We start from the raw sequence: 144,179 nt of genomic DNA, 5'->3' as shown, positions 1-144,179 counted from the left end.
TGTATGTTGAGGAACACATCATCAAGTAGCAAAATCTCTAGAGGAAACAAAAGGAACTAATAATTAAAAACTTTACTACTATAAAAATCTTTGAGGTTATTACCTCAAAGCTATATAGCTCTATTATCAGTTCACTTTAAGCTATATAACTCTTAAAATTTTGCTTTTAAATCACACAATTACTACTAAATCCTTACAAAAACACTAAGAACTTTTTATTTTTTAAATTGAGACAGAGTTTCACTTTGTCTCCCTCAGTAGAGTGCCGTACTGTCATAACTCACAGCAACCTCAAAATCTTGGGCTCAAGGGAGTCTCTTGCCTCAGCCTCCTAAGTAGCTGGGACTACAGGCGCCTATCCATATATCCAGCTATTTTTAGCTACCTGCACCTGGCCTAAACACTTAGTCTCAAATAAGGAACTCTAGAGAGAAAACAAACATTTGTCCTTCAGTGTTCAACATCATAGTGAGAATTTCAAGAAGACAAAAGAAAAAAGAAAATTCAATACAATCTTTCATCTCAAAACTAGTAAAGCAGGCCAGGCACAGTGGCTTATGCCTATAATCCTAGCACTCTGGGAGGGCTGAGATGGGTGGATTGCCTGAGCTCAGGAATTTGAGACCAGCCTGAGCAAGAGTAAAACCCCATCTCTAAAAACAGCAGGGTGCTGTGGTGGGCACCAGTAGCCCCAGCTACTCAGGAGGTTGAGGAAAAGGATTCTCCGTAAGTCAAAGAGTTTGAGGTTGCTGTGAGGTTTGACACCACTGCACTCTACCAATGGCAACAAAATCCAACTTTCTCCAAAATAAAAAAAGAAGTAAAGCAATAAACGTAAGACAACAGTGGCTTTTACTAGACTTGGCAGGTGAGCTTTTGTTATTGTGAAAGTAATTACTTTTGCTGTGAAAATAATATTTTCACTTCCATGGTATTTCATATCTCCTAAGAACTTCATTTAAATAGTCTGTTTACATGTCAGCCTATAACCTCAGGTCTTTATCTTTTCCCAATGCTTGTATTGTCAGCCATATACAAGTCTCAGCTGTTTCCCGCTGATTACCAAACACAAGGATTTCACTGCCCTTGCCGGCAATGTGCCTGGCTAAATCATTTCTATTCTTCCAAATATTAAGCAGCCAAGTCTGTGGCAAATCCACTTCCTATAGTATATTTCCAATAATAGTCTCTGCTTCTTTCATGAATCTGCTTTTTTATTCTCAATACTTCTACTGACTGTAGTAACAAATGACCTCATTCAGATAAGAACAGTGAACAAGCCGGGCAGTGTGGCTCACGCCTATAATCCTAGCACTATGGGAAGTTGAGGCGAGTGGACTGCTTGAGCTCAGGAGTTCGACAACAGCCTGAGCAAGAGCAAGACTCCATCTCTGAAAACTAGCCAGGTATTGTGGCAGGTGCCTGCAGTCCCAGCTATGTGACAGGGTGAGGCAAAAGAATCACTTGAGCCCAAGAGTTTGAGGTTGCTGTGAGCTGCAATGCCACGGAACTCTACCCAGGGTGACAAAGTGAGACTGTCTGAAAAAAAAAAAAGAAGAAGAAGTACAGTGAAGGAAAAGGACATTAAAGGTGAGGTTAAGAAACCTAAGGTAAGAATTATGTTCTAAAGCTAAATCTTTCATGCTCAACTGACTATACTCAAGGATACCTTCTAGAGTCAGAAATAGCTCAACCATCAGAAGATTAAAAAAAAAAAAAAATCCAGCATCTTGAATAAGATTAAGACCAGAGAAGAAAATGTAAGAGGTGACAAAATTCTATTAGTTAGCCAAATAACACCAGCTGCAAAGTTCAGAAGGGCTCCACACAGAGAGAACATAGAAGCTCCTGCTCTTTCTACCGCCACAGCTATACATAGGAGAAGTGTTATATCAGATGTGGAATAATCAGAACTATAATAATCAGGCCTGAAACCATCATTCCCAGAGAAACCAATTCCAGAAATCAATGAAAGCTCAAATCCAGACCCAGCCTAATTAATCTGCAGGGGATTTAGAGATAACTTTGTGGATCTAGGGAAAAGCGACAACATAATAAAACAAATCACCAATTCCAAGGGTCTATTCTCAAACTACTCTTAAGAATATGCAGTGAAAACAGATCTTAAAGATAGAACTATGCATCAAACACAATCCAACAATTAGCCAAGTTTTTCCTTTCTCTGAACATTTTCAAAGTTCTATGCAGTCTTGTCTATTCTCTTACATGGCTCAGTCCCTCACAGGGCTTCATTTTCACTGGACCTGTAGTATGAACTTTTTATAGTATGATATAAGTGACACATCAAATAAGTTTCAGTAATCAACCACAGATATCTCTGAATGACTCCAGATAACTGCACAAAAGATGTGAGCAATTGGTGCAACTGGTGAGCAGATCCTGATGCAACTGGGACCAAGAGATCCAGTCTCAAAAATGGGAAGCAAAGTACAAATATGTAAGGCTCAGTGCCCATAGCTCAAGTGGTTAGGGTGCCGGCAGTGGTGGGTTTGAATCCAGTCTGGGCCTGCTAAACAACAGTGACAACTACAAAAAAATATATATATATATATCTGGGCATTGTGGCAGGCCCCTGTAGTCCCAGCTACTTGGGAGGCTGAGGCAAGAGAATCGCTTAAGCCCAAGGGTTTGAGGTTGCTGTAAGCTGTGACACCATGGCACTCTACCAAGGGCAACATAGTAAGACTCTGTATCAAAACAAACAAACAAACAAACAAAAAATCAAAGTACCAATATGTGATTAAAAGAATACCTGTTGGCTCGGTGCCCATAGCACAGTGGTTACAGCGCCAGCCACATACACCAAAGTTGGCGGGTTTGAACTCAGTCCAGGCCAGCTAAAACAACAATGACAACTGCAACAAAAAATAGCCAGGTGTTGTGGCAGGTACCTATAGCTACTTCGGAGGCTGAGGCAAAAGAATGGCTTAAGCCCAAGAGTTTGAGGTTGCTGTGAGCTGTGATGTCACAGCACTCTACTGAGGGTGACACAGTGGAACTCTGTCTCAAAAAAAATAATACCTGTTGCTAGAATACTACTCAGCAATTACAAGGAGTAAAGAATTGATACATGCGGGTGGCGCCTGTGGCTCAGTTGGTAAGGCGCCGGCCCCATATACCGAGGGTGGCGGGTTCAAACCCGGCCCCGGCTGAACTGCAACCAAAAAATAGCTGGGCATTGTGGCGGGCGCCTGTAGCCCCAGCTACTTGGGAGGCTGAGGCAAGAGAATCGCTTAAGCCCAGGAGCTGGAGGTTGCTGTGAGCTATGTGATGCCATGGCACTCTACCGAGGGCCATAAAGTGAGACTCTGTCTCTACAAAAAAAAAAAAAAAGAATTGATACATGCAAAAACTCAGATGGGGCAGTGCCTGTGGCTCAGAGGAGTAGGGCGCTGGCCGCATATGCCAGAGGTGGCAGGTTCAAACCCAGCCCCGGCCAAAAACTGCAAAAAAAACTCAGATGGTTGTAAGGGCATTATATTATTAGGCTGAATGAAAAAAGTCAGTCTTGAAGGTTAATTAATACTATATGATTCCATTTACATAACCTTTCCAAGTGACAATTTTATAGTAATAGAGAACAGCTAAATGGTTCCCAGAGACTACGGTTGGAAGAAGGATATGACTATTAAGGGGTAACATGACAATTTCTTATTGGTGCTACTTCCATTGTATGAGTTCTGTATTTTGATTATGATAATGGTTACTCAAATCTACATGTAATAACAATGCATACAACTAACTAACTATACATCCCTGCTCCTGAAAAAGCAATGCTTGGGGTGGCGCCCATATCACAGTGGTTAAGGTGCCAACCACATGCACCGAGGGTGGCAAGTTCGAACCCGGCCAGGCCAGCTAAACATCAATGACAACTGCAACAAAAAAACAGCCAGGCGTTGTGGCAGGCATCTGCAGTCCCAGCTACTTGGCAGGTGGAGGCAAGAGAATCACTTAAGCCCAAAAGAGTTTGAGGTTGCTGTGAGCTGTGATGCCACAGCACTATGGAGAGCGACATAGTGAGACTCTGTCTCAAAAAAAAAAAAAAGAAGAAAAGAAAAAGCAGTGCATATAAAGACTGATGAATTCTGAAAGTCTATACCGAAATAAATAGTATTGTATAAATGTCAATTTTTTGGCCCTGGTAATGTACTGTGGTCACAGAAGTATTACTGGGGGAAGCTGGGTGACGAGTGCATGGGAATTCTCTATTACTACTTCTGTAACTTCTTTTGAGTCTTTATTTTTATTTTTTTCTTAAACTAATTTAAACGTAGAAGGGAAAGGAGGGGAGGGGAGGGCATTGAGGGAAATAGAGTAAACATGACTGAAAGATTGGGTAGTTTTCTTCTTCAATTTTCTTGAAAATTTGAGTTGTTAGCTGAAGGGTTAAGACTACACCACAGTGGCTGAGCTCAGTGGCTCAGACCTGTATGTAATCCTAGCACTCTGGGAGGCTAAGGCAGGAGGATTGCTTGAGCTCAGGAGTTCTAGATCAGCCTGAGCAAGAGACCCCATCTCTACTAAAAACAGAAAAATTAACCAGGTGTTATGGCAGTGCCTACAGTCCCAGCTACTTGGGAGGCTAAAGCAAGAAGATTGCTTGAGCCCAAGAGTTTGAGGTTGCTATGAGCTAGGCTCAGGCCACGGCACTCTAGCTTAAAGCAACTGAGTAAGACTCTGTCTCAAAAAAAAAAAAATACATATATATATAAATATATATACCATAGTTAACTTGGTATTTTCTACCTGTTACATATTTTTATATAATCCTTAATATTCTTATCCCTTTAATATTTGCATATAGATATTTTGCTCTTGTTGTGTATATTTTAAGTACCAACAGAGTGACCAGTTATAATCATGTAACTGATAAATACAATTTTCCCCCTTTATCTTCACATTAAGAGACAAAGACAGAGGGATTGAGGGAGGGTATTACAGAGTACTTTCAAAGTATAGAAAAATAATTGGTTAAATTTAAAAAAGAGAAACAAAATGTAAATTAAAATAAGAATATGAACTATTCTTAGATCCCTTCAAAAGTACAAGATCGGCTCGGCGCCTGTAGCTCAAGCAGCTAAGGCGCCAGCCACACACCAGAGCTGGTGGATTCGAATCTAGCCAGGGCCTGCCAAACAGCAATGACAACTATAACCAAAATATGGCCGGGCATTGTGGCAGGCACTTGTAGTCCCAGCTACTTGGGAGGCTGAGGCAAGAGAATCATCACTTAAGCCCAAGAGTTTGAGGTTGCTGTGAGCTGTGACGCCACGGTACTCTACCCAGGGCAACAGCTTGAGGCTCTGTCTCAAAAAAAAAAAAAGTACAAGGTCAATGGTAACAATAATGAATTGGAGGAAAATATACTCTTCATTATATACTCATTTTTACTGGCAGAATTGGTTTTTTGCCATGTGTATAATGTGTATTACTCTTTTTTTTTTTTTGAGACAGAGTCTCACTGTTACCCTTGGTAGAGTGCTGTGGCGTCACAGCTCACAGCAACCTCAAACTCTTGAGCTTAAGCGATTCTCTTGCCTCAGCCTCCCAAGTAACTGGGACTACAAGTGCTCACCACAACGCCTGGCTATTTTTTGTTGCAGTTGTTCAAACCTGGGCCAGGTTTGAACTTGCCACCGTTGGTGTATGTGGCTGCCAGAGTAACCACTGTGCTATGGGCACTGAGCCTGCTCTTTTATTTTTTTGAGACCCAGTCTCACTCTGTGCCCTGGGTAGAGTCCTAGCCTACAGCCACCTCAAATTCACTTGAGCCAGGATTGGAGGTTGCTGTGAGCTGTGATGCCACAGCACTCTACCCAGGGCAAGAGCTTGAGGCTCTATCTCAAAAAAAAAAAAAAAAAAAAATTTGAGGGGTGGTGCCTGTGGCTCAAAGGGGTAGGCACCGGCCCCATATGCCAGAGGTGGTGGGTTCAAACCCAGCCCTGACCAAAAACTGCATAAAAAAAACAAAAAAAAGGTATATAATTTAGGGTGGCACCTATGGCTCAGTGGGTAGGGTGCCGGCCCCATATACCGAGGGAGGCAGGTCAAACCCGGCCCCAGCCAAACTGCAACAAAAAAATAGCTGGGCATTGTGGCGGGCGCCTATAGTCCCAGCTACTCGGGAGGCTGAGGCAAGAGGATCGCTTAAGCCCAGGAGCTGGAGGTTGCTGTGAGCTGTGATGCCACAGTACTCTACTGAAAGTGATAAAGTGAGACTGTCTCTAAAAAAAAAAAAAAAAAAATTTGAGTGCTTCAGCACCTATAGCTTAGTGGTTAGGGTGCCAATCACATACACTGAGGTTGGCAGGTTCGAACCTGGCCAGGGCCTGCCAAACAACAATGACAACCACAACAACATCAAAAATAGCCAGTGTTGGGCGGCGCCTGTGGCTCAGTGGCTAGGGCTCCAGGCCCATATACTGAGAGTGGTGGGTTCAACCCGGCCCCAGCGGAACTGCAACAAAAAAATAGCTGGGCATTGTGGCAGGCACCTGTAGTCCCAGCTACTCGGGAGGCTGAGGAAAGAGAATAGCTTAAGCCCTGGAGTTGGAGGTTGCTGTGAGCAGTGTGATGCCACAGCACTCCACTGAGGGCCATAGAGCGACACTCTGTCTCTACAAAAAAAAAAAAAATAGCGGTGTTGTGATGGGGGCACCTGTAATCCCAGCTACTTGGGAGGCTGAGGCAAGAGAATCGCTTAAGCCCAAGAGTTTGAGGTTGCTGTGATCTGTGATGCCATGACACTCTAAGGCGACATAAAAAGACTCTGTTTCAATAAAGAAATATTTGAGTGATGGTCACACTTACAGCTGTGCCTCAAGCATTACAAAAGTGATTCATATAAACAAAAACATTGGTACCCCCTTTCTTTCTTTTGAGTTTTTGCCACCCCCAGTATATGAGGCCGGCGCCCTACTTGAGCCACAGGTGCCGCCCTATTGGTACCCCCTTAATATCCTGAAATTTAAAACAAATGAAGGCTGGGCATGGTAGCTCACACCTATAATCCTAGCACTCTGAGAGGCCAAGGCAAGAGGATCCCTTGAGCTCAGGAGTTCTAAACCAGACCCCATCTCTATTAAAAATAAAAAACCTGGGCGGTGCCTGTGGCTCAAAGGAGTGGGGCACTGGCCCCATATGCCTGAGATGGCAGGCACAAACCCAGCCCTGGCCAAAAACTGCAAAAAAAAAAAGAAAAGAAAAGAAAACCTAGCCAGGTATAGCAACACATGCCTATAGTCTCAGCTACTCAGGAAGCTAAAGCAAGAGGATTGCTTGAGCCCAAGAGTTTAAGGTTGCTATGAGCTATGACGCCACAGCACTCTATCAGGGCAACAGAGTTGACGCTGTGTCTCAAAATAAATAAATAATTAATTTTAAAAAGTAAGTATTCTGAGACGGAGTCTGTAGGCTTTGACCAACTTCCCTAAGGGTTTGTATCAACAACAATAATGCAAGAATTAAACTACCTGGATAGTCCTCTGCCACTAATCTACCCATACCTCAGTCACAGAAACCGTGAGAATAAACAGAGAATATATACGGTGCTACCATCAAAGGTAACATTACTGTCATTTGTGATCACTCTTTATATCTTAAATTATGATGACCAATGGCCATCAATATTTTAGAAGTGCTAAAAGAACAGTGGGACAGATTAATTTTCAAAATAAGACATTCATAATGTATTTGCTAAGTAACTGCACTAAAACAATAAAGCATTTCCTTTCTCCTAAAACTAATTTACTGTTAATTAGATAAAAGAATTTACAATAGTATTATAAGAAAATTATTTAACCATATCCTTATATAACTTAACTCTTACTGTGACCAAAATTTATTTAAATATAAATAAATATAGGTTTCATCAAATATAACTTAACTCTTAATATGACCAAAATTTATTTAAAATTATACGTATTTGCAATGCCTCAGAATTAACTGTGATGCATAAAACAGATTTGTACCTTACCTCTCCATAAGTATTTAAGTTGCTTTTTAGGTAGCCTGTAAGTGCAGCAACTTGGCACGCAAAATATGGTAACGCCCAGTTTTCTCTTAAAGGAATGGAGTATTCAATTCTTGTTGTATCTACCCTAAAATAAAGCACAGATGAATAGCAAAAGCAAAACATTATATTTGTGTTACACTAGGCCTTCAAACAAGACGTTGTGTTACTGTTATGTTACCTGACTTGAGTCTATAAGCATCATACGCTTGGTTCTCAATATTTTTCACAGTTGTGCCTGAAATAATTTGTACAAATAATGGATTCTTGTGGGAGTATATATAAATACAGAGTAAATAAATTCAAAGAGTTGTTGAGTTCAGAAGACTCAATCATTGTTGGAGAATCTGGATACAGAGGTAACTTTAAAAATACGCACAAAAAATGTAAACTCAAGTATCTCATTATCTAATTTGGAAAACGAAAGTGTAGAACCTATTTCAAATATAAATTCTATAAATACTATGTGGAAAACATTAAAGTGGTACAAAAAGCTTTCTTCCACATGCTTGATTTATCAATTTATAATGCTTATGTACTTTATAAAATTGCAACCAATAAAAATTTAAAATTTGCACAATTTCACATACACTTCATTAGAGAAATCATGGAAAAACATCTGGTTGACAAGCCAACTCTGGAGGAAGAACTGTTTCTGGTAACAACCTGTTCTGTCTCATGGAAAGGCATTTTCCATCAAAGTATAGCAATCTAACAGGAACACAGCAGAACACCCGCCAAAGATGCGGTGTTTGCACAAAACAAAAAGCGAAACAGGCTGGACGAAGTGGCTCATGCCTATAATCCTAGCACTCTGGGAGACCCACGCAGGTAGACTGCTTGAGCTCACCACTTCGAGACCAGTCTAAGCAAAAGCGAGACCCCATCTCTACTAAAAATAGAAAAACTGAGGCAAGAACATCATTTAAGCCCAAGAGTTAGAGGTTGCTGTGAGCTCTGATGCCACAACACTCTACCCAGGATGACAGCTTGAGACTGTCTAAAAAAAAAAAAAAAAGCAAAGCAAAACAAAGTATCAATGCATATAATATGTTAGATTATGCGTCTGTGTTTTGAGTTGTACCATACAAAAAAGGATTACTAAATTTTTACTGATATGACAAAGCTTTATCATTTCATATTCAATTTTTTGTTTGCATATTACATTTTTTTTTGGAGACACAGTTTCACTATGTTGCCCTTGGTAGAGTGCTGTGCCATCACAGCTCACAGCAACCTCAAACTCCTGGGCTTAAGTGATTCTCTTGCCTTAGCCTCCCAAGTAGCTGGAACCACAGGCACCCGCCACAACACCCGACTATTTTTTGGTTGCAGTTGTCATTGTTTAGCTGGTCCAGGCCGGATTTGAACCGGCCAGCCTTGGTGTATGTGGCTGGCATGGTAACTACTGTGCTACAGACACCAAGCTATGAGTTACTTATTTTTATAAATACAAATATAAAATATTGAAACCGAAACCAACTTTGGTGAATTATTTTGATTAGTAAGAAAAAAAAAAAAAAAGAAAAGAAAAGAAAACAAAGAATGCCCAGTAGCACACTGTGTATCGTAATGTTTGTTGGGATCACTGCATGTCTCAATTGGCACAGTTCATTTCTGAGTACACAGTAGGCAAACGGTTAATATCTCACCTCCAGCCCCCACCCAGAAAGATGCAGTACTGCTATGTAAACAGATGGACTTCTCTGTGAAATTTTTTTTTTTTGCAGTTTTTGGCTGGAGCTGGGTTTGAACCTGCCACTTCGGGCATATGGGGCCGACGCCCTACTCCTCTGAGCCACAGGCGCCACCCGAGAATTTGAAAAGACAGGCCTTCTCTGGAAAGACTCAGCCCCATTCTCTAAGGTACACAACTTGCTGCACAGAATTTCTTGGGCTTAACCCCCTCGCCCCTGCCCATATGGCTACCCTTCTTTAGAGTACAATCTGTACTATATAATTAGCAGCCTACTAGATCCAAAGTTCTTATCCTCCTTTACAAAAGGAACTTGAAGCTCACATAAGACATGGTGTGATTTAAGCAACATCATATAGCCAGCAGGTGGCACTATTGGGATTATAATGTGCATCATCTTTTATCTAATTATCTTTTCAATAAGCAGGTTATCCAGAATTAACATCATAGTTTTGTATGGCGTACACCTGGAGACTTTTGAAAATTCCCAGGATCAGCTTGGCATCTGTAGCTCACCAGCTAGGGTGCTAGCCATATACAAGGGAGCTGGCAGGTCCACACCCAGCCCAGGCCTGCCAAACAACGACAACAAAAAAATAGCCAGGCACGTGGCAGGCGCCTGAAGTCCCAGCTACTTGGTAGGCTGAGGCAAGAGACTCCTTTTAAGCCCAGGAGTTTGAGGTTGCTGAGAGCTGTGACTCCATGGCACTCTACCAAGGGCAACATAATGAGACTCTGTCTCAAAAAAAGAAAAAAGAAAAAGAAAATTCCCAGAATCAGAAATAGAGAAATGTCTTCATAGGTTTCTCCTAAATTTCTCTTTGATCAATTTTCATTGAGAGACTACTGTGTGCTATGCCTATTTTCACTCAGCAAGGGGACGCCCTTTCAAATAATCATTAAATTTGGCTCTCTTACACTCAATGGTTACTTTTCACATAAAAACAAAATTGCTATTATTTCTTTGAAAATGTTTCCATAACTCTCCTAAGTAACAATGATGAATGTGCATGCATGTAATTTACTTCTCTGAAAAGCTAAGTGGTTTCCAATATATATGTATACTGGTATGAGAGCTAGTAAATTATACTTCCAATTACACTGACATGAACTACTGGATTGTTTGCAAATAATCAAAATTACAAATGTTAAATTCTCACGGACCAAGAAGCTATAGTTGCAACAGCAATAATCCAGCCAGGCTTAGCATGGTATTACATTCAAAAGAAACAAACTCAGGCCAGTCACAGTGGCTCATCCCTGTAATGCTAGCACGTTGGGAGACATAGGTGAGTGCGTTGATTTAGCTCACAAGTTCAAGACCAGCCTGAGCAAAAGCAAGACCCCCATCTCCACTCAAAAGAAAAAAAAGGGTACATGTGAAATTTACTAAAAGTAGAATATAAATGTCTTAACACAATAACTAAGAAAACGCCATGAAGGCTATGTTAACTAGCTTGATGAAAATATTTCAAATTGTATATAAAACCAGCACATTGTACCCCATGATTGCATTAATGTACACAGCTATGATTTAATTAAATAAAAAATAGAAAAACTATTTTCTAAGTAAGGCAAGAGGATCACTTGAGCCCAAGAGTTAGAGCTTGCTGTGAGCTATGACACCATGACACTCTACCCAGGACAAGAGCTTGAGACTGTCTCAAAAACAAACTCAAATTTCAAAAAGTCATAAAAAGCAATGAAAAGAAACATCTTGTTGTTGGTGGTGGTTTTTTTGAGACAGAGTCTCACCATATCACCCTTGGTAGAATGCTATAGTGTCACAGCTCACAGCAACCTCAAATTCTTGGGCTCAAGTGATTCTCTTGCCTCAGCCTCTCAAGTAGCTGGGACCACAAGTGCCTACAACAATGCCCAGCTATTTTTTGTTACATTTGTCATTGTTGGTTAGCTGGCCCAGGCTGGGTTCGAACCCACCAACTTTGGTGTATGTAGCTAGTGCCAAGCCCCCAAAAAAACATTTTTGAAAAAGCAATTAAGGAGAGGCTGGGCACAGTGATTCACAACTATAATCCTAGCACTTTGGGAAGCCAAGGCAGGAGCATCACTTGAGGTCAGGAATTCAAGACTAGCCTGTGAAACATAGCAAAGACCCCTTCTCTACAAAAATTTAAAAATTAGCTATGATGATGCCACAGCACTCAGACAACAGAGTGAGACCTTGTCTCAGGAAGAAAAAAAAGGAGAAGAAAAAAGAAAACAATTAAAAGGAAATTATATCATACAGAATATGATATAATTTTTACATCCTAAAAATCCTCTTTACTCAATCTCTTTTCCTAGTCTCAGATCTATAAGCACTAATCACTTTCACTTTCTGTTCAAACACCAATTCAACCTTCCCCTCCCCCTATTAGATTTTTTAATTTTTCTCAGAGTAGCATTATTTATTTTCTTATGTCAAATCATTTATAGCCTTCATTGGGTTTCTTCAAATTTACATTTTGACCTTTTTGCTATTTAGCACAACAGTTCAGTAGTTAAACAAAACAAGACAAAAGATTTTCCTAGGAAAAAAGAGAAAAGAACACAGCAAAAAACAACTGCACTTTTTTATTTATTTTTTTTTTTTGACACAGAAGCACTTTGTCAAATTTGGTAGAGTGCCAGGGTGTCACAGTTCACAGCAACCTCTAACTCTTGGGCTCAAGCAATTCTCTTGACTCAGCCTCCCAAGTAGCTGGGACTATAGGTGCCCACCACAATGCCCAGTTATTTTTAGAAACGGGTCTCACTCTGGTTCAGGCTAATCTCAAACCTGTGAGCTTGGGCAATCCACCCCCTTCAGCCTCCCAGAGTGCTAGGATTACAGGCATGAGCCACCACACCTGGCCAATAACTGGACTTTAATATTTTGTTCCTATGGCTATTATAATAGCACTAATCACTGTTATAACAAATCAAATATTTCTACTGCCCTATCAACCCACATCAGGTCTGGTAGGTTCGAATCCAGCCCAGACCCGCAATAAACAACAATGACAACTACAACCAAAAAATAGCCAGGCATTGTGGCAGGCACCTGTAATCCCAGATACTTGGGAGGCTGAGGCAAGAGAATTGCTTAAGCCCAAGAGTTGGAGGTTGCTGTGAGCTGTGACACCACAGCACTTTACCCAGGGTGACAGCTTGAGACTCTGTCTCAAAAAAAAAAGTTCCATATTTAAATAGAATCAGAACTCTACAATAAATTTATATTCTGCTTCTTAAACTTACATGTATTTTCCATGTTTTCTCTTTTTCATCCTCACTTTTTTGAGCATTTATTACAAAAACCGTATATAATTAAAACATCAAAAAGATCAGATATCTATAAATAAATCTACAAAAAGGTAAGACCTCTACACCAAAAACTACAAAATGTTGAGACAAAGATGTCCTAAATAAATGGGGAAATAATTATGTTTTAAATATCATGGAAGGTTCAAAAAAAAAATTTTTTTTGAGACAGAGTCTCAAGCTGTCGCCCTAGGTAGAATGCCGTGGTGTCATAGCTCACAGCAACCTCAAACTCCTGGGCTCAAGTGATTCTCTTGCCTCAACCTCCCAAGTAGCTGGACTACAGGCACCTGCCACAATTATTTTTAGAGACAAGGTCTTGCTCTGGCTCAGGCTGGTCTCCAACCTATAAGCTCAGGCAATCCATCCGCCTCGGCCTCCCAAAGTGCTAGGATTACAAACAGCTCAAAGCCACCTTGCTCGGCTGGAAGGTTCGATATTGTTTTTCGTTGTTTTTTTTTTTGTAGAGACAGAGTCTCACTGTATCGCCCTCGGTAGAGTGCCATGGCATCACACAGCTCACAGCAACCTCCAACTCCTGGGCTTAAGCGATTCTCTTGCCTCAGCCTCCCAGGTAGCTGGGACTACAGGTGCCCGCCACAACACCCAGCTATTTTTTTGTTGCAGTTTGGCAGGGGCCGGGTTTGAACCCGCCACCCTCGGTATATGGGGCCGGCACCTTACCGACTGAGCCACAGGTGCTGCCCAGGTTCGATACTGTTAACATGTCCATTCTCCTCAAATTAATCTTTACACTCCCATATCATCTTTATCAGAAATTAAAGTCCAGTGTGGTGGCATACACCTGGAATCCCAGCACTTGACGAGGTCTAGGTAGGAGAACCACTTCAGGCCAAGAATTCAAGACCAGCCTGGGCAGCATAACCAGATCTTGTCTCTACAAAAAATTTTTTTTAAAAATTAGGCTGGGCGAGGTGACTCATACCTATAATCCTGGCACTCTGGGAGGCCGAGGCTGGTAAATTGCCTGAGTTCATGGGTTAAGCAAGAGCCCATCTCCAAAAAAATAGGCGGGCGTTGGGGCGGGCTCCTATAGTCCCAGCTACTACGCAGGAGGCTGAGGCAAGAGAATAGCTTGAGCCCAAGAGTTTGAGGTTGCTGTGAGCTATGATGCCACAGCACTTTACTGAGGGTGACAAAGTGAGACTCTTGTCTCAAGGAAAAAAAAAATTACCCATTTATTAAATGCTATATATACCTACAGTCTCAGCTATTGAGAAGGCTGAGGCAGGAGCATCATTTAAGTCCACGAATTCCAGCCTTAGGGACATACTGACACTCCAACTATTAAGAAAAGAAAATTTATTTAGGGTGTAGCCTGTGGCTCAGTGGGTAGGGCGCTGGCCCCATATACCGAGGGTGGCAGCAACAACAACAACAACAACAAAAATAGCCAGGTATTGTGACGCTTGTAGTCCCAGCTACTTGGGAGGCTAAGGCAAGAGAATTGCCTAAGCCCAAGAGCTGGAGATTGCTGTGAGCAGTGACACCACAACACTCTACTAAGGGTGATAAAGTGAGACTCTGTCTCCACAAAAAAGAAAGAAAATCTTATTTAGAATTGGTAATTAAAATGAAGCCAGGTGCGGTGGCTCACACCCATAATCCTAACACTTTGGGAGGCTGAGGCAGGTGGATTACCTGAGCTCACAGGTTCGAGACCAGCTTGAGCAAAAGCGAGATCTTGTCTCTAAAAATAGCTGGGCATTGTGGCGGACACCTGTAGTCCCAGCTACTTGGGAGGCTGAGGCAAGATAATCACTTAAGCCCAAGAGTTTGAGGTTACTGTGAGCTGCAACACCATGGGCACTCTACTGGAGGTGACAAAGTGAGACTCTGTCTCAAAAAAAAAAAAAAAAAAAAAGAATTAAAATGAATTTAATTATTACTTAAGGCAAAGATTATAAATTGACATTACAACTCTTAGGTAAATGGTTAATGGTAAAACAACAATAAACAAACAAACAAAAAACCCATTTATTGGTGCCAAAGAATACCACAGATTATTTTCTAGTAATTAGAAAAAAACATGACAAATATGACTACTCATATGTTGGGGAACTATCATCCCTTAAACCAGTGTTCAATCTCAACTTTACCAGGGGTTGATCAATTAAATATTATTTAACTTCTAATGTCATGGGACACAAAAAACGTTATCATCTACAAAACAGTCTAGCCACAGTTGTTTATCTTAGACCATCACACCTTTACATGTAACTTCTAGGTTACAAAAACATAGGAGATAAAGGTAAAAGGTAAATGACTCCAGAAGAACACAAGACTGGGTCTCTTCAACAAATTATTACTATAGAAAAGAGACTATGTTACATTTAAAGAGATTTAAGGACCAACCAGGTGCAACATGTAGTGTAGTCCTGTATTAAACACTGGTTTGGATAAACCAGTTACATAGGGTATTTGGGGGCTGACTAGGAAATCATAATATGGACTAGATGAGATAAAAAGTTATTGAAACAGAAAGGTAGAAACTGCTGAATAAAGAAAACAGCATATTAGGGTGGCACCTGTGGCTCAGTGAGTAGGGCGCCGGCCCCATATACCGAGGGTGGGGGCTCGAACCCAGCCCTGGCCAAACTGCAACCAAAAAAAATAGCCAGGTGTGATGGCAGGCACCTGTAGTCCCAACTACTTGGGAGGCTGAGGCAAGAGAATTGCTTAAGCCCAAGAGCTGGAGGTTGCTGTGAGCTGTAACGCCACAGCACTCTACCAAGGACAACAAAGTGAGACTCTATCTCTAAAAAAAAAGAAGAAAGAAAAGAAAATAGCATATAAAACAATACAGACATAAATACATACGTGTATCTTGTTTTGGTAAAACAAACACATATATAAACACACACACTCTCTCATATAGAAAATGATCAAAACCAATATGCACCAAGGTATAAACAATGATGAGGGATCTCTAGGTGGTAGGAATATAGTTATTATTTTACTTTTGCTACTGCACAATGTACTTATATTGCTCTGCAATAAGTATAATATATGTACTTATATTGCTCTTCAATAATAATAACATTTGGTTCATCTTCATGCTTAATTCATTAAGCTGAATAGCTATACTTGAAAATATCTAAGGAAAAAATTTTAAAGATCTTCATATCAAATTGTTGCCAACATGTGATGCTAAATATAAACAAAGCCCAGGAGGAGATATAGCACTTAATGCTACATCTCAATAACTTGAAAGCTTCATACTTTTATTTAGGCAACTACTTAAAAGAAAATATGTAACAGAAGAAACATTTCATTTGTAAAAGTTTTATCATGTTAAGTGCTATGGGGAAAAGTGCTATGGAGAGGAAGGAGAATATCCATTATATAAGAAATAAATTTATGACATTGACCAATGCTAAGAACATGTTATGACTATCTCAAATGAGACAGCTCTCATTTTCAAAGGAAGCCCTACGCCCCTATTCTCTTTACACTCACTATTAAAGAACTAAGGCTTCTTTGATCATCAAAGGGGATAAACTTATTAATTCGAAGTGCACAGTCATAGATTAATGTAAAGCCCTTATCCTTGGTGGTCAACTTAATAGTGATGTATATGATGCCTCCTTAGGATTCAGTGGCTCCTTAAGCTAAAATGAAGGCATCGGTCAGGGTACAGTTCTCACAGGAGGCCTGCAATAGCAGCTCACAGGTTGTTGACAGAATTGATTTCTTTCTTGGTTCAAGCCAGCATTGGTGCACTGAATCCTTCTCATGTTTCAAATATCTTACTTTGCTTACTGAACCAACTGAAGAAAGCGCTCAGCTTTTAAAGGTTCATGTGATTAGATCAGGCTCACAGGATAATCTTCCGCCTTAAGGTCAACTGTGCTATACAACATATCACAATCACAGTAATGATATCTCATCATAGTCACAGGTTCTGGGGATTAGGGTAGGAAATCTTGCGAATGGGAGCATCTTCAGACACTGATACCACAACCACAAAAAATTGTAAAGATCAATTAGAAACACATTTCTTACCTGTTAATAATGAACCACGCAACAGTAAGCATTCCTGCTAGCCACGTTCCACTCATAAGCCAACTTGTAACAAATAAAGCACTAACATATATTCCTTGCAATCCAAAAACAATGCCAATATAAAAATACACTGGCTCAATAATCTCCTAAAATGGAAAAAAGAGAGTGAGATAATAGGATGACATTAAATAACTTGAGGACTCAAAAATGTTTGAGAAAATAGGCCAGGTATGGTGGCTCATGCCTAGCACTCTGGGAAGTCGAGGCAGGGGGACTGCTTGAGCTCAGGAGTTCAAGACCAGCCAGAGCAAGAGTGACACCCCTGCCTAAAAATAGCCAGACATTGTGGCAGACGCCTGTAGTCCTAGCTACGTGGGAGGCTAAGCAAGAGGATTACTTGAGCCAAAGAGTTTGAGGTTGCTGTGAGCTAAGACACCATGGCACTCTACCAAGGGTAACAAAGTGAGACTCTGTCTCAAAAAAAATAAAAATAAAAATAAAATATATAAAAACAAAAATGTTTGAGAAAATAAATATTAAGGTCAAAAGAAAAAGACATACATTGCTTCCAGTTGCTTGATATAAAACGCTGGCGATGAGTTCTGGATAGACAGACATGTGCTGCACTGCATTTATAGTCTTCAGAGATACAGTCTTGTTATTGTGTGTCAGTTCGTAAACACCTTAAAGGCAGAAAGATTGTTCTCCAGAATATTTATTGTTTTTCAAATAATTAAACACGCCATTCAGTAGTCACTATATATTTGATATTATCAATAAATCTTAAAATATAATATCCATCTGATTTTTCTAATACTTTCATTAAGTACAATAAGGAGAAATACCTATATTCTAACACAAACTCCCACAAAGGCTCCAATACAGAACAATGATTTCTTTTAGAAAAAGATTGTTATTAAACATATAACTATGATCATCATACCTCTTTCAAATGAAGGTGCCTTTAACATATCTTTATAATAGGAGTAATAAATGGCGCTGTCACCCTGAAATGTGATCTCCCGTTCCAGCTCCTAAAAGAAAATGAAATAATTATTTAAATACCAGTGTTTTACAAAGAAAAGTTAAATGCCTGAGGTGATGGATACTGCCATTACCCTGACTTGATTAAGTCACATTGTATGCCTATATAAAAACATCAATGTACCCAATAAAAATATATAACTATTATAACTCATAATAACCAAAAATTAAAATTATTTTTAAAATAAATAACAGTGTTCAGCTGCAGTCTTCCTTGCCCCTCATCTCCTAAATTAACATACCTATTTGTCTTTTTATTCAAAGACATGTTTAAATTTCCTTTAATCACTCGTAGCCATATTAATGAGGAGATTAAACTTCTCAATCATCTAACAATTATTACCATTTTTTTTAAGAAACAGGGTTTTGCTATGTTGCCCAGGCTGGAGTGCAGTGACTATTCAAAGGTGTGGTCATAGCTCACAGAAACAGAATTCCTGGGCTGAAGCAATCCTCCTGCCTCAGCCACCCTAGCAGCTGGGATCACAGGCACATGTCACAGTGCTTCGCCCTGCCAAACATTTTAACGAAACACTTAAGTTTTTTTGTTGTTGTTTGTTTTTTTGAGACAAAGTCTCACTTGGTCACCCTCAGTAGAGTGCCATGGTGTCACAGCAACCCCAAACCCTTGGGCTCAACTGATTCTCTTGTCTCAATCTCCTGAGTAGCTGGGACTACAGGCACCCACCACAATGCCCAGCTATTTTTAAAGGCAGGGTCTCACTCTGGCTCAGGCTAGTCTCAAACTTGTAAGCTCAGGCAATCAACCCACCTCAGCCTCTCAGAGTGCTAGGATTATACACATGAGCCACCGTGCCCAGCCGTACGCTTAAGGTTTAAAATGGGATGTAACTTATAAGTCATTACCTGCTTTATATATAAGGAGAATCTAGAAGGAAAATGCAAAGAAATTCACTAAAGATAACAAGATTCTAGAAAGACTGGTAATAACAAATGACAGCTAAAGTGTTAGAGGTCCATAAAAAATATATGTTTAGGAAATTAACTAGCATTTCCTATTATTACCCCATATTCCATGTATCTGAAACACCAAGCCCATACTTAGAACTTTTCAAAAGCAGCAGATACTTAAGCAGTGCTCTTCAAATGAACATCCAGAAACATGCAAGTCTTAAAATACCTAATATTTGGCTAAAGATAACCAATAATGTAGTAGTCAAAATTATTAGTAGGACTTCTGCCTTTTATGCTGAATCAAACTTTTATGAATCTATAATCTTTTAAAAATCAAACTTGAAGGTCAGGTGTGGTGGCTCATGCCTGTAATCCTAACACTCTGGGAGGCAGAGGTGGGTGGATCACCTGAGCTCATGAGTTCCAGACTAGCCTGAGCTAGAGCGAGACCTCATCTGTAAAAATAGCCAGGCATTCTGGTGGGTGCCTGTAGTCCCAGCTACTTGGGAGGCTGAGTCAAGAGAATTGCTTGAGCCCAGGAGTCTGAGGTTGCTGTGAGCTATGACACCATAGCACTCTACCAGGAACAACAAAGTGAGACTGTCAAAAAAAAAATGAAAAATTAAAAATAAATAAATAAAATCAAACTTAATTTTCACACATAATATTTACCAATTAGTACACAACAAAAGATATTAAAATAGTTTGAGCAGTTTTCCCAAAGTTTGATCAACAGAACTTTCTAAGATGTTGATGGGTGTTACCAAAGAGTTCTATAGCTAAATAAACTTTGAGAAAGGCTGGATTAAATCCAGTTAAATGGGTTTCTTTATTGCAAGACTTCTCAGTATTTCAGTATATATTATACCCTATAAAATCTCAAAGAGGAATTCTTTCCCAGTTCTATCTGACCAATGAACCCCATTATTTTCCCTATTTAGAGATAGCTGTTTTCTGAATGTCTGTGTCCCCCCCAAATTTTATATTTTGAAATATTTTTTTTTTTTTTTGAGACAGAGCCTCAAGCTGTTGCCCTGGGTAGAGTGCCGTGGCATCACAGCTCACAGCAACCTCCAAATCCTGGCTCAAGCAATTCTACTGCCTCCGCCTCCCAAGTAGCTGGGACTATAGGCGCCCACCAGCCCACCACAATGCCTGGCTATTTTTTGGTTGTAGCCGTAGTTGTTTTGTGGGCCCGGGCTGGATTCAAACCCGCCAGCTCAGGTGTATGTGGCTGGCACCTTAGCCGCTTGAGCCACAGGCGCCGAGTCTATATTTTGAAATCTAATGTCCAATGTGAAGGTATTTGGAAATGGGATCTTTTCCTTCTTTTCTCCTTTCCTCCCTTCCTCCCTTCCTCTCTTCCTCTCTTTCTTTCTTTCTCTTTGAGACAGTTTTACTCTGTCACCCTGGGGTTGAGTCCTGTGGCATCATAGTTCACAGCAACCTCAAACTCCTGGGCTGAAGCGATCTTCTTGCCTCAGCTTCCCAAATAGCTGGGACTATAGGTGTCCACCTCAATGCCTCACTAATTTTTCTATTTTTAGAAAAGGGTCTAAAGACCCTTTTTTTTTTTTTTTTGTAGAGACAGAGTCTCACTGTACCGCCCTCGGGTAGAGTGCCGTGGCGTCACACGGCTCACAGCAACCTCTTAACTCTTGGGCTTACGCGATTCTCCTGCCTCAGCCTCCCCAGCAGCTGGGACTACAGGCGCCCGCCACAACGCCCGGCTATTTTTTGGTTGCAGTTTGGCCGGGGCTGGGTTTGAACCCGCCACCCTCGGCATATGGGGCTGGCGCCCTACTCACTGAGCCACAGGCGCCGCCCGGGTCTAAAGACCCTTTAAAAAAGGGTCTCACTCTTGCTCAGGCTGGTGGATGTGGGGTCTTTGGGAAATGATTAGGTCATGAAGACGGAGACCTCCTGAATGGGATTGGGGTCCTTATAAAAGAAGGCCCAGAGAGATTCCTCACCCCTTCTACCATGTGAAAACACAGCAAGATGGCCAGCCATCTACTTCTCAGCCCCTAGAACTGTGACAAATAAATTTCTGTAGGTTATAAGCCACTTAGTTTATGGTATTTTGTTATAGCAGGCCGAGTGTACAAAGGCCTAACAATTAAGTTCATGGACTTGTCTAGAAAAAGTGCTACATTCCTCATTGCTGAATATTACTATGGTTACCTTGGGAAGCTATGCACCAACATCAGTGCCTAGTCAACCCTTCAAAGTCATTTTGAAGGCTGATTTCTGGAATGGCCATAAAAGCTATCGTCATATTACTTTTTTTTTTTGAGATAGTGTCTCACTTTGTCACCCTCAGTAGAGTACCGTGATGTCTTAGCTCACAGCAACCTCAAACTCTTGGATTCAAGCAATTCTCTTGCCTCAGCCTCCCAAGTAGCTGGGACTACAGGCACCTGCCACAACACCCGGCTATTTTTAGAGATGAGGTCTCATTCTAGCTCTGGCTGGTCTCAAACTCGTGAGCTCAGGCAATCCACCCGCCTCATCTCTGAGAATGCTAGGATTACAGGCATGAGCCACCACGCCCAGTCAGTCGCATTACTCTGAATGCCCTGAATGTCATCAAAATGTCTTTAGTATTTCCTTTACCTCCCAGTAAAGAAAAAAATCATTAGGGCTGTTATCACGTGAGTATGGAGGATACTCCAATACAGTAATTTGTTTACTGGCTAAAAAACTCCCTCACAGACAGTGCCATGTGAACCGGTGCTTTGCTGTGATGCAAGAGGCATGAGTTGTTGGCCAAAATTTTCAGTTATGATTTTCCCATTCTCTATTGATGTTTACTTGGGTCTGCTATGTTTCCCAGTCAGCCAAGGATTTTGACATACAACTGGACTAATTTTTGCAATGTTTTCATCAGTTCTGCTCATTATACTGGTCACTCTGACCTCTCTTCATCAATAATACTTTCTCTCCCCTCAGAAAAACATTTAATCCATTTGTACATTGTCATTTTCTTCATGGCATTATCCCCATAAACTTGAACTACATGTCCCTGATTTCACTTTCACTCTCGCCAAGTCTAATAGGAAATTAATGAATGTTTGTTCATTGCTGTAATTCAAGCTCTAACACTCTCCTGCAAGTACACAAAAACATGCCACAAAAATAATGAACACCAGGGCTAAGCGTGGTGGCTCATGCCTGAGCCACCCAGCACTCGGGGAGGCAGAGGCAAATGGATTGCCTGAGCTGAGGAGTCCAAAACCAGCCTGAGCAAGAGTGAGACCCGTCTCTAAAAAATAGCCAGCTGATGTAGTGGGCACCTGTAGTCACAGCTACTTGGAAGGCTGAGGAAAGAGAATCACTCGAACCCAAGAGAATGAGATTGTTGTGAGCTATGACACTAGAGCACTCAATCCCAGGGTGAATGAGTGAGACTCTGTCTCCCCCCACCAAAAAAACAAAAACAATTATGAACACCACTCAGCAAGACATCCCCACACATTCACCACAAACATAACTGTAAGACACTGATAAACCAAAGTTATGAAACCTTACTAGGTAGTTTGTAGCAATGTAAGCACACAATGTAAGTTCAAGAATTTAATCATCAGACTTTGTACTAAGAGCTGACTGACCTAAATAAATTCCCTTAAAATAATTTTGTATTTGGGCGGCACCTGTAGCTCAGTGGGTAGGGCTACGGTCACATGCACTGAGGCTGGCGGGTTAGAAACCAGCCCAGGCCAGCTAAACAACAATGACAGCTGCATCAAAAAACTATTCACGTGTTGTGGTGGGCACCTGTAGTCCCAGTTAGTTGGGAGGCTGAGGAAGAGAATCACTTAAGCCCAAGAGTTTGAGGTTGCTGTGAGCTGTGATGCCAGGGCAACATAGTGAGACTCTGTCTCAAAAAAAAAAATCATCATCATCATTATTCTTTTGTATTAATGAAAACAGATTTGTTTCTAAGATTTCAAAGACTAAACTCTCAATTGGTGTTTCTCAAATTCACTGCACATATGAAACACCTAGAGACTTCGTTAAAATATAAATTCTGATACTACAGTGGGATCTGAGAGTCTGCAATTCTGAAAAAGCTGAATGCTCTGTCAACGCTCCTGGGCAATACACAATGCATTGAAAAACAGTTTTTGATGAAGGCCTTCTATATTTTCAAGTCTGGTTCTCAGTTCTGCCCATACAACAGAATCAATTGGAAATATTTTTTTAAACATTGTTCCCAACCTACCCCTACCTAAAAATTTGAAATGGAGGTAATTTTTTTAAGCTCTTAGATGATTCAATTTAATACAGTGCTGAGAACTACTATTTGTCCACATAACATTTTCAAGAAAATAACATAGACTACACTAATAGCTAAATCAATTATTCAGTTAAATCGTTTGGTGTTGTTTTACTTATCAATGGCTGAGTCACCTTGACTAGTTGCTCAAAAATAAAAACAACAAAAACCCCAGTTTGGGCTCAAAAAAATTTTTTTTTGTGAGACAGAGTCTTACTTGTTCACCCTTAGTAGAGTGTCATGGTGTCAGCTCACAGCAACCTCAAACTCTTGGGCGCAAGACTCTCCTGCCTCAGCCTCCCAAGTAGCTGGGACTACAGGTGCTGGCCACATGTTAAAATATATTTTTCTCTGTGAACTGTATTTATGATCTTTGGCTATTTTTTAAATTGTGTTATTCATCTTACTCTTATTTATTTGTAGGAGTTTTACATATTTTAAAGAACTTAGACCTCTGTTGTATGAATTATATATTTTTCATTGGTTTGTATTTTTAGGCAAATTTACCAATTCTCCTTCTATGGTTCCTGAGTTTTTTTGGTTATACTTAGCAAGGCTATTTTATACCCAGACTATACAAATTTTTCCTACATTTTCTTTTCTTTTTTTTTTCTCTTCAGACAGAGTCTCACTTTGTTGCTCTCAGAAGAGTGCTATAGCACCATAGCTCACAGCAACCTCAAATTTTTGGAATCAAGTGATTCTCTTGCCTCAGCCTCCTGAGTAGCTGGGACTAAAGGTGTCACAGCTCATAGCAACCTCAAATTCTTGGACTGAAGCCATTCTCTTGTCTGAGCCTCCTGATGCCCGCCACAACACTCGGCTATTTTTAGAGACAGGGTGTCCCTCTTGCTCAGGCTGTTCTTGAAGCAATCCACCTGCTTTGGCCTCCCATAGTGCTAGGATTACAGGTGTGAGCCACCTCACCGGGCCCCGGGCTCAAAAATTTTAAAACCCTATAAAGACAAGCAAATTTTGAAAAGAAACCATTTCAAAGGTCAAACTATAAAATTACAAATATAATATAGCAAGTAAAGAGTTTGTAGAATTAAAACCAAACATTAATTATAGTAATATGAGGCAACATCTTAATACAGTTATGCCTGCTAATCACTTTCAACCCTCCCAAAACATTCTAATCATGTAAACTAAAAATTAAAATATCTTAATGCTAAAAAAAAAAAAAAAAAAATCTTAATGCTGAAACTTCCACCCACAGATTGCTTCTGAAATGTGGGCTACCAAAACTACTAAAAGGCTGAATAAATCTCATGATATTGCACTGTTATCAATTAATTACTTAATTGCACAAAGGAGAGTACCCTTATAGTTTCTATTCTATAAAATATGTTATTAAATATTTTAAGGTTGATACTGTGACTGTGTTCTCAAAAAGCTGCTAAAACTTTTGATCCTAATAACCATAAATAAGATAGCACTTGTCATACTTATTACATATACATTTTGGCTTCCTGAAAACACTAATTTCATATACTCAAAATTCTTTCTTCTTACCTGCCTGTTGGAAAACCAGAATTTCCGTTCATGGTATGCTGATAAATAGAGAGCATACATCATACCACTAGTAATCGCTGCAAGACAGCCAATGAAAATCTTTGCAAAGCGTTGAAATAATACATCTGAAAAAGCATATTAAAAGTAATCAAAATGTAATAGATACCCTTGATATGATGTGATAAAAATGGCATTCTACCTCTATGACCTTCCTTCTCAAAACCCCAAACCCCAGTCTAATCATAAGAAAGATATAAAATAAATTCCAATAGAGGGATACCCTACAATATATCTGACCAGTACTCCTCAAAACTATCAGAGCTTTTATTTTATTTTATTTTTTTGAGACAGAGTCTCACTATGTAGACTGGGTAGAGTGCCATGGTATCACAGCTCACAGCAACCTCAAACTCTCATGCTTAAGCAAGTCTCTTGCCTCAGCCTCCCAAGTAGCACCTGCAACAATAGGTGCCTGCTACAATGCCCAGCTATTTTTTGGTTCTAGTTGTCATAGCTGTTTGGTAGGCCCGGGCTGGATTCAAACCCACCAGCTCTGGTGTATGTGGCTGGTACCCTAGCCACTGAGCTATAGGTGCCTAGTCTGTCAGGGCTTTTAAACAAGAAGAGCCTGAGAAATTGTCAAAGCCAAGAGGAGCTTAGGAGACATAATAGTGCAATATAGTACCCTGGGATCCTGGAACAGAAAAAGGACATTAGATAAAAACTAAGATAATCTAACTAATATATGAACTTTAGTTAATAGTAATATATTAATAATGGTTCATTAATTGTAACAAATGTACCACACTAATGTGAAATGTTAATAATTCCCACACAAGGAAACTGTGTGGGAGGGTGTAATATGGGAACTCTGTATTATCTGCTCAATTTTCTTCAATAAATCTAAAATTGTTTTAAAATTAAACTCCATATTCTGGAAGAAGAAAAAGTTCTGAGCTCTATTTCACAGCAACATACTTTTTTTTGAGAGAGAGAGTCTCAGTCTCTTGTCCCTGGTAGAATACCGTGGAGTCAAAGCTCACAGCAATCTCAAACTTGGGCTCAAGCGATTCTCTGCCTCAGCCTCCTGGGTAGCTGGAACTACAGGTACCTGCCACAACACCTGGTTATTTTTAGAGAACGGGGTCTTGCTCTGGCTTAGGCTGGTCTTGAACTTGTGAGCTCAATCAATCCACCTACCTCGGCCTCCCAGAGTGCTGGGATTATAGGTGTGAGCCATTGTGCCCAGCCCAACATAAATACACTTAACACTACACAACTGAACAATGATTTTGATGGTTAATAAAATTAGCCTATTAATTTAAAAGTAAACAAAAGAAATGTATAGCCCAATAGCAAAGAAAAAATAAGTTAATTCAGAATTACTATTGGTGGCTCGGCACCTGTGGCTCAAGCGGCTAAGGTCCCAGCCATATACACCTGAGCTGGTGGGTTCGAATCCAGCCCGGGCCCACCAAACAATAATTATGGCTGCAACCAAAAAATAGCTGGGCATTGTGGCGGGTGCCTATAGTTCCAGCTACTTGGGAGGCAGAGGCAGGAGAATCGCTTGAGCCCAGGAGTTAGAGGTTGCTGTGAGTTGTGACGCCACAGCACTCTACCCAGGGTGACAGCTTGAGGCTCTGTCTCAAAAAAAAATAAAGAATTACTATTGGTTGTTTTCCCTTTCAAGGAATTGTTTCTATTTTGAATAACTTACATACTATAAACTAGAGCCATATAAAATGTACAATTCAGTACTTTTTTTTTTTCCCTGAGACAGAGTCTCACTACGTTGCACTCAGTAGTGCCATGCTTCACAGCTCACAGCAACCTCAAACTCTTGGGCTTAAGTGATAGTCTTGCATCAACCTCCCAAGTAGCTGGAACTATAGGCACCTGCCACAGTGTCCAGCTATTTTTTGGTTGTAGTTGTCGTTGTTTGGCAGGCCCATAATGGATTCAAACCTGCCAGCTCCAATGTATGTGGCCGGTGCCCTACCCGCTGTGCTACAGGTGCAGAGCCCAATTCAGTACATTTTAATAACTATGCTTTAAAACAGTGGTTCTCAATCTTCCTAATGCTGTGATGTATCTTCATTGTTACAAAGGGGTCACGACACACAGATTGAGAATAGCTGCTTTAAGATCACCTACAACCGTTAACCCTATATATAGCTGCTTGTACGTACACAAACTACTTCTCTTTTTTTTTTTCTTTCTTTTTTTTTTTTTGAGACAGAGCCGCAAGCTGTTGCCCTGGGTAAGTGCTGTCACGTCACAGCTCACAGCAACCTCCAACTTCTGGGTTTAAGCGATTCTCTTGCCTCAGCCTCCCAAGTAGCTGGGACTACAGGAGCCTGCCACAACACCCGGCTATTTATTTTTTTTTTTTGGTAGTAGTTGTCATTGTTGTTTGGCAGGCTGGGGCTGGATTTGAACCCGCCAGCTCTGTTGTATGTGGCTGGCACCTTAGCCGCTTGAGCTATAGGCCCTGAGCCCACAAACTACTTCTTGATACAATAACATCAAACACACAAACACTTAGGGATTTTATATACACAGGATGATTCAGTCGTGCGATAGCCATTAAGTGTAAGAACCAGGAAGCCTCAAGGGCCAAAAGCCAGTGTTGTGTTACTGAATGATTGACAGGTTTATAAAAATCAATTTGCTGTTCAGCTAAACTAAAATCTTGACTATTTTTTAAAATAATGTTTTAAAATATTATTTAATAAATATCAGTTTGCAACAACACAGTTTACTATGCAAGCTACTATTGAATGGAATTAGGTACCACTAAATAATAAGAATTATATTCTAAATGATTGAAAAACACTACCAAACAAATCAAATATTAGCATCACTATGATATGATTGTTTTAAAATTTCCATTTCCAACGGCACATATAAAGCATTTGGCATGGTACCTGGTATGTAGTACATAGTAAGAGTTTAACAAATATTAGGTATCATTACTGTGTAACACAAGCATACTTACAAAAACATGAAATAGTTAAAACAATGTCGATAATGTGAACTATAAAAACTATTAAGAAAACTGATCTATGGTGGCAGTTTGGTGAAAGCACTTCAAAGTCCTTGTATATGTTTCCTATTTCTTTTTCATTAAAACTTAAGACAATGGCAAAATGATCCTGTTTATGAGGAAATATTATAAAAAGTATATCCTACAAATTTCTTTCTTTCTTTTTTTTTTTTTTGAGACAGAGCCTCAAGCTGTCGCCCTAGGTAGAATGCTGTAGCATCACAGCTCACAGCAACCTCCAACTCCTGGGCTAAAACGATTCTCCTGCCTCTGCCTCCCAAATAGTTGGGACTACAGGTGCCTGCCAAAATACCCGGCTATTTTTTGGTTGCAGCAGCCATCATTGTTGTTTGGTGGGCCCGGGCTGGATTCAAACCTGCCAGCTCAGGTGTATATGGCTGGCGCCTTGGCCACTTGAGCCATAGGCACTGAGCCCTATTCCACCAATTTCTACATATTAATGTTACCTTAATATTAAATATTTTGCTTTCATAAGAAGTCAAAGATGGAATAGCCATCAAGCCTTCAGTAAGCCAGACTGGTGCCTCACACATATAATCCTAACACTATGGGAGGCCCAGGTGGGTGGAATGATTGAGCTCAGGAGTTCGAGAATAGCCTGAGCAAGAGTGAGACCATGTCTTGGGAGGCTCAGGCAAGAGGATTGGTTGAGCCCAGGAGTTTGAGGTTGCTGTGAGCTATGATGCCATAGTACTCTATCCAGGGCAACAAAGTGAGACTCTGTCTTTTTTTTTTTTTTTCTTTTTTTTTTATTGTTGGGGATTCATTGAGGGTACAATAAGCCAGGTTACACTGATTGCAATTGTTAGGTAAAGTCCCTCTTGCAATCATGTCTTGCCCCCATAAAGTGTGACACACACCAAGGCCCCACCCCCCTCCCTCCGTCCCTCTTTCTGCTTTCCCCCCCATAACCTTAATTGTCATTAATTGTCCTCATATCAAAAGAGACTCTGTCTTTAAAAAAAAAAAAAAAAAAAAAAAAAGCCGGGTGCAGTGGCTCACGCCTGTAATCCTAATACTCTAGGAGGCCGAGGCGGGTGGATTGTTTGAGCTCATGAGTTCCAAACCAGCCTGAGCAAAAGCGAGACCCCCATCTCTACTAAAAATAGAAAAAAAACAGAGGCAAGAGAATCGCTTGAGCCTGAGTTGGAGGTTGTTGTGAGCTATGAGGCCCCAGCACTCTACCTAGCTGGAGACTCTTGTCTCAAAAAAAAAGAAAAAGAAAAAGCATTCAGTGGTTGATATAACACATATATTTTAGAGAAAATAGAGAGCTGTTGGCCCAAAAAATTGTCTTTCAAAGTAACACTTTTTATTTGAAAATTAAAAGTAAAGAATTTGACTTCGGGCAGTGCCTGTGGCTCAAAGGAGTAGGGAACCGGCCCCATATGCCACAGGTGGTGGGTTCAAACCCAGCCCCGGCCAAAAAACTGCAAAAAAAAGAATTGGACTTCACTTAAGTTGTTACTCATTAAACCAGTCTAATCAGATAACTAGTCCTTTCATTGGTAAAATGCTAATCAAGCACAGAAAAATGAAACAGATTATATAAATGTCACTATTACAAGTATATCACAATTAAGTAATATTTAATGCACAGAAAAAAAGCTAGTAACATATTAAGAAACAAAGGATTCTGGCTTAGCGCCTGCAGCTAAGAGGATAGGGTACCAGCCACGTATACTGGAGCTGGGGGTTTGAATCCAGCCTGAGCCTGCCAAACAACAATGACAACTACAACAAAAAAGTAGTTGGGTGTGTGGCGTGCGCCTGTAGTCCCAGCTACTTGGGAGGCTGAGGCAAGAGAATCACTTAAGCCCAAGAGTTGGAGGTTGCTGCGAGCTGTAACGCCACGGCACTCTACCCAGGGCAACAGCTTGAGACTCTGTCTCCAAAAAAAAGAAAGAAAGAAACACAGGATTCAATTTCATAAAAAGAGAAAAAATTGTGTATTCAGAAAAAGAAAAACAAAATTTTAATAGTTACATCTAGTGAAATTATAGATACGTTTTTGTTTTTGTGTGAGAGTCAACAGTGTCTCACTCTTATTGTCTCAGACTAGAGTGCCATAGCATCAGCCTCGCTCACAACAACTTCAACTCCTGGGTTCAAACAATCCTCCTGTTTCGGCCTCCAGAGTAGCTGTGACTAAAGGCACTTGCCACAACACCTGACTAATTTTTCTATTTTTAGTAGAAATGTGGGTCTCACTCCTGCTCAGGCTGGTCTCAAACTCCTCAGCTCAAACAATCCTCCTGTCCCAGCCTCTCAGAGTGCTAGGATTACAGCTGTGGGCCACTGTGCCTGGCCTAGATGTTATTTTTATTCTTTTTTTCTTTATTTTCCTCATTTTCTACCCAGAAAATACTGTATAGTTTTGTAGTCAGGGGAAAATGCTATATAATAGGACTTATCTCTAATTTATTTAATTTTCATTCTTATGTTGTATTATTTTTTTTTTGAGACAGTGTCACTTTGTCACTATACTAAAATACTGTATAGTTTTGTAGTCAGGGGAAAATGCTATATAATAGGACTTATCTCTAATTTATTTAATTTTCATTCTTATGTTGTATTTTTTTTTTGAGACAGTGTCACTTTGTCACCCTCAGTAGAGTGCTGTGGTATCATGGCTCACAGCAACCTCAAATTCTTGGGCTTAAGCTATTCTCTTGCTTTAGCCTCCCAAGTAGCTGGGTCTACAGGCGCCCACCACAACGCCTGACTATTTTTTTGTTGTAGTTGTCGTCGTTTGGCAGGCCAGGGCTGGGTTCAAATCCACCAGCTCCAGTGTATGTGGGCCAGCCGTGGTGTATGTGGCCGGCACCCTAGCCTCTGAGCTACAGGCAACGAGCCCTTATACTGTATTTTCTAATTTTTTAAATGGCCACTCTACTAGTCAGACTTGCTGTGATTAAAAAAGTCACCCAGGGCGGCACCTGTGGCTCAGTCGGTAAGGCGCCAGCCCCATATACCAAGGGTGGCGGGTTCAAACCCAGCCCCGGCCAAACTGCAACCAAAAAAATAGCCGGGCGTTATGGCGGGTGCCTGTAGTCCCAGCTACTCGGGAGGCTGAGGCAAGAGAATCACCTAAGCCCAGGAATTGGAGGTTGCTGTGAGCTGTGAGGCCACAGCACTCTACCAAGGGCCATAAAGTGAGACTCTGTCTCTCCAAAAAAAAAAAAAAAAAAAGTTACCCCAAAATGAAACAATCCCAAAGGTTGTTTCTCATATTACTAATGGGTTATGAATCTGCAATGACTCTGTTCCAGGCTGTTACTCAGACCTCGACTTAGGTTAGCTCTGGCTCTTCCTGTTATCTTCTTAGTTCCAGACTGGGCTCAGTCCCTATTTAGGACATGGGGTTCTGATAAAAGAGGAAAAGAACAGGAAACCAGGCAGTGTCTGCTCAAAACTAGTACATTGTTACTTCCACTCACATACCATTGGCCCAGGACAACCACATCATAAGCCTTAAGATGAGGCTGTCTGTGTACTCTGCCTCAGAAAGGCGGTCCAAATCATCATGGCAATGCAAAAAGATGTATAATCCACTTTTAGAGAAAGGAGCAAATGTTTGGAAACAATAAAACAGTCCACCGGGGTATGCCTCCTTAGTCATAAATATTCATTTTCCTCCTAAAAGTAAAGCACACTCACTCCTCAAAAGAGAACCTAAAAGCAGCTTACTCAGTCTGTACAGTAGGGCCTCATATGCCTTTTTTTTTTTTTGCAGTTTTTGGCCAGGGCTGGGTTTGAATCCGCCACCTCCAGCATATGGGGCTGGCGCCCTACTCCTTTGAGCCACAGGTGCCGCCCATCATATGCCATTTTTTAAGACCTGAAGAGTTGAGTTGTTTTGAATCTAGACAGAAGTTCTTTTGACAGAACACTCTCTCAGAAGCTTAACCAGTATTTCTTCTCCTAGGCATTTACCTAGGAGAAATGAAAACTTATGTCCAAAGAGACTTTATAAAAATATTTATAGCAGCCCTATTCATAATGATTAAATACTGAAACAACCCAAATGCCCCCAAAGAGAAGAAGCAATAAACAATTGTAGTTGGGGGGAAAATACTACATTGTAGGGCTTACACTGAAATTGCTTAATTTTCATTCTTATATTAAAAAAAAATTTTTTTTGAGACAGTCTCACTTTGTCACCCTCAGTAAAGTGTCATGGCATCATAGCTCACAGCAACCTCAAACTCTTGAGCTCAAGCATCCCAAGTAGCTGGGAGGCACCTGCCGCAATACCCGGCTATTTTTGGTGACAGGAGCTCTCACTTTTGCTCAGGCTAGTCTCAAATCTGTGAGCTCAATCTACCTGCCTTGGCTTCCCAGAGTGCAAAGATTACATCCAAATTTTTTTTAATGGCTATTCTATTAAGACAGCTTTGCTATGGTTTTAAAAGTGACCCCAAAATATCAGTGGCTTGTAAAACAAAGGTTTATTTCTCATATTACTAATTGGTTGTGGGCCAGCAGGAACTCTATTGCAGGCTGCCACTCAATTCTAGACTTTAGGGTAGCACTGGCTAACATTTCCATCAATGATTGACCACATATATAGTGGTAGTCCTATAAGATTGTAATACCATATTTTTATTGTACCTTTACAATATCTAGTTATGTTTAGACAACTGCCTTTAGTATTCAGTAGAGTAACATGCTGTACAAGTTTGTAGGCTAAGACCAATAGGCTATATACCATATAGCCTAGCTGTGCAGTATGCCTTACCATCAAGGTTTTTATGAGTTCACTTTATGATGTTCTCACACATTGATGAAATCAACTAATGGTACATTTCTCAGAATTTGTCCTGTTGTTAAGCAATCCATGACTGTACACTGGAACAGTGAAATACTAAGCAATAAAAAGTAACGAACTGAGGCTAGGCATGGTGGCTCATGCCTGTAATCCCAGCACTTGGAGGCCAAGGTGGGTGGATTGCCTGAGCTTACCAGTTCAAGAGCAGCCTGAGCAGAGTGAGACCCCCCCATCTCTAAAAAATAAGCGGATATTGTGGCAGGTGCCTATAGTCCCAGCTATTTGGGAGGCCAAGGAAAGAGAATCTCTTAAGCCCAAGAGTTTGAGGTTGCTGTGAACTATGACACCACGGCACTCTACTGAGGGCAAAATAAAAAGATTCTATCTCTAAATAAATAAATAAATAAATAAACAGGAATGAACTATTCAATTCGGATAAATCTCAAAATGACGTTTTTTAAAGGCTAACATACTGAGCTGAATCAAAGAATCCAGACACCAAGGCATACATGTTGTACGATTTTTATTGAAGTTCTAGAACATACAAAATTAATTATTCAGTAATGATAAATATCAGAACAGTGGTTGTTGCCTTGGGGTGGGGCAAATCAACTAGAAAGGGATACAAGGAAACTTTCTGGAACATAGAAATGTTCTATATTTTGTTTTGGCTACATGCCAGTATCAAAATTCATCTAATTAAACACCTAAGATTCTATGCAATTAACTACATGTTAATTATAACTCAATTTTTTTCTAAATTGACAAGTCTAAGTCTAAATCCCTCATTTTTGCAAAGAAAAGAAAACTTTTATTGATGTTTTACCTACTTAATTCCAGTCAGCTCCATATTCCAATAACTATACCCACAGTTTTTTCTAAATATGCCTTCTCACAGGCTTAATTACACATATGTTTGAGCTTATCTAATTTTTGTAGGATAGCACAGTGATTCAGTTCTTTTTTCCAAGTCCTGCGTCTAACTAAAAGGATTTAGTAGGAACTATCTCAATTCATTCCTATATTTTAACAAATTCTACAACCACGTCCCTAATTTGATCTTTGCCCTGAGGACCCATCAAGACCAGCCTTTGTTACTCTAAGTATTTCTTAATTTTAACTTCTATTGGTCAAAAAAGATAAATAGTCCTAATTTCAATGCAACAAGTCTCTATTTTTGCATGCTCTATTTTTTTCTTTATACTCCTTGCAAAAGGGCCAATTCTATTCTAAACTCAGCTCTTTCCTATAGTCAAATGGAGCTGATAAAACAGGCATACTTGTAATATTCTGTTTTATAATCTGATAACCTGAAACAATAATTTTTAAAATACATTAATATTAAAATTGGCCCAGCGCCTGTGGTTGAAGCAGCTAAGGCACCAGCCACATACACCTGAGCTGGTGGATTCAAACCCAGCCCAGGCCCGCCAAACAACAATGAGGGCAGCAACCAAAAAAAAAAAAAAAAAAAAATAGCTGGGCGTTGTGGCGGGCGCCTATAGTCCCAGCTACTTGGGGAGGTGGAGGCAGGAGAACCACTTGAGACCAGGAGTTGGAGATTGTTGTGAGCTGTGATGCCAGGGGCACTCTACCGAAGGAGATGTAGTGAGACTCTGTCTCAAAAAAAAAAAAAAAATTAAAATTGCAGCAGTATGTTTCTGCAGTGCCAGCTACTTGGGAGGCTGAGATGGGAGGATCACTTGAGCCCAGGAGATCACCGCTACAGTGAAATATGATCAGGCCACTGTGTTCCAGCCTGAATGTCAGAGGAAGACCTGTCCATAAAAAAAAAAAAAAAAAAAAAAAAAAGCCAGGCTGAGTGGCTCATGCACTTTGGAAAGCCAAAACAAGAGGATTGCTTGAGGCCAGACAAAAAGTTCAAGACCAGCACGGGCAATACAGCAAGACCCCATTGCTTAAACAAAAATTACAACTACTCACAGTAAATAGTATTACCAAATGTTTTGCCAATACATAATATATGGGCTGGGCACAGTGGCCCACGCCTGTAATCCCAGCACTTTGGAAGGCCTAAGTGGGTGGACTGCTTGAGCTCAAGACTTTAAGACCAGCCAGAGCAAGAGTGAGACCCCTGCCTCTAAAAAATAGCTGGGTGTTGTGGCAGGTGCCTGTAGTCCAAGCTCCTCAGGACACTGAGATAAGAGGATTTCTTGAGCCCAAGTTTGAGGTTGCTGTGAGCTATGATGCCGGAGCCCCCTACTAAGGGTAAGAAAGTGAGACTCTACCTCCAAAAAAAAAACCCCATAATATGTATCCTCATTTTTCCAATTTTCCAAAAATAGTTTTCTTGTTTCTAGCCCCTAAACTAATTTGTAGATGACCCACTGCCTTTGTCTTATTTAAGCAAATTTATATATAGACCCTTAGTTTTCTATGGGCAGGAGGCAGTATGAGAAAGCTGTTTGGCCCTAAGAATGACATTCTCCAAAGCTCTATTCAGATATGATCATGAGGGATAATGGAAAAGGAAAGATCTCCAGAGAGTGGAGGCAAGGACTATGGAGAACAATGGATTGGGAAACAATTCCCAAGAAATACAACTGGGGCATATCATGAAAGATTTCCTACCTCAAATTAAGGAAACATCTTATTTGCCTAGTATTATTTCAGAATTACTCTTCCTTTCTAAATGGAAGCATTTATTCTGCTTATTCTCTTCCTGTCCAACAACATATACAAAGAGATGGGGCATGTGCAGGAAAGTTAATATAGCAGCCCCAAGGCTGCTTTCCAAGATACTTTCAAGGTACTTGGTTGGCATCTAGGAACTTGAACTTCAGGAGAGTTCCCGCCATTCTCTAACTGGTCAGAGTGGTTTGCTGTGCCTACTTTGTTTGTACAATGTAGTTTATGATTTCCTTCTGGGAGTTAAGAATTTTGATACATGGTAGGCAGAGGGTACCTACATAATCAGCCACCAATAAACAATGAGCATTGAGTCACCGATGAGCTTCCCATAGAAGACAAAACTTTACAGATGTCACAATTTGATGCTGATGGAATCAAGCCCATCCTGTGTGACTCCATTAGGGGTGAAATTGTGGAAGCCTATGTTTAGCTTCTTATGGACTTCACCCCATGGGCTTTTTCTCTTTGCTACTTTTGTTTGTATTGTTCACTATAATAAATTATAGTAAGTACAACTGTATTCTGTGACCTGCAAATACTTCTAGCTAATCACCAAACACAGAGGTGGTCATGGGAACCCCTGACATAAAACAGATAACTTGTCTTTTCAGTTCCTAAGTTTCTGTATCAGAATGAGACATACTTGACCCTGATATAGATAAGACCTTGCATTCAAGGCTGATGTTGTAACTAGGTAAGACTGTCTTCCTGAGAATGTAGGAGGAAGTGTATTTTGTCTGAGAAAAGGAAATAAAGTATTTACAACCAAAAGAAAAGGGTTGGCAAACTATATTATTTTCCCAAATATTTTCTCCTTCCCTAGAAAAAGATTATACATCCCTGCCCCTTACCATATGTCCTGAAACACTTCCACATAGTTGGAGTGTATTTCTCTATTGCCTTGCTTGGAATGATAATATGACTTGCTAGGGCCAAGAGAATTCAAGTCTAAGTGAGAATGTTCCATGTCAGCAGAAATTACAAGCAGCATTACATGATTCTGTTCCCCTGCTATTTTCCTGTCACAAGTAAAATATGTCCCAAATAGGGGCTGTTCCTTCATAACACATGAAGCTATAGCCAACCAGTAACCATATGCAATATTAATCAGAAATAAATGTTTGTCATATGCCAGTTAGATTCTGAGGCTGTTCTATAGCAAAACCTAATAAAAGTCAAGCATATACTTAAATTTCGAAATGTTTATACAATTAAAATACTAATATAAAATATATTTTCCAGCATAACTTTTCTTGTAGTAGCACAAAAACTCCAAATCTAACTTACGTTTGGGAGCTCTTTCAGGAACTGAAGCGTCCTTGATTTTCTCCTCTTTGGTAGATTCCTTATATTCTGAAGACTTTGGCTTTTTTCTTTGGCGCAGTTCTACAGTTGGTCCTTAAAACATTTGAGATAATGTTGCAATGTGTGTATCAAAATTGTTCTGTCTATATCCCAAGCTGATTAACTTTTTTATTAGACTAAAGGAAAAGTCCCACTAAGACCTATCAGAACCAAAGATAAACTTTTTCATAATTATTTTAGTACCCCTGCAAACTTCTCTTTTGTACAGAAAAACAATTAAGGCTCCACTCCCATCTCTTTTTGAGAACCCTATCAATAACCTAGCTCTTTTCCCAAGATGATGCTACTTGCAAAATATGCCCAAATAAGTAATCTCTTTTCCAGAATGACTGGTGGTCAAGATGTTACTTAGGTTATTATTCTAGTTACCTAGAGTATCAACTGGATCATTCACAGATTGACAATTTTTTTTTTTTTTTTGGAGACAGAATCTCACTTGGTCACCCTGAGTAGAGTGCTGTAGCATCATAGCTCACAGCAACCTCAAACTCTTGGGCTCAAGCAATCCTCTTGCTTCAGCCTCCCAAGTAGTCGGGACTATAGGCACCTACCATAATGTCCAGCTATTTTTAGAGACAGGGGTCTCACTCTTGCTCTGGCTCAAGTGCTCAAGCAATCCACCCACCTCGGATTACCAGTGAGAGCCACCACACCTGGCATTGGATTAACAATTTTTTTTTTAATTGTTGGGGATTCATTGAGGGTACAAGAAACCAGGTTAAACTGATTGCACTTATTAGGTAAAGTCCCTCTTACAATCATGTAATTTTTTTTTTCTTTTTTTCAGACAGTCTCAAGCTGTTGCCCTGGGTAGAGTGCCGTGGCATCACACCTCACAGCAACTTCAAACTCTTGGGCTTAAGTGATTCTCTTGCCTTGGCCTACAGGCGCCCACCACAAAGCCCAGCTAAGGATTAACAATTTTTTTTAAATCAAAATACACGAAAATACATTGATCATAAATTGTATTTTTTTTTTTTTTTTTTGGTTTTTGGCCGGGGCTAGGTTTGAACCCGCCACCTCCGGCATATGGAACCAGCGCCCTACTCCTTGAGCCACAGGCACCGTCCCATAAATTGTATTTGTTTAATAACCCCAAAAGTTCTACAGAATTTCACAGTTCTGTGATATTATTAGCATTGTACAATCTTACAGATTTAGGTGTTAGAAAATAGGCTGCACCTACAAAGATCCCCATAATATATGCAGGAAGCTCTCAGAAAAATTTCCCAATATTAGACTACCTTCCTTTTCTATTACCAATTAAAAAAAAGTAACACAGGCTCGGCACCCATAGCTCAGTAGTTAGGGTGCTGGCCACATGCACTGGGAATAATGGGTTCAAACACAATCTGGGCCCACTAAACAAAAAAAAAAATAGCAGGGCTTTGTGGCGAGCACCTATAGTCCCAGCTACTAGGGAGGCTGAGGCAACAGAATACTTGAGCCCAAGAGTTTCAGGTTGCTGTGAGCTGTGACATCACAGCACTCTACCGAGGGCAACATAGACTCTGTCTCAAAACAAACAAAAAAAAAAGAAAAGTTATGCAGAAATTACCTCCAAACCAGTAAATTCCAAATGAAAGAGAAATTTAGTATGCACAATGTAATGACTTTTCTTCCCTAAAACTAGTACAATAATTTCTTTTCTTTCTTACAGGAGAGGAAGAGAGGTTTTTCTTTTCTCTTAATAATGACTTCAGGCTATGAAATAATGAGACTAAATATAGGAGTCAAAAAAAAAAAGAAATGCATTAGTTGCTGCTGATGAGAGGATGCGTCTCTAGCTCCACTACAGAAAATGAGTAAAATAAAGGTATCTTAAAATAACCTCACAGCAAATTCATACATTTGCCAAAATATCTCCAAACCCTGGCAGAGTAAGAAAAAACACTGTACATTTAGTAGATTCAATCTCACTAGTCTAATTTTGATCCATTTCTACATTACTATTCATTTTGCAGTCATGTTAAGTAGTGAGCCAATGAAAACATTAGAAGTGGTATTAATACTAGAAAACCACACCCTAGATTTTTAGTATTTCTGTATATAAGCCTGGGTCAATTAACAAATACTACTGCATTCCTTCTTCATGATGTCCTTTTTTTTTTGAGACATAGTCTCACTTTGTTGCCCTCAGTAGAGTGCTGTGACATCATAGCTCACAGCAACCTCCAACTCTTGGACTCAAGCCATTCTCTTGCCTCAGCCTCCGAAGTAGCTGGGACTACAGGCACCCACCACAACGCCTGGCTATTTTTAGAAACGAGGTCTCACTCTGGCTCAGGCAGGCTGGTCTCAAACCTGTGAACTTAGGCAATCCACCAGCCTTGGCCTCCCAGAGTGCTATGATTACAGGTGTGAGCCACTGAACCTGGCCAATGATGCCCTTTTTAATTCCCCCCCAACCCCCCGCTCTGGGTTAAAGTCAAAGTTAGAAAAGGTCAACAAGAATGTGAACGTGTAAAGTCAAATAAAGTCTTCGAAAGCAAGTTATTTTTAATTTTATTTAAAGGAATACAAGGGGAAAATATAACCACAAGAAGTTCACATAGTAGTTACACTTGTATGATTAATCATGAAAAAGTATTAGACTTAAAAAAATTTAATTGGATAATTTTAGAAATCAAATTAACAACTCTATTGAGATAGTGAACAAATATACTGGATGTGATCAACAGGTCAGAGAGATAGGTCTTTTCCATTAGATGATATCTAAAAGTACACATATAACAAACTGGAATGGGAATATTCACATAAAAAGAATTCTTTTTTTTTTTTTTTTTTGTAGAGACAAAGTCTCACTGTACCGCCCTCAGGTAGAGTGCCGTGGCGTCACACGGCTCACAGCAACCTCCAACTCTTGGGCTTAAGCGATTCTCTTGCCTCAGCCTCCCCAGCAGCTGGGACTACAGGCGCCCACCACAACGCCCGTCTAAACATAAAAAGAATTCTTACAAAAAGCTATCACTTTCCTTTTAAGAAATTTTCTTTATTAATCACGTTTAGAGACAATACTTAAAGGTATTCTTTGTGCACATTAATGACATTTATAAACATATAATTTACACAAAAATTTTGCATAGATTCTCAAATAGTTTATGAGGTATACAAATCTGAATAGTCATCTCTCAAGAATCTACATTAGTTGGCTTGGCGCCCATAGCTCAGTGAGTAGGGCACCAGCCACATACACCGAAGCCAATGGGCTTGAGCCCTGCCCAGGTCTGCTAAACAACAACGACAACTGCAACAAAAAAATAGCAGGGCGTGGTGGCAGGCACCTGTAGTCCCAGCTACTTGGGAGGCTGAGGCAAAGAGACTCGCTTAAGCCCAAGAGTTTGAGGTTGCTGTGAACATGATGCAACAGCACTTTATCCAGGGCGACAGTGACACTCTGTCTCAAAAAAAAAAAAAAAAAAAAAAATTAGAAAAGAATCTGTATTAGCAATGATCCAGCAGGACCACAGAAATATATCTATAAAGGATCTATATCACTATATTTTCTTAATTTATGATGCCATGCATTTGAAGATACTGTTTAATGACAGGTTTTCAAGGGAAAATAAACCATTCTCATGCTGAATGGACACACTGATTTTAAGACATATCCATTTTTTTTTTTTTGTAGAGACAGAGTTTCACTTTACGGCCCTTGGTAGAATGCCATGGCATCACACAGCTCACAGCAACCTCCAACTCCTGGGCTTAAGCGATTCTCTTGCCTCAGCCTCCTGAGTAGCTGGGACTACAGGCGCCCGCCACAACACCCGGCTATTTTTTTGTTGTTGTTGTTGTTGTTGCAGTTCGGCAGGGGCTGGGATTGAACCCGCCACCCTCAGTATATGGGGCCGGTGCCTTCCCGACTGAGCCACAGGTGCCGCCCAAGACATATCCATTCTAGTGGCATTAAATTATAAGAACAGGCCGGTGTCTGTGGCTCAGTGAGTAGGGCACTGGCCCCATATACAGAGAATGGCATGTTCAAACCCAGCCCGGGCCAAACTGCAACAAAAAAATAGCCAGGTGTTGTGGCGGGAGCCTATAGTCCCAGCTACTCAGGAGGCTGAGGCAAAAGAATCGCCTAAGCCCAAGAACTGGAGGTTGCTGTGAGCTGTGATGCTACGGCACTCTACCAAGGGCAACAAAGTGAGACTCCGTCTCTAAAAAAAAAAATTATAAGAACAGGGACAAGTACAGTGGCTCACACCTGTAATCTAGCACTCTGAGAGGCCAAAGTGGATGAACTACTTGAGCTCAGGAGTTCAAGCCTGAGCAAAAGGGAGACCAGGTCTCTACAAATAACTGGACACGGTGGTGAGGAAGCTGAGACAAAAGGATCAGTTGAGCCCAGGAATTTGAAGTTTCTGGGAGCTCTGACTCCACAGTAGTCTACCCAGGACAACAAAGTCAGACTCTATCTCAATAAATAAATAAATAAATTATAGGAACAAAAAGTGTAACTTGAGAAATACAGTATTCATTTTAGCCAATCTCCTTTTGTCCCTAAAACTAACTTGTTACCTGTCATCAAGAAACAAAACTGATCACATGCAAATTTCACCTCATTTCCTTTACATTGATCATGTAATTTCATAATTGAAAAACAAAGCTAGATATCTCTAGGAGTAAAAGCATCAAAGGCCAAAGCAATGGAAGATTAGTTCTTATAAGGAACTTTAGGGTAGAATTCAAGTTTCCTTTTCATTATGCTGTATTTCTGACATTATAAAGAAAAATTCAAATTAAATAAGATGATAACTTACCCACAAAAATAACCTGCTATTTTAGAGTTGAGTCCTGTGATCTTCATAGGTTAATAGTAGGGCTACAAATAGTTCTGCAAATATCCATCCAGACTATACATAGCAATTTTCTTTTTTTTTTATTGAGTCTCAAGCTGTTGCCCTGGGTAGAGTGCCATGGCATTACAGCTCACAGCAACCTCAGACTCTTGGGCTTAAACAATTCTCTTGCCTCAGCCTCCCAAGTAGCTGGGACTACGGATGCCTGCCACAACATCCAGCTATTTTTTTTGTTGCAGTTGTCATTGTTGTTTTAGCTGGCCTGGCCTGTTTGAACCCGTCAGCCCTGACGTATGTGGCTGAAGCCCTAGCTGCTGAGCTACAGGTACTGAGCCTGAATTACTTGTAATTCTACAACCAAAAATCATTTATCATTTTACATCAGTTAAGTAAATTTTATGGTACAGTTGTTTCACTTTGTTCCACACTGTATCTATTTTTTTTCTGTAGGCAGGGTGTCGGTTTTTGTCACCTTGGTAGAGTGCGCTGGCATCACAGCTCACAGCAACCTCAAACTCTTAGGCTTAAGCAATCCTCTTGCCTCAGCCTCCCAAATAGCTGGAACTACAAGCACCAGCCACAACATCCGGCTATTTTTAGAGACAGGTTCTCACACTTAGGCAGCTCTGGGAACTCCTGAGCTCAGGCGATCCCCTGCCTCGGCCTCCTAGAGTGCTAGGATTATAGGTGTGAGCCACCACACCCAACCCCACATCATATCTATTTAATTAGGTGTAAGTGTAATCAAAAACAATTTTTCATTTTACGTGATGTATAATATTAAACACTTTCAAGCCTGGCTCAGTGCCTATACCTCAGCAACTAGGGTGCCAGCCACATACACCAGAGCTGGCAGGTTAGAACCCAGCCCGGGCCTGCCAAACAACAATGACAACTACAACCAAAACATAGCCAGGCTTTGTGGGGGGCACCTGTAGTCCCAGCTACTTGGGAAGCTGAGGCAAGGGAATCACTTGACCTCAAGAGTTTGCAGTTGCTGTGAGCTGTGACACTACAGCACTCTACCAGGGTGACATAGTGAGACTCTACCTCAAAAAAAAAAAAAAAAAAAAAAAGACCTTCAGGCCAGGCAGGTGGCTCATGCCTGTAATCATTGCACTCTGGGAGGCTGAGGCAGGTAGACTGCTTGAGCTCACCAGTTTGAGATGAGCCTGAGCAAGGGCAAGACCCCATCTCTACTAAAAATACAAAAAAACTAAGGCAAGAGGACCGCTTGAGCCCAAGACTTGGAGGTTCCTGTGAGTTATGATGTTGCCATGGCATTCTACCCAGGGCGATAGATTTGAGACTCTGTCTCAAAAAAAAAAAAAAAAAAAATTAAAGACTTTCAGAATTGCAGTGATCTTATGTTTTTATACTTGAATTTAAGCATGGATGTGCCCTGAAGAACATACAATCTAGCCTATCAACCTACCCACACAGATTTGCAATTAGTCAGAGAAGGAAAATGTATTAAGAAATGTTTCAAATGATAATATATGTAACCACAGATAGAACCAAGGAAACAAATGGGAGTTACAGTCTTCCATACCAACTACAAATAGCTTTGGTTTTGAAGTTGGTTTTAAAGTGTTTTAAATTTAGATCAGCTTAGCACGTTGAAAACTCGAGCAGAGGCGGCAAATACTATGAATGAACCTGGCAAGAGCATAGGGACAAGGGCAGCAAGTCACAGAGCACTGTAACAGTTTTACTTCTTACATGTAATATTTTTAAAAAGTCCTTTCTACTGAAGTTTCAAAAGTTCCTCCTTGCACTCTAGGTTAAAAAAGTATTAAATCTATAGCCGGGCGTTGTGGCAGGCGCCTGTAGTCCCAGCTACTTGGGAAGCTTAGGCAAGAGAAGCACTTAAGCGCAAGAGTTTGAGGTTGCTGCGAGCTGTGACACCACGGCACTCGACCAAGGGCGACATAGTGGGACTTTTATCTCCAAAAAAAAAAGTATTAAATCTAAATTAGATCAACTTACTATTGTTCATTTCTGCTCAGAAGGTAAAAAGTTGTGTTTTCCACCAGAATGCAAAACCTGTTTAGTCAAGTGCCTCCACATACATAGTTCCTGAATCTAGTAAGGGTATCTTGAAGTTATTATACCACCAATATTCCTAATAGTATCGATTACTGCCTGGTAAGTTTCTTCCAACTTCCCATTTTTCTCTTACATCTATCATACCTTATAAAAAATTATTGCTAAATCAATTGATTTTCCTGGCATTGGCCTGAGGGGGCTTAGAAACCTTTCTCTAGTCCACCCACGCTCAAAGCCCTCCTGGCCTCATCATTCCCCCAAACTTCTTACATGCCTCTCGGCCCTTTGCCTTTTTCTGCAAAAACCATAAATGAACTGGGCCTTCTTCAGTTTCTGCATTCTCGTCCCCTCCCAATTCACCTTACTGTGTTTATCCCAAATCTCCGCCTCCATCTATGCCTGTGACGAGCGTCCCCCCTGCCAGTGACTCTGTGTTTGTCAGTATCCACAGACCTTCCAAGAACCCATTAAGAACGAGGGGCATTTCTTTTAACAACTATCACATTCAAATATGCACTCCGCGGCTAAACCTACATTTTCTAAATCAAACCACATTCCCCAACTTCATTAATGATCTGCTCACAACCCACCCTCTCAACCACTCCCCTCAAGCTTTCACTCTCGCCACCGATTCTTAACTTTAAGCTCCACCTTTGCTTCCCAATTCCACCGACAAAACTTCGGGCCATTTACTCTGCTCCAGCTGAAATTTCTCAGCAAATCCCTCCCAGCCTCCCCGCTCCTTCGCTCCCTCCCCACGCGGCTGCAGCCACCGGCCGCCGCAGCGCAGGCCTCCGGGACCTCACGCCCCCGCCTCTTTTCCCCAGACCACTGCCAGTACTTGGAGCGCTGGACCCCGGGGCCGTCACCTTCTTCCTCCGCCATCGTTTCCACGGAGGCGGGGGCGCCCCTCCTCCTACGGAGCGGCCTAGACTCTCCCTCCCTCTGCGTCGCCAAACCCCTCGGCCGCCCCGGCCCGCTCCTGGCCGCCGCGCCCCCACTTCCTGACCCGCCCCCCTCTGGTGTCTCTGCCAACCGCGTCCCCCCAGGCGGCCAGGGAACCAGAGTGCGGGGAGCGGAGGACGGCCGGAGCGTTTCGTTGGGGCGCCAGGGCCTGCGCCGGCAGGAAGGAAACTTCACGCCCCGGGCGCCGCCCATGGCAGCAACTGCCCGCTGTTTCTTCCCAAGGAAAGTGAGTCTGGTGGGTTCCGCTTCCCGCTGCGGCCCTTTCCTTCGCCTTTCTCTTCCACAAAAGTGGGGATCTGAGCTTGCTTTCCACACTTTTGTGATTCGACTCAGCGAGTCAGAGACTATCATCAGGTAACACATTCCAGGGTCGGTGCCTGTAGCTCAGCGGCTAGGGCGCCAGCCACGTACACCGGAGCTGGCGGGTTCGAATCCATCCCGGGCCTGCCAAACGACGACAACTACAACCAAAATAAAAAATAACTGGGCGTTGTGGCGGGCACCTGTAGTCCCAGCTCCCTGGGAGGCTGAGGCAAGAGAATAGCTTAAGCACAAGAGTTTGAGGCTGCTGTGAGCTGTGACATCGCAGCACTCTACCAAGAGTAACATAGTGAGACTCTCTCAAAAAAAAAAAAAAAAATTCCAGATCCAGCCCCCATCCTCGCCCCATTTTGAAGAGAGGAAACTGAGGTCCAGTGCTGTGAAAATCACAAAGTTAGTCAGAGCTAGAACTGGAACCCAGCGCTCTCAACTGCTGTCACAGTGCCTGCATTCTCAGTGGGATTTCAGAGCAAAATGTTATGGGTTGAAGCTTTTTGGAACTTAGTGTTGTTAATCAGCAAAACTGGTTAAATAAATACATTGCATTTCATGATATTCTGGGGGAGAGAGGGAACTATGGGCTTGGGGTGGGGTACAATTAGATATTCCACAGCAAACAGCAATAGAACATGGGTTTAATTTGTTAAAACTGTTGATGTCTTTGCTTTCATTATTACCTGGCATACTCCAACAAATACCAGAACCTTTTCCCCAGCAGCACTCAGAAGTAATTTTAGAAACTGACTTTTTTTTCTTTTTTTGAGACAGAGTCTCAAGCTGTCACTCTCGATAGAGTGCTGTGGCATCACAGCTCACAGCAACCTCAAACTCTTGGGCTTAAGCGATTCTCTTGCTTCAGCCTCCCAAGTAGCTGGGACTACAGGCACCTGCCACAACCCCTGGCTATTTTTTGGTTGCAGTTGTCATTGTTTAGCAGGCCCTGGCCGGACTCCATCCTGCCACCTTCCATGTATGTGACTGGTGCCCTACTCACTGAGCTATGGGTGCAGAGCCAGTAACTGACATATTTTAAAGCGGAGAAAATAAACACAAGAACTCGCTGAAGTTAGGGGATAATTATGGATGTCCCTTTATTAACAAGCAGCAGCAAGATTCTCCTAGTAATACCTTAAAGTTAAGATATTTGAAGAGAAGCCATCATTTTTCAGTGCTGTGCAAAAAGAAAAACTTCTGGCTCGGAGCCTGTAGCTCCACGGCTAGGGCATCAGCCACATACACCAGAACTGGTGGGTTCAAAGCCAGTCTGGGCCTGCCAAACAACAATGACAACTACAACCAAAACATAGCCAGGCGTTGTGGCGGGCACCTGTAGTCCCAGTTACTTGGGAGGCTGAGGCAAGAGAATCACTTAAGCCCAAGAGTTTGAAGTTGCTGTGAGCTGTGACATCACGGTTCTCTACCAAGGGTGACATAGTGAGACTCTGTCTCAAAAAAAAAAAGAAAGAAAAGAAAAACTGCTATGTCTTTGTCTGTGATTATGGCTTTTGCTTTCAAACAACACTGCATGCGAAGTTAGAAAGACTGCACCAGAACAGGCTTGAGGTCAAAACAGAAAGAGAACAGAATATAAGGAATATGGTCCTCATATTCTGTTGGGAGTATAGAATATTCTACACGCCTCATAGAATATACTCTCTCAACAGAAAGTATATTCTATGAGGGGCGTAGAATATATTCTAGAGTATATTCTACAGTATATTCTAAACTCTCATAGTATATTCTATGAGAGGTTCTTTTCAAGGATATAAGGAACCTTGAAAACCACAGGATATGTCAGGGACCATGAACATGGGCAACAGATACTCAAGTGTCCTTGTCAAATCATATATGCTCAAGATGATTAATGGTTTCATGATCTGCTTCATGATCTGCTCAAGATGATTAATGTTTTTAATTATAAATGTGTCTGACCTATACCATAGTGGGGGGAAGAAAAATGATACAAAATATAGCTTCTTAGCCAGGGGCAGTGGCTCATGCCTGTAATCCTAGCACTCTAGGAGGCCAAGGTGAGTGGATTGATTGACCTCAGGAGTTCAAGACCACCTGCAGAAGAGCAAGTCCTCCATATGAACTAAAAACAAAAATTAGCCAAGCATGGTGGCATACATCTGTACTCCCAGCTATTGTGAGGCTGACAGGAGGATTGCTTGTGCCCCGGTATTCAAGGTTTCTGTTGAGCTAAACCATGGGCTGCTAGTTTCCTGCATAAACTTTTTTTTTTTTCTTTTGAGAGAGAGAGAGTTTCACTTGGTCACCCTAGGTAGAGTGCTGTGGCATCTTAGCTCACAGCAAACTCTTGGGTTTGCCTCAGCCTCCCAAGTATAGGCGCCCACCACAGCGGCCAGCTATTTTTAGGAACAGGGTCTTGCTCTTGCTCAGGCTGGTTTTGAACCCATGTGCTCAGGCAATCCACCCACCTAGGACTCTTTAAGTGCTGGTATTATAGGTATGAGCCACAGTGCCCAGCCTCCCACACAAACTTTGAAGGATTATTTCATTTCCCATTGCCTTACCTTTATCAATCCTAAACATTCCACATTTCCCAAAGTGGTCTTTTATTTATGATCTCTTCTCCAAGAGCAATGTGACTTTCTACCACCTCCAGAAGTTTAAGGATTCCTTCTGTATGCAATGGATACTTTAAGAGAGTAAGGTGAAATGGTCTTTGTTGTATTAAGTAGATTGGGAAGCTTTTGTAGTAAACTGGGCAAGAAAATAAAATCCTGGAATAAGGCAATGGAAATAAAATGTTCGAATAGAATGAATTCAGGCTTGGTGCCCCTAGCTCAGTGCCCCTAGCTCAGTGGTTAGGGCACTTGCCACACATAGTAGGGTTGGCCGGTTCGAACCCAGCCCTGGCTTGCTAAACAGCAATGACAACTACAATAACAACAAATAGCTTGGTGTTGTGGTGGGCACCTGTAGTCCCAGCTACTTGGGAGGCTGAGGCAAGAGAATCGATTAAGCCCAAGAGCTGTGGGTTGCTGTGAGCTGTGATGCAACAGCACTCTATTGAGGGTGACATAGTGAGACGCTGTCTCAAAAAAAAGAGAATGGATTCAAAAGAAGCTAGAAATATGCTGAGCGCCATAGCTCAGTGAGTAGGGTGCTGGCCAAATACACCAAGGCTGGCAGATTCGAGCCTGGCCCTGGCCTGCTAAACAACAATGACAACTGCAACAAAAAAATAGCCAGGTGTTGTGGCAAGCACCTGTAGTCCCAGCTACTCAGAAGGCCGAAGCAAGAGAATTGCTTAAGCCCAAGAGTTGGAGGTTGCTGTGAGCTGTGACACCATAGCACTCTACCAAGGGCAACATAGTAAGACTGTCCCAAAAAACAAATAAAAAAAAAAAAATACTATGGGCAGCGCCTGTGGCTCAAAGGAGTAGGGTGCCGGCCCCACATGCCGGAGGTGATGGGTTCAAACCCAGCCTCAGCCAAAAACTGCAAAAAACAAAAAAACCCACTACTAGAGTATCTTAAAACAGTTAAAAACACAAAGCCAAACTCGTTTTAAGACTGCCTAGTATGTTGGTCAGACCAAAACAAGAAAAATGGGGTCTAGGAACAAACACTTCCTTTACCCTAATACAAAAATATGGATAGTCTCAAAAAAAAAGAAAAGAAAAAAAGAAAGAAAAAGAAACTAGAAATAAAATCTACAGTTCTTAATGATGTATTTGATATGGTAAATGATGAGGTAAAGATGATTTCTGAGGTTTTTATCTTGAAATTAGTCCTGTGTTTTCTATGTGCCAATGACAATATCTTGCCAAGATAGGAAAAATATATAGCACAACAGCCCTTGGGAACTTATCTGCTTGAAACCAAAGAAATATATGCAAAGTCTATTTCAAAACATTCTGCTGATAAATGCTTCATTTCATTATTAGTATTAAGAGAACATAATGAGTATGAAATCCTGGCATCAGTTCAGCTTTTCTTTTTTTTGAGACATAGTCTCACTATGTCACCCTCAGTAGAGTGCCATGGCATCATACAGCTCACAGCAACCTCCAGCTCTTGGGCTTAGGCAATTCTCTTGCCTCAGCCTCCTGAGTAGCTGGGACTACAGGCACCTGCCACAACACCTGGCTGTTTTTTTTTGAGACACAGTCTCACTTTGTTGCCCTCAGTAGAGTGCTCTGACATCACAGCTCACAGCAACCTCCAGCTGTTGGGCTTAGGCGATTCTCTTGCTTCAGCCTCCCGAGTAGCTGGGATTACAGGTGCCCGCCACAACACCCAGCTATTTTTTTTTTTTTGTAGAGACAGAGTCTCACTGTACCGCCCTCGGGTAGAGTGCCATGGCGTCACACGGCTCACAGCAACCTCTAACTCTTGGGCTTACGTGATTCTCTTGCCTCAGCCTCCCAAGCAGCTGGGACTACAGGCGCCCGCCACAACGCCAGCTATTTTTTTGTTGCAGTTTGGGTGGGGCTGGGTTTGAACCCGCCACCCTCAGCATATGGGGCCAGCGCCCTACTCACTGAGCCACAGGCGCCGCCCAACACCCAGCTATTTTTGTTGTTGTTGTTGCAGTTTGGCCAGGGCTGGGTTTGAACCTGCCACCCTCATTGTATGGGGCCGGCACCCTACTCACTGAGCCACAGGCACTGCCCAATGAAAACATTTTAGACAAGTGTTTTAGGAATTGACTTACAAGTTGTGATAGTGATAATTATTAGCTGTGAGTATGATTTAGAAAGCTAACATGACAAGTTGTATATTTTATGTGACAGGGAGTACCCAGGTTATAAATGAGACAGGTTCTATAGGTTGTTCATAAGTTGAATTTGTATGTAAGTTGGAAGAGGCACATTTACTTGTTACCTATAATAGCCTTTGTTTATAAAGATGAATCACTCATCTGTCAGATGTTTGTAACTCGGGGACTTAATATAATCAGTTCCATTCATAAGTGCAAGTTGTACATAAACAGATATTTGTAACTCAGGGACTACCTGTATCCATAAGTACTATGCCTTTATTTGAAACTGTTTTGTTTCAAATTGTCACTAGTTGTAACTGTGACTTTGGATAAGTGGGCATTTTTTTTCTTAGACCTTTTTCTAAAAAGGACAAGAGGATTTATTGTCAGTTCTTACAGTTAATTCTCAAGCAAGCCGCACTTGTTCCTATACTTCAATACTCCCTGAATACATTTGCCCTGTTACCTACCGTTCATCATAAGAATCTGCTATCTTCCTTTTCCTGAAAGAGCTACAATCATACAGAGTCAAAGTAACAACATATAATCCTTACAGATTGAATATATTAAAAATCTATTTAAACATTATTGAATTTTATACATTAGAAATTTTAGGACTTTTTTTGTGGGTAGAGTGCTATGGCATCATAGTTCACAGCAACCTCAAACCGTTGGGCTCAACGGATCCTCTTGCCTCAAACTCCCAAGTAGCTGGGACTACTATTTTAACTATTTTAATATAGTTTTTCCTTTCTTAAAATGAGTATACATTTTTTGAACGCTCTGTATAAATCTCATCAATTATTATGTGACTAAAAAATTGATTGAGCATGGTGGCTCATGCCTATAATTTTAGTATTTTGGGAGGCTGAGGCAGGAAGATCCCTTGAAGTCAAGAGTTTCAATCCAGTTGGGGCAACAGAGCAACAGCAAAACCCTGTCTCTAATAAAAGATGACAAAGAAGGCCCAGTTCAGTGGCTCCTGCCTATAATCCTAGCACTCTGGGAGGCTGAGGCTGGTAGAGTTCAAGAACAGCCTGAGCAAGAGTGAGACCCCATCTCTACTAAAAATATAAAAACTAGCCGGACGTTATACTGGATGCCCAGCTACTAGGGAGGCTGAGACAGGAGTAATGTTTAAGCCCAGGAGTCTGAGGTTGATGTGAGCTACACTGACACCATAGTACTCTAGCCTGGGCAAAAGAGTGAGACTCTGGTTCAAAAAAAAAATATATATATACACACACACACAAATTAGCTGGGTGAAGTGATGTGCACCTGTAGTCTCAGCCACTAGGGAAGCTCAGGCAGAAGGATCACTTGAGCCCAGGAGATAGAGGCTGCAGAAAGCTATGATGATGCTTCTGCACTGCAGTCTGGTAATAGAGCAAGATCCTGCCACAGAATATAAAGAGAGAGGGAAAGGAGGGAAGAAAAAAAGAGCGAGAGAGAAGAAGGGAGAGAGAGAATTCAAATCCTGGTGGAGAATAACATCCTGAAAAGTAGCGCTATGTATCCAGTAGATGGCAGACACATACAATGTGTGTGTATCAGTGTAAAAAAATGACTCATTCAATATATACTTTTTTTTTTTGAGACAGCATCTTACTATGTCCCCCTTGGTAGAGTGCTGTGGCATCACAGCTCACAGCAATCTCAAACTCTTTGGCTTAGGGCGGCACCGGTGGCTCAGTGAGTAGAGCACCCGCCCCATATACCAAGGGTGGGGGGTTCGAACCCAGCCCTGGCCAAACTGCAACAAAAAATAGCCTAAGCCCAAGACCTGGAGGTTGCTATGAGCTGTGATGCTATAGCACTCTACTGAGGATGACAAACTGAGACTCTGTCTGAAAAATAAACCTCTTTGGCTTAAGCGATTATTTTGCCTCAGCCTCCCAAGTAGCTGGGACTACAGGCCCCTGCCACAACACCCCACTATTTTTTTGTTACAGTTGTTTAGTTGGCATGGGCCGTGTTTGAACCCGCCACCCTCCGTGTATGTGGCTGGTGCCATAACCACTGTGCTAAGGTGCCGAGCCTGAATTTATACTCTTTCATTTTTTTTTTGCAGTTTTTGCAGTTTTTGGCCGGGGCTGGGCTTGAACCCGCCACCCTTGGCATATGGGGCCCATCCCTACTCCTTTGAGCCACAGGCGCTGCCCTGAATTTATACTCTTAACACAAAAAGCATGCCATTAATAACTAGATTAATACAAAAATTTTTTAAAAATTAATTGGAGACCAGCCAGAGCAAGAGTAAGACCCCATCTCTAAAAATAGCTGGGCTTTGTGGCAGGTGCCTATAGTCTCAGCTACTTGGGAGGCTGATGCAAGAGAATAGCTTGAGCCTAAGAGTTTGAGGTTGTGTGAGCTATGACTCCACAGCACTCTATTGCACTCTATGGAGGGCTACAATGTGAGAGGGAGGAAGGAAGAAAGGAAGGAAGGGAGGGACAGAGGAAAAAAGAAAACAAAACACTAGCTGGACATTGTGTTGGTGCCTGTAGTCCCAGCTACTCAGGAGGCTGAAGCAAGAGGATTTCTCAAGCCCAAGAGTTTGAGGTTGTTGTGAGCTATGACGCCATGGCAGTGTACCCAGGGTAACAGTGAGACTCTGTTGCAAAAAAAGAAGAAAAAAAAATCGGTGCCTGTGCCTCAGTGAGTAGGGCGTCGGCCCCCTATGCCAAGGATGGCGGGTTCAAACCCAGCCCCGGCCAAACTGCAACAAAAAAATAGCCAGACGTTGTGGTGTGTGCCTATAGTCCCAGCTGCTCGGGAGGCTGAGGCAAGAGAATCGCCTAAGCCCAAGAGTTAGAGGTTGCTGTGAGCCGTGTGAAGCCATGGCACTCTACCCGAGGGCGGTACAGTGAGACTCTGTCTCTACAAAAAAAAAAAAAAAAAAATCACACACACAAGGAGTAGCAGGTGCTTTGGAGAATATGGGAAGATATGTTCTATTTTAAGCACAGTGAGTTTGAAATGTCTGGGAGACATCCAAATGAAAACACCCAATAATATACTGGGTATGGAATCTATAGCTCCACAGAATGGTGTGGAAGTTAATGAATTTGCCCAGAGAAAATGAATAGATGAAGATGCTGAGGACAGAACCATGAGAAACACCAATTATGCACAGAAGGATGAATCATAAAGCAAGCTGAGAACAAGGTCAATATTTTATATTGATTTTTAAAGGTATGTTTCTAGTGTTTGACTCTCCTAAGTATCAAACGGGTCTCAGTTATAAACTGCTACCTCAAATTCATAATCCCAGCACTCTGAGAGGCAGAGGTGGGTGGATCAATTGAGCTCAGGAGTTTGAGCCAGCCTAAACAGGAGTGAGATCACGCCTTTATTAAAAACAGAAAAACTAGTGGGAGTGGTGGCTGTAGTCCCAGATACTTGGGAGACTGAGACAAGAAGATCGTTTAAGCCCAAGAGTTTGAGGTTGCTGTGAGCTATGATGTCACCATGGCACTCTAGCCTGTGGCAACAGAAACTCTGTCTCACATAAGAAACAATTCAAGTGTGAAACTAGATTTCTTACCCATTAATTAACATTTGCTTTTATTTAGTTTTCTTTTTTCTTTTTTTGTCACCCTGGGTAGAGTCCCGAGCATCATCATAGCTCACAGCAACCTCAAACGCTTGGGTATAAGCAATTTTCTTGCCTCCCGAGTAGCTGAGAATACAGATGTGACCACGCCTAGCAGAGATGGGGTTCTCACTCTTGTTCAGGCTGGTCTGGAACCTCTAAGCTCAAGCAATCCACTCGCCTTTCCCTCCCAGAGTCCTAGGATTTCCGTACCCGGCCACAACGTTCACTTTTAGAACAGCAACAATATAAAGTAGTTGCTGAATTACAGGAAAGCTGGCAGTAAAGTAAAAAGGCAGACTAAAGGAACACGAGGAAGCCCTACTCTGTGATGCTGCAATGTGCTGTCTTCATGCAACAATAGGAAAAGAGCCAGAGTAGATGGAGCAACTGTGAGTGTGGACCCCATCAGCCACTCTTCAAGCCTTTGTCATTCAGGTCCCTTCCTCTCTACAACCTTGAGCAGGTTTTATTAAGCTTTAATTTCTTGATCTATCAAATAATACTGATGCCTATCTTAAAAGGTTATTATCAAGAGTCTTTTGAGACAGTTTCATTTTGTTGCCCTAGGTAGCGTGCAGTGCTGTCATAGCTCACAGCAACCTCAAATTTTTGGGCTCAAGGGATCCTCTTGCCTCAGCCTCCTGAGTAGCTGGGACTACAGGTGCCCACCACAATGCATGGCTAGTTTTTCTATTTTTAGTAGAGACCGGGTCTCACTCTTGCTCAGGCTGGTCTGGAACTCCTAAGCTCAGGCAATCTATTTGCCTCAGCCTCCTGGAGTGTTAGGATTACAGGTAGAAGCCCCAGCCTATCAAGATTCATTTAAACAATAAAATGTTTGTTAGTGTTGGGTACACATGTTCACAATAGCTTTTTTTTTTTTTTTTGAGACAGAATCTCACTATGTCACCCTCGGTTGAGTGCCCTGGGATAACAGTTAACAGTTCACAGCAACCTGAAGACTCTTGGACTTAAGCGATTCTCTTGCCTCCGCCTCCCAAGTAGCTGGGAGGAGCTCCATTGTGGAGCGCCCACCACAATGCCCGGCTATTTTCTTGTTGCAGTTGTGATTGTTTAGCTGGCCTGGCCGGGTTCGAACCTGCCAGCCTCAGTGTATGTGGCTAGCGCCATAACCCCTGTGCTATGGGTGCCGAGCCCCAATAGCTCTTTTGTTGTAGCTTGTATTCTAATCTTTCTAGGTAATAATTACCAGTGTGGGGTTTGGCCCCAAATATCCTTTCCACCTTCACATAAGGAATTGAGCAGTATGATACAGGGCATTTGCTCTTCAATTAAGTTCTAAGACAGGGACAAGTCAAACAGTTTGTTTCTGAACCTTTTTCAAGAAGGCCCACACTTTGGACTCTTAGCCTTTAATATCTCACTAAATACAAAGTAGGAAGCAAGAAAAATGTAGATAAACTATTTTGTTTCTCTGGGCTCTCTTAACTTCCGTTGAGTGGCCTTCAGGTCTATCAAAGTTGAGATCAGCACTCTTGTGTTCTTAAAATAGAACATGGCCTAGGGAGTTGATTAAAAAGCATACTTATATTCAATCTTGAACAGAACAGATTCACATATAGAATATTTCCACCAGTTCAGTCCTATATATATATATAACCACTTTCCTCCTCTCATTAAGAGCACCACCTTCTACACTGGCCCTATTTTAAACTTGGAGCTTCCTTTATAACCTTGACCCAAACAATTTGCTTTAAAACATAACAAGAGTAAGGAAAGTGGGAAGGAGTACAAATAAAGCAAGACTGGCCTGGAGTTCCTAATTGTTGAAGCTAGGTAAAGAATATGTGGACGTTCATATTACCATCCTATCCACATTTGTATATGGCATTCTTGGGTTTTGCCCAGAAAGCTAGAGAAAGCAAGGAAAGACTACACACCTAAGAGCTGGAGCTATAAGGTCATTTATGTATTTCAGCCCTCTTTACTCTCATCCCTTTATCACCCTTACTTAATTCCATACCTCCAGATTGCTTATTTTCTTTTCTGCATGAAGTGAGCAGCTGCAATACCTACTATTCCAGGGACATTAGCTTAGCCTAGGCAACTTTGATTCTACTGAGGGCAGGGAATGGCTTGACCGGTATTAAATGCCTACCAAAGATATCACAGCAAGGAAGAACATGGGTGAGAACTTCAGCTTGCCTAGGGAACTTGGCAGCCTCCTTGCAACATATGATGGATGGTAAAAAAAAAAAAAAAAAAAAACCCAAAGCAGTTGCTCCAATTTGGTGAGGTTGACAAGGACTAGGACTGCATAACTTTCCCAGGTAAGCTAAACATCACTCAGTGAATGCTTATCAAAAACATATTGAATAGGCTGGGCACAGTGGCTCACACCTATAATCCTAGCACTCTGGGAGGCTGAGATGGATGGCTCACAAGTTCCAGACTAGCCTAAGCAAAATCAAGACCCCATCTCTACTAAAAATAGAAAAGCTGAGGCAAGAGGATCACTTGAGCCCAAAAGTTAGAGATTGCTGTGAGCTATGATGCCATAGTACTCTCTACCTAGGGCAACAGCTTGAGACTCTGTCTCAAAAAAAATTGAACGAACAGAAATATGCCAACCATTGAGGGAAATATAGGTACAACATACTTCCTGCTCGAGGTTACAACCTAATTTCAAAACTGATACAACTGGGGCAGCGCCTGTGGCTCAGTAGGCAGGTTCAAACCCAGCCCCAGCCAAACTGCAACAAAAAATAGCTGGGCATTGTGGTGGGCACCTGTGATCCCAGCTACTCGGGAGGCTGAGGCAAGAGAATCACCTACGCCCAAGAGCTGGAGGTTGCTGTGAGCTGTTATGTCACAGCACCCTACCAAGGGTGACATAGTGAGATTCTGTGTCAAAAGAGGGAAAAAAAAAAAAAAACAAAAAAAATACTGATACAACTTAGTTTTTGTCTTTTTTGTAGAGATAGAGTCTCACTTGTAGAGTGCCGTGGCATCACACAGCTCACAGCAACCTCCCATTTCTGGGTTTAGGCAATTCTCTTGCCTCAGCATCTCCCGCCACAATGCCTATTTTTTTGTTGCAGTTTGGCCGGGGCCAGGTTTGAACCCACCAACCTCGGTAGATGGGGCCAGTGCCCTACCCACTGAGCAACAGGCACTGCCCCACAATTGAGCTTCATAACAAGAATTTATATGTCAAGTAATTGATATTGATAATATAAGTTGCTTTGAAATGTTAGAAGTCAAGCAAGATTTAACCTGAGTCCTAAAGCATACAATTTGAATTACAAAGAACTCAAGAGAACAAACAAGGAGTATGTAGGACTCAGAAACACTAAGATTCTAGATCTAATTTTATACAGCTTGAATAGGTGTATAAATGGTTAAGCAAATAGAGATACACTAATAAGTTGCGAAGACCAAATAATACATGACTATCATAATTGTTAAGAATTCAATGGCTCAGCGCCAGCCACATACACCCAAGCTGGCGGGTTCAAATCCAGCCCAGGCCCACCAAACAATGACGGCTGCAACCAAAGAATAGCCGAGGATAGTAGCAGGTGCCTATAGTCCCAGCTGCTTGGGAGGTGGAGGCAGGACAATCGCTTAGCCCAGGAGTTGGAGGTTGCTGTGAGCTGTGATGCCATGGCAATCTACCCAGGATGACTGAGAGGCTCTGTCTCAAAAAAAAAAAAAAAATTTCGAGCTCAAAGTTTCTATGATTTATGGTCTAAGGATGTCTGACTAATATCTTGAGAAAATTTATCATATTTGGTTTTTATACATACTTCTGGTAAACTTAGGGAAAATATTCTACAATTTTAGGAAGAAATGGCCTATCTACAAGCTTCTATCATTACTGTAATTCTTCTAATAACAAAAGAATGCAAACATTGAGATTAAACAGGCAAGTTTTATTATCAAATGTTAACAATTCTACAAAAACTCAGTAGTATTGTAGTAAGTATTGCTGCCTATGTTTAAGTCTTTCAGAGCTTTGGGCAGACAACTTAAGGCATCAAGTATGAAGATCTTTCTTTCTGATCTTAAGTGCCAGTTATCAACAATTTTTATACACAAAAAGAATTTTTTTTTAATTTTCCTACTACACTCAAAAGGCCATTGCTGGTCAGCTGAAGAGGGACATATTTATTTGGCTGTCCATTCACGGTGTTGATCAAATTAATGCAAAGTAAATAAAATAGCATTCACATAAATTGGCATCCAAGCAAAGGGCAACATGAGTAACTTAAATATCAATATTCAATGCACTTAATCAAATCCTGTTTCATTGTTTGGAGTTGCATGAGGCAGCAGTACCAGCTAGCTAGTGTCCAATATTGCACTTTTGTAGCATAAACACAGCTAAACACATAGTGCTAAAACACCGACAGCATCAGTACCTGGTCTAATCGCATCAGTGTTTCTCTCTCAGTCTAGCAGGCTGACTATACTCCTAGGCTTTTAAAAGTATTAATTATTTGACAGTTAAGGCATTAGAGGAAAAGGATTAAGGCTACCTTAATATATACAAGCATACACTTCAGTTAGCATATTGTTTTCTAGAACACATTGTTCAAATATTCTCATTTCTGATATTAAAAACTGCAGACATTTTCTTGTTCAAGTCCAAAGCATCAACAATGAAAAAAGTACAATATAAAATAATACATCTGAAGCCACAATATTCAGTTACAGTTCAAACTAGAAATTACTAACTACATGTAGCTGCTTCGTTTTTTGGTTTTACATTTTGGCCCCTAGCTCATTCTTATTTATAACTGGTACCTGCCGAGAGCTCATTCTTATTTATAACTGGTACCTATCTACTCTTTAACATTATTTCAGTGGAGGGTGCACCATTTCTCCAATTTGTTGCCAGATTTTTGAAAAATAATTTTCATTGGTTTATAACTAACTATAAGACATCATGATGGCCAAGAGACTGGAAAATATCAGTTTTATCTCATTCCTTCTCTTATTCTTGTGATTTAAATATTCCAGAACTTTAAGCTTAAATTATGTAGCCAGAGGGCATGATTGTGCAGAACAGGGAGATGAAAAGAAAATAGGAATACACAAAAATGTAGCTTCCCTGACAATTAATGGTAGAGATGGCAGACACAAGTGGAGTATTTTTTTATCCAGGACTTAAAAGTTAGCAAGCATCTCTGATGCCACATTAGTTAGAAGTAAGGGAGACATCTGATTTCAAGTTCACATTGTAAATGGCTATTTGCAATCAGCAATGAACTAGGTTTGCTGCATGCTAACTGCTATAAGGATTTGGTTTTACTGGCTCAAATTTTACACTCCACAAAGATAAGGCACAGGCCCACTGTCCAATCGTGTTTGTTGAAAATACTGCAGCCTGAGTGTAGACAAACTTCCCCTGAAGTTGCTAGAAGTTTTCTTGTGTCTAGCATTTTGCAGATCACCATGTATCTTTCAAACACTGAAAAAAAAAAAAAAAGGCATAAAAGTATTAAAAATCCCTAAATTTAATACTAGCAGCCACAAAAACAATTTAGAATGCGAAAAAGTACCAAAAAAGCTTTAAAGTACATTTTTATTTCACACAGAGATAGTTAGCAAATGCTTAGGAGCACAGCATCAGCAAAGGAAATTTACCTGGTTTACATAATTGGCATTTTGCTCAATTATGTATTAACGTGTGTTTGACATGTATGTTTGTTGGGTTTTGGTCTGACACATTATTGTCATCATCCCACATTTTTGATCCTATCCCTTTCTCTCCACTCCAGAGATACCAGCCTCAATTGAATGCCCAGCTATCCATGTGCCCTCAGACTGGTTGCTTTTTTGGAATGCTCTTTGCTAGCTCCCTGCATGGCTTGTTCCCTCACATCCTTTAGGCTTTTTTTTTTTTTTTTGAGACAAAGTCTTACTTTGTCACCCTGGGTAGAGTGCCATTATGTCACAGCTCACAGCAACCTCCAACTCCTGGGCTCAAGCAATTCTCCTGCCTCTGCCTCCCAAGTAGCTGGGACTACAGGCGCCTGCCACAACGCCCGGCTATTTTTTGGTTGCAGCCATCATTGTTGTTTGGCGGGCCCAGGCTGGATTCGAACCCACCAGCTCAAGTATATGTGGCTGGCACCTTAGCCACTTGGGCCACAGATGCCCGAGCCATCACCCGACTATTTTTCTTTTTGTTTGTTTAGCAGGCATGAGCCGAGTTCAATCCACCAGTCCAGGAGCATATGGACTTCCTAACCACTGAGCTACAAGAGCCTTGTCTTCCTTTAGGTTTTGACTCAAGTCACGTTCTCAGAGTCCTAGATGTTTTACTTATTTGCCTTGTTGGTAGCCTCTTGCACCAGGAACGTAAGTCCTACAAAGACATGGCCCTTCTACATTTCACTCCTGTGTCCACAACACCAGGAGGAATAATGTTCCCAGGAGTGCCTGGAAGTCCAATGTTGGGCACTGAAGGCGGCCCTCCTATGGGGCTATAGGTGCCTCCCATCCCAGGCTCTTGACATGAATGTTTTCACCTCCCAATTCTACTGCTTTCCTCTGGGTGGAGGCTATTTGATTCATTCCTTAGTCTGGGTTCCCAAGTTATCACAGCACTCTTCTGATATTAGAGGTTCAGTAACATTATCAAAATAAACACAACCATTAAGGTTTTTTTTTTTTGTTTGTTTTTTTGAGACAGAGTCTTACCATGTCGCCCTCAGTAGATTGCCATGGCATCACAGCTCACAGCAACCTTAAACTCTTGGGCTCAAGCGATTCTCTTGCTTTAGCCTCCCAAGTAGATGGTCTACAGGCACTTGCCACAATGCCCGGATATCTTTAGAGATGAGGTCTCACTCTGGCTCAAGCTGGTCTCAAACCTATAAGCTCAGGCAATCTACCTGCCTCGACCTCCCAGAGTGCTATGATTACAGGCATAAGCCACCCTGCCTGGCCAGGAAATATCACTTTTGTAGGTGCCCAAAATTAAACCTTGATATTCTGTTAAAAGTCCCTCCAAAAAAAAAGGCAAAAAGAAATTAAAAATCTACACTTCTCAAACCTGTTTTTTAAACACACTGGTTTCCAATGGAATTTTACTATTTATCAATGAAACCTAATTTTACTATTTATCAATGAAACCTGAAACTCCTAACTGCTAGCAAAAACCAACCTCAGAAGGCTGATAAGAAAAGGTTCCCTTTTCCCCTTTAGCTATAGTAAAGCAAACACTATTTACAAAGATAATTTTATTTTGGGGCGGCGCCTGTGGCTCAGTGAGTAGGGCACCGGCCCCATATGCCGAGGGTGGCGGGTTCAAACCCAGCCCCGGCCAAACTGCAACAACAACAAAAAAAATAGCCGGGGATTGTGGCAGGTGCCTATAGTCCCAGCTGCTTGGGAGGCTGAAGCAAGAGAATCATGTAAGCCCAAGAGTTAGAGGTTGCTGTGAGGCACTCTACCTGAGGGCAGTACAGTGAGACTCTGTCTCTACAAAAAAAAAAAAAAAAGATAATTTTATTTTTTAAAAGACAGGGTCTCTCATATCTTTAAGGGATTGTCTGAAAAAAAAAGACAAGGTCTCACTCTGTCACTCAGGCTTAGTGCAGTGGTCTGATAATAGCCCACTGTAACCTCAAATTCCTGAACTCAAGAGGTCCTCCCAAGTAGCTAAGACTACAGCAAAGTTACTATCCTCAAGAGTATGAGACCAGCCTAGCAAGAGCAAGACCCCATGTCCACTTTAAAAAAAAAAAGGAAAGAAAATAATTAGCTGGGCATTGTGCTGGGTGAGTGTAGTCCCAACTGCTCCGAAGGCTGAGGCAGAATGATCTCCTGAACCCAGGAGTTTGAGGCTGAGCTAAGCTAACACTATACTACTCTAGCCTGGGCAACAGAATGAGACTGTGTCCCCCTATCTCTCCCCCCAAATTTTTATAGTAATTGTCACATTTTCTGAAAATTATAAGTCATTTATGAGTTTTCCTTGTTAGGCGGCAGGAATAGCTCATTCTCCCTTATATATAAAATAAAACCCATAACTCAGATCCCTTAATCAAAGAAAGTTTGACAGCCTATCTCTTACATAAACCAACAAAAATCAGCATTTAGCTATTCTTACCCTCTATTATAAATACTACCACTAGGAGGCAAAAGAGAAAGTACGTTTAATTTAAAGAGCTGTTGATTTCTTTTTTTTCTTTTGAGACAAAGCCTCACTTTGTAGCCCTCAGTAGAATGCTGTGGTGTCATCGCTCACAACAATCTCAAAGTCTTAGGCTCATGCGATCCTCCTTCCTTCAGTCTCCCAAGTAGCTGGGACTACAGGTGCCTGCCACAATGCTCAGCTATTTTTTCTTTTTTTATTGAGACAGAGTCTCACTTTGTTGCCCTCAGTTGAGTGTCTCTGCGTCACAGCTCACAGCAACCTCAGACTCTTGGGCTCAAGCGATTCTCTTGCTTCAGTCCCAGTAAGTGGGACTATAGGTACCCACCATAACACCCAGCTATTTTTAGAGACGGGGTCTCATTCTGGTTCAGGCTGATCTTGAACCTGTGAGTTCAGGCAATGCACCTGCCTTGGCCTACCAGAGTGCTAAGATTACAGTTGTGAGCCACCGTGCCCAGCCTGCCTGGGTATTATTTAGTGATGGGGTCAGTCTCTGGCTCAGGCTGGTCTCAAACTCCTGAGCTCAAGCATCCCACCCACCTTAGCCTGTCAAAGTGCTAGGTTTACAGGTGTGTGCCACCACACCTGGACCCTTGATTGCTTGCACCCAAAATACCTTATTAAAATACTTTTGGGGGTCTCGGCACCTGTGGCTCAAGCGGCTAAGGCGCCAGCCTCATACACCTGAGCTGGCGGGTTCAAATCTAGCCTGGGCCTGCCAAACAACAATGATGGCTGCAACCAAAAAATAGCCAGGTGTTGTGGCAGGTGTCTGTAGTCCCAGCTACTTGGGAGGCAGAGGCAGGAGAATCACTTGAGCCCAGGAGTTGGAGGTTGCTGTGAGCTGTGATGCCACAGCACTCTACCCAAGGCGCCAGCTTGAGGCTCTATCTCAAAACAAACAAACAAAAAAAAACAACTTTTGGGGGCTGAGTGCCTATAGCACCGCTGCTAGGGTGCCACCCACATACAATGGGGCTAGTGGGTTCAAACTCGGCCATGGCCTGCCAAACAACAATGACAACTACAACAAACAAATAACCAAGCATTGTGGTGGGCTCCTGTATTCCCAGCTACTTGGGAGGCTGAGGCAAGAGATCGGCTTAGGACCCAATAGTATAACGTTGCTGTGGGCTGTGACACCACAGCACACTACTGAGAACAACATAATGAGACTCTGTCTCCAAAAACAAACAAACAAACCCCACAATACTTTCAGGGCTGGGTGCAGTGGCTCACACCTATAATCCTAGTACTCTGGGAGTCTGAGGCAGGTGGATTGCTTGGGCTTAGGAGTTTGAGACTAGCTGAGTCAAAGCAAGACTCAAATAAATAGCTGGCTCGGTGCCAGTAGCACAGTGGTTATGCACCAGCCACATACAAACCCAAGGCTAGCGGGTTTGAATCCGGCAGGGGCCAGCTAAACAACAATGACAATTGCAATAAAAAAATAGCCGGGCCTTGTGGCAGGTGCCTGTAGTCCCAGCTATTTGGGAGGCTGAGTCAAGAGAATTGCTTAAGCCCAGGCACTCTATGGAGGGTGACATAGTAAGACTCTGTCTTAAAAATAAATAAACGAATGAATGAATAGCTAGGCGTTGTGGTGGGAGTCTGTACTCCCTATTACTCAGGAGACTGAGGCAAGAGAATTGCTTGAGCCCAAGAATTTGAGGTTGCTATGAGCTATGATCTACCAAGGGTGACAAAGTGAGACTGTCTCAAAAAACAAACAAACAAACAAACAAAAAAAAAAACCTTTTGACTAGAAACTAAAATATTGGTTACTATAAGAAATTATACTGGCTCAGCACCTGTAGCTCAAGCGGCTAAGGTGCCAGCCACATACACCTGAGCTAGTGGGTTCGAATCCAGCCCGGGCCCCCCAAACAACGACAGCTACAACCAAAAAATAGCCGGGTGCTGTGGCGGCCACCTGTAGTCCCAGCTACTTGGGAGGCAGAGGCAAGAGAATCACTTGAGCCCAGGAGTTAAGAGGTTGCTGTGAGCTGTGATGCCATCGCACTCTACCCAGGGCGACAGCTAGAGGCTCTGTCTCAAAAAAAAAAGAAAAGAAAAGAAATTATACTACAAAAAGCCAAAAATCACTTCCAATCCATAATAAAGTAATCCAAACTTTATACTTAAAGAGAACTATAAATACTTTGAAAAAATATTATAATCTATTGCCTACATTTTTAAAGCCTTCAAGTATAAAAAATCCTATCTGTGCTTGTTATTTTTGGACTCAGTTTTATTTTACATAAATAGAGAAAAAGAAAAAGTAAATAGACCTCAGAGAAAAAGATTTCTGTTCTTTTTAATCATCCTACACAAGACCTCACAACATGGAGTTATAACATGATTGAATGTAGAAACAGAATTCTTGTATTTTCATGTCATAATTAACTGCTTGACAGACATAAATACTGAGTTGTTTTGAATAAAATTTCCTAGTAGGAATCCCTTTGTCATTTAGAAAGTACAGAAAACGTTCTCAACCAGAAAGTTAAAAAACCCTGTTGCTTGAGGTTGGTGGTACAATGACCAAGAGGCAAGCAAACACTGATGCAAGGAGGTTAAAACCCAAGATAAGTGAAGAGATCAAGAAACCTGGAGCCTAGATTAGTTATAGTCAAAGGCCCTCAAAGGAAATGCTCAAAAAAAAAAAAGAATGGGGACATGTTAAAAGAGGCACATGAGGGGACCTTAACGAGCACGCAGGGACCAAAGCTGGAATAATCTGAGCAATGAAACAATGTAGTATTGGATTATAAACCAAGAGACCAAATAAATAAGCCTGAGTCCACACCAAGGCTGCTGGGTTCAAGCCTGGCCTGGGCCAGCTAAACAATGATAACAACTGCAACAATAGCTGGCGTTGTGGCGGCTGCCTGTAGTTCTAGCTACTCGGGAGGCTGAGGCAAGAGAATCACTTAAGCCCAAGAGTTTGAGGTTACTGTGAGTTGTGACGCCAGAGCATAACGAGGGGGACATAGTGAGACTGTCTTAAAAAAAAAAAAAAAAGGCAGTATATACCTCAAGTGTCAAGGTCATGAAAAATAAGGAAAAACTAGCACAAACCAGGACATAAAGACAGGACAATAAAATTCAATGTAAAATCCTGGATTGAATACTGAACAGGAAAAGAATATTAATGGAAAAACTGGTGAAATCTGAATTATGCCTAGAATTTTGATAATAATGTAAAAAAAAGAAATCAAAGCTTTGCCCCTATGATTATTATAACTACAGTAAAAAAATTAATATAGATCTTTATAATTTATAAAACTTGTGTGCATTCATTAATCTACCGGATTCTCACAGAAAATATGTTAAGACACATATGCAGAACTGTTATTTTCTGAAGTAATTTTATGCCCCCTTTACATAGCAGGGAAATGCTACCTTTAAAGTACTGTCACCTCCATACAAAATACAGTTATAGGGCAGCACCTGTGGCTCAACGGGTAGGGCGCTGGTCCCATATACGGAGAGTGGCAGGTTCAAACTTGGCCCCAACCAAACTGCAACAAAAAAACAGCCGGGCATTGTGACAGGCTCCTGTAGTCCTAGCTACTCCGGAGGCTGAGGCAAGAGAATCGCATAAACCCAGGAGTTGCAGGGTGCTGTGAGCAGTGTGATGCCACAGCACTCTACAGAGGGTGATAAAGTGAAACTCTATCTCTACCAAAAAAAAAATACAGTTATAGCCATGAACTATTGACAGATTTAAATTAAGGAGCTGATACTGCCTTTGAGATCAGCCAAACCTGGGTGACACAGAGAGACCCTCTCTCTTACACAAAACAAAAACCACAATGTAAAGAAAACCTAGGAACTTAACAGTACTTGGGAAAATAAAACTTCTCCAGCCAGCTGAGAGGTCCTTTCTTTTAGCCCAACATCTACTCGTTTCCAAGGAAAGACTCTGGGCATCTTCAATGGTTTGCAAAATGCTGGAGATGTTTTTTTGTTTGTTTAATGACAAAAAGAGAAATGTGGCTCAGAGGGTGGCTCATTTCCACAATCCTAGAACTCTGGAAGAACAAGGCCAGTGGAGTGCTTGAGCTCAGGAGTTCCAGACCTGCCTAGGCAAAAGCAAAACCCCATCTATACTAAAAATAGAAAAAAGCCAGGCATTGTGGCAGGCACCGTACCTATAGTCCCATCTACTCAGGAGGCTGAGGCTTTTTAAAAAAACAGAAAGAGAGAAAGAGAGGAAAAGAAGAATATAGTTCAGTTCTTAGCGGTAGTTAACAAGCTTAGCCAGGGCTAATAAGACATTGCAAAAGAAGACAAAAGCAGTGCGACTTCTTGACCAGATCTTGTCACGGGCATTAGCGACCTAATCCTATAACCCACAGTGAGATCATTCTGTCACATATTTTTCAGAACACTGTACTAGTTTCTTGGCTAACTATAATCATTTACCATAAATATGGTGACTTAAAATAACAGAAATTTATTCTCTCACAATTCTTGAAGCTTTAAGTCAGAGATCAGAAAGTGTCAGTAAGGGATCGGAGCCTGTAGCACAGTAGTTACAGCATCGGCCACATGCACAAGGGTGGCAGGTTCGAACCTGGCCCGGGCCAGGTAAACAATGGCAACTCCAACAACAACAACAAAAATAGACAAGTGTTGTGGCGGGCACCTATAGTCCCAGGTACTTGGGAGGCTGAGGCAAGAGAATCGCTTAAGCCCAAGAGTTAGAGGTTGCTGTGAGCTGTGATGCCTGAGTGAGACTTTGTCTCAAAAAAAAAAAAAAAAAGTGTCAGTAGGCACTGCTTGATATCTGAAGGCTCTGGCAACAATCAGTTCTTTGCTCCCCTTGTAGCCTCTGGTGGCTGTAACCACTGCCTGGCTGTGTCTACTTCAATCTCTGCCTCCCAGGTCGCACTGCTCCACTGTATGTGTCTGTCTGATTTCCCTAGGCCTCTCTTATAGGATACATGGATGCACTGCATCTAGGGCCACCCAGATAATTCATGACATGTACTTCTTCTCAAGAACCTTATTCATAGCTTTTGCCACAGAATGTAATAGTCACAGAGATCAGGATATAGACATATCTTGGGGCCATCTTTAAATCCACTGTAAGAACTTAAGTCGGCCATGCTACTACACATATGTGATCAACAGAAAAGAGCCCCAAGACTGAAGCCAGAAGTCCTAGATCTTTTTGTCAGTTTATTCATTAGCTGTATGACTTTGTGAAAGTTTCCTAAACTCTCTGGGGTTCATTTCCTCATTTGTTGGTTTTTTTTTTTTTTCTTTTTTGCAGTTTTTGGCTGGGGCTGGGTTTGAACCCGCCACCTCCAGCATATGGGCCTGGTGCCCTACTCCTTTGAGCCACAGGCGCTGCCCTCCTATCTGTTAAATGAAGCTACAGGTACCTGCCCTGAAGCTTCTCAGATGAGTCTCACAATATAAAATATGATCAGACTCACACAAGACTGTGGATAAAAACATACATAGACTAAGAACTATATTAGTATAAAAGGTGGTCTGTGATCATGAATTTGATATTGATAAGGGGGGGGAGAAAAAATAAATAAAGTTGAGAGAGAAGAGAAGGTCCAAAATTACACATGGGCAAACAAAAAAGGTGAAAGGAAATATTTATTATGGTTATTTCTGGGTGGTGGGATTAGTGATTTCTTAGTATCTGTTTCCATGCTCAAAATTTATTTTAATGAGCAAATATTTTTACTTTATGATTCTTAAATCCTTGGGTTGAGATAATCAAACAAGGTAACTTACGCCTAATATGTCATACAGTGAATTTTTTAAAATTCTCAATATAAAGACAGATTAATCTGATTTTTAGAATAAGAAAATATGGATATTTGAACTGTGAGCAAAACACCTGATTTGTTATTCTATCATGACCCCAAATATACAGGGTGTCCATAAAGTTCCTGTACAACTTAAAATACTGTAAAATTTTAAATTACACATAAATTTTATGGACGTCTTTTATAAACATAGGGTGGAATTAGAGATGCTGAGTAATGACTTATAGTCAGTTTAGGATATGTCTAATGTAATGTCAAAAACTTCCATTCTAGGCCAGCAGCAGTGGCTCACGTGTATAAATCCTACCACTCTGGGAGACTGAGATGCGTGGACCACCTAGCTCAGGAGTTTGAGACCTGCCTAAACAAGAGGGAGACCCACCTCAAAAAATAGCCAGGTGTTGTGGCAGGTGCCTGTAATCCCAGCTTCTTGGGAGGCTGAGGCAAGAGAATCACTTGAACCCAAGAGTTTAAGGTTGCTGTGAGCTATGATGCCACAGCACTCTATTAAGGGCAACAAAGTAACTCTATATTCTATTATTATTATTATTTTGAGACAGAGTCTCACTTTATCGCCCTCAGTAGAGTGCCGTAATGTCACAGCTCACAGCAACCCCCAACTCCTGGGCTTAGGCAATTCTCTTGCTTCAGCCTCCCGAGTAGCTGGGACTACAAGTACCTGCCACCAACACCTGGCTATATATTTTTTTGTGTTGTTGCAGTTTGGCCAGGGCCGGGTTCGAACCCACCATCCTCGGTATATGGGGCCAGTGCCCTACTCACTGAGCCATTCAAGACAGTGCGTTTATCAAATTAATTATATTCAGTATAATCATTAACAAATATAGACAGTGTGTTTATCAAAGGTGTTGAATCATGAATACTTAGAAGGACAAAATATGGACAAAAAGGGACACCAATAGGCTGGAATAATGCACTGTCAGCACTGGGAGCCAGCATAGAGAATAGCCCCATGCCCACTGCAAAGTACTTGAACCAGATGTTCCTTGGGAGGACCAAGACATTTTGAAACATCTCCGAAAATAGCAGATCCAATAAATCATCATTTTCAACCCAGAACTGGGGTTTCTGCACTTCAGAGTGAGAGGCCTGTATATAATTTTTTATTTATTTATTTATTTTGAGATAGAGTCCTACTATGTCACCCTCAGTAGACTGTCCTGGCGTCACAGCTCACAGCAACCTCAAATTCTTGGGCTTAAGTGATTCTCTTGCCTCAGCCTCTCAAGTAGCTAGGACTACAGGTGCCCGCCACAACACCCAGCTATTTTTTTGTTGCAGTTGTCATTGTTGTTTGACTGGTCCGGGCAGGGTTCGAACCTGCCAGCCCTGGTGTTATGTGGCAGGCACCCTAGCTGCTAAGCTACAGGCGCTGAGCCTAAGATAAAAATCGGATGAGCCTAAGATAACTCTAATTTCTCAAGGATGACCGAGCAACCCCATTTCCAATTTGGAATCAATACAGTTAAAGTCCAGGGGGTCGTCAGCCATGAAAACATTAACAAAATAGGAAACAACATCCCAGAAAACCAATAGTCAAAAATGATGAAGTGGGCGGCGCCTGTGGCTCAGTGAGTAGGGCGCCGGCCCCATATACCGTGGGTGGCGGGTTCAAACCCAACCCTGGCTGAACTGCAACCAAAAAATAGCCGGGCGTTGTGGCAGACACCTGTAGTCCCAGCTGCTCGGGAGGCTGAGGCAGGAGAATCACGGAAGCCCAAGAGCTAGAGGTTGCTGTGAGTCCTGTGACATCATGGCACTCTACTGAAGGCGGTAAAGTGAGACTCTGTCTCTACAAAAAATAAATAAATAAATAAATAAATAAATAAATAAAAAATAGCTGGGCTTTGTGGCGGGCGCCTGTAGTCCCAGCTGCTCGGGAGGCTGAGGCAAGAGAATCGCGTAAGCCCAAGAGTTAGAGGTTGCTGTGAGCCGTGTGACGCCACGGCACTCTACCCGAGGGCGGTACAGTGAGACTCTGTCTCTACAAAAAAAAATGATGAGGTAAACTACAGAAACTCCTGAACATGTTCGTAAAGCTTCATCTCTTGGGAAGCCTGGCACAGAATGTATCGTTTAAGAAAAAGTGGTATGTGTGAAGGGGAGATATAAACCAAACCAAAAGTCAAAAAAAACTATTTCTAAAAAAAACTTCCTTCCATCAGCTCAGCGTCTGTAGCACAGTGGTTATAGCACTAGCCACATAACACTCAGACTGGCGAGTTCAAACCCAGCCCGGGTCATCTAAACAACAATGACAACTACAACAAAAAATAGCCAGTGTTGTGGCCAGCACCTGTAGTTCTAGCTACTTGGAAGGCTGAAGGAAGAGAATCACTTAAGCCCCAGAGTTTGAGGTTGCTCTGAGCTGTGACGCCATCGCACTCTACCGAGGGCAACATAGTGAGACACTATCTCAAAAAAACCAAACCAGGCTCGGCGCCTGTGGCCAAAGCGGCTAAGGCGCCAACCACATACATCTGAACTGGCAGGTTGGAATCCAGCCTGGGCCAGCCAAACAATGACGGCTGCAACCAAAAATTAGCCGGGCATTGTGGCAGGTGCTTGTAGTTTCAGCTACTTGGGAGGTAGAGGCAGAAGAATAGCTTGAGCCCAGGAGTTGGAGGTTGCTGTGAGCTGTGATGCCACAGCGCTCTACCCAGGGCAATGGCCTGCTGTCTCAAAACAAAACAAAACAAAATCCTTGCATCCATTTTGGAGTAAAGAACATTTAAAAGTATACCCAAAGCTCGGTGCCCATAGCTTAGTGGTTAGAGCGCCAGCCACATGCACTGAGGCTGGTGGGTTTGAACCCGGCCTGGGCCTGCTAAACGACAATGACAACAACAACAAAGAATAGCTGGGCATTGTGTCAGGTGCCTGTAGTCCCGGCTATTTGGGAGGCTGAGGCAAGAGAATCACTTACTGCCGTGAGTTGGAGGTTGCTGTGAGCTGTGATGCCACAGGACTCTACAAGGGCAAAATAGTAAGACTTAAAAAATAAATAAATAAAAGTATACCTAAATCTAAGTGAAATAAGCTAATCACAAAAGGATAAATCATTCCACTTATTAGAGACTACCTAGAATAATGAAATTCACAGAGACAGAAAGTAGAATGGTGGTTGCCAGGGACTGGGGGAAAGGGGAGAGTTATTTTTAACGTATATAGTTGCAGTAAAAGTGCTAGAGCTGGATGGTGGTGATGGTTGCCCAATATTGTGACGTACACTTAATGCCACTGAACTACACATTTAAATTAAGATGGTACACTATGTTTTATATATATGTTACCAAATTTTTTTTTTTTTTTACAAAAAGGAAACTGGAAAAAGTATACTCAAACCAAAAGAATGATGATATAACTCAGCAATTCTATTCCCAAGTATATACCCAAGACAAGTGAAAATACATACTCAAATAATCTACATGAATGCTCATTATCTGCACTATTCACAATAACCACAAAGTAGAAACAACCCAAGTGTCCATCAGTGGATAAATGTGATATATCCATACAGTGGATTATTATTTAGCCATAAAAAGGAATTATATACTGATATATGTTAAAACAAGGGTGAGCCTTAAAAAACATACAAAGCCAAAGAAGCCAAATAATAAAAAGGCACACATTATATGACTCTATTTATACGACATACCCAGAAGAGGCAAATATAGAGATAGTTGATCAGTTGCCAGGAACCATTGGGTGAAAAAATAGGGAATGACAAAAACGTTTTCGAACCCAGTAGAGGTATTAGTTGCATGATGTTGTAAACATAGTAAACCAATGAGTTGTACACTTTAAAATGGTAAATTTTGTTGGGTGACTTTTACCTCAATTTAAAGAAAGGAATATACATCCTGTACTCCACATAAAATACAGCAATTTCCAAATGGAAAAGTTTTCCCTTACCCCTAAATAACACACAACTATCATATATAAAATGTTTAAATACTGTCTCCTAAGATGACAAACTTAATTCCAGTCTCTATTCCTTCCAGGATTTCTGACATTTCTTCAACACACTGAAGAAAAAAGGGACCCTCTCAATTGACTTGAAACACCTTCAGATTCTTGGGCAGCACGTATGGCTCAGAGGAGTAGGGCACTGGCCCCATACGCCGCAGGTGGCAGGTTCAAACCCAGCCCCAACCAAAAACTGAAAACACCTTCAGATTATTGACCTCAATTTTTTTGGCCCTTTACAATTAAACTTGCATCAGTAGAGCCTTACCTTCTTTTCTGAGGATGGTCTAACTGGTGGGGCCCTTAAATACAAACCCATTCTTTGGGTAGAGTCCTGGCATGGTCATTTGTGTGTACAAGTCCATCCTCGGTTGCATACTAAAATGCAAGTTAAAACAAACAGGATCAAAAGATGGACAACTGTCACTATGGATGGTTAATATTTCAACTAAATAGGTCTACCAACAATACTATAGAACATTTAGATTGTAGGAAACAAGTAAACACTGGAACAAACCACATGTGTATATGCTAAGCCCAATATCTACTTCTTACCTAACATGTTTAAATACCACAAAATCTCTTTTCGAAAGGAAGTTTGAATGACAACGTGGATTAAAAAGAGAACAAAACCATACCATGAGAACCCAGGAGACCAAACACTTAAGGTCTTGCCAACAGTACATTTTCTATCATACCATAGGTACGATTAGATATCAAATGCGTGAGAACCAGTTACTTACAAGCCAGTGTACAGTAAGTCTAATACTCGGTATCTCTATAAATGACGCAGTGAATTTTAAATGCTATTAGATGAATTTATAATATCAATCTAATTCTCTCAATAGGACAAGTAAAAACCTTAGTGGAGGGAGATCTAAAGTTACAATGATTTTTTTTTTTTTTTTTTTGAGACAGAGCCTCAAGCTATTGCCCTGGGTAGAGTGCTGTGGCATCACAGCTCACAGCAACCTCCAACTCCTGGGCTTAAGCAATTCTCTTGCCTCAGCCTCCCAAGTAGCTGGGACTAGAGGCGCCCACCACAAAGCCCAGCTATTTTTTGGTTGCAGCCGTCACTGTTGTTTGGCGGGCCCAGGCTGGATTCGAACCAGCCAGCTCAGGTGTATGTGGCTGGCGCCTTAGCTGCTTGAGCCACAGCTTGAGCCACAGGCGCGGGGAGCCTAAAGTTACAATGATTAAAGTCAGTACTCTGGAAAGAAAAACTAGCATTTATTCACAATGCAAAGCCATTGACGTTAAAAGGTAATGCAAAGAGCAAATGAAAAAGCGAAAGGGACCAGGCACAAGTGGCTCATGCCTATAATCCTAGCACTCTGGCAGGCCCAGGAGGGTGGACTGCCTAAGCTCACAGGTTTGAAAGCCTGAGCAAGAGCAAGATCCAGTCTCTAAAACTAGCCAGGTGTTGTGGTGGACGCCTATAGTCCCAGCTATTTAGGAGGATGAAGCAAGAATATCACTTGAGCCCAGATGTTTGAGGTTGCTATGAGCTATGACAGCAGAGCACTCACCCCCAGAGCAACAGAGTGAAACTCTGTCTCAAAAAGGAAAAAAAAAAAAAGTGAAAGGAATTGCAGAAGGACACGAGGGTCCATTTCAGTACAAGAAGCCCATGAACAGAAATACACAATTTCCTAAGTTCATGTTTCTTTTACTAATTAGAGTATGACATACCCATTATAAAAATTTTTCATTGTAGTTTGTCATAAATTTTGTTCTCATTCTATTAATCTTGTTTATCAAAATGGACCTAATCCAAGTACCTTAAATTTATAAGATTGTAGGTTCAAAAGGAACACCCATATCCTGTATCTTGCTTTAGCCATCAGAATTACTCTTTTCGTAAATCCTTGCTCTTTCTGGCTTTACCTCAATCCCAAATGAAAAACAGAAAGTGCAAAGTTGTAGTAGTTTTATGGAAGGAATTTTGCTAAAGGTTGGGGAAAATACATCCAAAAATTGTACTTAAAGAACACATGTATGCACACACATATATGTATATAAGACATGCCAATTTTACATCAAGATATACACACACACACACATATATATATTTTTATTTATTGGAGACAGAGTCTCATTGTGTCACAGCTCACAGCAATCTCAAACTCTTGGGCTTAGGTGATTCTCCTGCCTTAGCCTCCCAAGTAGCTGGGACTTCAGGCACCTGTGACAGGGCCTGGCTTTGTTTTTTAGAGATAGGGTCTTACTGTGGCTCAGGCTGGTCTTGAACCTGTGAGATCAGCCGATCCACCCCCCCACCCTTCGCCTCCCAATTGGTGGGATCACAGGCATGAGCCACTGTACCCAGCCAAGACACATTTATATTTTTTAAAATATAGAATCAGAGACTATCAAGAAATTTCTTCAGCTTCAGAACAGTTAGGGGGGAAAAACAAAAATTTCATTTACCTGACCAATTATTGCCTGAATATTTCCCTAGTTATATCATTTCTTGTTACACGTGCATAATTATATAAAATTAATCCTAACCAGAAATAAAATTACAACCTATTAAATTGATAGCAATATATACAAATTATACTTAGGTGATCACTATTTTTTATTAAATGTCATCCACAGATTTTAAAAGTCAAATCTAAAGAATGTGGAACCCCACGGTGAATGGCTATTACCTGACCAACTGAGAATAGGAAACCCAAAATAAGAAGGCATAGATTAAAGACAGTAAAAAACGTAAGATTTTATGTCAGAATGATAGGAAATTAGGTTAGGCATAAAGATTTTTTAAATGTGTGCACTAAAACTGCCTCAGAGCTCAGATCATTAAAGGAAGATAATGAAATAATTTGATATAGTAAATTAGATAATTGAGGTGCCTATGTAATCTTAATTCATTAATCTGGTTCATAAATTCCAAGAACTTTAGAAACAAAGACCAAATGCCTTAAGATGAAATAATTTGCACCTTGAATGACACTACAAGCTACTAAAAAAAAAAAACAAAAACCTGCTACAGACCAAAATTGTTTTATCTCAATTTTAACAAGTCAATCCTTTAGTCATAAATCTAGACATAATCACTATTATTATGTGTATGTGGTAAAGTGAATACCCACAAATGCCAACCATGATACTTCTCATAAGAGCAATTTTACTCATTACTAATAGATATGTAAGACTGCTTAATTCTATTAAGTATGCACATAAGTTTAGTTTGATTAGTCAAACTAAAAGAAATTAATTCAGCTGACCACTAAAGTCTGAACATTTCCTCAAGCTTTCTGCAGTTGAAAGACAATGGAGAAAATGAAATAGTCAAAATGTTTTCTCCATGACATTAAGCAAGCTTGTCAGTAAACTTTCACTAAAATTTTCTATTCCTTTATAATTTAGTAAGCCAGACATGATGTTTGCAAAGTAACTTTTTTTATGCCTCTCAAGGTCTTCCAAAAACAGCATAATTATTTAGTAAAGAATAAAGTATCTATTGAACTTTTTCTTAAAATCTTACATCTGGTAAAAATATGGGATGCCAGGAAAAAAAGACATCTTTTGTCCATCTTCAGTTTTTTCATTTATCAGAAAAATACCCTTGGTATGCTAAAAGCCCTTGACATAAATATGGTAATGTGGTAGGGATGGGGTCAGTAGCATCACCACTGAAATAACTCTAGCTAAGATCACAATCCTTCCTGACACACGAAAACCAAACTTATAAACTTATTCTAATAGTGAAACAACACCTCTGCAGATAGGACCTTTGTAATGTGGTACTGTAATTGCTCAAGAACTATTTTAAGATTAGACAGTTATGCCCAATAGCTTCTCATATCTGAAGACTTCAGCAAAGTTCAGCTCCAGGAAGAAAGAGGTAATTTTTGTTATTAGTACAATCAAAAGACTACAGGTTACTTATTTTCAGAGGGGACAGGTAAGAGGGAATTCCACTTTTAGATAATTATGTGACTTGAGGAAGGAAAGGTGTCTGCTCAGATGAAATGGCAATGAGATTTTGTTTACTGTTTCAGAGCTCTTACTAAAAATCATCTCATTCTTTAGCTTGTCAGAAAACTGATGGACACAGACTGTGGTAGAAAAAGAACTGTCAAGCACAAACGTCAGCTTCATTAGAATTAACAGATCACTTTAGGAAAGGCTCGTCAAATACTCTCGAGCTCATTTTAAGGTGTTATCATCTAAAGACTTACTGAATCTCCAGTTGGGCATCGTTTTTGTTCACATTAGGTAGAGGGTGCTGATCACTTTTTGAAGGTTCACCTTTAAATTCCTTTTCTCTTTTGAATTGAGATAAGAGTATCACTCTGTTGCCCCAGGCTGGAATGCAATTGCCTCAGCCAAGGAATCTTCCTGCGTGCTGGGACTATAGAGGCCCATAGAGGCCCGCCACAAGGCTGGGCTAATTTTTTGTTTTTAGCAGACATGGGGTCTTGCTCAGGCTGGTTTTAAACGTCTGAGCTCAAGGGATCCTCCCACCTTGGCCTCCCAGAGTGCAAGGATTACAGGTGTGAGCCACTTTGCCTGACCTCAACTCCATTTTTAAGTGGAAAACAGATTGGATGGGAACTTTTCTATAGCCAGATTTGACACCCAACTTTGAGAAAAACTCCATCTCTTGGTCACTTCTGTTTTAGGTGAAAACATCTATACTGCTATGTGCCCTAAAGAACTTTCCCAAAATTGCTCAGTTTTCAAAAAAACACCAGCATTAAGATAACATGGGAAAAAGTCCTAACCTGGTCACCAGGATGAGCTTGTAGTCAGTTCCCTGGTCACTGATTCTAGGATTTATTTGCTTCCATCAGCAAATCCATTACTACTATTACATACACACACGAGTTTCATAGAATCTCTTTCCTGTCTGCAGTCTTTAGGCAAATCAACTTAAGAAGGGCACTGAGGACGTTTCTTCTTCAAGCTACTGACCTGGTAACCTTGGAAGAAGTTAAGAATTTCCTTAACTCCAGTATTGTAGGCCAGGCCCTGCATTCTGACCAGCGTGCCAGGCTGTGGAGGGACACCGCTAAGATTAGCAGCTGTAGGGAAGTAGCCAAGACTATTAGGCGAACCTGGGGGACTAAAGGGAGAGAAAGCACAGTGAACCAATAGGAATAGACAATGTTGAATACTTACTCTAAAAACATTAGTTACTTAAGAAAATAGACTTTCTCAGGGTGATCTTTCTTATACTTCTCAGAGCCATCTTTCCTATAAGAACACCATAGGAATTCTGTCTCACAGGTCCACAAAAGCCGAAAGTTGACAGGTAGTGAAGTTAATGCAGACTTACATGAAGGGCTTCACCTACATCACTCTGAGATTCTTAAAGGGAAAGGAAAGAGAGAAGTAAGCCTCACAGTCACTCCACCATAAAGCACCACTCCCAAGGCCCAGCTTATTGATGATTCCGGCTACTTATCAGGAATACTAAGGCATGAAAAGACATGACTACAAAAGATTAATGGGAACCACAGCCACAGAGACCAAAAGTACCCAAAGTGATTGCTTGCTCCAAAGAACAGACTGTTCCACCTATATACATAAGCAAAAGTAAAGCACAACATCAGCACAACAAAGTGCTACAGCACCCCTGAGTTATATTTTCCAACCTGATGTGTAAAAATGGAAGTGGAAGGATTTGGAAGGGATACATAACAAATGAAATCCATCGGGCGGCGCCTGTGGCTCAGTCAGTGGGGCGCCGGCCCCATATACCGAGGGTGGCGGGTTCAAACCCAGCCCCGGCCAAACTGCAACCAAAAAATAGCCGGGCGTTGTGGTGGGCGCCTGTGGTCCCAGCTGCTCGGGAGGCTGAGGCAGGAGAATCGCTTAAGCCCAGGAGTTGGGGGTTGCTGTGAGCTGTGTGAGGCCATGGCACTCTACCGAGGGCCATAAAGTGAGACTCTGTCTCTACAAAAAAAAAAAAAAAAAAAAAAAACAAATGAAATCCATCACCAGTAACACAAGGGGGAAAAGTGATGAATAGGACCTCTGGTTTATATCCAGAAATTACCTCTAAGGAACATAAACCAAGTGAGTATCTAACACTGGGTGGCAACTCGGGTAACTACCATGGTTGACACAATTAGCTTCACTGTGTTCCCACCCAATCTGTTTTCTACAACAATTGGTAGACTAATACCCATCACTCAAAATATATATAGGAAAATATTTTCAAAAATTAATAGCTCAAGGAGCAATAGACTGTAGATTTATAATCTTTATTAATTTAAGTATATAACTGTCCCATTGCAAAGAAAGGAAACATATTAATAGAAGGGATTAAAATTTTTTGAGATTATCCTACATAATCCTACCACATGAGTTAATAGGACTGGCTTCAGAGGTGCCTCTAGTCCCAGAAACTCTTTTTTCTTGAGCATGTCACATAATTTTTCAGAAATTAGTTTATTTGCTAACCCAGAAAAATTAGTGCCTACGTAGTGTCACAGGACTATTCTTCAGATTCAATGATTTGCCATAACATAAAATGCTATAACATTATCTCACTCATGCTATTTATGTAGCCATTGTTCTATTTCATCATTTTTTTAGATAACAGGAGGCTGAAAATGTTATGATATATGACATCCAGCTGCCCTTAACCTTTTATGTCTCTAAAGTAGTGCTTCTCGACTAGTTTGCAAACTAGCATCACTTCGAGACTTTTCTAAACATTTTACCACTCTCTATAATAAGATCTTATTCTAAAGTATTCAAAATCAGAAACTTGGGTGGCGCCTGTGGCTTAAGGAGTAGGGCGCCGGTCCCATATGCCAGAGGTGGTGGGTTCAAACCTAGCCCTGGCCAAAATCCAAAAAAAAAAAAAAAAAAAAAAAAAAAATCAGAAACTTGAGAGGAAAATATAAATATTAGCATATCAGTGTTCTTTAAAGGCCTCCAAATTATCCCAATGGAAACCAATTTTGGAAACCACTGTGCATAGAGGCTTAAAAGTCAATTTACATGCAGCTATGATATTAAAGAAAGGAAATGATGAAATTTGGGTCTGAGTAGGACATTATCCATTACTCAGCCATAACTTAAAAAAAAAAAAAACAAAACAAAACTAAGAGTTGATAATTTCCCAACTCTTCATACAAACAATTAGCTCTTTTTCAAACTAGAGAAACACCCAAATTTAGCTTCTAGTATAATTCTTTCCCCCTATATAACCAGCATTTGTTCAAAGTTTATATTTGCTAATGTCAAATACCTGATAGGCATCAAACCTAACACTTAAGGACCACTGGGACCTCTCCACATACTTTATTACTAGTTACTGAGACTTTTCCAGTACACATGAAAGTTAAGTCATTTCCACAGTATACAACTTACTTTCACAGCTTTGTCCTGGCATATTCTATTCCCTTTGCCTAAAGATCTTCTATAAATTAAGTCTGGGGTCTTAGTACCTTCAAAATATAATCAAGATAAAAAGAATAGCCAAGGTAAAAGTTATAAAACTAGAAATTTAAGGTTATAAATGACAAGTATATTCACCATCTAAAGCAATAAAAATTCTGATGACACTTAAATGTAAAACACAACTTAGATTTTTTTTTTTTTTAAGACAGTCTCACTTTGTCACACTTGATAGAGTGCTGTGGTGTCATAGCTCACAGCAACCTCAAACTTTTGGAGACAGTATCACTATGTCAACCTCAGTGGAGTGCCATAGTGTCACAGCTCACAGCAACCTCCAACTCCTGGACTTAAGCAATTCTCTTGCCTCAGCCTCCCAAGTAGCTAGGACTACAGGTGCCATCAAAACACCTAGCTATTCTTTTTGTTGTGGTTGTCATTGTTGTTTAGCAGGCCCAGGCCACCAGCCCTGGTGCATGTGGCAGCACCCTAACCATTAAGCTACAGGCGCCAAGCCACAAATAAAAAAAATTAACATGGTTAGACAGGCTATACCACTATTCATCTACAGACTTAATAAAATGGCTTTCAAAATTCCAAATGGCTTTTTTATAGATTTGGCAAAGCAGAACCTAAAAGGTATATGGAAAGGAAAAGAACACAGTAAACAAAACTCTCAAAAATGAACAAAGGAGGACTTAACATTTCACAAATTCCAAACTTGTTATACAGCTATAGTAATCAAGGCAATGTATAGATCATTTGACAAAAGTTAACAGCAATAAACCTTACACTTAGGATCAATTATTATTTTAGTCCACTGAAGCATTTTGTACATATGTATTACATCCCTAAGAAAAATGCCAGGCTCGGCACCTGTAGCTCAAGTGGCTAGAGCGCCAACCACATGCACTGGAGCAGACGGGTTCAAATCCAGCCCAGGCCTGCCAAACAACGACAAATACAACCAAAAAATAGCCAGGCATTGTGAGACAGGTGCCTGTAGTCCCAGCTACTTGGGAGGCTGAGGCAAGAGAATTAGTTAAGCCCAAGAGCTGGAGGTTGCTGTGAGCTGTGACACCATGGCACTCTACCGAGGGCAACACAGTGAAACTCTGTCTCAAAAACATGAAAGAAAAGGAAAAATTTCAGCATTTTCCCTCAGTTTTTTTGGAGACAGAGTCTCAGTATGTCACCCTACGTAGAGTGCTGTGGCCACAGCACCTGGCTTTTTGTTGTAGATATCACTGTTCAGCACAGTGGTTCTCAACCTTCCTTAATGCCTCGACCCTTTAATACAGTTCCTCATGTTGTGGTGACTCCCAACCATAAAATTATTTTCGTTGCTACTTCATAACTATAATTTTGCTACTGTTATGAATCGTGATGTAAATATCTGATATGCAGGATAGTCTTAGGGGACTCCTGTGAAAGGGTCATTCAAACCCCAAAGGGGTCATGACCCACAGGTTGAAAACCGCTGGGTTAGCAGGCTCTGGCCGGGTACAAACCTGCCAGCTCCAGTGTATGTGGCCGGCGCCCTAACCACTGAGCTACGGATGCCGAGCCTCCCTCAGTGTTTTCGCTTTGCTTCTTTGTACTCTCTGGTGCCAGCTAAAGTTGTCAGTACAATGGATCCAAATGGACAAGAGGGGAGCAGATTGCGCTGCCATTTTTCTAGGCCTTTCAATTGCATGTGAAATCTAGAGCTACTAACTTCACATTTATTTAATCTACCTATGGGTTTCACAATTTCCCCAACTCTGTGATCATCAATGATTTGAAATTCACCATTGTAATGATGCTTCATCACCAGTTAAAAAATCAGACAATGACTTTGGAGTTAGCTTCTCTTTGCGGCTCCTGAGAGGATCAGCTAGGACATACATCACACCACTATTGTGGCATGGAAAGATGGCAAAAAGAGCGGGTCAGTTGATTTTTGACAAGGGAATCCAACAAAAGTTGATCTGGAAAGAATAGTCTTTTCAATAAACCATAACGGAACAATGGAATGCATGTATTCACATGCAAAAGGATAAATTTAAACTTCATATAATATAAAAGGTTAACTCAAATTGAATAATATACTTAAAGAAATCTACAACACACTTAGAAGAAAAAAATAGTAAATATTTGTGATCTTGAGTTAGATATGATGCCAAAAGGAGAAAAAAGACGAAGCAGTTAAATTAACTGTATCAAAACTAAAAACTTTTTTTTTTTTTTTTTTTTGCAGTTTTTGGCTGGGGCTGGGTTTGAACCCACCACCTCCAGCATATGGGGCCAGCGCTCTACTCCTTTGAGCCACAGGTGCTGCCCTATTTATTTATTTTATTTATTTATTTATTTATTTTGAGACAGAGTCTCACTCTGTTGGCCCAGGCAAGAGCACCATATCCTCATAGCTCACAGGAACCTCAAACTCGTGGGGTCAAGTGATCTTCTTGCCTCAGCCTCCTGAGTAGCTGGGACTCTAAGCGCCTGCCACAAAGGCCCCCTTACTTCTTCTATATTTGGTAGAGACAGGGTCTCCCCACTTGTCTCCTCAGCCTCCCAGAGTGACTAGGATTACAGGTGAGAGCCATCATGCCCTCAACTTTAGAACATATAAAATAATTTTGAAACTTGAAAAAAACCCTCCATTTCAAACTGTGAAAAGGATTTGAATAGGCATTTCTCTACAAATATACAAGGGCTCAGAAGCATATACAAAGATATTCAAAACCAAGTCATTAAGTAAATGCAAATCAAAACCATAATGATAGCAAATTCATGTGCATGAAGATGGCTTTAAAAGATAACTGTAAAGGATGTAGAGTAGTTAGGACTCTCAAATTGTTAGTGATAAAGCCCCTTAGAAAAAACAACTTGTCAATTTCTTAAAAGTTAAATAGTTACATAACCCACCAATTCTACCTCTAGGTACACTCCCAAGAAAATTGAAAAACTTACATCCACACAAAACAATGAATGTAACTGTTCACAGTAACATTCTTAATATCCAAATTCTAAACACATCCAAATATCCAAAAACTCATAAATCAAGTGTGGCATCTCTATATAATGAGCTACTTAGCTAAGAAAGGGATGAAGAAGCACTGACGCAAGCTACAAGAATGAACCTCCAACATTATGCTGAATGACAGTCAGCCAGGAAAGACCATAGATGGTCTGCTTCCAGTCATATGAAATATTCATAACAGTCAAATATATAGAAACAGAAAATGGGGCCGAGTATAATGGTTCACACCTGTAATCCCAGCGCTTTGGAAGGCCAAGGCAGGAAGATTACCTAAGCCCAGGAGTTTGAAACTAGCCTGGGCAAAAACAACAAGATGTGATCACTACAAAAAATAAAAAAAAAAATAGCCAGGTTGTGACCAGATGTGCTTGTAGCCATTGCTACTTAGGAGGTTGAGGTCAGAGGATCAATTGAGTCTGGAGGCTGCAGTGAGCTATGATCAGACCAAAGCACTCTCCAGTTTGGATGAGAGTAAACCTTGCCTCAAAAATTAAAAAGAGGGCATCAGCCATAGCTCAGTGGGTAGGGGGGGAGGTGAGGCCCAAGGCTGGTAGGTTAAACCTGGCCTGAGCCAGCTAAAGCAACAATGACAACTGCAACAACAAAATAGCTGAGTATTGTGGTGGCAAAACTCCCAGCTACTTGGGAGGCTGAGGCAACAGAATCGCTTAAGCCCAAGAGTTGGAGGTTACTGTGAGCTGTGATGCCAAGGCACTCTACTGAGGTTGACACAGTAAGAATCTGTCACAAAAAAAAAAAAAAAGAATCATAGTTGTTTAGGAAAGAAGTAAGTGAAGGTTAGAAGGTTACAAGGAAGACAAATGGAATTTCTAGCTAATGATTAAAAGGTTTCTTTGGGGGAGAATGCATTAATCTAAAATTAGATTATCTAAAGATTAGACTGTAAATATATTCTACAATTAGCACAAATTGTTTTTAGTTTTTATTTTTTTAAAAAACAGAGTCTCATGTTGTCACACTTGGTAGAGTGCTATGCCCTCATAGCTCACAGCAACCTTAAACTCTTGAGCTCAAGTGATTCTCTTGCTTTAGCCTCCTGAGTAGCTGGGACTACAGGTCCCAGCCACAATGCCTGGCTATTTTTAAGAAATGGGGTCTCCCTCTTGCTCAGGCTGTTTTTAAACTCTTAAGCTCAAGCAATCCACCTGCCTCGGCCTCCCAGAGTGGTAGGATTACAGACATCGAGTCAATGAACCGGGCGTAAATTAGCACAAGTCTAAGTACTCTAAAAACCAGTGAACACTTAAAATGAATTAGTCTTGTTGAATTATCTCAATAAACCTGTTACAAAAATTATGCACATTTGCTTTATGGCAATAATTTAGAGTCCAAATAAGAAAATAGGTTTAAGTTCATCAAAAGAGCACTATACCAGTAATATTATGTTTAATCATATCTTACTATTTTAGGTTCTTACCCCCATTATATCACTAATATTAAAATATAATCTCCAGTGCCATTATGTGTTAATTTCTCATGTATACATGTTGCCAATAATACTTTAACTTCTATTCAAAAGTTCCAAGTTGACAGAACTACAAAAGAATAAAAGGGTTAGGGTCGAATGAACAAATCAATGTAACAGCGAATTCAAGTTCTACAGTGTTAGAAAGAGTACACCACATAAAATAAACTTACAAGGAGGCTATACTCGTGCCGAGTAAGAAGCCTTAGAATTAGTACTTGAACACACAAAGAACTGAGGGAGTGTAAGAAGAAATGAAGGGCAAGGGAAAACAATACCACAGGGGTTTTTTCAAAGGCTTACATTCAGAAAACTTAGCATACCACAGTTGTAAAGACGTTAATTATTTAGGACTACCACCAAGACTCCTTCAGCAACCTGAACTAAGCTCATGTTAAGAAAAAAAAAAAAAAAAAAAAAAGAAAACTGCTGAAAGGGCGGTGCCTGTGGCTCAAAGGAGTAGAGTGCCGGCCCCACATACTGGAGGTGGTGGGTTCAAACCTGGCTCCGGCCAAAAACTGCAAAAAATAAATACAACAAAAGAAAACTGCTGAATGAAACACAAGAGCGAATATGCTATAAAGTTGTGGAAGATTCTTCCACTGCAGTATTTAATGTGTCCTCTACGTATTTGAGAACTTACGACTTTCTTCCCCTTTGAAATCACAAGTTTTGCAATTCAAGCTTCCATTTGAACATGCTTACAGCTTAATATTATTGTCAAATTATCCAAATGTGCCTTTCTATTCTGAATTTTCCCTTGATCAAAATTTATATTGTCTAATTTTACAACATAGATCATATCCTAGAAGTAATATAAAATTCTTAGGACATGACAAGACATATGGGAGCCAGGATGCCTAGCCTATCAGCACATGCATAATATACACTTTATTGCTAAGAAGCCTCATAATAACTTTCTGACACTTATTTCTAATTACAAAACACTGGTCATGTTCTCAGGTGACCTTCCAAAATATAAGTAGTCATAGTGTAACAATATTCATATTATACATAATTTGAGGACATGCCGTATTTCACAAGAGAATATCAAAACATAAGCTATCCTATGAGAAAAATGGATTAAGTGAAGAGATTAGAGGATTATATCCCCCTTTCTGAATGAGGCATAATACATTACAGTTTGAAATGCTGAGAAGTCCTGCAGAAAGAAATCTAGTTCCCACTGCTTTGCAAAATCACTGCATAGAACGTTTTCATTAACATTCATTAACATCTTTACTGTTAGGGGTGCTCCCAAACCTGAGTAGGGAGCTGGCCACATACACACAGGCTGGCAGGTTTGAACCTGGACTGGTCCAGCTAAAACAACAATGACAACCGCAACAACAACAAAAATGGCCGGGCGTTGTGGTGAGCACCTGTAGTCCCAGTTACTTGGGAGGTTGAGGCAAGAGAACCACTTAAGCTCCAAGCGTTCAAAGTTGCTGTGAGCTGTGAAGCTCTCTACCCAGGGCAACAGTTTGAGATTCTGTTTCAAAAAAAAAAACCTTCACTCTTACAAAGACCAGGTATGTAAAAGTTATTGGAGAAATCGTGTTTTAGTCCATGCCAGTGTAAAGGTTGGAGTCAATTTCCATGTAGAAAACCTTTCAATTAACTTTATGTTTTCATCTAAAATTAATGATCTCAAAAAGGTTTAACTTCTTTTTTTCTTTATTAAGACAGTCTATGTCGCCCTTGGTAGAGTGCTATAGCGTCACAGCTCACAGCAACTTCAAACTCTTCGGCTTAAGTGATTCTCTTGCCTTAGTCTCCCAAGTAGCTGGGACTACAGGCGCCCACCACAAGATCCAGCTATTTTTTGTTGCAGTTGTCATTGTTGTTTTAGCTAGCCCAGGTCGGGTTCGAATCTGCCACCCTTGGTGTATGTGGCTGGCACCATAACCACTGTGCTACAGGCGCCCAGGCAAGAATCTTATTTTGTCGCCCTTGGTGGAGGTTATGGCGTCATAACTCACAGCAACCGCAAATGCCTGGGGTCAAGTGATCCCCTTGCCTCAGTCTCCCAAGTAGCTGGGACTACAGGCATCCACCACAATGCCTGGCTATTTTTAGAAAAAGGCTCTGGTTCTGGCTCAGGCTAGTCTTGAACTTATGAGCATAGATGATCCACCCACCTCAGCCTCCCAGAGTGTTAGGATTCTAGGCCAGAGCCACAACACCTGGCCTAAAAAGGTTTAGCTTTTCAATATTTCTTATGGATTCAATACTGTAGTTGTGCAGCCTCTCAGTTGAAAATATAAACTAATGGGCAGCATCTGTGGCTCAGTGAGTAGGGCACTGGCCCCATATACCAATGTGGCAGGTTTGAACCTGGCCCCGGCCAAACTGCAACAAAAAAAAAAAAAAAAATAGCCAGGCATTGTGGCAGGCACCTGTAGTCTCAGCTACTCGGGAGGCTGAGGCAAGGGAATTGCCTAAATCCAAGAGCTGAGGTTGCTGTGAGCTGCGACCGCCATCGCACTCTACCGAGGGTGACAAAACAAGACTCTTTCTCTAAACAAACAAAAAAAAAAGAATATATAAACTGATAACACAACTGATCCTCTTACAGGTTCAGGAAAAGAAAATGTTGACTGGGTGTGGTACCTCATGCCTGTAAATCCTTGCACCGAGAGGCCAAGGTGGGTGGATTGCTTGAGCTCAGGAGTTCCAGAACAGACTGAACAATAATGAGACCCTGTCTCTACTAAAAATAGAGAAACTGAGGTAAGAGGATCACTTGAGGACAAGAGCTTGAGGTTGCTACGAGCTACGATGCCATGGCACTGTACTCAGGGTGGCAGAGACCCTGTCTTGAAAAAAATAATAACTTTTAAGTGATATTTTGATTTTAAAAACCTAGGTCAGGACCAGGCTCAGTGGCTCACACCTGTAATCTAACTACTTTGAGAGGCCAAAGGAGAATCCCTTAAGGTCAGGAGTTCAAGCCACCACATTGAGCCCTCACATTGTAATATTGTTTCATTTTTGCATTATTATTATGTCCTAGTGTCATTTCACTGAATGCTGAATTCTCATTTGCATTTGTAGCACAAAATATTTAAGATCAAAGAATTTTTCTTAATCAAGAATTCTTTCTCTTTTCTAGGTCCTACCAGAAACATTTCTTTCTTTTTTTTTTTTTTTTGGTAGAGACAGAGTCTTACTTTATCGCCCTCGGTAGAGTGCCATGGCATCACACAGCTCACAGCAACCTCCAACTCCTGGGCTGAAGCGATTCTCTTGCCTCAGCCTCCTGAGTAGCTGGGACTACAGGCGCCCGCCACAACGCCCGGCTATTTTTTGGTTTGCAGTTCAGCCGGGGCCGGGTTTGAACCCGCCACCCTCGGTATATGGGGCCAGCGCCTTACCAACTGAGCCACAGGCGCCGCCCTTTACCAGAAACATTTCAACAGGCAAATTAGAAAGTAGGCCAGCCGTGGTGGCTCAGGCTTCGTAACCCTAGCACTCTGGGAGGCTGAGGCAGGTAAACTGCTTGAGCTCAGGAGTTTAAAACCAGCCTCAGCAAGGGTGAGACCTCATCTCTACTAAAAAAATAGAAAAACTAGTCAGGCACTGTCACAGCCACCTCGAGTATCAGCTACTCTAAAGGCTGAGGCAACAGGATCACTTGACTCAAGGAGTTTGAAGTTGCCGTGAGCTATGATGCCATCGCACTCTACTGAGGGCAATAAAGTAAGACCACTCCCCTCCACAAAAATATTAAAAAGATACTAAAGTGCCAAATGTTAGCATTGGGATAGACCAGGCAAAGCGTACACCTGATCTCTCTGTGCTGTTTATTACAACTATATGTGAAGATGTATTTATTTCAATAATTTCAATTAAAACAGTAAACGAGGGTGGCACCTGTGGCTCAAAGGAGTAGGGTGCTGGCCCCATATGCCAGAGGTGGTGGGTTCAAACCCAGCCCCAGCCAAAAACTGCAAAAAAAAACACAGTAAACAAGGGCGGCGCCTGTGGCTCAGTGAGTAGGGTGCTAGCCCCATATATCGAGGGTAGCGGATTCGAGCCCGTCCCCCACCAAACTGCAACAAAAAACAGCTGGGCGTTGTGGCGGGTGCCTGTAGTCCCAGCTATTTGGGAGGCTGAGGCAAGAGAATTGCCTAAGCCCAAGAGCTAGAGGGTGCTGTGGCATCACAGCCCTCTACTGAGGGCGACAAGGTGAGACTCTGTCTCTAAAAATAAATTAATTAATTAATTAAATAAAATAAATAAAACAGGTAAACTAGAAAAAAAATGGTTAAGTTAAAAATAGAAAATGGTAGATGGTGCCTGTGGCTCAATGGAGTAGGGCGCCAGCCCCATATGCCAGAGGTGGTGGGTTCAAACCCAGCCCCAGCCAAAAACTGCAAAAGAAAAAAGGAAATGAGGTCATCTTACAGAGATGTTCTTTTCATTCAACTGCAAAGAATTCTAGATTATAGACACATAATTAAGACACATAATTTATCGCTTAGGCAAAAAATAAGCTGACATTACAAGAAATTGTGACGCCCCAAGAAAGAACATGGGTTTTCCCCATCATAAATCTTCACATGAGCATGCAAATAAAGCATCACTCATGAGAAAAAGTCAATCTTGTCTTGTTCCCAATGTTTACTCAAGAGGTTGTTATTAATTTCAGTGTCCTGCAAAAGGCAATACAACACATACAAAACATTTATGTTAGTCCTTGTTTGAAAAATCAGCACATTTCTCACCTGCGCTACAGACTGGATACAAAGGAAAAGACACTTTTTGAAGAAAAAGATGTGACACAATTAAGTTTTTGTGATTAGAAGAGTGGACTTTGGGCGATGCCTGTGGCTCAGTGAGTAGGGCGCCGGCCCCATATACCGAGGGTGGCAGGTTCAAACCTGGCCCCGGCCAAACTGCAACAAAAAATAGCCGGGCGTTGTGGCAGGCGCCTGTAGTCCCAGCCACTTGGGAGGCTGAGGCAAGAGAATCACCTAAGCCCAAGAGCTGCAGGCTGCTGTGAGCTGTGACACCAAGGCACTCTACCGAGGGCGATAAAATAAGACTGTCTCTAAAAAAAGAAGAAGAGTGGACATTAACAGAAAGCCTGCTGTAATTCTATTGTATCACATGCTAAGCTATCAGTCACTAGATAACCAAAACCCTCTTCCAAGGATTCTCTTCACAGAAAAGAGAAAACAAAAGCCACTTAACACACACATGCCTTCAAGATCATCATATTGCTTATTTATACTGCTAAAGACTCAGGAAAAGACAGGAGGAAAAAGAACAGCAATTCTTTGGTTCATATTTTCTCTTTAATTATTCCTCAAATAATCCAAATCCTTATGATGAAAGACCCTATATTGTCTGAGCAATACTATTATAAAGTTTATATATTTTTTAAAATCTTAGTTATTTTAATTGAGAGACAGAACCATGCAATGTTGCCCAGGCAGGTCTTCAACTCCTGGACTCAAATGATACTCAGTCTCCTGAGTAGCTGGGACTACAGAAGCATGCCACAGTACCTATCTCCAAAATTTCAAACACAGAGGAGATAAAACAGTCAAAAGCCCTCTAGCTGAAGGAGTCTTTAAAGTCACTGACTATACACAAATTCTGTAAGCTACTGTGTACCAGACAAAAATCCCTGTTCTACTAACTGTAATATTCCTAGTACGCTACACAGAGAATGTGCTCAATTAGTTTTGCGCAGTTAAACTTATAAAATAATTAAAAACAGCAATCCACTTGCCTCAGTCTCTGGAGTGGTTGAGACTACAGGTGCCCACCTCAACACCCAGCTAGTTTTTCTATTTTTGGTAGAGATGGGGGTCTTCCTCTTGTGCAGACTGTTCTCCAACTCCTGAGCTCAAGGGATCCTCCTGCCTCAGCCTCCCAGCGTGCTATGATAACAGGAGTGAGTCACAGCAAAACTTAATGTTTTAAAGTAACATTAAATTACCCTGAAATCAAACTAGTATTTTACCTTTTTTTTAAAGAAGAGAATTTAAAACTTTTTAATTAGGGCGGCACCTGTGGCTCAGTGAGTAGGGCGCCGGCCCCATATGCCAAGGGTGGCAGGTTCGGACCCAGTCCCGGCCAGAAAAATAGCCAGGCATTGTGGCGCACGCCTGTAGTCCCAGCTGCTCGGGAGGCTGAGGCAGGAGAATCGCGTAAGCCCAAGAGTTAGAGGTTGCTGTGAGCCATGTGACGCAACGGCACTCTACCCGAGGGCGGTACAGTGAGACTTTGTCTCTACCAAAAAAAAAAAAAAAAACTTTTTAATTAAGAAGAAACTCCAGAGGTTCATGCTATTTCAGATTTTCTGAGTATTAGAGACTAAGCCAAAACATACTTGGAACATTTACAATAAGTTTTTCAATAATCTCAGCTACTCTATAGTCATGTCAGGTTAGAAATTAATTGTTGCTCTGCCAAAATTGTAAAATATTTTATATTTGGAATTTGCTCTTTAAATATATCTATATTATGTCCAGATTAAGCAGTATGAATAAGAACATGTAATCTCTAGTCCCAACTAATTGGGAGGATAAGGCAAGAGGATTGCTTGAGCCCAGGAGTTTGAGGTTACTGTGAGCTATGATGCCACAGCACTCTATCAAGGGAAACAAAGTGAAACTGTCTCCAAAAATTAAATACACTAGGGGTTAATTCTTACATACCTTACATATAACACATGAGGCAGGTATCTTCCTTGTGCCTGCAGTTCCAACTACACAGGGAAGCTGAAGAGGGAAGACTACCAGAGCCCAGGATTTGAAGTCCAACCTATATACCATAGCAAGACCCAGTCTCAAAATGCAATATATGTATACACACATATACAAGGTGCCCATAAAGTTCATGTTCGCACATAAAATTATGTTTGCACATAACTTTCGATTGAAAAAGTATACTTCTATAATAATGTTCAACAGAAATATAAATATCTGAAGATCCATAAAAATTTTGCTTAATAGAAGAATAAATTTAAAGTGTAGATGTCTAAAAATAAAGCAACTGCTAAATTATGGTGTATTTTTACACTTGGGACATTATGAAGAAGTCAACAATGAACCATAACTATTTTAAACTGCACATGAAGTTTATCAACACCCTGTATAACTATATCCTAGGGAAGAAATCAATGACACACTAGGAACTTGGAAAAAAAAGGAACAAGTGGGCAGAGCATGTTAAGTATACATCATTTAGACGCACACACGCTTATTGTTAGATAACAATAGTTACTTCTGGACTCAGAGGTGTAGAAAATAGGGCTCTTTATGTTTACTCATACTTCCATATTCCTGGAATTAATAATGAGCACATTATGAACTTTAAAACTGTAAGTAGAAAAAAACATTAATTTAGGCAGGTTAAATTAAAGGATCCATTAAGCCACAAATATCAGTTCCTCCTACAATGGGGACTTCAACTCAAACTTTATGGTCTCATTTCTCAGATTCTTTCTTGTATTATCGCTCATGTGGCAAGTCAATGAAAGAACTGCACCTGCCATTCCGACGTACAACGCATTCCACTCCAGACATGCTGATGATATAAAGAAAGTTAGACAAAGAACTTGCTATAACCAGAGCACACCAGCAACAATTGTCACAGGATCCCAGAGAAGGTGAAAGATTGGGGTTGGGATAGGGCACCCACGCAGTATTCAACTACGAACAATTACTTCTGAGCCTTTTCAAGACACCAAAAGCCAGCTAGCTGACAGCTTTTAGGGCTTTCTCCCCAGTTTTCTTCCCCCAGCAGAATGAAGAATATTTTCAATAGCATTAATGTTTTAAAAAATCCTAACAAAATGAACAAGTGCAATTAAAAGTGGCTATGAACTTCACTGCAACTAGCGAACTTCCAAAGTCTTCAAATCTACTATAAAACTTAATGTTAGAAGGGGAAATAAAAATAGTACAATGGAACACAGCACCTGCAGGGATTAGTTCCAGGCTGCTTATCCAAAGTCTAAAATATTGGTGTATGCAAAAATATTTAGTCAAATAGCTCGGGGTGGGGATCAAAGTATAGTATAAATGGCATTCATTCGTTTATTTATTTGAGGCTGAGTCTCACTCTGTTGCCCAAGATAGAGTGCCATGACGTCAGCCTAGCTCATAGCAACTTCAAATTCTTGGGCTCAAGTGATCCTCTTGCCTCAGCATCCTGAGTAGCTAGGACTACAGGCACCCATAATGCCCAGCTAACTTTTTCCATTTTTAGTATAGACATGGTATCCCTCTTGCTTAGGCTGATTTCAAACTCCAGAGCTCAAGTGATCAACTGGCCTCGACTTCCAGAATGTTAGGATTACAGGTGTGAGACACCCTACCCACTCTACTTTAAGGTTTAAATTGAACAATATTGTTTATACCAAATGAAATTTTACTTTATAATAAAGTAAATTGGCTGGGCCCAATGGCTCATACCTGTAATCCTAGGACCCTGGGAAGCCAAGACAGGTGGATTGCTTGAGATCAGGAATTCCAAACCAGCCTAAGCAAGAGCAAAACCCTACCACTAAAAACTAGCTGGGTGGTGGCGCCCGTGGTGGGTAGGACACCAGCCACATACACCCAGGCTGGTGGGTTCAAACCCAGCCCAGGCCAGCTAAACAACAATGGACAACAACAACAACAAAAAATAGCCAGGCACTGTGGTGGGCGCCTGTAGCCCCAGTTAGTTGGGAGGCTGAGGCAAAAGAATTGCTTAAGCCCAGGAGTTGAGGTTGCTATGAGCTGTGATGCCATGGGACTCTACCGAGGGCAACATAGTAAGACTCTGTCTCAAAAAATAAATAAATAAAATAAAATAAATAAAAAGTAGCTGGGCATTGGGGCAGGTGCTTATAATCTCAGCTACTGGGGAGGCTGGTGTAAAGGGATGGATCACTTGAGCCCAAGAGTTTGAGCTCATTTGACACCAGGGCACTCTACTGAAGGTGACAAAGTAAGACTCTGTCTCAAAAATAAATAAATAAGAAATAAATAAAGTATGAACTGTTTATTGGCTAAACAAAAAAAAAACTTCTTCAATGGGTGGCGCCTGTGGCTCAGTGAGTAGGGCGCCGGCCCCATATGCCAAGGGTGGCGGGTTCAGACCCAGCCCCGGCCAAACTGCAACAAAAAAATAGCCGAGGGTAGCGCCTGTGGCTCAGTGAGTAGGGCGCCAGCCCCATATACCGTGGGTTGCGGGTTCAAACCCAGCCCCGGCTGAACTGCAACCAAAAAATAGCCGGGCGTTGTGGTGAGCGCCTGTAATCCCAGCTGCTCGGGAGGCTGAGGCAGGAGAATCATGGAAGCCCAAGAGCTAGAGGTTGCTGTGAGTCCTGTGACATCATGGCACTCTACTGAAGGCGGTAAAGTGAGACTCTGTCTCTACAAAAAATAAATAAATAAATAAAAAATAGCCGGGCGTTGTGGCGGGCGCCTGTAGTCCCAGCTGCTCGGGAGGCTGAGGCAAGAGAATCGCATAAGCCCAAGAGTTAGAGGTTGCTGTGAGCCGTGTGATGCCACAACACTCTACCGGAGGGCGGTACAGTGAGACTCTGCCTCTACAAAAAAAATAAATAAATAAAAACTCTTCAAAACTTGTTTTGGGGAAGCGCCTATACTCAGTGGGTAGGGCGCCGGCCACATATGCCAAGGCTGGTGGGTTCAAAACTGGTCCTGGCCACCTAAAACAACAATGACAACTGCAACAAAAAAATAGCCGAGTGTTGTGGCAGGCGCCTGTAGTCTCAACTACTTGGGAGGCTGAGGCAAGAGAATCGCTAAAGCCCAAGAGTTGGAGGTTGCTGTGAGCTGTGATGCCACAGTACTCTACCAAGGGTGACATACTAAGACTTTGTCTCAAACAAAACAAACTTGTTTTGGATCCAGGCACAGTGGCTCATGCCTGCAATTCTAGCACTCTGGGAGGCCCAGGTCACAAGTTCAAGACCAGCCTGAGCCAGAGAAAGACCTCCTTTCTAAAAATAGCCGGGAGCAGCTCGGCACCCATAGCATAGTGGTTACAGCATCAGCCACATACACCGAGGGTGGCAGGCTCGAACCTAGCCAGGCCTGCTAAACAATAATGACAACTGCAACAAAAAAGAAATAGCTGGGCATTGTGGTGGGCACCTGTAGTCCCAGCTACTTGAGAGGCTGAGGCAAGACAATCGCTTGAACCCAAGAGTTTGAGGTTGTTGTGAACTGAGACGCTACGGCACTCTACCAAGGGTGACATAGTGAGACGCTGTCTCAACAACAACAACAACAAAATAGCCGGGAGTTTTTGTGGGTGCCTGTAGTCCCAGCTACTCTGGAAACTGAGGTATGAGAATTGCTTGAGACCCAAAGTTTGAGGTTGCTGTGAGCTGTGATGCCAAGGTACTCTACTGAGGGCAACAATGTAAGACTCGGTCTCCAAAAAAAAAAAAAAAATCCAGAAATGTTAGGTGACTTGAACCAGTTAGAACAGGTGACTAAAACTCAGGTCTCCCAACTCTTAAACCAACAACATTCTCTCCATATCCTAGGGTTTCCCAGATATTGAATACAGCTTAAAAGAATAAATGATATAAAATTACTGACTAAGAAAAAACTAATCTAATTCTGGATTTAGGGAGAAAAGAATACAGGCCCCGCAAAATATAAATTCATGCTACTTAAAAATATAATTGTTCCCTTCAGGCCAATCAAATCTTTACCATTAAAAATAAGACAACATAACACCTCCTTCCAATAGAAATATAATTGTTCCTATTATGAATTTTTCTCATTTATGATCCATTTACATGATATTGCCACCTATAGTGATTACAGAGCTATTCAGCTATGATCCAGTGATAAAAGTTAAGTCGTACATGTAGGTAACTTAAAACAGCACATTGTCAATATATAGTTAAAAAATAAACTTCTTTCGGTTTGTCTTGAAACAACCTTCTTGGTCCAAGATATAACCAGAAGCTGTTGCTTGCCATGCTAATCTTCAGTGTGGCAGACAATATTCTTTTGTGAGCTCCAGCACAGGCTATAAAAGGAGTCCTTTGTTTGTGTCCCTCATTTCCACTTCCCTCAGAGCCTTACCTGGGATAGTAGGCCGTGTAGTTCATGAAGAGCTGAGTGCCCGCTGGGTAGTATGCTGTAGAGGGCTGCAGTGCTCGTGGGTTCAGGACCACAGAGGGCTGATAGATGGCAGCATCAGTAGGAATAACTGCTGCGGGAGTTGGAAATGTGTAGGAGGGAGGAGACAGACCTATAAGCAAAGAGAGTGTCTTTGAGACATGTTTGTAACAGATGACACATACGTGCTAGCATTAAAGCCACGAAGTGGAACATGTAATGATCAAACACTCTTCAGCAGTACGGTGTATGTCAAAGCATCGGCTGTGCCCAAGTGAACTAACTCCTAAAAGGAGTAATTTATTCTGAATATTTCTCATTATAAGAAACCCAGAAAATGAGCTTTAAAGCTAATCCATATCTTCAGACCAATTTTTAAAAAAAAAAATCCAACCTAGCAAATAGCCCTAAAGAAACTAAGGCTCAGGTCTTCCTGAGGAATCAGGTGATAAGAAGGTGGCTCAGATTAAATATAAAATGGGCCCCAGTTCTTTTGCCTTCCAACAAACAAAGATCTTTTCTAGGCTTATAAAGTCAGACCAGTTGCGGTTCATTACCTTTCACATGTGACGTTAATACAAGTATCCACCAGGCCATCAGTACTCAATAGAGGAAGCTGACTGAACTTACAAGCTTCATACCTAGAATCACCATATTTTGCAAATAGCAAAGGCCCAAGAAATAAGCAATTTTTTTTAAATTTCAGATCAATATGGGAGTACAAACCATTAAGTTATAAAATTTCCAAATGAAATGTTAAAAGTCAACTGCAGCTGGGTCCTACACCCAGGCAGTATGTCATATATCCATGCATTGTACCCAACGGTGGGAAGCTACTGAACTCCCTCCCCTCACCCAAGTGATAACATTTTCAATGAAAATTTCCTAGATTACTTCAAATTGTCTTCTGTTCTTATGTGTTTCTACATTTCTGTGGAGATGTATAAACCAGCTGAATCTGTTTACATAAACCAAGAACCAACCTGATGATAATATATTCAACTTCGTATGCCTCTTTCATACTCACCCAAAACTGTGCTACATGTTAGATACCTATAAACTTTAAAATTATGATCCCAACCCTTAAAGAGTCAATAGAAAGCAAAACACATAAAATATTATTAAAATTTTTTTTTTTTTTTTTTTTTTTTTGTAGAGACAGAGTCTCACTTTACTGCCCTTGGTAGAGTGCTGTGCATCACACAGCTCACAGCAACCTCCAGCTCTTGGGCTTACGCGATTCTCTTGCCTCAGCCTCCCAAGCAGCTGGGACTACAGGCGCCCGCCACAATGCCCAGCTATTTTTTTTGTTGCAGTTTGGCCAGGGCTGGGTTTGAACCCGCCATCCTCGGTATATGGGGCCGGCACCCTACTCACTGAGCCACAGGAGCCACCCTAAAAATTTTTTTGTAAATGGGGGGGGGGGGGGGGGCGGGGCCTGTGGCTCAGTGAGTAGGGCGACAGTCCCATATACCAAGGGTGGCAGGTTCAAACCCAGCCCCGGCCAAACTGCAATAAAAAAAATAGCTGGGCGTTGTGGTGGGCACCTATAGTCCCAGCTACTCGGGAGGCAAGAGAATCGCCTAAGCCCAACAGCTGGAGGTTGCTGTGAGCTATGACGCCACAGCACTCTACCGAGGGCCACAAAGTAAGACTCTGTCTCTAAAAATAAATAAATAAATAAAATTAATTTTTTTTTTTGGCTGGGTATAGAGGCTAATGCCTGTAATCCTAGCACTCTGGGAGGCCAATGTGGTGACTCCCTTGAGCTCAGGAGTTGGAGACCAGCCTGGGCAAGAGCAAGACCCCATCTTTACTAAACACAGAAAAATTAGCCAGGTGTTGTGACCAGCACCTGTGGTCCCTACTATTCAAGAAGCTGAAGCAAGAGGATCTCGTGAGCTCAGAGTTTGGAGTTTGAGGCCGTTGTGAGCTATGATGATGCCACAACACTCTACCCAGGATGACAGAATGAAAGAGACTCTGTCTCAAATTTAAAAATTTTTAAGAAGAGCCCACAGAAAGGCCAACAATATAAATGAGGCGCTTAAGACTTTTTTTTTTTTTTTTTGAGACAGAGTCTCACTATGTAGCCCTCAGTAAAGTGCTGTGGCATCACAGCTCACAGCAACCTCAAACTCTTGGGCTTAAGCAATTCTCTTGCCTCAACCTTCCGAGAACCTGGGACCCAGCTACTACAGGCGCCCACCACAATACCTGGCTATTTTTTTAGTTGCAGTTGTCATTGTTGTTTAGCAGGCCTGGGCTGGGCTTAAACCCTACAGCCTCAGTGTTACGTGGCTAGCACGTCCTACTCACTGAGCCACGGGCACAGAGCCAGAGGCACTTAAATCTTATATAGAAAGTGATACAGACTGTGCTAATAATCTGTTTTCAAAACTATTAGGCAATTCATTACAGAATACTGCCTCATACCAGTAAGACAAGCATAGATAGTAGGTATATGTAGTTCTGCTTCAAAACAAAGAAAGGCAGGCATTTTTAATAAGCAGAGATTAGACTGCGAAGCTTTGGGCATTCCTCAGCTGAATGAATAGTTATTCTTATAGTCTTAGGAGAAAATCAGATATATAAGCATAGATTAAGATGATAAACATTAAAAAAGGTCAATGAGGGCGGCACCTGTGGCTCAGTCGGTAGGGTGCCGGCCCCATATACCGAGGGTGGCGGGTTCAAACCCGGCCCCGGCCAAACTGCAACCAAAAAATAGCCGGGCGTTGTGGCGGGCGCCTGTAGTCCCAGCTGCTCGGGAGGCTGAGGCAAGAGAATCGCTTAAGCCCAGGAGTTGGAGGTTGCTGTGAGCTGTGTGAGGCCACAGCACTCTACCGAGGGCCATAAAGTGAAACTCTGTCTCTACAAAAAAAAAAAAAAAAAAAAAAAAAAAAAGGTCAATGAGGGGCACCGGCCCCATGGGCCAGAGGTGACTGGGTTCAAACCCAGTCCCAGACAAAAACTGCAAAAAAAAAAAAAAAAAGAAAGAAAGTCAATGAGACTTTAGCAACATTTCTTTGTTAAATTCAATAGGACCTTCTTCATTGGAGGTTGATAACCAGTTACTATTTTGATTATTTTAGTCCTTGAAATTACATAAAAAAACATATGCAATTTCTCTGAATTGTGTGCTTTCTACATAGCTAGGCAATCATCTAAACTGTGTTGGCAAGAAAAAAGGATCCAATACAACAGGCATAATATTGTATTATAAATGGAAATTCTAATTTTTTGAGAAAGAAAACTCTTTCACTAAAAGGGCAAACAAAAAAAAATAGAACATAAAAGGGCAAACAGGCAGATTTTTGTTAAAATGTTTATCCTTGTTTTCAGTATATTAAAGGTAACAAAAATTACAGAAAATTTTTGTTGTTTAAATATAAGGGATACAAATGCATTTCTGTTACATGGACATATTGTACAGTGATGACATCTGGGCTTTCAGTGAAACCATCGCCCCAAAAATGTACATGTACCCATTAAGTAATTTCTTTTCCCTCATCCCACCTTTCACCCTACAGAAATATTTTCCTATGTAAAACATTAAGTTTCTTTGTTTGTTTGTTTTTAATTTTAGGTGTAAAGCACAGAGGGAAGAAGGAAGAAATTAAAGTCTGATGAGCAAAGTCCACAATGACCAGTTTTCCACCAGGAAGAGTGAAGTAAAAGAATATCACAAAAGAGGAATTTGGGTCACACATGAAGGCGAAATTCCTTTACCTGACCAATGCTTGACAGATCATCACTAAAAGATATTACAAAATCTGCTGACATTATCACTGGTTTCTGGACAGAAACATACAACTAGGATTGCTTTAAGATATCTTAATTATAAATCTTCAAAATTTGATACTCATGAATGATCAACTCTAAGATATTCACCATAGCAAGCAGCAGGTAAATGGAATATTAGCATTTAGAAACTCCAAGGGAAAAAGGATTAAGCCCCACCAAATATTCTGCAAATAATATTTTACCAAACAGGATTATTGGTATAGACCCCTCTTTACTAAAAAGTGACCTCCTCCCCCACTTTATTGGAATTGGGAACACAAATCCAGTTTACTTTCTTAGCTTTCTTTGAACTGCATTCCAACTACTGCATTCTTTAAACATACCCGTAGGCCTAAAAAGGTATGTCTTACTCAAAAGTGAAAATTTCATAATAGATCCCCAAATATGCATTTCTTAGTCACTAACTAGAACTTGGTCTCTAGACTACAGGGCTTATTCCTCTCAAACAGGATTCCAGATGGTCTGCACCCAGGTGCCAATGAGCAAGAGCATGGCTTGAAATTAAGCACTGATCCTGTGATTCAATGAAAACTTTGGCTAATTTGTTGACATAATTACGCATTTATATTTTTTAACTTGCTCATTCCAGATATCCTGGAAAGCAATAGAAACTCTCTAGGTTACCATTTTCAAAAAAAATAAATAAATAAAACTTGATGCTCAAAAAGTTAAACACAAAATTTGTATCAAATCATTCTTCTTAAAGCTTGATGTGTTTTAAAAAAGAGAAAAAAAATCCAGCCATACTTTTACTTTATCTTTAAATGCGTACACAGATTATCCACATAGCCAGCTTGCCTCCCAGAGTCAGTGCTTATCTGGAGCACACTAAGCTTCAGAAATCAAGTGCTTATCACTGTAAAAGCAAGAATATAATTTGAAAGGAGCTATTTGCAGCATCACTAATTATGGGTGTCCACAACCAAGGTCTTAAATGATTACCAGATACTACCGATTTCAGATGAGAAAGCCTTATGTAATCACCTCACCTGCCTCAGAAAGAACCAGGGACATAGAAAGTTACAAAAGCAGCTTAAGCACCTACCAGCATATAGCGTAGAATAGTGCCAAGACCCAAGAAAAACTTACATGGTAACTTACATGGCGGTGGGGATAAGCCATTTCGATTTAAAGTGCCCCCCATTAACACAAAGTTCATCTCCTCAGCTGAACACTGAAAGACTTCAACATATCTGTCCTTCATGGTTTTTTTATGACACTTCTGTGCAGCCATAAATGCTCTGTCCGCAGACTTCATCTGGATAAAGGCATCTCCTGATGGGCGGCCCTGAGTGTGTGGGGAAGAATAAGAACAAAAGGAGACTGTCTCCTTCAACAAGGAAATGGTTGCTTACAAAACATGCAAAATGACAATCACCCATAGTACAGTCATTTTAGCCACAAAATCTGGGTGACAGTATGATCTACTAAAACCTGACTTGTATTTCATCACTTAATCACCAGAATGGCCCACAAAATGTAGAAGAACAGTTTTGAGGGCTCATAGCTGAACATGATCCTTTTTGGTTTCTGTTAATTAGTATCAGATGTACACTTTTCTGAAAGAGTCTCCTTGTGACTCCAGTTTCAAAATATAAGATAGTATATTGGGGTTTTTTCCCTTCTGAAAAATCTGATTAAATCTCATTCAATTTGAGAAGGGCTAGTAACAGAATCAGTATTGGAGCTTTACATATCAGCTGTCTGTTCCAATTCATCAACATGCCAAAGTCCTTTCACTTTTCCCTGCAGCCTAGGTTGGAATGTGGTGTAGAGGTAAGGACTGGGAGCTGCCAAGCATAGTAATGGCTAGTGAGAACTGTGTCATCAGCTTTGCTTGGGAGCCCTTCTCTCATCCACTCCCTTGCAGCTCCACCTTAAACGTTGGTCAAACAGGTGCTCTTAGACATTTTCTATTAGTAATAGCTTAGTAAGATAAAAAAACAAGCCCATAAATTTCTGTTTTGCAGAGCTACACAACTAAGAATATCTTAGTTTTATAGATCATGAACATTTTATGGGGGAAAAAAAGACAACCATTGTATAAGACTGTTTTCTCATTTTACGGTTTTCCTAAAACCATAGGGACTATTAGGGACTATTTACTCCAAACTATTACCATGCAAGTTACCATAAGAGTTACCAACTACCAGGGAAATTAGCAACAAACCCAGTCCAAGACGGAAACCTAACATCTTCAAGGCAGCTAAGAGCTTATCATCAAAGAAACATTTTTCATCCAGTGTAATCACAATAGGTCACATGGGTCATGGAGAGACACATTGGTCCACTGTTGTTAATCCAAGAGTAATGGGCCCAAGGTTATTTGAAAGGGAGACTAAGGCTCGGCACCTGTGGTTCAAGCGGCTAAGGCGTCAGCCACATACACCTGAGCTGGCAGGTTCGAATCCAGCCCGGGCCCGCCAAACAACGATGACGGCTGCAACCAAAAAAACGCCGGGTGTTGTGGCAGGCGCCTGTAGTCCCAGCTACTTGGGAGGCGGAGACAGGAGACTCACTTGAGCCCAGGAGTTTGAGGTTGCTGTGAGCTATGATGCCACAGCACTCTACCCAGGGCAACAGCTTGAGGCTCTGTCTCAAAAAAAAAGAAAAGAATAAAAAAAGAAAGGGAGACTAAAAAAGAAATCAAACAATTCCCTGATGATACTGTTTTGTGGAATATTTTATTCAAAGAACTCTTACTAGTGAATCATGCTTAGAGGGTCACACAACAAGCTGTATAACAATATTGACTTATTGGGCGGTGCCTATGGCTCAGTTGGTAGGGTGCCGGCCCCATATACCGAGGGTGGCGGGTTCAAACCCGGCCCTGGCTGAACTGCAACCAAAAAATAGCTGGGCGTTGTGGCGGGCGCCTGTGGTCCCAGCTACTTGGGAGGCTGAGGCAAGAGAATCGCTTAAGCCCAGGAGTTGGAGGTTGCTGTGAGCTGTGTGATGCCATGGCACTCTACCAAGGGCCATAAAGTGAGACTCTGTCTCTACAAAAAAAAAAAAAAAAAAAAAAAAAAAAAAACAATATTGACTTATTACAAGTTAAAATGAGCATGTGCTGGTATAGAAGGAAACTAATATAGAAAGTAAGGGCTCAGAAGGTTCTCTGATTTCTTTAGACTCTTTGTACACAATCTCATATGCTTCCCAGTAAGACAAGATAATAATAATGAAAGAGATCAAATCTCTTAAGTGAAAAGAAAAGGTGGGAAGTTAACTGTTTAGAAAAAAAATTACTATTCCCCATACTGGCCTATATTCAACCCATAATGGTCAAAAGTTTTATTTTCAAAAATTAATACAATGTTGCTTTTAATAAAGAATTCCAAGGTTTTAATTGTAACTATAAGGCTTGCGGATTTTTAGAATTTTATCCTGGGCTGGGGTTGGTGGCTCACGCCTGTAATCCTAGCACCCTGGGAGGCTGAGGCGGGTGGATTCCTTGAGCTCACAAGTTTGAGACCAGCCTGAACAAAGTCGAGACACCATCTCTACTAAAAATAGAAAAACTGAAGCAAGAGGATTACTTGAGCCCAAGAGTTTGAAGTTGCTGTGAGCCACGATGCCATGGCACTCTACCCAGGGTAATAGCTTGAGACTCTGTCTCAAAATTTAAAAAAAAGAAAAAGAAAAATTTTATCCTGCTTACGATATCAGAAAATACTATTATATTTTCTAGCAAATAAAACTAATCTTACCTAAATAAAAAAAATCACAACAAACTAGGAAATACTTTACATTTGCATACTAGAAAAAAAGATCAGTTAGATTTTAATAGAGGCTTTTCAGCAATTCATTCATTAATATATCTGAGAGCCTATTATGACCCAATCCTGTTCTAGGTAGTATGGACAGAGTCCTAATTGAATTTTCTGCATCCTACTGAATATAATTTTATGTCTAACATATACATGAAATAAAATGCACCATTTCTGAATGGTCAGTGGATACAAAACACTCTGGAACACAGGCATGCTTATTTGTAGTGTTTTCACATTATGAACCACAGAGTTAAAGAGTTCAGAGCGGAACAGAAAAAATTATATAGATACTATTAACATGTGTGACTCCTACCTTGTGCTATTGACAATTTGATGGAAGATGAAAGAATAGAGCTGAAATTGAGTTACACTAATGATAGTGTTTTCGTTTTAGAGTTCATCCTAAAGATCTATTGCATTTACAATAAAATCTTTCCTGAAAGAGTTAGTGTATTACTGACAACTATTTGTATGTTTTTATTGGGAAAGAGTTTTTGCTAGTAAGAATAAGCAAGTACGTTTTCTGTAAGTGGCTTTCTTACCTGATGATTCAATACCATGTGAACACCGTGGGTACGAATATCAGTGGAGAACTCCCCCAGGAAGTCCAGGATATCCTCTATTGTGGCCGCATAGGGAAGACCGCGAAGGCGTATACAGTCTCTAACATTTGTAGGAGGCACAAATTGCTGAGGTAGTACTGGAATAATGGGAGGGGTTGGAAGTGGAATGAGAGGGGCCGAGGAGAATCGATTCAGCACCTGTACTCAAAGCAAAACAGAAGTGATTTAGAGCCTTGCTTCTCCTTTGCTGTCTGCAGACCAGCAATGGCATCAATTCAGAGATCTGTTAGAAATGCAGAATCTCAGCTCCACCCCAGACCTAATAAATATTAATATGTATTTGAATAAAATCCCCAAGTGATTCAAAAGTGCACCAAACTTTGAGAAGCAATGATGGAGAACCAGATTCATGCATTTCAGCCGTGAAAGAGTGATACTTACTACTGTCAACTAAACAATGAGTCATACACCACTCAAAGCAACGCACTTATATTAAGGTAATGCCTGTCTGGAAAAATGTGTCTTTATGTACCTTGGTATGTACAAATACCTTTAAAGGCTGCAATTTTCATAAAAACCTGGACATTTCACTAAATGTGAACTTCTATAGTAATTTATTAGATTTCATTTCACCAGTGTTCCCCTTAATATCATTTTCATACTCCACCTCCACACCCAAGAAATGGAATGACCCAGGCCAGGCACAGTGATTCACACCTGTAATCCTAGCATTCTGGGAGCCTGAAGGGGGAGGATCCCTTGAGCTCAGGAGTGTGAGACCAGACTAAGCAAAAGCAAGAGACCCCATCTCTGCTAAAAATAGGAAAATTAGCCAGGTATTCTGGCGGGTGCCTGTAGTTCCAGCTAATTGGGAGGCTGAGGCAAGAGAATTGCTTGAGCCCAAGAGTTTGAGGTTGTTGTGAGGCCCTCCCCAGGCATTACAGGCTGATGCCACAACACTCTAGCCTGGAGCAACAGAGACTGTCTCAAAAGAATAGAATGACCCATTAAAGGAACCACAGTCCAAACACTGACTGAAGACTATGTTAAAACGTAATACTGCTTAATAGCACAAGGCAAAGTAGCTGAATAATATAGAAATGAAAAATATCATCTGATAACCATAAAGATAAACAGCAATACAGCAATTTCATTTCCATGTGAATTTGAGACAAAGGCAAGACAAGATCTTCAGGATCTTAAATTCATAGAATTCAGTTATCATAAGAACAGGTGGTAAGTCAGGTACATTTTGGACAAAGGATTGATCCTAGGTAAAATGCATATTACAAGTCCACTTTTACATAAGTTTAGAGCATGCCACCTAACTCAATGCCATTTGTGGCATCCCCAGGTTTTCTGATCAACTTAACCATTGCTTCCATTAACATCCCATAAACTGAAAATATAGAAGAATCAATGAATCCTTTTCCAAAATATGGATTACTTTCCCCACTCACACCCTATTTAGTTGTTATCTGAGTAAGAGGTGACAAAAAAGAAACAGCACAGCCAAAGAAATGCTCTGACAAAGACACAAGAGGACTTAAATTATGCAAATCATCCAAATGAAGCACAAACAATAGGAAAGAGCAAGAAAAAGAAAAAGAAAAAATTAGGGCAGCACCTGTGGCTCAGTCCAAGGGTGGAGGGTTTTTATTTTTTTTGAAAAGTAAATTTATTTTAGGTTAATGTGAGGGTACAAACAGCCAAAATATTTGATTTTGTTAGGTAGTGGGTTATGTCCCACATACAAAAGGTGTGCCAAACACCCCCAACCCCATGCCCATTTGGTGAGAGCACCCCAACCCTTCTCTGCCCCTCCCTCGTTACCCCTTCCCCCAGAAAAATCATTTTTTTATTTATTTTTTTTATTTTTTTTAACATAGCCTTCCTGGCATTTTCTTAGTTATTGTGTTAAGACATTTATATTCTACAGGGTGGTGGGTTCAAACCCGGCCCCAGCCAAACAGCAAACTAACAAACAAAAAAATATAGCCGGGCGTTGTGGCAGGCACCTGTAGTCCCAGCTACTCCAGGACGCTGAGGCAAGAGAATCGCCTAAGCCCAGAGTTGGAGGTTGCTGTGAGCTGTGTGATGCCACGGCACTCTACAAAGGGCCATAAAGTGAGACTCTGTCTCTACAAAAAAAAAAAAAAAAAAAATCAACCTAGGATAGACAGGTAATAGAGCAAGCACCTTATAATACCTGCCAAATAGGAAGTAATCAAATACTGACTGACTGAAATGATTATTAGTAATGAAGAGAAGACAGTGAAAGAGCTGACTACTCCACACTTGTGAAATCATTAGAGATGGAGTCATGGAGAGAGAGCACACCCAAGATCCCCTTTCAGTGGAAACACAGAGACAGCCTATTCTATTTCCAGACCAAGGCACAGTAGACCCAGGCCCTGGGGTAGTCAATTCTAGACCTTGGTTTTCATGAAACCGTTCTTCTGGTTTAAAGAACTAAAACAAAGTCTGCATTTTTGCTTCCTGTTTAGGAAGAATGGATATATTTGTCCTTGAAGACATGTAGCATATTTTAGATAAGAATCTCAAGCTATCACCCTGGGTAGAGTGCCATGGCGTCACAGCAACCTCAAACTCTTGGGCTTAAGCGATTCTCTTGCCTCAGCCTCCCAAGTAGCTGGGACTACAGGTGCCCACCCCAGTGCCCGGCTATTTTTCTGTTGTGCCTGTCATTGTTGTTTAGCTGGCCCAGGCCCGGTTCAAACCTGCCACCCTCGGTGTTATGTGGCCGGCGCCCTACCTACTGAGCTATGGGCACTGCCCGGAGATTCAAAATTTTTCATATAAATTTTAAATAAGGTACAGATTTAAACTACACTGACCCCTAAAAACATGTTCACTTGATAAGTAAAAAATAATTGAAAGGCTTGAGATTTCTATAGGTGGTTTCAAGCTCAGACCTTAGTACATGTTGGGGAAGTGACAACCCCTTTTATGTCTTAAACAAATAAAACTCTGAATTCTAAAGCTAATAAAATAGTACATGGGTCACTAGTAGGAAAAAAACTGATAAAGACCTTTGGGAAATAATTTGGCAAGACATTAAAAACCTTAAAATATCACAGTCTATATCTACAGAAATCAGATATAAACATATTTGTGTAGGAATTTCTTATGGTAGGTAAAAAGCAGTCTAAATGTAAATCTAGGAATAGAGATATTTAAAGATAGTTTTTTAGAAATGAGTAAGCTGTCAAAATATTTAACCCTTGGTAAGCTGAGCATCCAAGGACTGTAACAAACTGGTTAATATACAGAGGTGGTTGATATAAGGATGTAGGCCTACTGTACTGACACGTACACGTGGTACATGTCTGAATATGAACTTTAGTCAACTTGAGGTGGCCAACTATTGAGGTTCTACTATATAGTTTTGTTTTTTGGGTTTTTTTGTTTTTTTTTTTTTTTGCAGTTTTTTTGTGGCAGGGGCCGGCGCCCTACTCCGTTGAGCCACAGGCACCACCCTAAATCTATTTTTTTTTTTTTTTTTTTTTGGCTGGGGCCCAGTTTGAACCTGCCACCTCCGGTATATGGGGCCAGCGCCCTACCCCTTTGAGCCACAGGCACCGCCCTACCATATAGTTTTGGTTGTGGCCATCACTGTTGTTTGGTGGGCCCAGGCTGGATTCGAACCCGTCAGCTCAGGTGTATGTGGCTGGCGCCTTAGCTGCTTGAGCCACAGGTGCTGAGCCATAGAGGTTTTAACAGACTACAGAAGTATAGCTACAGCAGTATTCCAATTTTATAAAAACACAGTATGTTGTCTATGTGTGTATAGGGCAACAGACACTATTTTTTGGTTTTGTAATAAAGCCTGTCTTCACTTAATTATACTTCCTGTATTCTCCAAGTTTTATTTTAACATAATAAAGGATTATATTCAGAGATAAGCAGAAATGAATGCAAAGATACTAACATACTCTTACAGACCAACCTGCTGAACTTCAGCTGCGGTGCTCCTGAACAGTTCAATGTATCTTTTCCCCAACAAGTCCTTATGCTTCCTCAATGCGTTCTGTGCATATTCCTCACAAGCAAAGAGTACAAAAGCATCCCCTGTTGGCCTGCCATCTGGGTACGTGACAAAGAGGATGCCTTCCTTCCCACCAGTAATGGGACAATGCTGTCCAAAGAAGGCCACCACTTCTTCAGCTGTGGCAGTGAAAGGGAGCCCCCGCATGCGGACAATGACTTGGTTTTCCTTGGAGAGAAACTGGGCTACCTCATTTGAGGTACCTAGGGAAAACAAATATTAAGAAGCATGGAGACAAACAGTTAAGACATCAACTTCTTCAAATTTAAAAGACAGTTTCTGACAATGTCTTGAATTCATAATAAAGACACTAATTCCTACTGAATTTATAAACATCCCAGGAGTGAGAATACTTTTGCCAAATTTCAAACTCTTCCCTATTTTTATAAGACATCCTCTTAATCTAGAAAGCTGGCTGGACAATTAAGTCATGGAGCACTCTTCTATCCTTCCTAAACAAGTCATGGATACAATACCTGGGTCCAATTTTGGCTTTATTGTTTACTAGGGTAAGATCTCCCTAAAACTTAACTGTGTGTCTTAGTTTCCTTGTACATAAAACTGCCTACCTCATAAACTATGAGAATTAGGTAGGTAATTCTTTGGGTTTTGTCATTTCCCTAATTATTAAGAAAAATTCAAACACACTGAAGCAGAGATATTATGAATATATAGGGCGATCTGGTTTCAGTATTTATCAACATTCTGCCTAACGCAAAGCATTAGAGCCAGATGCAGCAACTCACGTCTGAAATCTTAGCTATTTGGGAGGTTGAGGTGGGAGGAACGCATTAGAACGGGAGTTCGAGACCAGCCTAGGCAACATGGCGAGACCCCGATCTCTAAAAACAAATTTTTTAAATAAAAGTGAAGCATTTTAGACATATTGCCATGAAAAAAATACTAAATGTATATTCTTCAAACTCATACACTAGTAAGATTTTTTCCTTAACAGCAAACTTTTATCATACTACCCATACAGAATTAAATTCAGGCCACAATGAAAACTAGTTAACTTTGCCATTTAAAATCTGTAGCACATTGGGTGGTGCCTGTGGCTCAAGGAGTAGGGCACTAACCCATATGCCAGAGGTGGCAGGTTCAAACCCAGCCCCAGCCAAAAACTGTAAAATAAATAAATAAATAAATAAAATTATTAAAAAAAAAAATTTGTAGCACATCTCTCATGGAACCCATGGATCCAGGTAAGAGCAAAGCAACTATAGGTACATTTATCCCCAACCGATATCAAGCACTGCTTTGGAACTCTGGAAATCCATTAAAGCCTGCATCTTTAAGCCTCAGGATTTATTTAAAGATGAATGAGAACAAAATTGTACTAGTAAATTGTGTTAGCAAGATGCCGTTAAAAGTTTTAAGTTGCAAAAATTTCACTAGGGCTATGTAACACAGGTGTATAAATGTTCTTCACATTACCCCAACATGACTTGACAACCCATGTCAAAGACTTGTTAAAAAGGTCTACAATTCGGGCGGCGCCTGTGGCTCAGTGAGTAGGGCGCCGGCCCCATATGCCAAGGGTGGCGGGTTCAAACCCAGCCCCGGCCAAACTGCAACAACAAAAAAATAGCCGGGCGTTGTGGCGGGCGCCTGTAGTCCCAGCTGCTCGGGAGGCTGAGGCAAGAGAATCGTGTAAGCCCAAGAGTTAGAGGTTGCTGTGAGCCGTGTGACGCCGCGGCACTCTACCTGAGGGCGGTACAGTGAGACTCTGTCTCTACAAAAAAAAAAAAAAAAAAAAAAAAAAAAAAAGGTCTACAATTCAGCCACCCTATTTTTAGAGAATTATCCTTATGAGCGGCTCATACAGAGACTGAAAAATATTCACAACTTACCTAAAGCGAAAAATTGGAAATAAGCTCTAAATGCCCAACAGAGATGTTTAAAAACATTATAGCACACATAATACTATACTTCAATTAACACTTAAGAAAATTCAGTAACATAGGAAGACACTCATATTAAAAGGAAGTTATGAAACAATATGAACAAACAATAGAAACTTACAAAGAAGATATATAGAGAGGAAAAAGATCAGACAAAGCATAGTTAACTTTTTTTTTTTTTTTGAGACAGTCTCACTATGTCACCCTTAGTAGAGTGCCATAACGTCACAGCTCACAGCAACCTCCAACTCTTGGGCTTAAGCGATTCCCTTGCCTCAGCCTCCCAAGTAGCTGGGACTACAGGCACCTGCCACAACGCTCGGCTATTTTTTGTTGCAGTTGTCACTGTTGACTAGTTGGCCTGGGCTGAGTTTGAACCTGTCAGCCTCAGTGTATGTGGCTGACGCCATAACTACTGTGCTAACATTTTATGCATCCATTACTTTCAGGTTTTAAAGTTACAAATCACTCAATAATTGGACTATATGTGCTCCCCCCACCCACTTTCTAACCATATTACCCAAAATATTTTGTAACCAAAAATACAAGAAGCCCCAAACCACCATGTTTCTTGATGACTTAAGTTTAAAGAAAAGCTAGAAGCAGATATGTAACAAACCAAGGTATTGAAGTAAGCTGTTTTAAAGCAATTTTCAGACTCATTTCTTCTAAGAATTACCCTTTTCCTTTGCATACGACTTGCAAATGTGACCATTTCACATTTCATGTAGTACTATTTTTTTTTTTTTGTAGAGACAGAGTCTCACTTTATCACCCTCGGTAGAGTGCCATGGCATCACACAGCTCACAGCAACCTCCAACTCCTGGGCTTAAGCAATTCTCTTGCCTCAGCCTCCCGAGTAGCTGGGACTACAGGCACCCGCCACAACGCCCAGCTATTTTTTGGTTTGCAGTTCAGCCGGGGCCGGGTTTGAACCCTCCACCCTCGGTATATGGGGCCGGCGCCCCACCCACTGAGCCACAGGTGCAGCCCCATATAGTACTATTTTTAATGACTGTAACTACAGTAGGTTGGCTCAAGCCTTAGGGCAAGTGTTAGACATTAAGCTCACTGATACTTTTAGAAATTTCTTCCTATTTTTATATATATGTGTGTGTGTATCCTAACTGGACTCAGGGGCTCACACCTGTAATCCTAGCACTTTGGGAAGGTGAGTTGGGAGGACTGCTTGAGGCCAAGTTCAAAGACCAGCCTGGGCAACAAGATGAGACCCTGTCTGTACAAAAAAAAAAATTGAAAATTAAAAAATTAGCCAGGGGCCTGTAATCCCAGCACTTGGGAGGCTGAGGTAGGTGGATTGCCTGAGCTTACAGGTTCGAGACTGGCCTGAGTCAGAGCGAAGCCACTAAAAATAGCCAGGCACTGTGGGAGCTACTTGGGAGGCTGAGGCAAGAGAATTGCTTAAGCCCAGAAGTTTCAGGTTGCTATGAGCTATGTCACCACGGCACTCTACCCAGAGTGACAAGAATGAGACTGTGTCTCCAAAAAAAAAAAAAAAAAAATTAGCCAAGAGTGGTGGCAGGCACCTGTAAGTCCTTGTTACTTAGGAAGCTGAGGCAGGCGGACCATTTGAGCCCAGGAGTTTGAATTTGCAGTGAGCTATGAGAACACCACCGCAGCACACTAGCACAGGCAATAGAACGAGACTCTAGTTAAAAAAAAAAAAATAACTATTCCCATGCTCCATTGCTAAACATGCAAAATGTTAGATTATTATTAACTACAGCTATATCACATAAAATATACTCACCACCAGCAATTTTAAGAAAATCTTCGCCTGTTGCTTTGTAAACCTAAGGAAAGAAAAGAAAGTTAATCATGCAGTTTCTGAGCCTTCCATCATTTGTTAACACTCATTCAAGACGTTCAGAGTCTCAGGTTGTGAGAACATACCTCAATATACCGGGTCCCCATGTGATGTTTGTGCCTCTGTAGTGCTAGGTCTCTATGCTCCTCACTGACAAACCTAACCAGAGCTTCTCCATTTCTTCGACCTTGAGCATTCAGACAAAGTGCTGCACCTCCCCTTTGAGAATAATAAAATAGATGGCAAGTAGAAGAAAGAAAAAATATATAACAGTGAGGGAAAAAAGGAACCCCATTATCCCTTTGGGATCATTAAATTAAAATAGAAGTATAGAAAACCAACTTGGCAATATTGAGTCCTTTGAAGAATCTTGCAATATCTTGATCTGATGACTGCCATGGTAAACCTCGTGCCCTGACTACAGTGTTATCATCGATGAGTTCCATCTTGCTGCTGTGGAAGAAGCAGAACTCCAGGTTGCACAATTAATGCTAGCAAGACTGACACCTATGTATTACCCCATGAAGAGAATCTACCTAATTGTATATGGGGTCTTAAGCATTTCAAGTTCAGACTGATTTGCAGTACTACTTGATTCTCTTTATAACCTCAAAAATTATCTAAGTAAAGTACAAGGTGTCTTTAGGTAGTTCACTATAGGAAAATGGCTGCCTACGCAGGTCCAACACAGTCAGCTCACTCAGCCAACCATCAGCTGAGGAGCTGCTGGTTTGCCCTAAACTCAAAAGCAGTTGAGGAAGCAAAGCTCTCCCAGCAGCCTCAGGGCCTAAAAGTTCCTAGACCAAGGATAGGTTTAAATCCACTCTCAGATCTAACCAGTACACAGTGTGGTTTACATTTAGTTTGGCAGCAAAATTTAGTATCAGAATAAAGCAAGCTCTTTAACTACCATCAAAAATATGTGCATAGACGGAATCTGCCATCAAACAATCTCCAATATAAAACCAGAGACCAAAATGCTGTGAAGGCTATGTTAAACAGTTCGATGAAAATATTTCAACTTGGGCGGCGCGTGTGGCTCAGTCGGTAAAGGCGCCGGCCCCATATACCGAGGGTGGCAGGTTCAAACCCGGCCCCGGCTGAACTGCAACCAAAAAATAGCTGGGCGTTGTGGCGGGCGCCTGTAGTCCCAGCTACTTGGGAGGCTGAGGCAATAGAATCGCTGAAGCCCAGGAGTTGGAGGTTGCTGTGAGCTGTGTGAGGCCACGGCACTCTACGGAGGGCTATAAAGTGAGACTCTGTCTCTACAAAAAAAAAGAAAATATTTCAACTTGTATATAAAACCAGCACATTGTACCCCATGATTGCATTAATGTACACAGCTATGATTTAATAAAAATAAAAAAAATTAAAAAAAAAACAGGGACCATTAGAGCATGAACTCTCTCCTGGCCTCAGTCCCCACCACTCTTTAATGCCTTACCCTGGCTCTCTCCTTCTGACTCTCACTTTCCTGACCCGTAAAAGCATTTGGCTTTTACGGAAAGGTCCATGTCAGTGTTCGTGGTCACTGGTTCTAATGGCCTAGAGCAGCACTCCTCAACAGAACTTCTTTAATGATGGAAGTGGTCTCTATCTGCCATGTCCAACATGGTAGCCACTAGTTACGTGTGACTATTACACACTTGCTCTGTGTGTAACACCTGTGTGTGTAATCCAAATTGAGATTTGCCCTAAGTATAAAACACACACCAGATTTTGAAAGCATGGTATACAAAATGAATGTAAGACATCCCAGTAATAATTTTTTATATTGTTTACATGTGGAAAGTATATTTTGTATATGCTAGGTTGAATAAAATGTTTTATTAAAATTAAAAAAAAAAAAAACAGAGACCAAACAGGGGAACTATAGCACTGAGAGTGTCTATTGAAATGCTTAAGAGTCCCCAAATTCTAATGAGTCATTTACAAATCACCTACAATATATTTTGACACCTTTGGATGTTCTAGCCCTCCCAAGTTCGTATTTTCAGTTCTTTCATGACATTTTCTTTCTTTTTTTTTTTTTTTTTTTGAGACAGAGTCTTACTTTCTCACCCTCGGTAGTGTGCTGTGGCAATCTCTTCGGTTCAAGCAATTCTCTTGCCTCAGCCTCCTAAGTAGCTGAGACTAAAGGCGCCCACCAGAATACCCGGGTATTTTTAGAAATGGGGTCTCACTCTTGCTCAGGTCGTTCTCGAACTCGTGAGCTCAGGCAATCTGCCCACCTCGGCCTCCAGGAGTGCTAGGATTACAGGCCTAAGCCACCACACCCATCTTAATGAGTCATTTTTTTCCCCACAACTAAATAGGTCTCAAAATCTCTCTAACTTCTAAAGCTGTAGAAGCTTCTATTTGCATCAGGCAGCATCACACAATTCACTACAATGATTCATAAACTTCAACAGGTACAGAGATACTATCACCTCACATTCCTCCCCAGTTATTTTCTTTGCTATAAAGTAAAAAACTGATAGAGCATACTTAAAATTCAGTAAAAATCATGAACTCTATTAAAGAGTATGATTTTCCTTTGAAAGTTTTCCAAGTGAGAGGATGAATGGCGTTTTTTTTGGTTTTTTTTTTTTTTGAGACGGAGCCTCAAGTTGTTGCCCTGGGTAGAGTGCCGTGCCATCACAGCTCACAGTAACCTCCAACTCCTGGGCTCAAGCAATTCTCCTGCCTCCACCTCCCAAGTAGCTGGGACTACAGGCACCTGCCACAACACTTGGCTATTTTTTGGTTGCAGCCGTCATTATTGTTGGTGGGCCCAGGCTAGATTCAAACCCGCCAGCTCAGGTGTATGTGGCTGGCCGCTTGAGCTACAGGCACAGAGCCTTGGTTGTTTTCTTTAAACAGGGTCTTACTCTGTCATCTAGGCAGAGGCATATTCACAATTCACTGTAACCTCAAACTTCTGGGCTCAAGGGATCCACCACTTTCAGCTTCCCAAGTAGCTAAAACTATGTATGTACCACTATGGCTGGCTAATTTATTTTTACTGTAGTGATGGGGGTCTCATGATGTTGCCCAGGCTGATCTCAAATTTCTGGCCTCAAATGATCCTCTCTCCTCTGCCTCTCAAAGTGCTGGAATTACAGGTATGAGAAACTATGCTTGTCCAGACAGATAGTTCTGAAGACTAAAATAACAGTTAACAGATTCTAACTTATACATGAAGTACTTAAGGTCATATATCACAGCTGACTGAAGATACCAATATTTTGTTAAATTTTAATTCCAATATCCAAGCTTACTTTCAGTAATACAACTTCCTTTTATAGATTACCTAACAGTATATGAAATGATAGCCAAATTGTTTAGTAAAGTTACTAAGACACAAAAGGAGTTAATCATAATATGAAGCAAAAAATATAAACAGAAAAAATAATACTCAAAAAGCTCAAATGAATATTACTCAAATACTTACCAAGTACCACTTTCAAATTTGTAATTTACTCTTTCTGGATCTGAAAACCTGTGGTCTAAAAATGAGAAAATATAAGTCATCGTTTTAGTTATTAGAGAGACAAAGCTGTTGGAAGAAAATTCAAAACTATAGTTGAAGAAAAGATGGTGGGGTCAAATTCCAGGACCATGTTGTTTTAACAGCAGTACTTACTATAAGGCTCCGAAATCATTGCTAAAATTATATTCCCCATATCTTCAACTTGAGAGGCTCCATATCGGGAAACTGAACTATTCTTCTCAAAGTTTAAATCTGTGAGATTAAGTTAAGGAAACATTTTGAAGAGGTAAAATAAGGTTATTTACAAACCAAAATTAAATCATACAGAGCCAAGAAGCCAGGTAAAATGCATCTAGATTGACAATTGTCTGGAAATCTCATAAGGGCTGCCTTCCAGCAGTCAGGACTCAACCCAAACTTACTGAAGTCTCCAACTGCCCTCTTGAGTAAAACAGCCCAATCAATCCTATCCTGAGCTATTACCAGGAATAAAATTTGTTTATTAAGTTGTAACATGAATGTGGAACATTTTCATTAAGTTTCAAACCATAAAGTATGCACAGTTAATTAGGATTCTTCATTCTATCTTTATAACACACATAAGTCAATTACCATGCAAACTTAATTGTCAAGAACATGACATATTAAATGACCTTTGACACCTCAGATTACTGATGACACTATTTCTTTCCATGATGCCACTCAAGTTTTACAGGAAAATGCAGAAATTCCGTCACATCTTCAGGCTCCATTTCCAACTCTAGTTCTCTTAAACCCACATCCGCAGTTTCTTCCTCCACTGACGTCTCCAAACCCTCTCAAAGTCATCTATTAGGATTGGAATCAAATTCTTCCAAACTCCTGTTCATGTCACTATTAACCTCACCTCTCTCAACCTTCACAGAATTGGAAGAGAGTAGAAGACTTGCTCTAGATTAAGCTTTTGGTTACTTAAAGGAATGTTGTGGCTGATATGAACCTCCATTTAAACCACTAAAATTTTCTTCCTATCAGAAAGAAATAAGGCTGTTTTGCTTTCATATCATTCCAGTGTTAACTGGAATAGCATTTTTAACTTCTTTGAAAGAAAGACCTTTTCTGGGTGGCGCCTGTGGTTCAGTGAGTAGGGCACTGACCCCATATACAGAGGGTAGCGGGTTCAAACCCAGCCCCAGCAAAACTGTAACAAAAAATAGCCCAAGCATTGTGGCGGGCGCTTGAAGTCCCAGCTACTCAGAAGGCTGAGGCAAGAGAATCGCCTAAGCCCAGGAGTTGGAGGTTGCTGTGAGCTGTGACACCACAGCACTCTACCCAGGGTGATAAAGCAAGACTCTTGTCTCTTAAAACAAAAAAAAAAAAAGAAGAAGAAAGAAAGACCTTCTCTTTAACATTCACAGACTGGCTAACTATTTGGTGCAACAGGTCTAGCTTCTGACTTATCTCGGCTTTCAACATGCTTTCCTCACTGAGCTTAATCATTCTAGCTTTTGGGCTAAAAGGAGAGATGCATGACTATTCTTTTCACTTGAACACTTAGAGGCATCACAGGGTTATTTTTTGGCCTAATTTAAATATTGTTGTCTCTCAGAGACTAAAACGGCTGATGAGAAGGAGAAAGATTGGGACTAGCCTGTCAGTGGAATAGTCAGAACAAACATAACATTCACCAATTCGGTTTGACAATTTTATATGGGTATGGTTTGTGGTGCTCTAAAGCAGATATAATAACAACATCAAAGATTATGGATTACAGATCTCCATAAAAGATATAATAATGAAAAAGTATGAAATATTGTGAGAATTACCAAAATGTGCCAAACACCAAGTAAACGCGTGTTACTGAAAAAATGGTACCAATGACTTGCTTGACGGAGGGTTGCCACAAATCTTCAATTTGTGTTAAAAAAAAAAAAAAAAAGAAAAGAAAAGGGTGGCACCTGTGGCTCAGTGAGTAGGGCGCCGGCCCCATATGCCAAGGGTGGTGGGTTCAAACCCAGCCCCAGCCAAACTGCAACAAAAAAATAGCCAGGCGTTGTGGCGGGCACCTGTAGTCCCAGCTGCTCGGGAGGCTGAGGCAAGAGAATTGCGTAAGCCCAAGAGTTAGAGGTTGCTGTGAGCCGTGTGACGCCACCGCACTCTACCTGAGGGTGGGTACAGTGAGACTCTGTCTCTACAAAAAAAAAAAAGAAAAAAATCACAATATCTGTGAAATGCATTAGTACAAGTTTTACCTATATGAGAAAAGACCCTGTGTAACCTGTGAAACCTAAAATATTGACTATCTGACCCTTCACAGAAAAATCTTATTGACCTCTGGCCTAGAAGGGGAGATTGACAAAAGAGGGCCAAACACACAGGAACGTTTCCACACCTTAACTTTCCATCCCAAACAGAAGATAGGGAAAAATTAAAGTTAGAGGAGGTATAACAGTATGTTCCATTAACGTAGGAATATTCCATTCAATTACTCTTTTCTCTCTTCTATAAATGACAAGCATCTAGCGTTTTCACCTCTGCTCAGGTAACACCCTACAAAAAAGCACTCTAATTTTCTTAATCCCCTAACTAAAATTATGAGAAACTTCCACTCAGCACCAAAGCCTTTTCTAACGTTCCAAGGCCACACCATGGGCATAAGTGTCCATTAGATACTATTCCTATAATACATTACTCTTCTCAACTGTATTAACATGTACTGAGTGTCAGCCCCTCCTTATCACAGTCCATGTATCTTTTAAGAGTCTATTTAGTGGGCAGTGCCTGTGGCTCAGGGAGTAGGGCACCAGTCCCCTATACCAAGGGTGGCAGGTTTGAACCCGACCCCGGCCAAAACTGCAACAACAACGAAGAGTCCATTTACTAAAATGGTGGCATTTATTAAACACCATTTTATACCAACCACCATTTATTTTCACAATAAACCTTTCAGGTAAAAACAAGGATTTTAAGATGTTCTGTAAGGCACTCAGTCGCCTGGCTGGTAAGTAATGGAGGTGGAATTATGTAATACAGCTCTGGTCTAAGTATGCAATTCCCCATATCAAGATAAGAAGCCCTACTTAGTTTGTTTTGTTTTCTGCAACATTTTGTGAGAAGTTTTTTAATTCATAGATAAAAGCCAAGTAAGGAAGATAGAGATCAAAAATAAAAATGTAAAGTTATCTTCTCTGGTAAAAGTAGATTTGTAACTTAAGAATCATTTTACTGAATTCTTTTTAATTAAGAATATGTTCTTGGGCGGCGCCTGTGGCTCAGTCGGTAGGGCGCCAGCCCCATATACCGAGGGTGGCAGGTTCAAACCTGGCCCCGGCTGAACTGCAACCAAAAAATAGCTGGGCGTTGTGGCGGGTGCCTGTAGTCCCAGCTACTTGGGAGGCTGAGGCAAGAGAATCGCTTAAGCCCAGGAGTTGGAGGTTGCTGTGAGCTGTGTGAGGCCACGGCACTCTACCGAGGGCCATAAAGTGAGACTCTGTCTCTACAAGAAAAAAAAGAATATGTTCTTGACATTTGGCTACCTTGGTTCCACATAACACGTACTAACATGTTTTCCCTTCAAGCCATCACACACCACGCAGATCAGCAGCTTTAAGTTGTTAACTACTCTTAAAAGTCACCCAACCTCCTGCATGCCCAAACCTCCTCCTTACACACATACCTCTCTTAGGAAGGTTACTTCAATCCATAACCTTTATCAGAATTGAACGAGAATAACGAAGGGGTGTAAGAAAAAGTTTTAGAACCAATTATTTTTCCTATTAGTTTATAATTATATATAATATATTGGATTATTTTCTGGCATCTGATCTTGAGGGAAGGAAAGATGAGTCTGTGCCTCCTGATTTTATGGCTCGTCATGCAACTTACTCATTCTGCCCTCGGGGCAGCCACAACAGCACAAACAGGCTTAGCCAGCTTTACAAATGAGAAGCCACGGAAGGGAGGAAGGGAGGAAGGGTACGAAAGGATACAGCCAGCCAGAGAAGGAACAAAACATTTCAGGCTACGACTCCTAGCCAGACGACTCCTATCCAGACGTTAGAGAAATTGTCTACAGAGACTTGGTTTATTTGAACAGGAGCAATGCTTTCCTTTTGCCACCTTTGGCAAAACAAACTTGAGGATCCAATCCATGCTTATATTAGCGGAAGGCATAATTCAGAAAGATTATGAAGTTCATCAATATTAGCTTATCTACTAATTAAAAATTATCTTTTCCAATAGCCTCAAAATGGACACATTTGGTTTCAGAAAACCCAATTTCCACTTGTAAAAAAGTCTTGTAAATTAAGTTTTTAGTTTGTATATTAAGAGAATAGCATATAAAAAAAATAAACACTGTGGAACAACTTTAAATTTTAATTACATCCCAATTCAAAGTTCCACCTCAAAGCCATTTTTCCCTGCCATAGACCCCTCAGAAGGTATGTTACTTCCCTTTCTACTGTTTGCTCTCTTATAGTGCAGCAACAATTACATACCTTGCCCGACACATTACAATAAATGTGCTAATGAACAAAGGAATAGCAAACTCATAAAACATGTCAACAGAAAAGTTTATTAGTACACCAACTAAGAACTGAATTTCCTACAGTTGTGTGACAGAATGAGGGGAAGAGGAATTTATTTTTTCCAAGAGGAAAAAAATAGGATATCAATCTAATATTAATGCTTCCAAGAGGTATTATTATAATGAAGATGCATATGAGAATTTCCTGACAAGGAAATCTGACAAGTCAAATTATGTACTAGAAAAAATAAGATAGAGATAGGAGATAACAAAAGAGAAAAAAATTACTTTGGAAAAAGACAATTTACATGTGATTAAAAAAAAATTAGGAAAAAGGGACTCAATGGATAAAAAGTCTTCTAAAGCCTTCTAAAACAAAACAAATAAAACAATTACCCAGGAACTCACAAACTCACATTTTAAAAATAAAATATAGACAGTGCCCATAGCTCAGTGGGTAGGGCGCCAGCCATATACACCAAGGCTGGCAGGTTTGAATCCAGCCCAGGCCAGCTAAAGGTACAATGACAACTTCAACAGAAAAATAGCCGGGCATTGTTTTGGTGGGCACCTGTAGTCCCAGCTACTTGGGAGGCTGAGACAAGAGAATTGCTTAAGCCCAAGAATTGGAAGTTGCTGTGAGTTGTGACACCATGGCACTCTACCCAGGGTGACAGCTTGAGATTCTGTCTCAAAAAAATAAAAATAAAATATATAAACCTATTAATTTATATATATTAAATAATAAACCTATTAATTAAAATATATAAACCTATTAATTATATGTTTTATAATTAAACATTTTTTTTTTTTGTAGAGACAGAGTCTCACTTTACGGCCCTCGGTAGAGTGCTGTGGCATCACACAGCTCACAGCAACCTCCAACTCCTGGGCTTAAGCGATTCTCTTGCCTCAGCCTCCCGAGTAGCTGGACTACAGGTGCCCGCCACAACACCCGGCTATTTTTTGTTGTTGTTGTTGCAGTTCGGCCGGGGCCGGGTTTGAACCCGCCATCCTCGGTATATGGGGCCGGCGCCTTACCCACTGAGCCACAGGCGCCGCCCTAAACATATTAATATATCTGAGTGCTAGAAAGGAATATATAGTATTTCTGGTCATGTCACTTATTATAGACCATAAGCCAGGGTATTTGCCGATTTGGCTCACATACACCGATATGATGCCAAAGATAATTCCTTCCCCCTCCAGCTAACAAGGTCAACTACTAGCCCAGCTTAACCGTATACTTGGTGGTATTTAAAATCCCTTTTGTATGTAGGAAAATACCAAGGAGAATTCAGAGCCTCCCTTCCCTTTTTAAGTAAGGTAATAAAGGTTTGTGCAATTACAAAGACCCAGTTCAATTAATCACAACAAATAAACTCCTAAGTATAGAATAAGCCAGATTCACCCGGTAATTTACAAATGGAAAAGCTAAATTAACTCTAAAGTTTATCTATACTAACACATAGCTGATGCTTTGAAAGGTCTATATACAGTCTCACATAAGATTACACCAATTTTATGTTTAAATAAGGTCTTAAATCAACAAATTTGTTTCCAAGTCCCCCTGGCAGCTGTTTTTCCTCTTCTGAGACACCCAACAACCTGGTGAGTTTTGCAGGATCACAGTCAACACCAGAGTGTGGGGCAAGCCGGCCAAGTGGCCACATATGCTACCTCATTATTCGTTACATTAGTCTTACAGTATTTTAAGATGTGGGAACAGGCTGAGAAGCACATAAATCAACTTCAGTAAACCTGACTGTGGAGTTCATGTTCTGAATCATTAGGCTATCATCCCTATTTTTAATCTATAGGAAAAAAAGGCCATTGCCACACCGATAGTAGAGCATGCAAATGTACACCCCCCACAAATCCTTTACACCATCAAGAAGTGGTGAAACACACATCCTCTATTAAGCTTTAGGTGGTCAAGATTTTTGCATCCTGATAAAGGAAAGCGGCACTAGTGAAATGGCATCTGGTAATCAGGTCAAACAGAACCTCTAAAAGTGATATCCTATAGTGGAGTAGAATTTTTAACAAAATTAGCTTAGCTTTATTGCTGAATGATTTAGTTTGTATGTGCCAAGGAAACACAGAATGTAAATTTAAAAGGGAGAAAATCCCTTTCAGTAGCCAACCCACTTTCAAATGCTCTATATACATTCTAGATTATACTCCCTATGCCAGGGGCTAGAGTATCTAATTTAAGCAGAGTCAGGGTAGGCATGATGGCTCATACCTGTAATCCTAGCACTTTGGGACACCAAAGCAGAACTGCTTGAGGTCAAGAGTTTGAGACCAGCCTGAGCAAGAGCAAGACCTTGTTTCTATTTTAAAAAATTAAAAAATCAGTAGCATGTGCCTGTTAGTCCTAGCTTCTCAGGAGGCTGAGGCAGGAGGATCACTACAGCCCAGGAGCTGGAGGTTGTAGTGAGCTTTGATGATGCCACCTAGCCCAGGGGACAAAGCAAGACCCTATCTCCATAGGGTGATACCGCCTCACTGGGCTTCTGCAAAGCTATGGATGGGATACACAGTAAACACACAACTCAGTTTTGTCTTTCACCTGCTCTCCTTACCATGCCCTTTAAAAAAACGAAATTCTTTTTTTTTGTAGAGACAGAGTCTCACTGTACTGCCCTTGGGTAGAGTGCCGGGGCGTCACACGACTCACAGCAACCTCTAACTCTTGGGCTTACACGATTCTCCTGCCTCAGCCTCCCGAGCAGCTGGGACTACAGGCGCCTGCCACAACGCCCGGCTATTTTTTTGTTGCAGTTTGGCCGGGGCTGGGTTTGAACCCGCCACCCTCGGCATATGGGGCCAGCGCCCTACTCGCTGAGCCACAGGCGCCGCCCCAAAAAATGAAATTCTTAATAAATGCTTGGCAAAGTGAAATCTTGATTAGTAAGGAGAAATCAGTTCATGAGTAAAATCTAACAAAAAACAGATTAAGAAATCAGGAGGAAGTAATTTCATCCAACATTAGTGTCAGGGGAAAAAACAGGGTTGTTCTTTTTTACAAATGAATAAAAGAAGTCATTTATACAAATAGCCTCAAAATAAAAATGTCCTTTCAGCAGGAGACAACTAGTATTAATTTCTTTTAGGGATCTAAGATAATTTCTTCCTTAAAAAAAAAAAAAAAAAAAAAAAAATCCACAGACATCCCAATCACTATCGACATTACACCCTAACCACCTCACCTGATTAAGTAAATAGCTCACAAAATGACAATTCACAACACCTGCTAGAGGAGAGCTTCTCAGCTGGGATCACAGAATTCAAAAGCAGGCAACAAAACTGTAACTGGAATAACCCAGAGGCCTACCACCGCCACCAGAAATTGTTTTTAGAACAAATACAAAGACAAAAGGAGGAAAGAATTGCTAAACTAAGAACCAGAACTGCATTCAAGAAATTCCTAACACTTTCTTTTATCAAAGTGATCATAATTTTCCATTTATATAGCACCTCATGGTTTACAAAGCTTTCATTTAAGACTATCCAAGATAAAAGTGAGGCTTGGAAACACAAGTACCTCCCAGGAAGGCAAAGCTGCTGCTGGCAGGGGCCACTCAGACCACTCAGATGCAGATTCTGTGACTCCTGTGACTGCAACTAAGGTTGTATTCTCCTCTTCCATTAGAAAGTAAAACATTCTCACTTTGACATTTTATAAACATCTCAAAATAATGCATATTATTCAGGTTCCACCTGTTTTTTGAAAACACAAGACCTCATTGCTTTCCCTCCCCAACCGCAAATTATCTACTTTAAACACAAAATACCAGTGAGATGTCAAAAACTACATTCCTTCCAAATGAAGCAGCAATCACACTCCTTGGTACTTACCCAAATGAATTGAAAACTATGTCCACACAAAAACCTACACAAGGATGTTTATAGCAGCTTTATTGATAACTGCCAAACCTCAGAAGCAAGCAAAATGTCCTTATATCAGTCAATGGATAAACTGTGGTACATCCAGACAATGAAGTACTATTCAGCACTAAAAACAAACTGTCAAGCCTGGCAGCTTCCTCCCCTTTCCTGCTTGCTCTTGCCAAGTGCTGTCTGCACATGCTGGACCCCTTCCCCTTTATGCCATTAGTGGAAGCAGCCTGAGTCCCCCACCAGATGAAGATGCTGGTGCCATGTGTCTTATACAGGCTGCAGAACTATCAACCAAAGTTTTAAAAAAGAGAAGGGAAGGATAAAGAAAAGTACACTGATGTGATTAATAAAAATGAGGGCCAGTTGTGGTGCTCATCCTAGCACTCTGGGAGGCTGAGGTGGATGGACTGCCTGAGCTCACAGGTTCAAGACCAGCCTGAGCTAGAGCCAGACCCAATCTCTAAAAATAGTCGGGTGTTGTGGCAGGCACCTGTAGTCCCAGCTACTTGGGAGGCTGAGAGAAAAAAAATCACTTGAGCCCAAGAGTTTGAGGTTGCTGTGAGCTGTGACATCACAGTGCTCTACAGAGAGTGACAAGTGAGACTGTCTCAAAAAAAATCTGAAGATGAGGCAAAAAGTGCTAATTCTTGTAAAACAGTTCCCTAAGTTCAACTTTGTGGGGAAACTTTTAGGTACAGGTGGCAATTCTCTTAAGCGTTTACAAGAAGAAACTGACAAAAATGTCCATTCTTGGAAAAGGTGCCATGAGAGACAAAGAAAGAAGAGTTGAGGAAAAGTGGAGAAGCAAAGTACTTCCACTTCAATAATGATCTTCATGGGCGGCGCTTGTAGCTCAGTTGTTAGGGCGCCGGCCACATACCTGGCTGGTTCAAACCTGGCCCAGGCCAGCCAAACAATGACAACTGCAAAAACAACAACAAAAAAAAATAGCCAAGCGTTGGGAGGCTGAGGCATGACAATTGCTTAAGCCCAAGAGTCTGAGGTTGCTGTGAGCTGTGATGGCACATCACTCTACAGAGGGTGACATAGTGAGACTCTGTCTCAAAAATAACAACAATAATAATAATGATGATCTTCATGTTCTCATTGAAGCGTCCGCTGTACCTGTAGAAGCTTAAGCCAACATGGGACACGCTTTGGTACAAATCAAAAAAATTCCTTATCGGGCGGTACTGTGGCTCAAAAGGGCGGTACCTGTGGCTCAAAGGAGTAGGGCACCAGCCCCATATACCAGAGGTGGTGGTTCAAACTTGGCCCCAGCCAAAAACTGCAAAAAAAAAAAATTCCCCCATACAGCCCCTATAAAATGAGTGCATGTCACTTATAACCTTAAGACTGCAGCCTAAATAAACTCTTAAATTAAAAAAAAAAAAAAATTCCAGGCGGCACCTGTGGCTCAAAGGAGTAGGGCACCGGCCCCATATGCCAGAGGTGGTGGGTTCAAACCCAGCCCTGGCCAAAAACTGCAAAAAAAAAATTCCTTATCCCTGACTGTAATAATGAGATTAGGCAAATACAGGTTCAATAATTAACATAAATGGTAGTTCAGAAAATGCAGATGTTCAGAAATTCAGCAGTTCCAGGAAAACCTCTCTTGCATACAAGAGGTGTACTAACCCCAACAATAACCAGGGGAAGTGGAGAAGTCAGCCCTGCCAGCTAGGATTGGTATGCAGAGAGGGACACCCAGGACCAGGAGAGTCCTATCCACCACAGGGCAAGTTGGGGAAGAGGACTTATTTCCAGAGCAAGAGTAGTCCTTCCAACTGGGTACAGATCTCCACAGCCACCCCCCGACACAAAAGACCCATGGAGAATATGATTATGATGATGACTATGGCATTGCTTATGAACTGAGTTATGATTAACACCCCAGCCCAACGTAGTGCTGATTATCATAATGACAGACACGACTCAGTGAGGAGAGTTACGATTCCTACGTGTGAGAGGAGTAAACTACAGACAACAAGGCACCTTCAGCAAGATCAGCAAAGGGCATCTACAGAGACCAGTCACATGGCAGATACGGATTGTACTGCCTGATCTTGTGAAACAGCCAATCTCCACTAGTCCTGTATACTGTTCAAAGTAATTTTTTTCTATGAACAATCCCTTTTTAAATAAATTAAAATGTTTACAATCTGAATGGATGGAACTAAAATCACTTTGTTGAAACATCAACCTGGAGAAGGGGAAAAAAAAAGACATGGTCTGTATATGAAAAAATAGGTCATCCAATGGGGAAAAACCTGATTAACTAGTGTTAAACAAAAAAAAAGGTTTACTAAATATGTTAATCTATTTTTTTTTTAACATAAGCTCACCTTTCAGTTTAAAGGTTTCCATAGAATTTTAGCCTTCAGCCATATGCTAGTTTTTCTCTCTTGCCAACATGCATAAAAAGGGGAGCCAATTACAAGCCCAAACAATGTGGTATTCCTTTATAACTCAAGTCTTAAAATGTTCTGTAGTGTTAAGCAAAGTCTCCTCTTGCTTGATAATAAATCAACATTTTTTTTTGAGACAGAGTCTCACTCTGGCACTCTGAGTAGAGTGACATGGCAGTATCATAGCTCACAACAACCTCCAATTCTAGGGCTCAATTGATTCTCCTGGTTCAGTTTTTTTTTTTTTTTAGATACAGAGTCTCACTTTATCGCCCTTGGTAGAGTGCTGTGACGTCACAGCTCACAGCAACTTCTAGCTCTTGGGCTTAGGCGAGTCTCTTGCCTCAGCTTCCCAAAGAAAAAACAATCAAGCCATGAAAAGATATGGAGGAAGCTTAAAATACATACTATTAGGTAAAAAAATAATCTGAAGAGGCTCCACACCACTTGACTGCATCTATATGACATCCTGGAAAAGGCAAGACTATAGCAACAGTGAAAAGATTCATGGTTCTTAGGGTTAAGGGAGAGGAAAGGATGAACACACGGGCACAGAGGATTCTTAAAGCAAAGAAATGACTCTATGCTATGCTGGTAATTATTAGGTATTGTGATTCTATAATGGCGGGTTCGTGCCATTATACATTTGTCAAAACCCACACAATGTACAACACCAAAGTGAACCCCAGTGTAAACTATAAACCTTGGGTAATGACATGTCAATGCAGGTTCATCAATTGTAATGGAAACAAATGTGCCACACTTGCACAGGTGTGGACAGTGGGAAGGTTATGTGTGTGTGTGTGTGTCTGTGTGAGAGAGAGAGAGAGAGAAGATCAGGGGTTATATGGAAACTCTTTGTACATTTTATTCAATTTTGTTCTAAACATAAAACTGTTGTAAAAAAGTCACCAGGCACAATGGGCACAACTGTAACCCCAGCTATTTGGGAGGTTCAAGGCGGGAGGATCACTTGAGCACAGAAGTTTAAGACCAACCCAGGCAATACCGTGAGACCCTGTCTCAAATAAATAAATAAAGTCTATTAAGTAAAAAATAAATAAGAAAAAATTTACTTGACTGTAAAGTTAATAAAGCTTGCTCCCAATACACTTAGTATGCTGTGAAGTCACTCCAAAAAACTCCAAATAAAATTAATATTTCAGTACTCATTTAAGTTAACAAGAATACAGCTATTTCACAGCAAAAAAAAAAAAAAAAAAATTAAACAAGCATATCAACTTACAGATTGTCTTACTTACTCCTTTCCAGGTGTTGACAGAAACCTCTCTCCCTCCCCCACTGGTCTGCCTGGTGGAACAGGTAATCCCTCAGGAGTAAATGACTCTCCATCTACTTGGCAAAACCATGAAGAATGTTTAATGACTACCTTTAGGTTTCCAAATTCAATGTCATTTCCATATTAGCAAAGAAAATGGAAATGTTTAGTGCTCTGAAAGAACAGAACAAGTCTTTAGTTCAGATATTGTAAAAATATTTTGCATAGATAACCACAAATGGATATCTAGATATGGTATGATTGCTTTTGACCTCAGGAATTGGTAAGGTGGCTAGGAAGGAAAATGAGGATTTCTCTGAATAGGCGTCATAAAATAATTATCACAGCAGCAATGTAAAATAAAAATCATTGCTAAGAAAGCTTAACAGTATTTCTAAACTGTTAAATGGGAAAAGACATATACAAAGTTAAAACATGTTAAATTAAAATCTACCTTTTGTTAATAAAACTATAAATCTAAGATTCTTCCAAAGTATGTCCAAAGCAACTAGACTAAATGAAGCTTTCTTTTTCCTTTGAGAAAAGAGTCTCACTTTTGTTGCCCTAGGTAGAGTGCTGTGATCATAGCTCACAGCAACCTCTAACCCGTGGGCTTAAGTGACTCTCTTGACCCAGCCTCCCACGTAACTGGCAAAGCCAGGCCATTATATTTTTGGTTGTAGTTGTCATTGTTGTTTGGCAGGCCCGGGGGGCTGGATTCGAACCCGCCAGCTCTAGTGTATGTGGCTGGCGCCTTAGCCGCTTGAGCTACAGATGCCTACCCAGAACTTTAAAGATTTAATGGACCTAAGATGATGGGTCATTCATGGTTACAGATTTGTGACAATATTTACTTTCACAACGTATAACACATCAAATACACTATCTTTGTAATTAAAAAATTGAGGGTGACAATCTAGACCCCATTTTGTCATCTCCAAAGATAGATTATGGTTGCCATTTTCTTGTATGTATTTAAGAAACTGGTAGTTTTTTGTTTTGTTTTTTTTTTTTTTTGTAGAGACAGAGTCTCACTTTAATGCCCTCGGTAGAGTACGGTGGCATCACACAGCTCACAGCAACCTCCAACTCCTGGGCTTAGGTGATTCTCTTGCCTCAGCCTCCCAAGTGGCTGGGACTACAGGCACCCAACAGAACGCCCGGCTACTTTTTTGTTTCAGTTTGGCCGGAGCTGGGTTTGAAACCACCATCCTCGATATATGGGGCCGGTGCCCTGCCCACTGAGCCACAGGCGCCGCCCAGAAACTGGTAGTTTTTAAAGAGGATATACCCACTAATTTTAAAAAATTTGGATGGGCGGCGCCTGTAGCTCAAAGGAGTAGGGCGCTGGCCCCATATGCCGGAGGTGGCGGGTTCAAACCCAGCCCCAGCCAAAAACTGCAAAAAAAAAAGAAAAAAATCTGGGGCAGCACCCATAGCTCAGTGTGTAAGGGGCAAGCCACATACACTCAGGCTGAGGGGTTCCAACCCAGCCCAGGGCAGCTAAACAATTCCAACTGCAACAAAAAAATAGCCGGGTGTTGTGGCAGTCACCCGTAGTCCCAGCTACTTGGGAGGCTGAGGCAAGAGAATTGCTTAAGCCCAAGAGTTTGAAGTTGCTGTGAGCTGTGACATCAGGGGACTCTACCCAGGGTTGACGGCTTAAGACTCTGTCTCCAAAAACATAAGAAATAAATCTGGGGCAGCGCCTGTGGCTCAGTGAGTAGGGCGCCGACCCCATATGCCGAGGGTGGCGGGTTCAAACCCAGCCCCGGCCAAACTGCAACAACAACAAAAAAAAATAGCCGGGCGTTGTGGCGGGCGCCTGTAGTCCCAGCTGCTCGGGAGACTGAGGCAAGAGAATTGTGTAAGCCCAAGAGTTAGAGGTTGCTGTGAGCCATGTGACGCCACGGCACTCTACCCGAGGGCGGTACAGTGAGACTCTGTCTCTACAAAAAAAAAAAAAATAAAAATAAATAAATAAATAAATAAATCTGAAATTGAATCCCATTTTAGATGTGATCACCTCACAAAAATCCATCTTTAACTCTATTCAACTGTTCAAATTCAATTATGTAATTGCTTTCAAAGATGTCTATAATTGCACTATTAGTTCCTTTTAGCATAGTAGTCAAATTTTAGACAGGCCGATTTCATCCATACACTGACAAAGTTTAAAATATTTAGGGCGCCCGTAGCTCTATGGATAGAGGACCAGCCCCATGCACTGAGGGTGGCAGGTTCAAACCCAGCCAGGCCTGCTAAACAAAAAAAGGTAAAATATTTAAAGAACCTTTTATAGTTCATAGGCATGATGACTGGGTTCATGCTCACATATAAGATATGCCACCCTCAAACCTTGTTACAACATCAGCACATTACCCATCTGATGTGAAAAAAAATACCATTTTAAAATTTCTTGAATTGCCATTTTTTTCCTGGAGCTAGCTTTTCAAATGATTCTCAGCAAATCATTTAAAGGATACACTCTGTCATTGCAGCAACATCTAGTTTGTCAATATCAGGTGAGCCAGGGCAACACTTCTTAAATTCTTTTCGAAGATCAAAAAATGAATAGAAGCATTCCGGTAGCAGTACATTCTAAAGAAGGACAAGATAGATACTGTTGTTAACCACATGATTTTGGTTAATGTTTCCCTAGTAATTAGGAACCTACAACTGAATGTAAGTGTATTTTATCCAATTTTTTTGAAAAATTTAATATACGGTTGACTTTCTTTTTAGTAGCTTATCTCATTGCTATATTAGATCCTGTACATAAGTCTTGTAAAGAAAATTCACCTTGTTTCAAAGCAATGGATTACAATGCTTGTGCTCTAATGTACATTCCACTCAAAACAGCTCTGAAGCTCTAATACATTTGGGATGGTATACTTTATATTTTCTGGGTGGTGATACTACTTTTTTTCTAGTCATAATCATTTTTAGATCATCTGTGCTTTCAGGCAGCAATCTCAGTCCTCTTTTCATACAGATGCATAAGTTTGGACTAAATTGAAAAACTTAATTTTAACCACTGGGTTCTAACAGTGCATATTTTCAGTACTAAATTAGATTAAGATAGTAAATTCCTGGGCGGCGCCTGTGGCTCAAGGAGTAGGGCGCCGGTCCCATATGCCGGAGGTGGCGGGTTCAAACCCAGCCCCGGCCAAAAAAAAATAGTAAATTCCTGATTAACTGAAAAGGATTCCTTTTGTGCCAAATCACAGCTCCATATTAGTATTCCTAAACACTACTCTAGCTATACCTGACAACTCAGATTAAGACTTTTAAAAACCTTACAAATCCCAAAGGCAAAGGAAAAATGGTTAACTGTTGTTCTTAGCTACTAGCACCCCTCCTGTGGTTAGTAAAGCTCAATTGTCTCGGCAAATATTACACTATTGTTTTTTGGGGGGTTTTCCCCTGAACAAACAAAAAAAATCATTGAATAATTTTAAAGATTTTTTTTTAACTGTATCTAGATATTTTCTAAGTCTTCAAAATAGTTTTTGTTCATGTATGAGTAATTTCTACCCAACTGTATGTTAGAAAAATCAAGGAAATAAAGACTTTTTAATGTTTATTAAATATTTATGCAAAAATGTCTCCTAAGTTCCTTCAGTTGGATTGTATTAGATGTGACAGCTCATGCTATACTTAAAATCAGTATTACTGCATCATGGTCACAACTTTTAAAAGAATTTATGACAAAAAAAATGAATCCCACAATTATCTACAAAAATGCTCTTTCAAAATCTGTAATGATAATTCACATGTCTAACAAAGGATGAGCTTAAATAGTTGTTGTATTCATTCAAAATACTGAGTATTTCATGATTACAAAAAAGATTTTCTCTTAAATTATAAATAGGCTAAAAGGTTTGTGTATTATGAGTACTTGTAAAAACAAGGCTTTTCTACAGAAATCTGGAAGAATATATACAAATATGTTCATGTCACAGAAAAACATTTCAGTGTATTTTTTTCTTAGTGGCAAGATTTAATGTTTTTTTGTTTCCCCTTTTTAATGTACAGAATTACTTTCATTATGATCTTACATTAATTGTTTTCATTTGTACTTAATCAAAGTCCTCCTTAATGTGGCTCAAGAAGACATTTGTTCCTGTAGAGGTTTTTCCACACCCAAAACAGTCCATCTAAAAATAATGTAAACAGCTCTTTTCCACTGGCCCAACAAGGAAAAGTCTTGTTTCTCCCCATAAGAGTTTAAGAAAAAATAATCCTCCTATATCTCTATTTCTAGATTAAGAGTACGGCATTGGTCTAGCATTTAATTTTTTAAAAGTATTCCTTTTATCAAATAATGACTAAGCAAGCCTCCTATAAAAGGATCAGTTTTCTCAAGACATAGGAATTTGGGTTACTTTTAAAATTGTCACTGCGCATTTAACTCAATTCCAACCTTTCCCTACTTGAAAGAATAAAACCTGCACTTGATCGCTTGTTTTTGCCATCAGTTGTCTATATCTTTCATTGCAAGACTTGCCTGGTTACCTAAATATATTCTACTTTGATTTTTTCAAGCTCAGTACCTGCCACAATAAAAGTTACAGCTCAAACTAATTTAGGTTGTTAAGAGCAAGTGCATTAGCAATGATAGGCTACACTGGGTTGGCTGTCTTATGTTGTTCGTTTTCCCACAGTCCCTCAAAGAGCAAGTGCATTAGCAATGATAGGCTACACTGGGTTGGCTGTCTTATGTTGTTCGTTTTCCCACAGTCCCTCAATATCCTTCCCAGGGAGAGTAAATCATATATCAGTGGTAAGATTGCATTTTTCTTACTCCATAATATAAGCATTATTCTCACTCTCAGAAATATAAGCATAGGCAAAAGACGGAGCTGACCTATTGGTTTGATACAAGATTCAGTTTTGAACATTTCCTAAATGTCAGACAATGCAAAGTGAGCTGTAAGTACTGCCTCACTAGTAATATGCAGAGTTCTTATTTAAGTAATTTTTCTTAATGAAATGATTAGGAATACGATTTAAAAAGGTCAATTGAACTTTTGTTCCTTTCGAAGATACAGCATTTTCCACACAAATGGGGTTATTACAGTGTAGTACTAAAATTCTGTTATTTTCTCCCTTCTTGTAGTTATTTTGAATGTCCAAAATCCATACTCGGTAATAGCTTTGAAAAGGGAGAATGTCAAGCATCTTAAAAATTTAATATAAACAAAAAGATCATTTTAAGTCACCAAAAGTAGCTATAAAATTACAGCAATCCTAAACATCTCTACGAAGTTGCCATACGTTTTTCTTTATTGTGGTTAAGATATTTACCATATTAATAATTTTTAATTTCAGCAGCATTCAGTAACATATTTTGAAACCATCACCACTATTCATTTCCAGAGTGTTTTTGTCTTCCCAAACTGAAATCCTATATAGCATAAATAACTTCATATGCATATTTTAAAAATAGAGAAACTTGAATAAACTCATTTTCCTAAAAAGCCTCCAGTCACCCCAGAAGCCAGCAACTCCAGACCCAGTACTCTTACCTTCTTGGAAGCCTCAGGGTGCAGGATTTGCCTGACATGAAGCTGCCCATCAGTACAGAGACAGAACGAAGTGCCCACCCCAATATTCAGTTCATTGCTCACTGACTGGTTAAACTGAAAGAACAAGAGACACACAGGGATGCAACTGCTGCAGGATTTACAAACTCTGCAAAGGTGGCCCCACTTGGTGATAACCAGAAGAAACCACGGTAAGGGCCCAGAACAGGGACACGGGTGCTAGGGCAACATTCAAAAGACCATCTAGATTCTTTCAGGTAGGGAAGCTTTCCACCCAATCCTCAGTTTATGCTCAGAAGCTAGTCAAAGCCTTCTCCCTTTGATCTCTCCCCGACTCCATCCTGCCCGTCAATTTTTAAGATAAATTCATTCCAGACTGAAGTCAGAGGTCTCATTTCATCACCAAGATTGCCTTCATATTACATCATTCCCTGGTGTTACTTTTTTATGTATGTATGTGCCAGTCTTAAGAAAAATATCAGTTTCTGATAAACAAATGTGGGTAATGGGTATGCAGACCTCTGCAAAGTCCAGTAACGCTTAGCTCCCTGGAGTACATCCCAGAAATAACTTTCTCCTGTAATTCAAATTTCGTGTGCTAGAGCAGAAGCTGTGAGATGCAGGGCATACATCTGTTCACACGTGTTTAGCACCCCACCCTATCCGTGACACTACACGAGTCAGCACACCGGGTTTTAGGTCACCTCATCCCAAACAATGGGATTCCATCCGCTCCGCGGTGACCCAACGAACATCTCTACAAGTTGGGACCTACAAACCATTCCCGGCGCTGGGACCAAGGCTACTAAATAAGTAATGATGGAACCAAGCCTTTCTTCGGGAGTTCAGAAGCCTAAAACAAGGCAGATATTTTCAGGTTCTGATCTAAACTGTGTGAGTTCCTTGCACACCGCGTACACGTCTACACCACAGCGCCCCCTGCCCCAAGGCTGTAGACTCAAAGCCCTGAACGGAACCGGGCGTCTGGGGTCGGAATCTGGGGTCGAAGATCTCGGCGCTAGGATTCAAACTCCGCTCGTCTTTCGGGTCATAAAATGCGTCTTATTCTCACGAACTACTCGGAAAGCAACTCGAAAACCAGCCAATTTCACCCTAAGACCCTGGAAGCTGGGAGGCGAAGAGGAGCAGCTACCCCTACCTACCAAATGCTCCACTCTGACCCCCAAGCCCGGCTCCCACCCACGTGGCCCGGCGTGTCGCCACTCGGTCCCGGGGACACGCGTGCACCACCGTGAGAAGGCGTGGGGCCTGGTTGAGGTTGGGCCGAGTTGGGAGTGGGCGGTGTGGCCCAGGGCTGTCACCTGTCGGAGGGCTTGGTCCAGCTGCGACGCCGAGGACAGGCTTTCGGCGTCTATTTTAGTTTCTTCTTTGCAATCTTCCGTCAGTTCCAACTGATCCGGTCTAACTAGTACTTCGTGCAACTGTCCCACCTCCGAGGAGAGAGAAGCAGGGGTCAGTTTCCCCCTCTCAAATCCGGAGCCTCTTTCTTCACCCTCCTCCCTAGCTCCCCCGCTGCGGTGGCCGGCAGGTCTAGCCGCAGAATCAAAGCTCACCAGTCGACAGCGATTCCGGTAGCCGAGTGGTCTGCTGGCGTCCCTGCCCACTCCGCCCCACCCCCACCCGGATCAGGTCGGAAAACCCTGGAAGGGGACCCCAGGGCCTCGGGAACCCCACCTCGTAACGTCACGGCGCCCCCCTCCCCCCAAATAACCCGGCTAGGCGACGCCGGCCTCCCCACCTGAGCCAGGTTTTGGAGGGCTGAAATGGCTCCAAGGAGGTTGGCCAACAAGTTTGGTTTTACTCTGGATTCTCTAGGCCTCAGGTCCAGCCTCACAAGTGGGCAAACAAGAACACCTGTTTACCCACCTCCCCCACCAGCACCACCACCAATCTTCTACAACAAACTTCTTGCCCTACTCTTTGCATTTAGACAAAAACACGGAAGAAATACCTTCTTGTTGGCTAGATCCACGACTTTCCACAATAGCAGGATCAGCTCCTTCTCATCCGAGCCCAGCTTGGCCCCGGTAGCCCCAGCAGTGATCCCAAAAAGCACCACCAAGTAATCCGGAGAGGCCGTCATGACGATAGGTGGGGAGGGGGAAGAAGGGGGGTCGGGAGGCGGTGAGGTGGAGTGGAATTGAAACGAGAAAACTGTGCCGAAACCTCTTCTAAGAGAAAGGAAAAGCGCCCACCCCCCCTCCTCGCTGCTACTAGTGCAAAAGGCGGTAACCAACCACCCAAGCCCACACCTGGCCGGCGCTCCACACCCGGGGCAGGAAGGGGGGCGGGAAGGAGGGCGCAGGAGGCCTGCCCTTTTTTGTATTCAATTGCCGGTGCGTCTATGCAAAAAGCCAAGAGCAGGGATGCACCCCCGGGAGGTGCAATGGCTGAAAGCGTTTCTGTTTTGGGATGTGGCTCTACCTGCCCGCCCCTTCCCCCTCCCCCACGTGGTGCAGGTAAGAGACACCTGGCGGCGCCGGCCCATTGGCTCCTTCAAACCACTACGTGGCAGCGGTGGGGGAGGAGGCCCCTTGGGGAGAAGGAAGGGAGAGGAGGGGGCGGGAGACAAAGGCTGGATGAATGGAGAGGCTAGGGGGAGGAGGGGTGAGACGGGAGGGGTGGGGAAAAGGTGGCTGCCACCCAGAGGGTACACCTGGCCAGACGGGAAAAGGGTGAGAGGTAAAGGGCGTTGAGTCACTGGAGGGTTGCGGAGTCCCCACTAGAGGTAACCGGCAGGGGATTAGGCTTGGAGAAAGGCCTGCTGTGGGGAACTAAGCCGAAAGTTCTGAAGGGTCAAGCGAAAATGCCGGGCGCGGGGAGGCGAAGGGAGGGAGACCAGAGGTGAGGCCCAGGGTGCTGCCCAGGGCGCGGCGCCGGGGGCGGGCGAACCACGGAGGGAGGGACCAGCGAACAGCAGCCAGGAGGTGGCGGGGCAATTGCCAGACCCCGGAAAAGCCGTTCCCGAGCCAACACACCTTTCAGTGCAAACAGCAAGAGAAATTTTGCTAGCCCTTCCCTTCTGGCTGGAGTTGAGTGCGCGCTCACCTCAACCCAGCGGCTCTGCCCACTTTCGGGAGAGGAACCCGGCACGCTGCAGAGTCGGACGCCCCGGGCTGGACGCCCAGCCACCGGGCCACACCCCAGGACGCAGTTACTCACCGAGCGCGAAGCTGCTGAGACCCCCTGTGAGGAAATTCAGGCACAATGTACCTCACACCCTTTTCCCTCCTACTACTTTAACTGCTATGTCTCGTCTTGTTTGGTCTTGGCGTCCAAGGCTGGGGCTATTTCCCTTAACTTGTGTTGGGCCTTCATTAAGTTCATCTATCCCGCATGTCTAATAAAGCTTTTCCTAAATCTGGCCACGGAAACTGCTTCCTCAGTTCCCGGTTCTTACTCCCGCATACTGGCTTTGTGCTTGTAGTGGGCCGACTTCACTAAAGTCCCAACCAGCCTCCGCGTTGATCTGTCCAGAGGCTTGTGCGCCCACCATCACCCCCAGTTACCAAGTCGGAGGGCAATATGGTATGGGTAACGCAGACATGTTGGAGAGAAGAGCGCTACAGGTGAAGTTTTATATTTCAAACTATGCTTGGGAACAGAATTCTGTCTGCGGTATTGCTAATTCGGCTCCAGATGCCCAGCCCTTCATATTCATGATATGAAGTGGGGAAATCACAGACCATCACTGCAGTAACCCGCTCCGGTTACAAATCGAGTAACTTCCAAAAACGATGGTCAGGGGAAGCCGAAGTGGCGGCAGAGGCCCTCACCAACACGTTTCCTGGTAGGAGAAGGTGTTGGTGGAGGCGGGGCCGCCCGCGGTGCAGGTGGCAGCTCGCGTCCCCCGAGAGCGGGCCGAGCTGGGCTCCCACGCTCGGTGCGCAGCAAGGGACCGCCCTGGTTCGCGGCTTTTGGAGGGCGCGAGTCATAAATGGGCTCGGGACGGCTGGCGTTAGTGGCCTTGCTCCGCCCTAGCCCCGGTATCTCCGCGCCACCCTCCCTGCCCTCGGGCGTCGCGGGGGTTGGGGCTGGGCGCTGAACGAGGCAAGGAGAGACCTGGAAAACCACCCAGATTGCATTGCAGTTGGCGAGGCCGCCTGGAGGAGCTGGTTCCCCTGAGACACCTCCCTGCGGGGCTTTCATGCTGCTTGGTTCCCAGGTGCTCATCTCTGCGGAGCCCACGAGGAGCCGCCATGCAGGGGCGCGGAACCCACTGTTGGCCCAGCGGGGATGACCCGATTGTGCGCAGCGACCCTGGGGCTCGACGCCCGGCAGGCGACTGTTGCTGAGAAATAGAACAGTTTGGAAGACTGGCCCTGGCCATCTTCTCAGAGCTTTGGTGTTTGTATTAATCATTTGTGTAGTGCGATTGGATAAACTGAAGACTTTATTAAATCAGCGCGTTTTCCAGAGATTGTGCAGCGTTATCCAAATTGTTATCATGAATCCTCTGAATTGCCCATTTTCAGAGACTTGCCTTCGCCCCTTTTAAGAAAGTCTATCCCTGGATTCTGATTTTTTATTCCTAATTTAAAGTTTAATTTTTCCAACTAGATTTACAAGGAAGGACAGGGATTTCTTGTTTTGTTCTCCAATATATTTCCAGGGCTTGGAACAGAGCCCAGCCTATACCAAATATTTGTTGAATGACCGTAATAAGTAACACCCGCCCATTTTTGCAGGGCTTTGTCTTCCAAGCCCAGGGCATAGTTCATCACCACAGAGGTGAGTGAGATTCTCAAAATGGGAGTCAACAAGTCATTTAAGTCTCAAATGCTTAAAAAGAGTAGGTGCTGATTCACAAACTTACTTTTGTTAAAACACTTAAAGTGCAGGTGGAATGAGAATCTATGTAATAACAAGCCAATCCATTCTGAAGACAAATATCTTTTATTGTCTATCACCACCATCTATAAATATATATATGTATTTATATTTTTTAATATATTATGGTAAGAATAATCAGTATGAAATGACTGGGAGGAACCTTGAGGAGAGAGGCTCATTCAAGTATTCACTCAAAGCTACACCTGAAACTACCCAAACAATGAAAATTCTGATTTAAAAAAAAAGGGGGGGGCTCATTAGTTACTGTGCCAGCCATATACACCAGGGCTGGTGGATTGGAACCCGGCTCAGGCCTGCTAAACAACAATGAAAACTACAACAACAACAAAATAACTGAGCATTGTGGCGGGTGCCTATAGTCCCAGCTACTTGGGAGGCTGAGGCAAGAGAAATCACTTGAGCCCAAGAATCTGAGGTTGCTGTGAGCTGTGATGCTATAGCACTCTACCAGGTGTGACAAAGTGAGACTCGGGCGTTGTGGCGGGCGCCTGTAGTCCCAGCTGCTCCGGAGGCTGAGGCAAGAGAATCGCTTAAGCCCAAGAGTTAGAGGTTGCCGTGAGCCGTGTGACGCCACAGAACTCTACCCCAGGGCGGTACAGTGAGACTCTGTCTCTACAAAAAAAAAAAAAAAAAGAGAGACAGACATGATCCTAGAGCAGAGAAACTTTTATAATTCAAAAGTATCAGTATTGGCTTGGTGCCTGTAGCTCAGTGGTAGGGCGCCAGCCACATACACTAGAGCTGGCAAGTTCAAACCCAACCTGGGCCTGCCAAACAACGACAACTACAACCAAAAAAAAAAAAAAAAATAGCCTGGCATTGTGTTGGGCACCTGTAGTCCCAGCTACTTGAGAGGCTGAGGCAAGAGAATCACTTAAGCTCAGGAATTGGAGGTTGCTGTGAGCTGTGACACCACAGCACTCTACCGAGAGTGATAAATTAAGACTGTCTCTAAAAAAAAAAAATAGGCATTGTGGTGAGTCCCTGTACTCCCAGCTGCTTGGGAGGCTGAGCCATGAGGATCATTTGAGCCCAAGAGTTTGAGGTTACAAAAGGTTCAGACAATATATATAGAGAGAAAGAATGATAAAGATAAAATGGATGTGGTAAAATGTCACTATTGAAGAATCTGGGTAAGTAAAATTATTTCAAATTTTAAGAATTTTTCAAAAAGCATTGGAAGACCTTTTGCTGCCACCACCATTCTCACAGTTAACAAGCCTCCTGTCATGACTTTCGGGTATGCTAACCTAACCATTCATCCATAGAATGAATCATTTGCTTTGTCTTTTCTTTAGTGAATGACAGAGGGGGAAAGAAAAGGTCACTATTTTATGCATAAAGATCCTTTCATGTACTTTAAAGTTTCTCTTAAATAACCTTTCCTAGTCTAAATAACTGTAAGCTCTTTAAAGTTTTCATTGTGAATCTTTCCTACCCTTTAATTATCTTCCTTACCCTCCGTTGACTCTTTTACTCACCACTTTTAGAGGGCAGCTCTTGAATTAGGCAGAATACAAATATGTCCACTGGGGCCTGACCAATGACACAGTGGTACCTATATGTCTTTTTTTTTGAAACAGAGCCTCAAGCTGTCGCCCTGGGTAGAGTGCTGTTGCATCACAGCTCACAGCAACCTCCAACTCTTTTTTTTTTTTTTTTTTTTTTCTTTTGGCCGGGGCTGGGTTTGAACCCGCCACCTCCGGCATATGGGACCGGCGCCCTACTCCTTGAGCCACAGGCGCCGCCCCCAACCTCCAACTCTTGCCTCGCCCAAGCGATTCTCTTGCCTCGCCCTCCCAAGTAGCTGGGACTATAGGCACCCGCCACAACGCCCGGCTATTTTTTGGTTGCAGCAGTCCTCATTGTTGTTTGGTGGGCCCAGCTGGATATGAACCCACCAGCTCAGGTGTATGTGGCTGACGCCTTAGCTGCTTGAGCCACAGGCACCGAGCCAACATATGTCATATTTTTACTACGTGCAATGCAGTCCCTTTTTAAGACTACAATAGCACATTACAATATTGACTTGTTTCTCTCTTTTTTTTTTTTTTTTTTTTTTTAGAGACAGAGTTTCACTTTATGGCCCTTGGTAGAGTGCAATGGCATCATACATCTCACAGCAACCTCCAACTCCTGGGCTTAGGCGATTCTCCTGCCTCAGCCTCCCGAGCAGCTGGGACTACAGGCGCCCGCCACAACGCCCGGCTATTTGACTTGTTTCTCTTGACATCTTCAGAACCTTCTTGGAATTCTCAATTGCACATACCTAAAATAGTTGTTCTTTTGTACCTATTAAGAGTAGAGCCTTCACAAATGAATCAAAGTATAAAAATATTTTCAAATGATATAGTGGTGATGGTTACACAAATTTATGAATATACCAAAAATTAGTGAACTGTACACTTTAAAAGGGCAAACATTATATGTGAATTATATCTCATTTTCTTTTTTTTTTTTGAGACAGAGTCTCACTATGTCACTTGGTAGAGTGCTGAGGTGTCATAGCTCAGCAATCTCATACACTTGGGCTTAAGCGATTCTCTTGCCTCAACCTCCAAGTAGCTGGGACTGCAGGCATCCACCACAACACCTGGCTATGTTTTTTGTTTTGTTTTTTTTTTGTAGAGACAGAGTCTTACTTTATGGTAGAGTGCCGTGGCATCACACAGCTCACAGCAACCTCCAACTCCTGGGCTTAAGCAATTCTCTTGCCTCAGCCTCCCGAGTGGCTGGGACTACGGGCGCCCGCCACAACGCCCAGCTATTTTTTGGTTGCAGTTCAGCCAGGGCTGGGTTTGAACCCACCACCCTCGGTATATGGGGCCGGCGCCTTACCGACTGAGCCACAGGCGCCGCCCCTGGCTATGTTTTTTTGGTTGTAGTTGTCATTGTTGTTTAGCAGGCCCAGGCTGGGTGCGAACCCACCAGCTCCGATATATGGGGCTGGTGCCCTACCCACTGAGCTATAGGCGCCAAGCCTATATCTCATTTTCTAAAGCAAATCAATGTAAAACCCTGTGTTCTAAGGTTGCCAAAAGCTATTGATATTTCTTAGTTATTTGTAGTAGACACAGTTGTAAAAGAGACCACATTTTATACTTCCTGGACAAGTCCAACCTCTAAAGTAAGGGGAAGTGATGGTCAAGATAACTAAATAAATTATAATTTTCTATCTTACTCAGCATTACACATTTAAATTATTGGTCTGAACCTTTATTACAGCAGTTATTATAGACTGCAGAAAAAGTATGGGGTCAATAGCCAGCCCTGATATTTGTTACTTCATGACCTTGGGCTTGTTCCTTAACCTAACCAGGACTGTTTATCACCTATGAAAATAGAGATGGTGATAATGTACACTTCATAAGTTAAAAAAGAAGAGGAAATATGTAGAAAAAGGCCTTTCTATGGGCGGCACCTGTGGCTTAGTGAGTAGGGCGCCGGCCCCATATGCCGAGTGTGGCAGATTCAAACCCAGCCCCGGCCAAACTACAACAAAAAAATAGCCGGGCGTTGTGGCAGGCACCTGTAGTCCCAGCTACTTGGGAGGCTGAGGCAAGAGAATCACGTAAGTCCAAGAGTTAGAGGTTGCTGTGAGCCGTGTGACGCCACGGCACTCTACCCAAGGGTACAGTGAGACTCTGTCTGTACAAAAAAAAAAAAAGAAGAAAAAGGCCTTCCTTAAAGAAAACAAACCTGACAGCCAGAAAGTTTACTACTCCAAAAGACTCCCCAAGTGAGGAGGGGTCTCAAGTCAGCCACAAAGGCTGATGAATCTCTAGCCTTACCTTAAACCAAAACACCATTTAAACAGGCTTTACTGACTACTAGGTCATGAAGAAAAATACAGATAGGGAAATGCACCATGAATCTGAACAGTGTAGCTCAAAAGTTATACCTGATCCTTGGGGATCACAGAATGGATCTCATTTTACTAGGCATCCAGGGAAAAGAGATGCCCCTCAGGGTCCTCCTCCTCCCTCCTTACTCCTGGCCTTATGCCATCAAGGCATCAGTTACCCCTTCTCCCCCAGCTCCTTGATAAGTCTCTTCCAACATCCAGACAGACAAAAGTTCACCAACAAGCTTTATCTTTTAAATCAAGATGAGGTTGACAGGAGGTGTTTAAAGATTTTAAGAAGGAAAAGAAGTTTTGTTGGGCGGCGCCTGTGACTCAGTCGGTAGGGCGCCGGCCCCATGTACCGAGGGTGGCAGGTTCAAACCCAGCCCCGGCCAAACTGCAACCAAAAAAAAATAGCCGGGCGTTGTGGCGGGCGCCTGTGGTCCCAGCTACTCGGGAGGCTGAGGCAAGAGAATCGCTTAAGCCCAGGAGTTGGAGGTTGCTGTGAGCTGTGTGATGCCACGGCACTCTACCGAGGGCCATAAAGTGAGACTCTGTCTCTACAAAAAAAAAAAAAAAGAAGTTTTGTTACTCTTATTTCCCAAGTCCTTGTGCTTCCCTGTAGTCTGCCTACTCATCTACCCATTTGGCAGATAAAATCCAATTTAATTATTCTGGCAAAATGTAACCCAAAGACCAGGAAACAGTTGTTGCCCTGCTTCGCTCTGTTTGATGTTATGTGAAGTATACTTGGCAGGAACTGTGACTCGGAAACAATGACAATAACTTTTACAATGGACCTATGTCCTTCCATTTGCCTGTCAGCACATTCTCACCTATAGATTTCTAAGTGACTTTAAAAGTCTACATAACATGTCAGACCTAATGGATACATTCAGTCATTTATTGGTGTTTAATGAATACTTACTGACACTATACTATGCACTAGGCAAGGTATTAAGCACTGGAAAGACAACAGTAAACACAAACATGGTCCTTACCTTCACTGAGTAGAGGAGACAATCAATCACAGAAACAAATGTATCATTACAAGCAGTGGTACCTATTCCAAGGATTCACAGTGCTCTGGGGTTGCACAACAGGGGATCACAAACGCCACTCCGGAGAAAGGAAAAGGTTCAATGCGCAGGGATATTTGAGTTATAAGCCACAAGTAGAGGTAAAATAACAAAAGACAGGAGGAGCAGGTAAGGAAGAGGAAGAGAGCTTTCTAGGCAGCAGCCAGAAGTAGGTGGGCAAAGGTCAGTGGAGGGAAGCCACACGGCATATGGAAATAACTAAGGAGAGGCCCACAAAGGAGGTTTGAGAAGGTGACTTCAGGAGTCATTCTTGAGTTCCTTCTCTTCTCCCACTCCTCGTCCAGTTGGCCACCAGGTCCCACAGCATATTTTCCAGTGATGACACACTTGGCTTGCTCTCTTTCCATTCCTCAAAGGACCCCTCTTGGCTCAGAACAGAATCTTTTACCTAAACAGCTGCAACTGCCGTACACAGTATGCACAGACCTTTCCCATGGATATAGTTGATCCTACAATATTATATTTCACAGATCTTTAAAATTAAAAAAGAAAAGTAACTGTCATAGAAAGTGTTTCAATGTTTAATTTTTCTAAGGATTTATTATTTATTTATTTATTTTGAGACAGAGTCTCACTTTCTCACCCTCAGTAGAGTGAGGGTTGCTGTGGCATTATAGCTCACAGCAACCTCAAACTCTTCGGTTCAACCAATTCCCTTGCCTCAGCCTTCCAAGTAGCTCAGACTATGGGTGCCCGCCACAAGAGAATCACTTGACCCGAAGAATTTGAGGTTGCTGGCTCGGCACCTGTAGCTCGAGCAGCTAAGGCTCCAGCCAAATAGAATAGAGCTGGTGGGTTCAAATCCAATCCAGGCCTGCCAACAACAATGACAACTACAACCAAAAAATAGCTGGGCATTGTGGCAGGCGCCTGTAGACCCAGCTACTTGGGAGGCCGAGGCAAGAGAATCGCCTAAGCCCAGGAGTTGGAGGTTGCTGTGAGCTGTGTGAGGACACAGCACTCTACGGAGGGCCATAAAGTGAGACTCTGTCTCTACAAAAAAATGAAAAAAAAAATATATTGACTAGCTTGACTTCTGTGGCTTATTATTGGTCATGTATTATAGCCAAGGTCTCAAAGGGAGGTGTTTTATTTTGTGACAGTCTGTCTTTTTTTGTTGTTGTTTGTTTGTTTTTTGAGACAGAGTCTCACTTTGTTGCCCTTGGGTTGCCCTCAAATTCCTGGGCTCAAGTGATCCTCTTGCCTCAGCCTCCCTAGTAGCTGGGACTATAGGTGCCCACCACAACACCTGGGTATTTTTAGAGATGAGGGCTGTCTCTGGCTCAGGCTGGTCTCAAACTCTAAAGCTCAGGCAATCCAACCACCTCAGCCTCCCAGAGTGCTAGGATTACAGGCGTGAGCTACTGCGCCTGGACAATCTGCCTTATTTTTGTTCACTTTTATGAAGTATAGAAGGGGTTCATGTTCAATATAATGTAGAAGCTCAGTCTTTGGTCAGATAGGAATCCTAATTTTCTGGCTTGGTGCCCGTAGCCTAGTGGTTACAGCGCCAGCCACATACACCAAGGGTGGTGGGTTGGAACCCAGCCTGGGCCAGCTAAACCACAATGACAACTATAACAACAACAACAAAAAAATAGCCAGGCGTTGTGGCAGGTGCCTGTAGCCCCAGCTACTTGGGAGGTTGAGGCAAGAGAATAGCTGAAGCCCAAGAGTTTGAGGTTGCTGTGAGCTGTGACACTACAGTACTCTACTGAGGGCGACATAGTGAGATTCTGTCTCAAAGAAAAGAAAAAAGCTCCCGACCTGCTCCGCCTCCTCTCCTTCTTCCCCCTTACCCAGAGGCTGAAGCCCGGGGTTGGGCGGGGCGGGGCGGCGCAGCCCACGCTCTGGACCCGGAAGAAGCGCCTCTCCCTCCTCCACCGTGGAGCCCACCGTGCTGTCCCTCACGGAGGAGGACCAAACCCAAGTGAAGAAGGATGCTTTAGAAAGTTTGAGGGTGTACTTGTGTGAGAAACTCATAGCTGAGAGACATTTTGATCATCTGCGTGCAAAAAAATACTTAGCAGAGAAGACACTGAAGAAATTTCTTGCCGAACGTCAAGTAGAAAAAGGGCTGGAAAATTATTAAACTACTTACAAGAAAATCCTAAAGGACTAGACACCCTTGTTGAATCTATTCGGCGAGAAAAAATACAGAACTTCCTGATTCAGAAGATACAGATGAAGTGCTGAAACTTAGAAATATAAGACTAGAACATCTGAAAGGACTGAAATGTAGCAGCTGTGAGCCTTTTCCAGCTGGAGACACAAACAACCTTTCTAGATTAAGATGAGAGTAATATCTCTGAAAAACTGGGAGCATCCACTGTCATATACCCAGAAGGAGAATCCACACCGCCCCCTTTTTTCTACTGATTATTCTCTGAATTTGCCTGTTCTAGAATTAGGCAGAACTGAAAATACCACTTTCTCTTCAACTACGCTTCCTAGATCTGGGGACCATGGTGCTCCTCCTTTGCCACCAGAGCTGCAGTTAGAAGGAACTTGTGGAAACTCTAGTGAAATGTTTCTTCCTTTAAGATCACATGCTCTTATGGCCGGCGCCGTGTCTCAACACCTGTAATCCTAGCACTCCTGGAGGCTGAGATGAGTGGATTCATTGAGCTCAGGAGTTCGAGACCAGCCTAAGCAAAAGCAAGACCCCCCCCATCTCTACTAAAAATAGAAAAAAAATCAACCAGGCATTGTGGGGGGTGCCTGTAGTCCCAGCTACTCAGGGGCTGAGGCAGGAGGATCACTTGACCCACAGATTTGAGGTTGCTGTGAGTAGGCTGATGGCATGGTACTCTATCTAGCCTGAATGACAGAGTGACACTCTGTCTCCAAAAAAAAAAAGATTACATGCCCTTTAATTTTTTCTAGTAATGACAAGAAATGTTTTAAAAGATAAGAATCTTTTTATAAAATGGCTATAATGATTTATTTACATTTAATATGTCATAAAGCACAATGTAAGGATACTTTGTAAATAGGACTTTTAGAATAAAAGAAGCATACTTTTAAGATAGCTAAGTGCAAATCTTGTTGATCATCTACTTTTCAGTATTTTCTTTTTTTTTTTTTTTTGTAGAGACAGAGTCTCACTGTACCGCCCTCGGGTAGAGTGCCGTGGTGTCACACGGCTCACAGCAACCTCTTAACTCTTGGGCTTACGCGATTCTCTTGCCTCAGCCTCCCGAGCAGCTGGGACTACAGGCGCCCGCCACAACGCCC

At 41.6% G+C, this 144,179-nt stretch overlaps 2 protein-coding genes, 1 non-coding gene and 2 pseudogenes across 11 annotated transcripts in view; 3 read left to right on the top strand and 2 right to left on the bottom strand.

Annotated features, from left to right (window-relative positions):
- Positions 1 to 44,539, bottom strand: part of DPY19L4 (dpy-19 like 4) — an 85,266-nt gene extending 40,727 nt beyond the window's left edge. The window contains exons 1-8 of one of the 2 annotated variants that reach the window (XM_053558808.1): positions 44,395 to 44,539; positions 36,594 to 36,704; positions 24,814 to 24,938; positions 18,004 to 18,094; positions 17,622 to 17,743; positions 17,061 to 17,206; positions 8,000 to 8,123; positions 1 to 37 (exon numbers count right to left, since the gene is read on the bottom strand). The exon at positions 1 to 37 is cut by the window's left edge and continues 98 nt beyond it. In XM_053558808.1, the coding sequence (XP_053414783.1) occupies positions 1 to 37; positions 8,000 to 8,123; positions 17,061 to 17,206; positions 17,622 to 17,743; positions 18,004 to 18,094; positions 24,814 to 24,938; positions 36,594 to 36,704; positions 44,395 to 44,410 (772 nt within the window). In that variant the 5' untranslated portion in view covers positions 44,411 to 44,539. Of the gene's footprint in view, positions 38 to 7,999; positions 8,124 to 17,060; positions 17,207 to 17,621; positions 17,744 to 18,003; positions 18,095 to 24,813; positions 24,939 to 36,593; positions 36,708 to 44,394 lie in introns of those variants that run through there. The other variant, XM_053558809.1, reaches the window with a different exon arrangement.
- A 12,481-nt stretch (positions 44,540 to 57,020) lies between these two features.
- ESRP1 (epithelial splicing regulatory protein 1) lies at positions 57,021 to 133,743 on the bottom strand. Of its 8 annotated transcripts, none has more exons than XM_053558811.1 (16): positions 133,096 to 133,742; positions 132,446 to 132,574; positions 131,106 to 131,219; positions 128,061 to 128,175; positions 113,628 to 113,726; positions 113,436 to 113,490; positions 110,345 to 110,455; positions 110,089 to 110,221; positions 109,946 to 109,988; positions 106,171 to 106,472; positions 102,180 to 102,398; positions 98,966 to 99,152; positions 94,022 to 94,190; positions 75,994 to 76,144; positions 71,336 to 71,445; positions 58,546 to 58,582 (listed from the first exon to the last, which is right to left on the bottom strand). In XM_053558811.1, the coding sequence occupies exons 1-15, from the start codon at positions 133,225 to 133,227 to the stop codon at positions 71,371 to 71,373; spliced, it is 2,034 nt and encodes a 677-aa protein (XP_053414786.1). In that variant the 5' UTR covers positions 133,228 to 133,742; the 3' UTR covers positions 58,546 to 58,582; positions 71,336 to 71,370. The 8 variants fall into 8 exon arrangements, with proteins under 8 accessions (XP_053414788.1, XP_053414787.1, XP_053414793.1 ...); XM_053558810.1 differs by having other exon boundaries at positions 98,954 to 99,152; positions 133,096 to 133,741; XM_053558813.1 differs by lacking the exon at positions 71,336 to 71,445 and having other exon boundaries at positions 57,021 to 58,582.
- Positions 122,131 to 123,959, top strand: LOC128564005 (KH domain-containing, RNA-binding, signal transduction-associated protein 3-like; annotated as a pseudogene).
- LOC128564211 (small nucleolar RNA U13) lies at positions 127,865 to 127,966 on the top strand. Its single transcript, XR_008374071.1, has one exon. It is a non-coding gene; the product is annotated as a small nucleolar RNA U13 (small nucleolar RNA).
- Positions 133,744 to 137,227: 3,484 nt separating the features above from the next.
- LOC128563405 (B-cell lymphoma/leukemia 10-like) lies at positions 137,228 to 143,529 on the top strand (annotated as a pseudogene).
- The last annotated feature ends 650 nt before the right edge of the window (positions 143,530 to 144,179 follow it).

This window comes from Nycticebus coucang, chromosome 13 (genome assembly GCF_027406575.1).
Source record: "Nycticebus coucang isolate mNycCou1 chromosome 13, mNycCou1.pri, whole genome shotgun sequence".
NCBI lineage: Eukaryota > Metazoa > Chordata > Mammalia > Primates > Lorisidae > Nycticebus > Nycticebus coucang.
Note: the sequence above shows the minus strand (reverse complement) of the source record. Positions and strands in the feature narration are given on the sequence as shown.

Bases quoted from the DNA above. Each gene is read 5' to 3' on its own strand.
- ESRP1 (XM_053558810.1), bottom strand. From the start codon at position 133,227: ATGACGGCCTCTCCGGATTACTTGGTGGTGCTTTTTGGGATCACTGCT. The intron at 128,176-131,105 runs GTAAGAGTACTG...GTCCTTCTTTAG, and splicing joins ACCCTGAGGCTTCCAAGAAG to AATGTACTGCTACCGGAATG. The intron at 113,491-113,627 runs GTAAGTACTGCT...TCTCATTTTTAG, and splicing joins AATGATTTCGGAGCCTTATA to ACCACAGGTTTTCAGATCCA.